At 40.2% G+C, this 144,179-nt stretch overlaps 3 protein-coding genes across 6 annotated transcripts in view; all 3 read right to left on the bottom strand.

Moving 5' to 3' along the window:
• Nucleotides 1–49,027, bottom strand: part of LOC127456067 (sodium/potassium/calcium exchanger 2-like) — a 116,371-nt gene extending 67,344 nt beyond the window's left edge. The window contains exons 1-3 of the mRNA XM_051724376.1: nucleotides 48,950–49,027; nucleotides 43,978–44,934; nucleotides 40,815–40,823 (exon numbers count right to left, since the gene is read on the bottom strand). Of these exons, the coding sequence (XP_051580336.1) occupies nucleotides 40,815–40,823; nucleotides 43,978–44,793 (825 nt within the window). The 5' untranslated portion in view covers nucleotides 44,794–44,934; nucleotides 48,950–49,027. The remainder of the gene's footprint in view (nucleotides 1–40,814; nucleotides 40,824–43,977; nucleotides 44,935–48,949) is intronic.
• Nucleotides 49,028–59,594: 10,567 nt separating this feature from the next.
• dok7a (docking protein 7a) lies at nucleotides 59,595–110,098 on the bottom strand. Its single transcript, XM_051724288.1, has 13 exons — nucleotides 110,017–110,098; nucleotides 109,865–109,910; nucleotides 101,134–101,349; nucleotides 88,534–88,734; nucleotides 87,567–87,686; nucleotides 83,091–83,183; nucleotides 81,242–82,017; nucleotides 75,652–75,700; nucleotides 74,563–75,081; nucleotides 70,801–70,889; nucleotides 68,372–68,447; nucleotides 67,235–67,390; nucleotides 59,595–60,450 (listed from the first exon to the last, which is right to left on the bottom strand). Exons 1-13 carry the CDS (start codon nucleotides 110,068–110,070, stop codon nucleotides 60,293–60,295), a joined length of 2,553 nt encoding a protein of 850 aa, XP_051580248.1. The 5' UTR covers nucleotides 110,071–110,098; the 3' UTR covers nucleotides 59,595–60,292.
• Nucleotides 110,099–110,981: 883 nt separating this feature from the next.
• On the bottom strand, nucleotides 110,982–139,564 carry LOC127456030 (hepatocyte growth factor activator-like). Of its 4 annotated transcripts, XM_051724313.1 has the most exons (14): nucleotides 139,097–139,564; nucleotides 138,873–138,936; nucleotides 138,638–138,731; nucleotides 135,832–135,905; nucleotides 134,842–134,982; nucleotides 129,120–129,251; nucleotides 128,880–128,990; nucleotides 119,630–119,804; nucleotides 119,167–119,264; nucleotides 117,989–118,229; nucleotides 117,468–117,607; nucleotides 113,549–113,689; nucleotides 112,920–113,062; nucleotides 110,983–111,638 (listed from the first exon to the last, which is right to left on the bottom strand). In XM_051724313.1, exons 1-14 carry the CDS (start codon nucleotides 139,229–139,231, stop codon nucleotides 111,444–111,446), a joined length of 1,884 nt encoding a protein of 627 aa, XP_051580273.1. In that variant the 5' UTR covers nucleotides 139,232–139,564; the 3' UTR covers nucleotides 110,983–111,443. The 4 variants fall into 4 exon arrangements, with proteins under 4 accessions (XP_051580282.1, XP_051580290.1, XP_051580273.1 ...); XM_051724322.1 differs by lacking the exon at nucleotides 129,120–129,251 and having other exon boundaries at nucleotides 110,982–111,638; XM_051724339.1 differs by lacking the exon at nucleotides 138,873–138,936 and having other exon boundaries at nucleotides 110,986–111,638; nucleotides 139,240–139,564.
• Between the last annotated feature and the right edge of the window lie 4,615 nt (nucleotides 139,565–144,179).

Here is a 144,179-nt window from a genome sequence, read left to right as displayed (position 1 = left end):
CCCTCGTAGTCCATCACAACCTCCCTGGCGTGGGTGTGTTTGTGCCACAGCTGGGCGCGCAGGGGCGGGGGGGTCCGCCTCCGGTGTGCCGTGCCTGCCATAAAGGTGCGATGTCTGGCTGTCGTGATAATGACAGCTGTGAACACCAGATGTGTGACCCAGGGGATGAGGAAACTGCTCTTTTCTTGAAAATGTGAAATCCCCATTGGCCTTTTCTCAAAGATTAGAGGTGTTTGGGGCTCCCAAGGGTGACCCCTAGTGTCACTACATCGACACAATGTCGAGTGAGTGACAGATAGGGAATTGCAATTAACAGCCAATGTAAGAAACCCGCAACTACATGAGACTTATTATTCTCTGTTTATGTGTGCTGATCGGTTTTTGCTCAAACTGCTAAATAATATTGTATTGAACAATGTAAAGCCAGAGGTCAGGTTCCTCTTAAGGTTTTTTTTTCTTTGCCACCTTTGGTTTTAAGGGTGTGTTCACACTTGGCAGGTTTGGTTCGATTAAAACGAACTCTGGTGCGATTGCTCTGTTAGTGCGGTTCATTTGAACAAGTGCGAACGCTGCCATCCGAACCTTGGTGCGCACCAAACAAGCGGACCGAGACCCCCTGAATAGTGGGTCTCGGTCCGCTTCCAAACGAACTCTGGTGCGGTTCGACTGATATATGAACGCAGCACGGACCAAAGACATCTAAATGGACCAATAACAGGATGTGATGTCACAAGATGTGACCCTAAAAATCACGTGATTTGATAACATAGAAAGAGCTGTAAGAGTGGTGTACGCAAAACGAAATGAGCAGAGCGCAAACATGGAGCAATGAGGAGGTAAATTTCCTTATTAACATTTGGTCCGACGAGCATATTTCCAGTATACTGGAAAAAACGTACCAAAATGCTCAAGAGTTCAAAATGTTCAGTGATAGGTTAAAGGAAAGTGGGTCCAACGAGCACATTTAGTCCAGCAGCCAGCATTGTTTTGGATGTTCCACAAGTTCTGTCACAAAATATACATCATAAAAGCTGTCCAATCAGGTTGTGACCTTATCCTTATGCCTTTTGTTTTAGATCTTTAAGTTTGGTGTTAAAAATGCATGTGTGAACACTAAGTTTTTCTCATAACAATCTGCTGATAAATGCAGTGCTGTTTTTTTTAAGTTATTTTATTATAGAGCTCTGCTTTATGTTGCCAACGTCAGACACAGTAGTGTCACTTAAGATTTGAAATACATTTATGTCGAATCCTTAAATAAGTTTAAGTGAAATTGAGGGCTCTTTTTTCTTTTATAATCGTATCGTATTGTGAGGCTTCTGCATCGTATTGTATTGCGAAATGCATTGATCGTTACATACCTAGTGACAAAACATCCATAATTACATTAATTTTAACTAATTATGCTTATTGGTCATCAGAAGAAATTTAACTGATCTTAACATCGACATTTGCCCCACGTAACAGAAGGGGCAGGGCTACCTGGCCGCGATGCTGGTCTGACAAAACAGTTATAATTAATGGTGAATATGGAAACTAGCGAACCTTCTGTGAAGACAGCACTTTACAAATATAAGTTGAATGCCATACTGTTATTTAAGATATAAATGTTGGACTGAGGTTGGCTAATGCTCTCCAGTATGTGTGGCATGTGTAGCAACACATTGCATACGTTTAAAACGTCATTTACGACATTTGAAAAACTGCGAATACTTCTGTGTAATAAAAAAGAAAAATTTGTGTTACATTTGGGATTATACTTTGATAATTCATATACTACATGGCAGATTGCATAGTGTATAGTGTAAGTGCATAGGGCCTCATTCATGAAACATGGGCAGAAATAATATTTGTGTAATGTAAAGCCGTTCTGATGTAAATTCTTGGATTCAAGAAAGTTTTCGTGTTTTGTTGGCACGAACTAAATTTACACCTGCTCCCGACCACGTGTAAATCGCACACAAGACATCTGAACGTGTTGTGTTCTTTCAGGCAAACTGTCATAACTATGTTTTGATAGAAATGAAATTAAATAAGTAATAAAATAAAAATATTAAAAATTAAATAAGTGAAATTAACCTTTAAAAAATTGTATACAAAATTGCTATGTTTTCTTTTAAACCAAATTTACATTTATTTAGAATTTTTTTTTTTTTTTTACTGCTTGAATTAACTTTTTCAAAGTATATTTTTTTCCCAACTCTGCTTATCGTTTTTCCAGCAGTGCTTGATTTTTCTCGAAAAAATTAAGGGCCTCTAACTTGACTGGACGGTTTTTATTTGATTGAGCTCTATAATTTAGGTTTCATAATTTAGTATAGGCATCCAGAAATCACGTTCAGTTGATAACGTATGGTCAATGCTAATCACAGTAAACACAATGGGCAAGTGCGAACACAATACAACGGGGGAAAAGTGGAAAAAGCCTGCATATTGTCGTATAGCTTGCAAATCTGTAATATAGCGTTTTTGTGTCAAAGATCTTCTTCAGGCATTCTATTAATTTCTCTGACGATTATTCCAGTTGCAAGTGTATCACTGTTACTATCGCTGTATATCACACGCTATTGTGCATGCTAAATCAAAATGTTATGATGAGAATGCACTTCATTCATAAAAACAATTTTTATTACTGTTCCACATAGATGTTTACAGCATTTACTAGCGAGTCTGGTGCCTTCCTTATATGCCGTTTTCATGGGTGTGGATTATGATAATTGTGAATGAACGTGCACTCGCCCCCTATTTACGAATGTTTGGAATTCACAAACATACACACGTTTTACTAACAAATCTAGGGAGTACGAAGCGCTTGTGAATCTGGCGGAACGTTTTCGGGTAGGTCCATTTTACATGCAAATTACTCAGAATTTACTCATACATTTAAGAAAGTTTCATGAATGAGGTCCATAGTGTGTAATTTGGGACACAGCTTATGTCTTGTGAATTGGGCTACAACTGCACAAGTGTACCAGCGTTGTCAGCTTATCAAGCATAATCGTTGGAAGAACATGCATTTAAACATGCACTCAACCAGCTCAAACAGCGTGTGCAAATACTGTTATACCGGGAGTACTTTTACCGGGAGTAAATCATTCTTAGTAATTTCCCCCCTCTATGTTTAATTTTGGGTGTCAGTATGCAGTATTTATAGAGTTTGCATGAGTATTTGTCATTTCTTGACAACTGCTTACTACACTAATCAATTTCATACCAAGGATGTTGTCTGGTTTTATTGAATATCCGTCTCTGACTTGGTAGGTGGCTAATCGTAGTTTAGAATTTTGGTATGGCCCCTGAGAAGGCCAATAAAATTGCCACCCATCTGGAAAAGTCCCTTATTCTTTTTTTTAAAAAATCTACTTCCTTAAATTCAAATTTGAATTACAAATCTGTATATTCTTTACTACCTCTACACCTTAACAGACTGACTAGCAACTGGCAGGACAACAGCTTATGTATCTCCAGGTTATATCCAACCCACGACTACACCATACACACATAATATGATGCTTCAGTAAGGAAAGTCCCTTCCTGACTGTTCTACCATCTACTAATTCCCTCTTTTAAAATAGCATAGATCGATTGAGCCTCAGATTTCTCTTTCTCTCTCTCCGCTCCTCACCTTCAGTCCTCCTTATCAGTGTCCTTGCCACTCAGAATCAAATATAAACATAAGGGATCTCCTTTCATACACACACTCACACACACACACACATATAATTACACGAGCGTGCACACCGCCTGATAGCAGAAGAGGAGAGTGGGGTAATGGCACTGCCAATGATTCAATTTCCTAGTGCCTGTTTGTTTTTATTCGGTTTGTTGAGGGGCTGTTTCTAATAGCAGAGCAATGAGTATTCTGTTTTTGTGTTAATTCTTAATAGTTTACACAAAGACAATGTAATAATTTTTAAATCAACCAAGCAAAAAATGAATAAAATTGATAAAAGCTTAAATTTATTATAAAGTGATCAGAGATTTCCATAACATTGTTATATATATATATATATACACACACACACACACACACACACACACACACACACACACACACACACACTGTGCATATTCAGTATGACACTGACCTTGTTGATGCATAGAAACACAATGGAGCTAAAGCCACACATCTGATAAAGTTCTATTGGGGAGGATGAATATTTTCCAAGACCATGTCAAGTGATTATGGCAGCAAATAGCATTAGCCATTAGCATTAGCACCATGAATGCACCATGGTACACATGACAAATGACACATTATCTAGTGCTTCTGATCATAACCGAGTTGTTATAAGCTTGTTTTACTGTCCTTATGAGGATTCCATTCATAGAATGAGGCAGAAAGCAGATTATATTTTAAAATATCTAGCGTGCAGCAGATGACAGCTCTGCAGTGACAGATTCTTCTGTTCTATTATGCTTGCAGTAAGCATATACAAATATCAAAAACAGCATGGGAAACAGGCCACATCCACAATAATACGTTTTCGTTTGAAAACACATCTCTTTTCTCTACATTTTGGCCTTCCGTCCACACTAAGACGGTGTTTTTGACAGCATAAACTGAGCTTTTCGAAAACGCTCTCCCGAGTGAATAAATCTGAAAACACTGTCTTCATGTTGTAGTGTGGACAGAGGAAGCAGAGATATCTCAAAACAATTATGTATTTGTTGTCATGTGACGCAGCCATGTGCTCCATTCATCCCAAAACAATCAAGATAGCGGCCCATGTTATAGCAGCGTTGTCGTGCCTGCTATTAAATTTGATAGCATTGTTAAAGATAAATGTTACTTTGTACAACCTTCACATTGCATTCCTTCAAAGACGATGGGAAGTTTATTCGGAATTGCTGTCTGGCAACAGAAAACGAGGACAATTGCGTTTCAGACCGTACATGCAACGGCAATTTTTTCGCATACGCAGTAAGGGCATTCAAAAATGTGTATACATTTTAGTGTGGATGAGCAGCTTTTGGAAAATGCTTAAAAACAGCAGTGTGGAGAATGTTTCAAAAAGAAAAACGTTGTTTTCAAATGTATCCGAATTAATGTGGACATAGCCATAGACAGACCACAGCCTATATTTTCGTAATCGCCTATTTACGACGTGTCTCATCAGTCAAAACCTTATTTTTATGCTTTGTACATTCATTAGGCTAATATCCTAATGGTATAGTATATGAAAGTACCTGTCATGTGGCACTGAGATAGGCAAGATGAAATAACTTTCTTATTCTATGACCATATTTAGAACGAGATATTCACGTAGCCCCTGGCTTCCACAGTGTATGGAACTCACACAATATGAGTGTATTTAGTGCTTTAGCACTTCATATTGCATAATGTAGTGGAAAGTGGACAGGAATAATAATTCTTTATGATGTAAACATATGAGAATCCATCAATATTTCTCTAAATAAGAGAACGTTTAGTCCAAAAGTACTTATTTGTGTTTACACCACTGAATAAGTATGTGTGTCTTTTTAACCGTTTACTTTTCTAAACTCTCGTTTTGATGTTTTGTTTCATTGACAAATTAAGAGATTACTCCCGTAGTTACATTTCTTTTGTGAAACGGTGGCTAAATGTTGAAGCCGCCGGCATCGCTAGTATTTCGAAGCTTTAGTACTGGGATACATCCGTCGTATTGATATACCGCGCAAACCTTCCTTCGACTAGTCGGGTCAATAATAATATAGGTTAACGCTACAATTAATTTGTTGCAGTATTGTTTTTTCAGTATGGCTAACAAATCAAATCAAATTATAATAAAATCAAAAGATAATTACATTTAGATTTTTAGGAAAGTGTTACAATTAACCGATACTTATGAAGCAACAGTTTATTTGTTTTTTTATTCATATATGTGCCAATCATAAATTCATGAGCTATAACTTAATTGCTGTCATATATTTTGCATTGTTTGATCTCCATTTTTTTGTTTTTTTTATCCCCTTTTCTCCCTAATTTGGAATGCCCAATTCTCACTACTTAGTAGGTCCTCGTGGTGGCGCGGTTACTCACCTCAATCCGGGTGGCGGAGGACAAGTCTCAGTTGCCTCCGCTGCATCTTATCACATGACTCGTTGTGCATGACACCGCAGAGACTCACAGCATGTGGAGGCTCATGCTACTCTCCGTGATCCACGCACGTTACCACGCACCCCATTGAGAGCGAGAACCACTAATCGTGACCACAAGGAGATTACCCCATGTGACTCTACCCTCCCTAGCAACCGGGCCAATTTGGTTGCTTAGGAGACTTGGCTGGAGACACTCAGCACACCCTGGATTCGAACTCACGACTCCAGAGGTGGTAGTCAGCGTCAATACTTAATGATAACTCTCACAAACAAAGTTGCAAAAAGTGTCCCCCGACATGCGGGTGAGTAAATAATGTCAGAATTAATTTCTGTTTCAGGGAAAACTATTCTGTTACATAAAAAAAAAAAAATGTTGCCAAAAAAAAACAAAAAACAAAATTGTTTCTTTCGTAAAGCATCTGTTGCAGTAATCTATGTTTATTTAATAGAGAGATTAATATGCATCTCTAACTCACATTTACATTTACTATTTACACACTCTTCTCATGCTGATGAGCGCTAATATCTGCACAATGATCTGGAGGCGTGGCAATTAAGTCTAAAGACAATAGTGAGCACACACACACACTCAGAGCACATGTAATGGTGGATTTAGGGTCTTTGTGTGGTCTGTGGCTACAGAGTCAATTTTCACTGCTCATATATGGACAGGATGTGTTATTTTTTAACATTGTGGGGGCGATACCATCAAGACCACTTAGTCCCTGGCCTACTAGTACAGTAACATGTTGTGCCGGTTGTTAAACACCTTACTGCCACATGGTCCATGTAGGTGGGTGTGATCCGGTGCTCCCCATAATTTTGTCTTTGTCTTATCATTTTTTTCAGTTAATCTCTTCAGATCAATCAACATGCACTGGCATGCAGAGTTGCCACCCTTTTAAACACTCAACTTTGCAGTAGTATGGATGCCTTTCTTAAAAAAAAAAAATATATATATATATATATAACTTTTTATGATCTTATGATGTGGATTCTTTTCACAAAATTCATCATAAAATACAATAACAGAGGTTAACCAGTGTATATTATGACCATGTAAAGCATGTTAGCATTAGCACCATGAATACAGAATGTAAACATGACAAATTACACATGGTTATTAGTTGGATTAAGCTGCTTTATAGACACCCTGTTGTGGCGGTACAAACAAATGGACTAATTTCAGATTATTTTACTCTGGATAGGGGCACCCGGCAGGGTTGCCCTCTTTCCCCATTATTGTTCTGTCTTGCCCTGGAACCATTAGCAGCCGCGATAAGAAAGGAGGATGATTTTCCAGGGGTGATTGCGGGAGGTATGGCGCATAAGCTTTTGCTTTATGCAGATGATATTTTATTATGCATCTCCGACCCTACTAGATCTATGCCTTGCCTCCACAGAATTATTAATTCCTTTTCCAAGTTCTCAGGATACAAAGTCAAGTGGTCTAAATCCGAAGCTTTGACTTTGACAGCGTACTGCCCAATAACGGCATTTCAGCCAGGCGGCTTCCAGTGGCCCAAACAGGGAATTAAGTATTTGGTCATTTTATTCCCAGCAAAGTTGTCTGGTTTAGTTAGAGTTAATTTTGACCCCTTAATAAAAGGGTTTTCGAATGATGTGGACAGGTGGGCTTCATTACATTTATCGATGATTGGGAAGGTTAATGTTATTAAAATGAATTGTATTCCAAAATTCAACTACCTACTACAATCTCTCCCTGTAGATGTCCCCCTCTCTTATTTTAAGCAATTTGATAGTATAGCAAAGTCCTTCATTTGGAATGGAAAGCATCCCAGGTTACATTGCAATAAGTTACATAGGCCGATTGACAAAGGTGGGCTAGGCCTACCCAAGATTTTTTTTATTATTATGCGTTCAGTCTCAGACATTTAGCTTATTGGTCACTTCCACCTGAGAGAGCCCCTCCCTGGTTTGGAATTGAACAGAAAGTTATTGCCCCTATTTTACTATTACAAAGCCTTTCTATTAAACTAATTGGAGAAGTTAAGTCACACCCCATTATCTCGCATCTGCACACGCTATGGGCAAAAGTGTCCAGAGTTTTTAATTCAGACATTTATTTAAATGTTGCCTCTAGCATATGGCTAAACCCAATGTTGCGTATTGGTGAGTCCCCTTTCTGTTGGTCGGAGTGGATTGAGAGGGGTGTTAATACACTCGGTGGCCTATATGAGAGTGGTGGGTTGAGATCATTTGAAAATTTGGTCCAACATTTCAGAATTCCTAGATCTCAGTTCTTCAGGTACTTTCAGCTGCGCCACTTGCTTTGTACTATTTTTGGGAGTTGCATACACCCCCCTAAAAGGGCAGATACTCTAGAAGTGGTGATTACTGCTTTTGAAAAAGGTTTTGAGGCATCAGTGTATTACTCCCTGCTAATTCAGAGTCTGGGGGATGGAGCTTCAACTTCTCTCAAGAGATTATGGGAGAGAGATTTAAATTTGGTATTGGAGGAGGGAGTGTGGGCTAAGATTCTAAAAAATGTCAAGTCTACATCTAGAGATTCGAGGGTGCGTCTGATGCAATTTAAGATTTTGAATCGATTATATTGGACCCCCTCTAGATTGTATAGACTTGGTCTTAAATACACACCCACCTGCTGGCGATGCCAATCAGAAGACTGGGACACAACCCATGTTTTTTGGGAATGTGTTAAAATACAGGAATTTGGTTAAAGATTCAGGGATTTATGTGTGATGTGTTGGACACAAGGTTTTCATTTTGCCCCAGACTCTACATTTTGGGTGATGGGGAAGTCATACATTTTGGGATAGCCACTTGAGAGGTTGGGTCCTGGCCGGAGTTATGGTGGCCAGGCGAATAATACTCAGGGAGCTGAAGACGGCTGGGGCACCCTCGTTTCGGGAGTGGTGCGGGGAGATGAGCGAGGTTGCGGCATTTGAGGAGGCAATCTTCAGAAGGTTAGGAAAGTGGGATTTGTTTAATAGGAAAGGGGGTGGATATTTTGATTTTTTGGAGGGTTCTCAAGGAAGGGCAGTGGAGAGGGATTTTTGATTTTTAATTTTTAGTTTGATGTGTATGTGCACTCTTGCTTTTTGAAAGTATTTTTTTTTTTTTTTTTTTTTTTTGGGGGGGGGGTGGTGTTCGGGGGGAAGTGTTTAATTTATATATCTGATTCCGTATTTTATGTTGTGTATATTGGTTTTTTATGAATGGAATCAATAAAAATGTTAATAACAAGAAAAAATCTCCAGTGAAAACTTAAAAACTTTCCCTGTTGCCGAACTAGTAGAAAATCAAATTTCAAAGCAGTTTTTTTTTTAGTAGGTTAATGATAGGCTGCATTAATGATAATGTAGGTTAACTTGGGCAAGAAACACCAGTGTCATGGGTTCAATTCCCAAAGACCCAGTGAACACAGAACGTTCTCCTAATGTTAGCATATGGTTCCCATTTGGTTATTTTTTGGGGGGAACCAATTCCTTCTATTTAGGTTCTATTTTTATAACTGTAAGCTAACTTTCCCAGAATGATACAGGGAGGTTTTTTTATGACAACCTAATAAGAACTTACTGCAACAGGGTCTAGAGTAAATGGATATTCGGATCTTAGCTCAGACCTCTGCGGATACATATGGGGCCATCCTTTGATGAAAGATCTGAATGTAATAAACTATATAATAAAAGTTTAAATGCTACATCTTTGAAATGTCATTTAAAGTAAATCTTTAAATATTACCGAAAAAAGGTCCCACTAACTTTTGTCTTAGCTTCAGATATAACTGTAGATCAGAAATTGCGTGCTTTTAACACAATGTAATTGTGATTTTAAAAAGCAGTATAATGTCCCTTTCAGCTTTCCAAAACAGTTCCCTCTCTTTAGTTTTAATAATATTCCAATATATTGTTGAAATATTACAATATAATACGATGTTTTAGCATGAACTTGATACCGAAGCACTGGTACTTCTAAAATCACTACACGATAATAAAAATATTCGGGGCTTTACGGAAAACTTTGTGGCTTAAGCCCCAGTACCCCAGCCCTAGCATCACTCTATATAATAATAAATCATTGCTTTTCTTTTTCAATTTGACATTCGAGTTTAAAAATACCATTGGACAGTTGACTCGTGGGAGCAACCAATGTACTTTCAACTCAGTTTTAAGTAGGGCTGGGTAAAAATATTGATTTTCCGATGCATCGCAATCTTCGTTTGAACAATCTCGATATCGATTCTTAAAGGTGCTGTAAGGGATTTTAGCTGTTCACCCTTCCACATGACTGAGCTGTTGATTTGGCCATGCCCCCTCTTTCCAAAACACCGCACCAATACCATTGAAACCGACACAAAACATGTTCCCACGGTTGTAGTGAAATAGCGCCCTCAACTTTCCCTGTTGCCAAACTAGTAGAAAATCACATTTAAAACTGTTTTTTTAGTAGGTTAATGATAGGCTGCATTAATGGTCCTGTAGGTTAACTTGGGCAAGAAACACCAGTGTCATGGGTTCAATTCCCAAAGACCCAGTGAACACAGAACGTTCTCCTAATGTTAGCATATGGTTCCCGTTTGGTTATTTTTCTGAATGTAATAAACTTTATAATAAAAGTTTAAATGCTTCATCTTTGAAATGTCATTTAAATTAAATCTTTAAATATTACCGAACCTGAAACTAAAAGGTAACTTTTGTCTTAGCTTCAGATATAACCGAAGATCAGAAATTGCATGCTTGCAATTGCATTGCGATGTCCCTTTCAGCTTTCCGTAGTTTGATGCACTTTATTTGTATAATTGAGAGTTTTATATCATTGATACGTCGGGTACTTTATGTTAGTTTAGAATGTAGCAGGCTAGAAATAGGCTAAAATAGGTTCATATGTGGAAATAAATTATTTGAAAAAATAAAAAACAGGTCCTTCTCTTTAGGTTTAAATAATATTCCAATATATTGTAATATATATATATATATATATATATATATATATATATATATATATATATATATATATATTATATATGCAACATAATATATGTAATTTCAAGACATTAAATGATGGAATAGACTGATTTAGAAAATTTTTCAAAAGCTAAAATGTGACCAATTTGATGAAAACAAATTTTACCTATATTGGTTGTAAAATTAATATTGATTAATATACATTGGTTGCCTAGAAGTTTCCTTTATAAATAAGAGCATTAGCTGAGAGAGAATTTATTTTATATGTAAGCAAAATGGAAATTGTAACAGAAATGTACCCAAATGATTCGATATTGAATCGATTCGAGATCAGAATAAATTCAAATCGAGGTTGCAGAAAGGTTCGGGGAACTAAGAAGTTAGGGGAAAGTTTGGGGAACATCAGGGGAACCATCATATACAACCTAAAACAAACATTATTGTTGCGTCCAAATAGCCATACTTAACTACTATATAGTATGACAAAAACAGTATGCTAATGTATGTATGTCATACATTCGGGTCATGGGTCAATACCCATGTACCCGGATGAAGTATGTCCAAAATTTAATCATACTACTCTCATGCATACATAAAATAATGTGCTGTTTTTCTGGCTGAGAAGTGCATCCTTAATTAAATACTGTACATAATGTGACAGTCTGCGATTTTGGATGCAGGGTCTATTTCTGGAACACAAAAAAGTACCTTAAAGCTCAGTTCTGGGAATGTTCTGGGAACCAAGAATTGTTAGCTGAATTCATAGCAGAAAGAATGTCATATTAGAACGTCATATTAGGAACAGCATGAGGGTGAGTAAATGAAGACAAAATTTTCTGTTGTTTACTGAACTATTCCTTTAAAGGGGTCATGTCATGAGGAATCAAATTTGCCTTGACATATCGACATATAAGAGGTCTTTCTACTATAAGAACATACTGTAAATTTCAGAACTCAAAACTTAATCCACAATGCAATAACAGCATTTATTGAAACCAAGCTGCAAAAATGCCTCGTTCTCTACTTCCGCGACTACCCTACGTCACTAGAGGGCTCATTAATACAAGACCGCCTCTACAGCGAAAAAATATTAACGCCTACTTAAAATCATCACACCCTTGGCCCCGCCCATTGGTGCTTCAGTTCATAAACATAGAGAGAAGGATAAACAAGGCCTATTGTGCCTATTCCTGAACACCAAAGGGGACCCATCAGGACTATTTTCATTTATTTTTGTATTTAAACATTCACATACAGATGTCTTTGACCACTTTTTACATATCTCAGGCTGCTTTTAAAAGATGCGGTGTCAAGTTACAACTCTGAAGAGGAGACTTCAATCGGTTTCATTTGACCGTTTAGATGTGTTTCCAGCAGGATGATACTGGAAACTGGATGTAGATGTGTCTTCAGCATATTTCAGCATGAATTGCATGTTTATTTCAGCTCATATCAATGTGGATTGCTTGTGAACCAGTCATAAATCTATTCAAGCTTTGCAAAGGAACTGTTATTGAGGATGGGGCAGTTAAAAACACTTGGACCTGATGCAAAACAGTAAGTAAACCATTTCATTCATGAATATTTCAATTGTCATGACTGTTTGATAGTTTATGGAGCTGACACCCTGTGGCAGTGGGGGCGTGGTCAAGCGTCCGTCCAGAGAAAGAGAAAGCGGTAAGGGCGTTTGAGCTAGATTATGTTTAACACCTGTCTCTAATTCCAATGAGCACGGGGAGAGCGGCATATAAGCAGCCACGCCACCAGCAGAGAGGGAGAGAGAGTCTGGCACAAGGAAGGCCATGGTGCTCCTGAAGCTGTTGCATTTAATCTGTTATGTTTCTGAAGCTAATGTGTCTAAGTAACTACATGCCTGTGAAGCTAATGTGTTTAAAAGTCTGCATGCCTGTGAAGCTGATGAGTTTGTAAAGTTGTGAAGCATTGAAGTGGCCTATTAAAAGTCTTACCTGAGCCTGGAAAACCTGCTTCCCTGTGTTCTCCTTCCCTTCTTCTGTGAAGTTGTATTACACACCCTGTTTACCTCGGATGCGTCCGTTGACACAAAGCAAAGGCTTGAGGCTGTCTACACTGGACGCATTGACACAAACTTTTGAAACAATTTATTTATGTTGTTGGCACTTTGTAGTCGTAGCGCCAGTGTCTGCAGTGCAAAATGGAAAGGGACATCTGTTTACTGTCGGCACAACGCGCCGCAACTGACACTTACATGGTAGACAGCATCATTGAATATAATGAGTTCTACTGTTTTTGACGCGACTCTCACGTACGGTGTAGACAGAGTGTGAGTGTTAACAGTTGTGCTTGAGGTGAACAGTTCAATATATTCACATGCAATGTGTTGGATGTGCGTTATTTGTAACACCTGAAATTTAGTTTTATAATGTTGTGGAGCTTGTTCATTCTCTTCAGATTGAGTTTCAAATATGGCTGAATTTGAGGGGCTGCACGTTGAAGTTTTAAGAAGGCACTTATGCCAAAACCAAGCGTTTCAGACAGAGGGCCAGAAACAGGGTGGAAAATGATCATATATTACTAAACTATGAATGTTTTAATGCAAAAATAAAATAAAATAAAATAAACTTTACTAACATTATCAGTGGACCTCAGGGAAGATGATAAAATTATAAATTAAAAAAAAAGAGCATTTCATGACCCATTTAAAAATGAGAAATGAGTGTTCATGTGCTCTTTGAGAGTGTTCATAATGATGTATATTTTATGGAAGAGAGTGTATGTGCCTTTAAAACAAGGCTTAGAGGCTGCTAATGCAGATATCTGTTTAAGGATTTCAGCTGAAATGAGAGTGTGTGAGTGTGAAGCATATAAATCAAGGAGTGTGTATCTGAGTGTATATGAGGATTACTGGAGATGAATCCACTGCAGCTTGAGCTTCAGGAAGAGGAACATATGGTAATTTTCTCTTATTCATTCATCTCTGCATCTACATCAAAATGTGCAAACATAAATTCCAGTTTACAGGGTATGCATTCTGACAAGACGTGACTAGACAGCTGCCTACCTAGGCAGCATTTTAAGGCATCATAGGGGTATACTTGACACCAAGATGTCCACACTGTAAGGCAGCATCTCATGTATCCTTCACACAGAAGGCAATATTCGTTCAAGATGGTGGACAAAGTCATGAGTATCAATATACAAATATTTCCTTTAATACTGGAAAGTATCACTAAATGTAGATGCATCTAATCAGTGGTGTAATCGGGGCCATACGCACGTATACACCACATGCTTTTTTCCCAGGGCTGTTTGCGTATAACAACTTCTAAAGATCAGTATTTGCGTATACCCTCGGTATGCCCACTTGCTTTGCTGCTTCAGAAGTCCATAATCTACAGTTGTGTTAGTTTCCCTTTAACTGTACTGGATGCTGTTTTGAGAAACTGGAGATTCTTTGCTGTAATTGGTGCATTTTCACTTGAATTCTACCATTCCCCGCCCCTGACAACTGTTGTCGCCACCATCATCGACTGAGGGAATTTATGACAGTGAGTGGAGAGAGAGGGAGTCACCCTTATGCTGAAGTAGTATCAGGTACAATTAATTAACAATATATGCCAAACGTCCTGTAAAATAAGGAATCGTCCCATAATTAAGGGAACAAATTGCGTTCCGTATGAAATCCATCTGCAATGCCGTTTGTCCTGTATTTTAGCGTCACACACCCAAACTGCTGAGAATGTTTCACAAATCGAGAGAAATGGTCCTGAAACACACACACCTTTTGCTTGAGTTGTGTGTGATAGCGGATCTTTACACGGACACTACACTTGTCAGAAACGGCTGGGGGAAAGATCAGTGACAATCAGTGGACGTCTTCTGTTGTGTTTTCTGTCAGAAGCAAGATAATTTTGTCAAAATCATATAGCATTCGAGTGCATGTTAATTGTTTCCCACCTTTGGGATTTTAAAACACCAGTAAACGCACCTATTCATGACATGCCATTATATTTTATTGCATATGTCAGAGCTCGTTCTGGAAGAGTGAGAGAGAGGTAAGAAAAACTGCATTACTGCATTCATTCAAAATAAAAGTACAGTATGGTTTAGTTAAAACACTTAACATGATTTTCTTACATTTCCCTTATGATAAACACTATTTACTGCCAAAACAACGACACTAATCCAATGAGAAATGCACTATTTTCATGTTAAGCGGTTTCTCTCCCTTTCTCTCTTCTTCCTGGTCATTGTATTAAAGCATTTTTCACATTAAGTTTAGTAGGGGAAGTTCGCACTGAACGCGTTTTTGTGTCCGTCCGAGCTGTTTTTCAATGTTAAGCAGCGTCTCGCACAGGAACGCCTGTAAATATGGGTAATTCACAGTGCCGTAGATTCCAGGGGGGATGGGGGGAGGTAACCCCCTCAACAGTCAAAACAAGCAAGTACAACCCCTAATATTTATACCATGATCAGCGGAAACATGGGTAAATGCTTCATGCTGCAACCCTCCCCCCAAAATTACTTTGAGTTATCTGAAGTTTATAACTCTTTTATTTTATTTAAGTTTTCCTTTATTTTGCGGTGTTAGTCGTATGTGCTCAAGCATAACATGTCCACCCTATTATGGGAAGATATATGGGAAATTCATATAATTTTAAAATTTCAAAATACAGTATTATGTTAACAGAAATAAAATCATAAATATGAGTTTACAAATATGTTTCTTAGATATCAATCACAGACCGGCTCATTTATCCACTGAATGTCCACCCTGATGCTGCCCATTTAACTGGATGGACATCTGAATTTTTTTAGTAATTTAACTTGACCAGTATGACTAATACAGTCGTTAATATGTCCCTGTAATGATGAAACATGAAGAAACTTGTAAAAGTATGTTTTATTTTTCAAACGTTTCAAAGCCGGAATGTCACCGAATTGTTGGAATGACCCATTTACGATATGTACAGAGTTGCAGTTCCGCAGCTCTCTATACGCAGATTATGCAGTCTACAGTAACTGTTAAGTACAGTCTATAGTAACAGACAACTCCCTGTCTAGCCTATATTTTATTTATGTACTTGAGATAAATCCTGATTTAAAGCTTTACCGTACAGCTTTGAGAGCTCATACCTCCAAAACTAATTTCCATCTCTTGTCATTGGGTGAGTCTAAATCCTTAGGGATAATCGGAGTGTCAGTAACACATTTCACAGAGAAAGATCCTTCACCTAAACCAGAATAGGAGAAAAGGAGACTTGCACTTCACCTCTAAACACATGCTAAACCCACTCTTATTCATTCTAGCTCTCATGGTACCATTGTGTTTTTCACATTCTGCCAAAGAGGATGCCTTTTACTCACTATAAAAAAGCATTATAAATTGCGGTATTCCTAACAGTCATTTTATTGAACCATAGAACCTTGAACTACTTAGGCCTGCACTGACAGAATGTCCCCATCATATGTGTTTTGACATATTGGATTAAAGTGTAAACTTACAGTTCCCTATCTGTCACTCACTCGACGTTGGTGTCGATGTAGTGACACTAGGGGTCACTCTTGGGAGCCCGAGACACCTCTGGTCTTTGATAAAAGGCCAATGAAAATTGGCGAGTGGTATTTGCATGCCACTCCCCCGAACATACGGGTATAAAAGGAGCTGGTATGCAACCACTCATTCAGATTTTCTCTTCGGAGCCGAACGGTCATGCTCACTGAGCTGAATACTACTGTTCATTCACCTCTGCTGGATCTGACGGCGCATTTCAGCGGCTTCTCCCTCCTCTGCACTGGTGCACTGCAGAGAACGCCCCTGGGCGCTTCGGCAGAAAAACTAGAGAGTATATTTTCTGAAAGAGCATTTTTCCCCTCTAAAAGAGTATATATTTCTCTAAAAGAGCGCACACACGGAACGTCTTTTTAAAGACGCGTCTTTTTAAAGATGCTTTTCCGATTGTGTGTTATTCCTGGTTGTGCTCGTTATCTCTCGCCTTCTAACGGTCACGATCACTGTCTTTCGTGTCTGGGCACTGCTCACGCGGAGACAGCGTTCGTGGATGGTCACATTCTCATTGCGAGAATGTGTCCATGGCAACGTTGCGGTCGCGGCTCGCCTTCGTAAGGAAGCGAGCCACCCCAGAGACTCCCGCCTCGGTCCTTTTACCCACGGGTTTGAGGCCAGCGCGGCTAGCACTGGGGGCGATTTGGGGACCCCAATGGGACCGCCTCCGCCGGGTATCCCCCCGCGGAACTCCCATCCCCCAGCACGCTCGTCTGCCCCGATCGGGCTTCCGGGTGAGTCCGCCGGCTCGTCTCACGGCGAGTTCGACCTCTTATTCGGAGCCCGCGAAAGTGATGAGCTCTCGAGCGCAGCATCGGAGAGCGGGCTCGTCCAGTCGGAAGCCTCGGCTGGGCTCCTCCCTTCGGGGTCGATCGCCCAGTCACAGGCTGACGCGGAGATGACGACATGCTTTCCCGGACAGCCACGAGCGTCGGTTAGAGTGGATTTCACCGCTCTTCCCTGAACCCTCGCGGCTCTGTGATTGGTTCCTGGGCTCGCGGCGCCGCTCAAAGCCACGCCCCGCCCCGTTCCTTTCTTCCCGGAAGTGCATGAAGAGCTGACAAGATCGCGGGAGGCACCTTTTACTGCCCGGTCCCGATCTTTTCAGCTTCCCCGCTCTCACTACCCTCGATGGTGGGGCGGCCAAGGGTTATTCGGCAATCCCCCGGTGGATAAAGGCGCTCGCGGTGCATCTATGCCCGCAGAGCGCCGCCACCTGGCGTGGGTGCCCAAAGCCCCGTCCAAGGCCTGTAGGTTTACGTCGTCTCTGACGGTCGAAGCCTACGGCGCTGCTGGACAAGCCGCCTCCGCCCTGCACGCCATGGCTCTCCTGCAAGTCTGCCAAGGCGCTAAAGGAACTGCACGAGGGTAGTTCCGCCCCGGGATTGATGCAGGAACTGCGCTCGACGACCGACCTCGCTCTCCGAGCGACGGAGGTCACGGCACGGTCTCCCGGGCGGACGATGGCCACACTAGTGGTCCAGGAGCGCCACCTTTGGCTCAACCTGGTCAAGATGGGTGAGGCCAACAGGACACGATCCCTTGCTGCCCCCATTTTCCAGGCGGGCCTATTCGGCGACACTGTCGAGGACTTTGCCCAGCAGTTCTCGATGGTAGAGCAGTAGATGGGTGCTAGCCGGCTTGTCCTGCCCCGGCGTGGCTCAAGATCCCCCCATCTACTCATCGCCGAGGGCGTCCCCCTGCGGTGACTGCACCGGCTCCGCCGCAGCCCGCCCCTCCGGCCCGGCCCCGGCGTGGAGCCCACCGCAGGAAGCCGACGCCACCCGTCTCACAGCCGGCACCGAAGAACCCACGGAGGTCTTCGAAGCGCCCCTGAGACGGGCGACCCAGGGACAACGAAACCCGCTGCTCTGGAGCTGGTAAGCAGATCTTCTTTTTGTTACCTTTTGCATTTAATTGCGCTGCATGCCCAAGTGGCTGCAGTACTCAAGAGCTCCGCAAGAGTGGTTTCCTTGTTCCCTGGGTCACATATTCGGTGTGTACGGCTGGCATCACGACCACCGTCCACCACTCCATTTGGCAGGTTGGCGCTCCAGCGGCGGTCTCCCGCCCTGAGCGCCCAGCTGTGGCACAAATCTGCCCCCGATGTGACAGTCTCCACGGGTCATGAGGACAGGCCTCTTCCTCCCCGTCCCAGGCTGTTCCGGGGGTGGTCACAAGGAGCCAGGTAAGTGCTTCGATGTCCTCTGACTCAGCACGGCCACGATGGGGTGTGGCACCTCAGGCTCCGCCCCGCCGCGAGGCCCCACCCGCCGGTACATCCGATGACGTTGTCCCTTTGGTCCCCCTTGCGCGGAACTCGTGTGAAGCATGGCTTGCGCTTTCCAGTCCGTCGCGAGGGCTGGTCCGGACCGTCCGACTCGGCTGCACGATTCACTTCGCTGGGCATCCGCCCAGGTCCAGCGGTGTCCACTTCACCTTGGTGAAAGATGGAAACGCTGCTACCTTGCGCGGAGATCGCTACCCTCCTACGGAAGGACGCGATAGAACCTGGCCCTCCAGCCGAGATGAAGAGGGGGTTTTACAGCCCCTACTTCATTGTACCGAAAAAAGGCGGTGGGTTGCGGCCAATCTTGGACCAGCGAGTACTGAACCGGGCCTTACACAGACTCCCGTTCAAGATGCTGACGCAAAGACGCATTCTAGCGAGCGTCCGGCATCAAGATTGGTTCGCGGCGGTAGACCCGAAGGATGCGTACTTTCACGTCTCGATCCTTCCTCGACACAGACCCTTCCTGCGGTTTGCGTTTGAGGGTCAGGCGTATCGGTACAAGTCCTCCCTTTCGGCCTGTCCCTGTCTCCTCGCGTCTTTACGAAGATCGCAGAGGCTGCCCTTGCCCCGTTAAGGGAGGTGGGCATTCGCATTCTCAACTATCTCGACGACTGGCTAATCCTAGCTCACTCTCGAGACGGGTTATGCGCACACAGGGACCTGGTGCTCTCACACCTCAGCCGACTAGGGCTTCGGGTCAGCTGGGAAAAGAGCAAGCTCCTCCCGGTTCAGAGCATCTCTTTTCTCGGTTTGGAGTTGGACTCAGTCTCCTTGACGGCGCACCTTATGAACGAGCGCGCCCAGTCGGTGCTGGCCTGTTTGAAGGCGTTCAAACAGAAAACAGCGGTTCCACTGAAACATTTTCAGAGGCTCCTGGGGCATATGGCGTCCTCGGCGGTGGCCACCCCGCTCGGGTTGATGCATATGAGGCCGCTTCAGCACTGGCTCCAGACTCGAGTCCCGAGACGGGCATGGCGCCACGGGACACACCGCGTGGCCATTACACCGGTCTGTCACCGTCTTTTCAGCCCTTGGACCGACCTCTCGTTTCTACGAGCAGGTGTTCCTCTAGAACTGGTCTCCAGGCGCATCATGGTCACGACAGACGCCTCCAAGACGGGCTGGGGCGCTGTTTGCAACGGGCACGCAGCCACCGGCCTCTGGACGGGTCCGCGGCTGCGTTGGCACATCAACTGCCTCGAGTTACTGGCAATTCTGCTCGCCCTGCGGAGGTTCCGGCCGTTGATCCAGGGCAAGCACGTGCTAGTTCGGACAGACAGCACGGCAGCGGTAGCATATGTCAACCGCCAAGGCGGTCTGCGCTCCCGCTGTATGTCACAACTCGCCCGCCGTCTCCTCCTCCGGAGTCAGCAGCACCTCAAGTCGCTGCGAGCCACTCATATCCCGGGCAACCTCAACGTTACAGCGGACGCGCTGTCACGGCAGGTTCCCCGCAGGGGAGAGTGGAGACTCCACCTTCAGGTGGTCCAGCTGGTTTGGAGTCGATTCAGTCAGGCACAGGTGCACCTGTTCGCCTCCCAAGAATCCTCCCACTGCCCGCTCTGGTACGCCCTCACCGAGGCCTTCCTCGGCATAGACGCGCTGGCACAGCTGGTCCCCTGGCATTCGCAAATATGCATTTTCCCCAGTGAGCCTGCTCGCACAGACCCTGTGCAAGGTCAGGGAGGACGAGGAGAAGGTCGTCCTGGTAAGCACCCTACTGGCCCGCCCAGACGTGGTGCGCGGACCTCACGCTCCTCGTGACAGCTCCCCCGGGCAAATTCCCCTGAGAAAGGCCCTTCTTTCTCAGGGAAGGGGCACCATTCGGCACCCGCGCCCAGACCTCTGGAATCTCCATGTCTGGCCCCTGGACGGGACGCGGAAGACCTAAGCCGTCTCCCACCTGCGGTGGTAGACACATTCACTCAGGCTAGGGCTCCCTCTACGAGGCGCCTGTATGCCTTTAAGTGGTGTCTGTTCGCTAAGTGGTGTTCTTCCCATCAGGAAGACCCCCAGAGGTGCGCAGTCAGATCAGTGCTTTCCTTCCTGCAAGAGAGGTTGGAAGGGAGGCTGTCCCCTTCCACCTTGAAGGTGTACGTTGCTGCCATAGCAGCACGCCATGACGCAGTCGACGGTGAGTCCTTAGGGAAGCATGATCTGATCATCAGGTTCCTAAGAGGCGCCAGGAGGCTGAATCCCTCCAGGCCACGCCTTGTTCCCTCATCGGACCTCTGTAGTTTTTCAGGGTCTACAGAGAGCCCCCTTTGAGTTTTGCAGTCAGCCGGGCTTAAGGCACTCTCCTTGAAGACTGCCCTCCTGACTGCGCTCACTTCCATCAAGAGGGTAGGTGACCTGCAAGCGTTCTCTGTCAGCGAAATGTGCCTGGAGTTCGGTCCGGGCTATTCTCACGTGATCCTGAGACCCCCGACCGGGCTATGTGCCCAAGGTTCCCACCACTCCTTTTAGAGACCAGGTGGTGAACCTGCAAGCGCTGCCCCAGGAGGAGGCAGACCCAGCCCTGGCGTTGCTGTGTCCGGTGCGCGCTTTGCGCATCTATTTGGATCGCACGCAGAGCTTTAGACTCTCTGAGCAGCTCTTTGTCTGCTTCGGTGCACAGCGGAAAGGAAGTGCTGTCTCCAAGCAGAGGATCGCCCACTGGCTCATTGACGCCATAACTATGGCATGTCTCGCCCAAAACATGCCGCCCCCGGTAGGGCTACGAGCCCATTCTACTCGTGGTGTAGCGGCTTCTTGGGCCCTGGCCAGAGGTGCCTCTCTAACAGACATTGCAGAGCAGCGGGCTGGGCAACACCCAACACCTTTGCAAGGTTTTACAACCTCCGGGTGGAACCGGTTTCGTCCCAGGTAGTGGCACGCAACACAAGCGGATAAGCCCGGGATAGCCGGCCGGGTGTATCGCTTGCACATAGCGCCTTCCACCTCCTTTTGAGCTGAAGATGTGCGCTGTTAATTCCCAGTAGTGTTCACAAAGGTTGTTCCCTGGTTGACTTCCTCCGAGCCCTGTGGCAGTCGAGTTTTCGGAGAGACTCGCTGCCGGCCCAGTACACGCGCTAACTAAGAGCCCGGTTCTGGGGTAGGTGCTCCGCATGTGGCGGTTCCCTGTAAGGCTAACCCCATGCGATCTATATCTTCCGCTAGTTCGTTTCCCTACTGGCAAACTGCGTCTTCCTTGGGCAGAGCCCCTCAGTCTCCATGTTGTAGTAACTCCTCCCCCATTGGGTAGGATCTACCTTGAAGGCTCTCCACATGGTTGGAAAGACCATGTGATGTATTCTTCCACTTAAATATCCCCCCTCTCTTGGGGCGAGGTGTGGTCTCCGCGGTGTCCTCCCCTTGGGAGGGACACCCCCCGACTAGACCTGGCGGCCCAGTCGGATAATCCCCCTTCTTTTTTAGGGAGTGGAAAAAGAGAAGGGGAAAGAGGCCATGACTGGGTTAAGCCTGTCTCTATCTCTGGGTAGTCGACTTGTCCCCAAAAAGGGCCGTTCGACACTCATAACTGTGTTGGGGGAGGTTACGTGTCGACCTGGTGTGCTGGCTATGAGGCACACAGCAAGTCTGCCCACCACACACCGCCAGTTCACGTAACACAGTTCAGCCTTGTGGCGTTTTGTATAGGGACCCCTAGTGTCACTACATCGACACCAACGTCGAGTGAGTGACAGATAGGGAACGTCATGGTTACTGGTGTAACCTCCGTTCCCTGATGGAGGGAACGAGACGTTGGTCCCTCCTGCCACAACGCTGGACTACCCGCTGAAATGGCCGGACCTTATATCGGCTCCTCAGCGTAAAACCTGAATGAGTGGTTGCATACCAGCTCCTTTTATACCCGTATGTTCGGGGGAGTGGCATGCAAATACCACTCGCCAATTTTCATTGGCCTTTTATCAAAGACCAGAGGTGTCTCGGGCTCCCAAGAGTGACCCCTAGTGTCACTACATCGACACCAACGTCTCGTTCCCTCCATCAGGGAACGGAGGTTACACCAGTAACCATGACGTTTTTAAAGGTAGACATCATATTAGTTAGTTTTTGTATTTTTTCGCAATCACAAAAATTTACGTAAGGAAGAATTTTAAATCATTTCTCTACTTTGGTTTAATTGTGTCCTCAATATAATTTTTGCATCCAGTTAGTCTTTTGTAATAGGGCTGCAACTAACGATTATTTTGATAATCGAATAATCCAACGATTATTCGAAGGATTATTCGTCTATTCGGGCGATTATTGCATCGATTAATCATTAGCTCTTAACTGATTATTCAGCTTGTACCTCAACTTAAAAGGCTGTATTAAATGTGAATGCAACAATAAAGAGGACAAAATCATCTTTTAAAATACCTCTAAATGACATTCACTGAATTATAAGGGAAAAAACTTTCTTTTTTATTAAATTTAATTCAGTAAAAATTTCAAATTGTAATCAAGAGTTTTTGTCTTGTTTTCCATTAAAATTATCTAAAAATACTTAAAACAAGATACATTTACTTGAGAAGCAACATATCACATATTTACACTTGCTTTCAGAGAATGTATCTTAAATATAAGTGTATTTTGTATATAAGTGTATTTTGTTTCTGCTAGTGTAGTAAAGAAAAAAAAAATACTCATATACGAGATATATTCTCTAATAGTAAGTCTTAATATCTTATATGTTGCTTCTCAGGTAAATGTATCTTGTTTTAAGTAGCTTTTTTTTTATTTAATTTTTTTTAGATATTTTAAAATATTTAAATATTAAATAGTGTATTCAACATTCTCAAAAAAGACTCTAAGACTGTGCTAAGACTACCCTCTCTCACCTTTCTGTTCATTTTGATCCATCTTTAACTGACAAAAACAAACTCTCTCTTCTTAATAGAGCTGTGTATCGCCGATTTTCTTCACAACAAGATACACACCGTGACACATACAGTATATTATGATTCAATACGTCACAAGCCATCATGTTATAATCTTGCTGCAGCAAACGTGCATGAGGGACAAGCGTCCCCATGCTAGAGTGTGCATCAGCCGGGTGCAGTTTCAATCACTGCCCCTTAGATTGGGTCACTTCACGTGACTCATAGAAGTGGCACTGACCGCACAGAGAAATGGCATTTTCGGAGTTTGTTTATGACCCACTTGCTTATTATTTGAACTTTAATAAAGGATGCATTAAAGATACAAAGGCAGGTTGTTTGCTTTTTAGACACTCTGACATGCAAGTGGAATGCCAGATCCAGCTCTGCTTTATTTCACAATGACAGTGCTTCTGTATTTACTTATTTTGTATTTTTGCATTATAATTTCCTCATACTTTGCACTCTACATCATCTTTTTGGCTGTTTGGAAATTTTGGAGTTCATCTGGACTGTGAGCTGTGTTTTCTTCCTCTCCTCAGTCAGGCGCGAGCTGCAGTGCTGCTCTTGTGCATCATCATTAGTTAATCGAGATCAAGTGACTATTCAACAATGACAATTTTTTATTGTCGACGTTGTCGATAACGTTGACTAATCGTTTCAGCCCTATTTTGTAATATCGCAAACAAAGGCCAGTTCCTTCGTGAATCGTGACATCATTCTCCAGGAATTGTCATCATTCTTTATGGGAAAATCCATTCGAAGATGAGACATTACTACCAGCCATATAAAGCACAACCATCTGGAAGTAAAAATCCCATTCATTTTTTCCATGGAAGAATTGATTTTTAACTATAACTTTTAAATCTTTCAAGAGAGACCCACCGTGAGCTCGGAGGGTGCTAATTTCAACCAATTTCAACTTTGTTTTTTGTTTTTTAAAGCTTGTTTAATAGCATAAGTCCTGGTTAAGAACTACACTACCCATGATCCTGATAAGATCCACCAATCAGAGAATTACAGTAAACAAAGTGCACCATCTATCATGACTATCGACCATCTATCACTGTGAATGACGCAATCAAGTTGGTGTCGTTAAAATCTCAAACTACTTATATTTGTATACAGTATATTGGAATATTTTGGAAATAAACAAAGTATATTGTTTCTGTACTTATAATCAACAACTTAAAATCAGTATATTTATATATATATAGATATATATATTTTTTCAATCGTTTTTATTTTGATTATGTCATTCGCAATGCTTCATGAGATTGTAGTTCATTCCCTCATGAAAGTCATTATGGGTCTGTTCCAAAACCTAGTGAGCTTCCTTCACGAGGCAGCATTTTAAGCTATCATAGGCACGCTCCTGACACAAAGGCTGTTCCAAAAGACAGCTGGGTAGGCGATCCCAGAATGCACTGTGATGAGCTCAGCAGAAAAATAAATTCAAGATTTTCATTATAAATTTACTTATAATCCATTCAATGGTGAAAAATATGGTAAAAGATTTGTTTTATTTTTTTATATCATAGAAAACTGACAATTTACCCAACATGTGTGTTTACTATGCGTATTCATGCTCATTAGAGTATTGCGTCATTCATCTTACGTCATCTGTATTGAAATCAGTTGTGAGTCGAGTCTCACGTGCGCTTCGCCGAACAAGCACTATTTGAATGACGTGGGGAGCTGCCACCTATGTAGAGCATTTCAAATCGGTTTCTTATGAGGCATCATTCCAGTAAGGATGCTGCCACAGAAGACAGCTGCCTATGCAGGCAGGAGACAGCGAGGCAGCTCACTAAGTTTTTTACCTTTGTCTTTTTGTTTGATTTTCAAATCCTTTTTGGCTTCAAGTCAATGTTTGTAATATTGTGATTTACCTCATTGCTGGTTGGTTTGGTTTAATGAAGATTTTAGTTTTTAAATGACTAGAATAGAATAAATAAATGTGAAGAATACTAACAGAACTAAAAAGTCTAAAAAAGTGTGCAGGCACTGTTGCGCTCTGCTGATGAACCATAGAGAGTCCTTGAAATACTAATTGCACTAAAACGCTTTTTAAAAGTCTGACAGTTGGCGGGTAATTCCAACTATGTAGTACATTTTCATGCCACCACTATTGCCTTAATTTACCATTTGCTTGTGCAATCTATCCAATTGCATGTGCATTTTGCCACAATGACAGCATGATGCACAGCGTGAATCAGATTAATAGCTGCCTTTCATTCATATTAATTTGCTCTCACAGTTTCCGTTTCTGAAATAACTTTTAGGCTTGATAAATCACTTTGCGGGTGCAATTTGATTTATTTGCATTGACATCGCACTTTATGATGTGCATTTGGAGGAAGAATTGCCAAGATGTGCTATTTTGCACATCTAAAAAACCCAATCTCTCAAGCTCTGTTAGTAGATCAGTTCGGATCTTTTTTGCGCGTTCAATCAAGTTTGCAGTTTGCACATGTTTTTATATACGCAAACCATTAGTAAATCAGGGCCTATATTTCTTAATGTATTGAATAAAATATAGGGCTGTCGATTTAACGCTTTAATTAAGTGTGATTTATTATACCAAAAAATAACGCATTACAAAATGAACACAATTAATCATGCTCCCTGACACATATGTACTAAAGAAAATGTTTTATTTTTCTACAGTCAAAGCAATTCAAGCTTGAAGATTTAACTTTGTGTTTTTAAGAGCCTTGTCAGCAGGTGGCAGTCAGCGCGCCTCAACAAACCCCACAAGCAGTGCAGCCACAGAATCAGAACCGGTTACACAGGGTGCTTTCTTCACAACAAAATGCAGGGATCTCGATATGCCATTTTCTGTTTCAACTTCTTTGAACTACTTTTCACAACTACTTTGAAGTGTTTATAAAGTGGTCCAGTGACAACTTGGGTCATGTTTTTTTCTGCTTCTACATGTCTCTATGATTTTTCATTGAGTTATCATGCAAACACATTTTTCACTACTGTAAAGTGACTAATTGATCATTAAATTAGTTGGCGATTATTTTCATTATCGATTATCGATTTTATTGATTAGTTGTTGCAGCACTGAACAAAAGCCAGTTCCTCAATGGCATCACCTTCCAGGAAGTGACATAATGTTTGGTGGGAAAACAACAGCACAAACATCAGTTAGTATTAGCAATGGATTTTAGCAATGGAATTCTGCTATGTTTTGTGGTATTTGTAGGTTAGTTTCACTTTAAAACTTTACATGCTTTATGATAAAAAATAAAATAAAATACATAATTCTGCAAGATAATAAAACCAGTAGTGTGTTTGCTTCACTTAAGTTTAGCTGTATTTCACAATATGTTTCACATGACTTCATGTCACCACAGAGACCTGTTTGGTGTCAAAGCAGTTAGCATTAAAGGAATATTCCATGTTCAATACTCAATTTATTATTTAATTTATTAATTAATTTAAGCTCAATCGACAGCATTTGTAGCATTATCACAGAAAACAATTTTTCAATTTTCTTCTTCAGGTCACAGTGAGGCATTTACAATGGAAGTGAATGGGTCCAATTTTTTGAGGGTTTAAAGGCAGAAATGTGAAGCTTATAATTTCATAAAAACACTTGCATTAATTGTTCTGTTAAAACTCATGTATTATTTGAGGTGTAAATTTGTTTAAACATAATTATTACAGTCATTTTAGGGTTTTAGGGTTTGGCTAAAGCTTTACAAAGAAAAGGTTATTAAGTGATTTTATCACACTAAAATCATGTTAACACACATATTGTTTATGTCTTGTGGCTATACTTTTGAAACGTATTTTACAGAGTACGGAGAATTTAAAATACAGAGTATTTTAACGTTTATGGATAGGCCCCATTCACTTCCATTGTAAATGCCTCACTGTAACACTGATTCTTGCTTTTTTTATTTATTTTTTTTTTTAAGTCAAGTCCAAATTAATTTTTGTGGGTAATCAATATTATGCCACAAATGCTGTTGATTGAGCTTAACTTGTACTGAACCCGGAATATTCCTTTAAAGAGAGGCAGTGGCGTCCATCTTTGATATATCAGCCTAAACTACCATTGCGCAGTGAGATTCATCTGTTCTGCCGCACTTTAAAGGACTGGTTTTGTGTGAGGAACAAAATGAATTTAAGTCATTATTAACTGAAAATGACATGTGGACTACTTTTGTGACATTTTAATGGTACTTGTACTTCCTTTTTAAAGCTTGAAAGCTCCAGCCTATATAATTGCCAGGAAAAAAAGATGAGTGCATCCTTTAACATTTCCCGTATTGTCATAAGGCTTTGAAAAAAGAAAAAAAAAAAAACACAAGGGTGAGTAAATCATGACAGTTTTCATTGTTGGGGGGAACTATTCCTTACAGTACATGTCTGTGACATCATCAACCAGAAATTCCCTCCCACCTCAGATGAACCTTTCTAACCCTGTATGACTCCTGCCCATTGGATTTAAAGCTTCATTACACACTTCACAGACACTTGACATTGTTTAATCTCTTGTGAACAGAATGATACAATGAACAATGACTTCACAATCCCACAATCTCCCACTGCTGTAATACAGTCCCCACTGAGCTCAAGCGCTGCAAGATTCCTTCTGACTCACTTTATCCACATTGGTTTACAACAAGGAAGGAAAACTACTCTAGACCGGCTCTGTTCCATGTGTTGGTGGTTATGGAAGAGATGCCTTTAACTGTTAAGCCCTGAAACTTTCACCCAGACAAAGTCTAAATAGGATGCTCGTGATTATGCATTATTAATCTTCATTTGCGGGGCATGTGGTAAGCCAGGCTCGGGCAGACAGAGGTAGCAGCATAACGGTTAGGGATCTGTGCTACTAACACAAAAGTTACAGGTTTAACCTCTGATAGGTGACCAGACACAGTCGAGATACTGATATCACAGTCCTGCTCTCCATTGCGCTCCTGAGAAAGACAACTAACCACAGGTTGTACCAGTGTAAAGGTCTGGGATCTGACTGGGCTGCCCAAAAGGTGGATTTTCTTTTTTTGAAGCCATTCTGTAGTGGATTTACTTTGATGTTTATGGTCATTGTCCTGCTGCGTCACTCAAATTCTACTGAGCTTCAGCTGGCACACAGCCACCCTGATATTATCCTGTAGGATATAATCAAGATAAACTTTGGTATTCATTTATCCCCCAATGATAGCAAGCGGTCCAGGGGCCGGATTCACAAAACATTCTTAAGAAGAAATTTCTTCTTAACTACCATTTTCTTCTTAATTTGTAACTTAAGAAAAAAGTTACGAATATTTTGTATTCCCGAATAAACTTCTTAAGAAAGTTCTTATCTTTTCTCTTAAGACTGTTCTTAAGAAAAAACTTAAGAAGCATTCAAATTCTCGAAAAAAAATATTCTTAAATATCGTCACAAATAACATCTTTAAGTTAGGATAACCTCACAGTTGTCTTAAATCCTAAAAGTTAAGATGTTTAATGAACTTATTGGGTTTTACATGTTGAGTCTGAAGTCGCAGTGGGCTGTTTACGTAGAAATGTGATTTTAGACCAACATTTTTTTATTTTTAAATAATGAATTTTGGACTGTTTTGTGTTTAATTATATTTTTATTTTCAGCTTGTAAACCATGTAAATGTTATCACCAAATTCAAACAATAAATGTTGTTTTGAAGCTTTTAAACGTGGTGACTAATAATGCTATGCGCTGCATATAGCGCTCTCTCTCCGCAATCTTCAGAGTTCATAGAAACATAATAAATATAACATTAGAAAGCTGACACTTTCTTTTTCACCCCCCATCCACATCCATACTGAGTTGGGTACAGCAGAGACAGCCTCCGTCACTCTTTCCCATTTACCTGCCTCTTACTTTCTGACATGATATTATTATCAAGCTTCCCAAGGAGAACTTTTTACTTGCAGTAATTTCCTCAACAAGAACATCCAGCTCTTGTCTACTGATTTTTTTGTTTCTTTTCTTTTCCTCCAAATTAAATAAAAAAATTAAAAGTTATCAAATGGTTAGCAGTAAGTAAATTCTCCTATGACAGTTAATGTCGTTAAACCAACACGTCTCATGCACTTTACATTAAAAAAAAATATATCGTGAGGTTCTTGCTACATAAAAAAAAAAAAAAAAAAAAAAAAGGTTAATAGATACATTTATCAGCCCCAAATCATGATGTTCCCTCCACCACACTTCACCGTTGGGATGATGTTTTCATGTTGGTATGTGGTGCCCTTTTTACGCCATACGTAGTGCTACATGTTCTTCAAAAAACAATTTGAGCTTAGTTTCATCAGTCCACAATACATTTTCCCAGTAGTGTTGTGGAGTGTCAAGTGTGGTCTTTGGCAAACTTGAGGTGCGCAGCAGTGATTTTGTTGGAAAGCAGCGGCTTCCTTCATGGTGTCCTGCCATGGAAACCATGCCTGTTAAATGTTTTCAGTATAGTAGACTCATGAACAGAGATGTTAACCAGTGCCAATGATTCATTTAAGTCTTTAGCTGTCACTCTAGGATTCTTTTTTACCTCATTGAGCATTCTGCGGTGTGCCCTTTGAGTCATCTTGGCTGGACGGCCACTTCTAGGGAGAGTAGCCGTAGTACTACATCATCCTCATTTATAAACAATTTGTCTGACTGTGAACAGATGAATATCTAAGCTCTTCAAGATAACTGTGTAACCCTTTCCAGCTTTATGCAAAGCAACAATTCTTGACTGTAGGTTTTCTGAAATCTCTTTTTTGCGAGGCATGGTCCACGTCAGCAGATGTTTCTTGTGAATAGCAAACTCAAAATGTTTGAGTGCTTTTTAGAAATAAAAGTAGCTCTAACCCTCACCTCCAATTGGATGACAGGTTTGCCAACTCCTGACTCTAATTCGCTTTTTTGGTCTTCTTTAGCCTAGGGGTTAACTTACTTTTTCCACAGCACTGTGAAACTTTAATTGGATGTGTTTAATAAAGACATGAAATATTATAATTCTTTGTGTGTTTTTAGCTTAAGCACATTGTGCTTTGTCTATACTTGTGACTTTAATGAAGAAGAGATCACATTTTATGAGCAATTAATGCAGAAAACTTCCTTTATACATACAGTTGTAAATGTGCACCAAACGTGTTCAAGGATGCGGCGAAAGCTTCAGGGGTTAGGGATCAGGTTTGAGGTTAAACTGTGGTATTATATCATGATTATTGTTAGTGGAAGCCTCATTGCAGTAGAGACAAATGATTACAGTACATAAAGCCAGCAGGATTACTTCAGCTGCGTCCATGACTACTGCATCACATATGAAGAGCTTTTGCCTCCATGAGCAACCAAAATATGTACTGCAGGAAAACTACATTCACTCTCATGCATGAGCCTGCACGTATCCCATAAAATAAACATGTGCCTGTTGCCTGGCAATATTAGAGGGCCAACACTGGTCCAGTATTGTGTGTTTAGAATATATATGACCACTCATCATCCTCACGATCACACAAATGATCTTTAATTCATGCCAACTGTCCTATACTGACCTGTCCTGCTGCATCTAATCCAAATCCTGCTGTCCTGCAAAAAGTCCATCCCTGTTCTATTCTCCTCTGTTGTTCTTGTTATAATTATTATCATTGATATTTTTTGCAATTAGAATTAAACACTATCTGTGACAAAGCTTTCAAAAATTTTTTAGCAGCCTCCAGAGTTGTAGGTGGGCACCACCAACAGACACCGATTGGCGGCAGCGGTGTGCACACATTCATAGAAAACAATTGTTTCGAATTTTAGAATGTGCCATGTCGTCTGCCAGACGTGTCCGGTGTGCGACCCACTTGAGCCTCTCATGGACATTTGCCGAAGATTCTTTCACTATGTAGTTCTGACACTGAGCGCGCTTACATGCACGTTCTTGCACTATTTATGCTTAATATGCTCACAACGCGTGCGGTCACGTAAACGCAATAAACCACATATCTTTATCGGCATACAGGCCATAAACGGCTTATGAATAACCCGATCAACACGGGTAGATTTTGGCCATGTAAACACCTTCCTCTCATTGGCTCATCCAATGTGCGCACATGTTGAGCGCATGCATCTTCACAGTTTGACGTCAAAAGTAGAGAATAACGTGATTAATTTATATGTCGTGTAAATGCGGATTTCTTGTCTCGTCAGATTTTTGAAATAAGCTGATTTTAGAGAGTAATCAACGGATTGGTGTGCATGTAAACAGGCTCAGTGTGATACAGAGCTCCAGATTAACATTTGAGAGTGGTGGCACCAGTGCCACTAAGTTCTATGGTGGCACCAGAACCTGATTTGGTAGCATCAGTGCGTGGGTGGGGGTCTTTAGCCTATAAAATGAGAAATTAAGGACATAATCTAATAAAAAATAGTGATATTATTATTGTATCACATAGGGTTGGGCGATTAATCAAATTTTATTTTCAATTACTATTTTAGCTTCCAGTGATTATGAAAACAAGCTAATCAAGATAAAACGATTATTGTGCTGCATTCCGTTTTGCAATGAAACACCACGACATTATATCTTTAAAGCATCCTTTATTAAAGTTCAAATAATAAGGAAGCAGGTTATGAAAATAAATAAACTGTGCGGTCAGCGGCACGTCTATGAGTTGCGTGAAGTGACCGGGGAAGAGATTGAATCTTCTCCCGGCTGATGCACACTCTGGCGCGGGAACGCTCATCACTTGCGCACATTTGCTGCAGCTAGATTATAACATGATGGCTCCTGACGTAGTGAATCATAATATATGTCACGGTGTGTATCTTATCATGAAGAAAACTGGTGATACACAGCTCTATTAAGAAGAGAAAGTTTGTTTTTTATGAGTTAAAGACGGATCGAAATGAAAATAAAGGTGAGAGAGTGTAGTGTTAGCCCATTATACACTGGAACAAAATACGTTTTTGATTAGTCTTTTTTGGCTTGTTTTCCAAAATAATATCTAAAACTCAATATCTCAAAACAATGTACATTTACTTTAGGAGCAATACTGCAGAAGAAAAAATTGTTATCGGAGAATGTTGAATACAATATTTAATCAAGGCTCGACATTAACGCTTGTCTATTTTTGGAGGATTTTTGAAGGGACAAGTGAAAGATAATTTTACTTGACCGTCTGAACAAGCAGACTATTAAAATGTCAATAACAAAAAATAACCAGCTATATTTGTGATAGGCTAAGACTGTGTCACTTATTAGAAAGTTCATATTATTACTGTGCTGTTGAAAGTAATCCAGAGCACGTAATTTTATAATTCACATGTGATCTTGTAACAGCCGCACCCTGTTTGATTGATAGGCGGCATATGTGTGTGTGCTGAACATGCATGTGTTCCGAAAATGCTCGTGCTAATGCGCGCCTGAACGGTCAAACATGCCCATCTTGGTGAGGTATTCATGTAAACACAGAGAGTGATGTCTAAAGTGAACGTAAACAGCGGAGAAAAAAGCAGATTTGTATTAAAATGTCGGACTTATAAAGTAAGAGCTCTTGACTGGGTAACTTTAGTTGCTTTAAAAAGTATGAATGTATTATAATCACACAGTGAAGACCAGTAGTAGTTTTATGTTGCATTTCATTCTGAATGTTTACTTGAATACTTGATAGCCTACTGCTGTTAAAAACTTTTAAAGCTGTAAAAAAGCATTGAATTTTCTTAATTTTTTTTTTCTATTATTTTTTATCTATATCTATTCATTGCGGTTTTTATTGCTATTTTATTACTGACTGTTTACTAGTCTTGAATAATTACTTAAGAACTTGAAACCATTCTTCCATAATTAACATATACGTGTTATTATTTGTTGTGGTTTTGAAGCTGGTATTGAGAATCGTCAAATTTCCCTATTGACTACTGAAATTTTTTTATTGTGATCATGTATTGCCTTTATTGTACATGGTAGATCTTGCTGCAATAACATGATGAAAAAGTAGATCTCATTACATAGAAGTGTGAGCACCCCTGCTGTTAAAGGTGGAAATGGAGACTTTTCTTTATTTGACTACCATATGTGACATAAAATAATTATCATATGACAATAGCCTCCTCTCCTACCCAGTGCAATTTACATTTCAAGTTCAAGGAAATCCACTGTTAAAAATACAAGTTTTTTAAAAAGAAAAAAGTTCAATAAATGCATGATGTTTCCAAAGCCAATGAGTAATCGTGTTAAATAATCGTGATCTCAGTATTTACCAAAATAATCATGATTATGATTTTTGCCATAATCGAGCAGCCCTAGTATCACATAAATAAGTGCAATTATGAATAATATTGCATGGTGATAATATATACTGGTGCTCAGTCAGTCACACAGGTGAAGAGGAGAGAGATGGGCCTGTCATGGGAGATTTATCCAAAGTGGACTTACACAAGACACCTTCATGTGCCTGTCTGGATTTAAATGTTTTTCTACATAAACATGCACAGACAAATGTCTTTGACCACTTAATACATATTTCGGGCCGTTTGGAAAGTGGTGTCAAATTACAACTCTGAAGAAGAGATGCTATTCTCTGTTATTCAGCTGCTGCCTCGTGTTCTTTTGCCCATCTGCTCTATTTTTAGATGTTGGTGTATGAAAACATGATGGAATGATACTGGAAACTGGATGTGGATGTGCCTTCAGCGTATTTTAGAGTGGATTATATGTTCATCTCATATCATACTAGTCATTATACGATTCAAGCTTTGCAAAGGAACTGTCATTGAAGGATGGGGCAGTTAAAAACATGTGCTCGCAAAAACTGAGTAAACAGTTCCATTCATGAATATTTCAAATGTCATGACTGTGTGATTGTTTGTGGTGCTAACACTCTGTTTACACCGGGCGCGTTCGTTGACGTGATGCGACAGCTTGAGGCTGTCTAAACCGGGCGCACCAACACAAACTTTCTAAACTGTTTATTTGTGTTGTTAACAGTTGTAGCACAACAGCGTGTAGCGCAAAATGGAATGTGACATCTGCTTACTGTCAGTGCAACGCAACGCACTGCAACAGACACTTCCATGGTAGACAACATCATAGGTTATATTGCTTTTGACGCAACGCGACTGTCTTGTCCGAGAGCATTTCGTGACACCTTTAATATGAAAAACATATATTACAAAAAAATATAAAAATGTGTTGTAACAAAAATTAGCTCTCTTAGTTCCCTCTCTCCTAATATATCTGCTGAAATACCATAGTTACATTTAGTGTTACTATAGTAAATCCATGGTAAATTTAAGGGTGGTGGTGTGGAATGAAAAGCCTTCTAGTTTGTCTTTGCATGGCAGTGTTTTCTAGGGCCCTATGATTTCAGACATAAAAACGGAATTAACTCTAAGTCGCGGAATGTCTCAGAATTTGACATATTTGGGATGAAATGAATGCACAATTAATCATGTTAAAATCGTGATATGTCCTAGTGTGATGACTACACCTCAAAAGGCTGAATAAGCTGCGTGCTTCAACAGTAAGTGAATGTGAGAAGCCACTGCTTACACACTAACCGCATCATTAACATCACGCGCACACTGTGTGAGTATTAATGACAAAGTGCAGAGCACTTTATTCACTGTGAAGCATGTAGCACATGCAGACTACATATCTGTATAATTACATTAGGGCTGGGTATCAATACAGATTTCCCGATTCGATTCAATTCTGATTCTCAAGCTCTCGATTTGATTCCTATTTCAATTAGATTAGATTCCATATCAAATCATATGCATATATTTCAGTTATAATTTCCCTTTTGCTTACATATGAAATAGATTCTCTACCAGCTAATGCTGTGAATTATACAGGGGACCTTCTAACTAGGTACAAAATGAAAATACAAATCAGTGTATTTAATAAATAAATATGATATTATATTGCACACATCATATTTTGTTAAATTTTTATTGTTAAATTGCATAATTTGTAGTTTTGTTGAACACGTGCTAAAAACCGGCACTGTCTCTTTAAGGGAATCCGGCATTTCTGTAAACAGTAGGCTCGTTTGAGATGAGCAAGTTCTGCGCAGAACCGTTCACCGGTGATCACCGGCAGATGCATGACGGTTAGAAATCTGTCCGACTTGCTGTGATGTCATTACGACGTATGTCAAAAATACTCCCGCGAGAGCGAGGCAGCCGCAGTTGTAGCAGCCAGGTGGCGCAGTTGCTTTTTCCGAGCTGTGCGAACTGCAAGCACGATGGGAGATAGGCTGTGTCTCGTTTGGAAGGCTGTGTCCTCCGGAAGTCGCATTTGTCGGCCGCAAATGTCATCAAGGCTGTCTCGTTTCAGAAAAGCGAGTAGGACACTCTGAATGCAGCCTTCGAATGCGACCTTCTTTCACGAGAATTCGAAGGATGCATGAGATGTATCCTTCGTGGGCACTCACAACCCACAATTCTTTGCTACAACGGGAATGTCTAAAACAAATAACGCCAATTTGCCCGTAAATATGATGTTCAAAAGCAAGTAATGTTAATTCCCAAGTTGAAGTACCTCAGTAGAGGGGTGCAGAGTATATAATATGTATAATTATATTAATATATAATTAAAATAAAGTATTAGACTAAAAGTACACCTGTAAAATCTATTTTCTTTTCTGTCTACATCATTATAACTCTCCTACATTTTACCTCATACATTCCCTTCTAAAGGGACATTGTTCCCTTCTCACTCAAAGCGCTGGCACTTGTTAAAGAGTGGTGTGCTGTCATAGCAACCATGTTACGTTCCGTTTCCGTTTGTCCTACGAAGGCCGTCTCGTTTAAACGAGACTTGTTTAAAGGAGGACACTCGGTATACCGCAGCCTTCAAAGGACGCGTCCTACCTAGCATGCAGCCTTCCAAACGAGACACAGCCATAGGGTTGGGAACCGATAACTGGTTCTTGTTCAGAACCGATTCCATTCTTTCAAAAATACCGGAATCGTATGATCTTCGTGACTTTCGGTTCCATTAACGGTTCTCTTGCATGCAATTTTCAGCCAACGCAGCTGGAACGGCGTCCTGAAATACTCCGACAGTGTTTCCTGCAGCACATTTCTACAGCAGCGCGGCCCTCTACTGACTCTACAGCATAAAACACACAGCTCTTCCAGTGTATTTGATTCCCGATCTCAAGCCGGATCCTTCTTTTGAATCTACAGCGCAAACAAATATGCGCTTCCGGTATAGTTTAATTCCTGAAAGAATTATTCAAAGGAGTCGTTCTTTTGAATCTACAGCCCAAATCATACAGTGCTTCCGGTATAGTTCAATTCCCGAAAGAATAATTCTATTGTGCTGGTTCTTTTGAATTTACAGCGCAAACCCTACAGCGCTTCCATTTATAGTCCAGTATACAAGTAATCTTATACTGATGTGCAAGTTATGAATGTCCAACTCAAAATTAAATAAGAACTGTTGAAATTTCACAAGCCTGGCCTACTCACGTCTACATTCAAGGCGAGGTGTTTGGCATCTCAAACGAGCCTAGTGTCTTTAAATTAGTGCATGTTAATGAGAGACACTCAAATGGCATTATGTCATCTGTGCTATGTCTTATTACAATTAAATGTTTATTTTTGTTGTTTTTGATAAACAACTGACTGTAAAGAACAGAAAGGGTATTTAAAGAGACATTACTTAATGGCAAATCATTTGCGTGGATCTCGTCTTTGGACACACATTACACGGAGAACAACTTTTACTCTCAAAACACAGTGAAAGGATCTCACTGCTGAATACTCCACCACTATACGTGTGCGAAAAGCAACCAACAAGTGTCCAACCAGGGTTGACTTCCAGGCGCTGTTTGTGCGGCGACTGGCAGGGCTGCATGTGTGCTTCAATATTTGTACGTTAACGTGTTTTTTAAGGTGTTTTTATTTTATTTTTGTTCTTCCATTTTCTTTAATCTCATGAGTGAGACGTTTCTTTTTATGTGAAGATGATAAGCTTGTGGAAGTTAGTGCTTTTGTTGCTGCTGATCAACTGGGGAAGTGCGGCCTCAGTTTTGGTGTATGGAGGAGTTTTTCCGGAGAGCGTGCCTGTGATGACCAGGGAGTTCCTGTTGGGTTTGCGTTTAAATGCTGGTCCTGTCGATCCTGCTTGGAATATTCCTGAAGAATTAACCCGGCCTTCTGAGAATACCCGGGGTCTGAAAAGGAGAATAAGTAGGAAACACGGGAACTGTGGTGTAATTCGACACAGACTAAAGAGGGCTCAAAGATTCACCCCGATGCCTGGAATACTCTTAGGCAATGTACACTCGCTTCGCCATAAACTGGACGAACTGTGAGATTTATGCACAAATACAGAAATATGCACATGATGGTGTTCACCGAAACTTGGCTGGATGACTCAATTGATGATAGTAGTTTATGGATTGAGATAAACACACAACAGGGAAAGAACACAGTGGAGGTGTGTGTGTTTTATATTAAGGAAAGTTGGTGTAACACAGCAATAGTGCGATATAAGATTTGTAATATGGACATTGAACTTATTGCAGTTTCTGTACATCCTTTTTATCTTCTTTGTGAGTTCCCTCAATTGTTTTTTATTGTAGTATATATACATCCACGTGCTAAAGTTGACGTGGCATTGGAAACATTAAAAAATACCCTGGATAAACTGGACAATTTATCTCCAGATGCACCTACATTTATTTTGGGTGATTTTAACCATTGTATTATGGATAAATATTTAAAAGGCTATTACCAATATGTTACATGTGCTACTTGTGCTGATAAAATTTTGGACTGATGTTATGGCCCGATTCCGGGAGCTTACAGGTCTCTGTCTTTACCTCCTCTTGGTTCAGCTGACCATAATATAGTTTTGCTGTCTTCTGTGTATACTCCCATTATAAAGCAAGTGAAGAGAGAAGTACGATATGTTAAAGAGTGGACCCCTCTAATACTGAGGTTTTAAAGGGTTGTTTTGATTGCACAGATTGGAATATGTTTTTGAATACATGTTCTGGTTTGAATGAACAGGTGCTTACTATTTCTAACTATATCACTTTCTGTGTTGATTCTGTTATTCCTACAAAAAAGATTACTTTGTATCCTAATAATAAACCTTTGGTTTATTATTAGGATATATATTTTGGTCTGTTTTCACCCAAAACCAACTGGATTGCTTCAGAAGACATTGATAATACCACCAGACTTGTATAGATTATGTTTATGCTGACTTGATCTCCATTTTGGAACTTCAAAGGCCTGATCACCATTCACTTGCATTGTATGGACTTACAGAGCTGATATGTTTTTCTAAAAATCTTAATTTTTGTTCTGCAGAAGAAATAAAGTTTTGGGTGAACTATCCCTTTGATAAGCACATTGGCTCATATAACAAACTGCTTTTCCAGAGGTGAGAATTAGACATGTGAAATAAAAAAAAAAAAAATGCGACAGAAATTGCAGACTATTATGTACGACATCAAAGTGTGAAATTGGAAGGGACCGCAAGGACTGAGGGCAGCATTTGGGGCAGGGCCATAGTATAGTATTAGTACTATATAACAACACTGTCATGGGCTTTGTTTCCCAAAACATTGTACGCCTAAGAAGAATGTGACCTCATTACAAATTTCCAAAATTCCAAGATGGCAGCTCGTTAAGTCTGCTGGTGTTTGTCTTCATGTCTATTTTAATTGATTTAGCACTTTGTGCATTCTACGTGCATTTTATGTCTCATTTTGCATTGTCAAACCTATTAGGAAGTTTGATAGACACCAATGTTTATTTATTTTATATTCTGAATTAAATTTCAACACCATATCCACTTGAGCTTGTTTGCGTCTTGACGGAGATGCTGCAGTAATTATGACATTAACGTTTCCAAACTTGGGCATGTTTGTGAACTAAACTTCTGACGACATAGTCATTGTTACCTTGAGTTCAATCCAGGAATTGGATTTGTTTTGTGGACCAAGTCCTGCTGTTGTTTTTCAGCTGCGGCTTCTAACCGGGGCCGAGTGAGTGCGTGATCGCTGCCGGTGTTGCGGCGTTTCGGTGGATCGCGTGGGAGCCTTCTGCGGATTGTGCTGTTTCAGGCTGCTCGAGCTGACTTGGCTGGCTTTTTCATTGGGCCAGGCGTGTGTGATGGACTCCGGTTGTGATCTTTGGAGTATTTACACGTGCTCCTTCAGCCAGCAGTTCCAGCTCAACGATCTCGCCGAGTCTCCCTTCTTGTGGATCTACAGAGTCCTCCTCCTTGTGACCTACGAATTTACTTGATTTCTACAGTTGTGGATCTCAAATTGACAATGCTGTAGGTAACTTCTGAACGTATGACTTTGGTGGCATTACTATTTTTGATTTTCAGCCTTGAAAACATCAGCAGCAGGTATGATTCAGTTTCTTTTCCACTGCATCACGATATTCCTGCAGCTGCAAAATGGACAAACTGGACATATATTGGGGTATATACAAACATTCTTGTTTTTAATGAATATCGATTGAAGTTATTTCCTAATTTTGTGTATGAGGATATTATAAGGTCTGCGTTAACTAAGAAAGAAAACTACAACATTGTCAATTACTCTTTTAGCTCATATTCACCTGTCAGAAATGACTTATCAAGTAAAACAGTAAGGCGACGGAGTTTTATAGTTCCTATGTTACTGATATCTGGAAATGTTTTACCAAATCCAGGCCCTAATAATGATGCTGCTTTGGTTTTTACTGTTCCAGCTGATTTTAAATCTAGATTAGGACTGGGTTTCATTCATATAAATGTAAGAAGCTTGCTTCCTAAGTTGGATATGGTGCGTATTTGGGCAAACAACACCAATGCAGATGTTATAGTAATATCTGAGGCATGGCTCAATAAAACGGTCTCGGACAAAGGCATCAGTATTGATGGTTATACTGTTTATAGGGCCGAACAGGGGGGGGGGGGGGGTGAGTCAATTTATATTAAGGATAGATTTGAGGTTACTGTGTTGCTTTCTGAATCAGTGGTCAAACAATATGAATTATTAGCATTAAATCTAATTGTGTCTAAGTCTTTACATTTTAATGTAGTTGGTTGTTATAGACCTCCAACAGCGAACAATGATGCTCTTCCATCCTTAATGCGCACTTTGACATCCTTGAATTATAAGGAACTCGTCCTATTGGGCGATTTTAATTTGAACTGGTTGCAGTCGGCATCTGATGGATTTAAAGCAATATGTGATACACTTAATCTTTTTCAGTTAGTCGAAACACCCACTAGACCCAATTTAAAAGACAATAAAAAATCTACATTAATTTATCTTATCTTTACAAATGCTCCCCATTAAGTATTCATCGGCTTCTGTATATGCAAATGATGTTAGTGATCACTGTGTTGTTGCCGTAGTTAGAGATACTAAATTACCTAAGCAGAAACCACGTATTATTGCTAGACGGTGTATGAGACACTTTAGTGAGCAAGGTTTTCTTTGTGACATCGCCCAGTACGATTGGGATAGGATTTCTCTTATACCTGATGTTGAGTATGCATGGAAATATTTTTATGATGTTTTTATCTCAATTATCAATAGGCATGCACCTTTTAAAAAATTAAGAGTTAAAGGCAGGGACAATCCTTGGTTTTCTGCCTCATTATCAGCCCTTATACATGAGCGGGATGTTAATTGGGCAAAAGCCAGGCAATCTGATTTAACTCTGGATTTATTTTAGACAGCTCCAGAATAAATGCACAGTTGCAATTAGAAAGGCAAAAGCAGACTATTTTATTGTTAAAACATCAACAAATTTAAATAATCCACAAAAATTTTGGAAGAACATTAAATCTATGGTTGGTAATAAAAATACTTCTAATTTTACTTCATGTATAACTACCGATTCTATCAATATTTCTGATAAAGTGCATATGCTTAATTGTTTTAACAAGCATTTCATTGCTTCGGGGTCACTATTTGAATCATGTAATGTTACTTGTTCAAACTCTGATTTTATTTATGCAGAAAGTAATCTAAAGAAGGAGGAGTTTAGTTTTGGACAGATAATGAGTTTTGATGTCCATAAAGCACTCAAATCACTTGAGAGAAATAAACCACCAGGTCCTGATTGTGTAGAACCTGTGTTTTTAAAAATGGCAGCTGATATTATTTCATCTCCCTTAATTTACAGTATCTCTTTAATCTCTCATTAAACACTAATGATATCCCAGAAATTTGGAAATCAGCTTTTGTAGTTCCTTCATTGAAAGGGGGAGATCCTACTATCTTAGATAATTAGAGACCAATTTCAAAGCTTTGTGTTCTATCAAAAATTCTAGAAAGCCTTATTAGTGAACAGCTGACATGTTATCTTAATACAAATAAAGTTGTATCTAATAATCAATCAGGATTTCACAAAAATCATAGTACCACAACTGCTGTTTTGAAAGTTCTAAACGATATTGCGGAATCTTTAGATAAGGGATGTTATTGTGCATCTATTTTTATTGGTCTATCAAAGGCTTTCGACACAGTGGATCATGAAATACTGTTGTATAGACTTAAAAGTGTTGGTTTATCAAATCACGTTATATTTTGATTTAAAAATTATTTAAGCAGAAGAATATAATGTGTACAGATAGAAGGTAAACAATCGGAGTCATTAGATATTGCTAAGGGTGTCCCCCAAGGATCTGTGTTGGGGCCCCTTTTATTTACTATTTATATAAAAAGTCTTGATCATGACATACAAAATGTGCAATTCCATTTTTATGCTGATGACCCTGTTATGTATTGTAGTGCTTCCTCTAAGCAGCAAGCCTTGCATAATCTACAATTAGCTTTGACGTCATTCAGTTATGGCTTTACAATTTAAAACTCGTTTTGAATGCTGATAAAACTAAGCATATGTTATTTTTGAGTACAAAGAAAATAGTAAATAATCTTACTTCTCTGCATTCTTTGAAAGGAAATGTGATTGAGTTAGTGAAAGAGAATAAATACCTTGGTATTATTATCAATGATACACTATCTTTTAGTTCTCACATTACTCAGCTAAAGAAAAAACTGAAAACAAAGCTAGGGTTTTATTTCAGAAATAAGCTCTGTTTTTCATTTAATGTAAGAAAGAAACTTGTCTCTGCTACATTCTTACCAGTACTTGATTATGGGGATGTTGTGTGTCTATTTGCTCCATCTTCTTTCCTCTTTGGATGCTGTGTATCATGGTGCTTTAAGATTTATATTGAATTGCAAACCCTCAACACATCATTGTACATTGTATAATAGAGTAGCTTGGCCTTCTTTGTCTATTAGAAGAGAAATGCACTGGTATACAACTATTTACAAGGCTATCTTGGGGTTCTTGCCTTCATATCTCTGTTGTTTGATCCAACGGAACAGTGTTGGGAAATATTCCCTTTGCTCTCAGAATTGTTATATTCTTTTTGTTCCCCATGTTCGAACTGAATTAGGTAAAAAGGCTTTTAGGTATGCAGCTCTGTTTGATTGGAATTCTCTTCAAGTGAAACAGAAATTACAAAACTTGATGTCTATGGAACATTTTACATTTATCATTCATCTGCTTGAAGATGAATCAATGACTTGTAAGTGTTTTTAGTATTGTAAGTGTCTGTTTTCTGTTTGTAGTTTTAATTTAAATTAGGCTGTGTATTTCTTTTTTTACTTATTTGCTGTCCATCTTGGCCAGGACACTCCTGTAAAAGAGATTTTTAATCTCAGAGAGGTTATTCTGTTTAAATAAAGGTTATAATTGTGCAAATCATCTTTGAATTATGGGCTGTCTCCCAAAAGCATTGTAACTTAAGTAGTCGAAAATCATCGTAAATCTACGAATGCTCTGGAGTAGTTACACCAATACAATTTAATACAGTTAATGTTGAGATTCTTACAATATATGCAGACACCTACTTTTAAGTAGCACTTGAAGTTCTTGCACATTCATGCAAACACAAATTCGGACATAGAGAACTCTCTTTAAAACTAAGATCCATCATTTTTGGGAAATGCAGCCCTGCTTAATTTAAAAGAAATCATTCTTCTGCTTGTTCCTGTGGTCTTCAAACTCAGTATTATCCTGTCTTTTGGGTTTGGGAAGCAGGTTAGTTGCAGCATTGCAATATGTCCCCTTTATTACTGCTGTAATCCTGTCCAAAAATGACTCTCTACAATCACACCAGACACCAAATTACTCCACCAAACAGTCAATCACCTCAATAACTTCCCAAGCCAAATTGGAAACCACTGAGTCTGTGATAATTGGACAATCAGAAGAAATAAGAGATGTTGTCAGCTCACCTTTGGTTGGGCCTCTACTTCCACAACCTGGTTTCTGTTCATGATGCCCTTGACGAAAGTCTCTACATTCCCATTGAACTTCATAAATATCACATAGGCAGCGTAGGATAGCAGCAGGCTGATACTCTCCCAGTACATGATGTAGTTATCCAGGAAGAAAACTATGAGCATGATGAGGTCGATGATGTAGAAGGAGACGTCCCTGAAGAGAGGCCACCATGTCAGGTTTAGGATCTCCTTCGAGAACACGGCGCACATTCCTATGACGAACAGGATGTTGAACACGGCAGAGCCGACAATGGTTCCGATGCCCACGTTACTATGGGAGATGAACATGCCAATGACCGAGGTAAAGAGCTCAGGAGCAGAGCCCCCAGCCGCCATGAAGGTGGCACCCGCCACATCGTCCGAGATTGCGAGTTTCTCTGTAATGACAGTGAGTGCGGGTACGAAGAATTCATCGCACACGATGGCGAGGGCGATGAACATGTAGATCATGCCGAACATGTGCATTACCACAGCGCCCCTTCGGCGGTCTTCCAGGCTAAACAGGTCAGTCGGGTAATCCCCCTGACTCACGTTCGACTCTGTGGACGAGCGCATGGCCACGGGCGTGTCCTCCGAGAGATTACCGCGGTAACCCAAGTGTGTGGACAGTAATGTTCTGTGTGGGATGTGGCTCTGTAGCCCCTCCCGCTGAGAAGAAGAGTGCCATGAGAAGGTTACTGCACTTATTGCTACAAGACTGATGAGGAGGCCGAGCACCCGTGTGGGTCGAAGTTTCTTCCATGGGCGCTGAGAGCTCAGGCGGGCCATGGCCGATTTCTCAGCTTCAACGCTCACGTGCTCTCTCACTACACTATGGTTGGGCCTAGCACATGCCAGGCATACTACTTGTCCAATAAATCAGTGGAATCCAGATAACCTTCAGCAAGGCAGAGGCTTCCTCATATTAGCCTGAAAAAAAAATATCATGGTAAGAGAGGATGGGTAATCACAAAGCCAAGAACATCTATGCTGCCAGGACAGTATTGGACTGTAATTTCCTAAGTAATCAGTGTGTCTGCGCATCTGTAAGCATGCGTGTTTGCTGACTAGCACTTACTCTCAGCTACGTCTGCATTTTCAAGGTCACAGTGAAACACCCCAGTGTCAAAACAAGCATGTTTGCAACCCTCTCATATTGAACACAGCAGCTTCACATCGTGTATCTTATATAGGGCTGAAACAATTAGTCGTTATCGACAACGTCGACAATAAAAAATTTTCGACAAAAATTTTTGTTGACGAATAGTCATTTGATCTCATTTAACATAAAATGAGATCACATTAAACTGTAATGATGACGCATGAGAGCAGCAATTCAGCTCGCGCCTTATTGGAGAGGAAGAATTACACAGCTCACAGTCCAAACAGCCAAAAAGATGATGTAGAGTGCAAAGTATGAGGGAATTATAATGCAAAAATACAAAATAAGTAAATACAGAAGCAATCTCATTGTGGAATAAGTGGAGCTGGAGCAAAACTTGTGTGTCGAATGACTTTAAAGGAAACACCCCGGCGTTACATCTTAAATGCAGTTATATTTAATGCATTATAGCTTTATTAAAGTTCAAATAATACGGAAGCAGGTCATGTAAATAACTACAAACTCCAAAACTGGCATTTCTCTGTGCGGTCAGCACCTCATCTATGAGATGTGTGAAGTGTCCCGATCTAAGGGGGAGAGATTGATTATAACGTGATGGCTCGCGACTTCTTGAATCATAATATATGTGTCACTGTGCATTTCTTATCGTGAAGAAAAATTGCCAATACGCAGATTTATTAATAAGAGAAAGTTTGTTAAAGATGGAAGGTGAGAGAGGGTAGTCTTCGCCCCATTATACACTGCAACAAAATACATTTTTGATTTGTTTTTGTTTTGGCTTGTTTTCCGATATAAATATCTAAAACTCCTTTAAACAACGTACATTTACTTTAGCAGCTATACTGCAGAAGAAAAAAATAAAAAATATCTAAAAATCCTTAAAACAAGATGCATTGACCTGAGAAGCAGCATATAAGATATTTAGACTTGCTTTTAGAGAATAGATCTTGAATTTAAGTATATTTTGTCTTTACTGCACTCGCAGAAGTATAACCAAGTGAAAAAATACACTTATATACAAAATACACTTATATTTAAGATATATTCTCTTAAAGCAAGTCTAAATATATAATATGTTTTTTCTTGTTTTAAGGATTTTTAGACAATTTTAAATGGAAAACAAGACAAAAACATTTGATAACAATAGGATTTTTTGCAGTGAATTTCTTTACTGAACTAAACTTAATAAAAAGTATTTTTCCCCCCTTTAATTCAGTGAATGTTATTTAGAGGTATTTTTAAAAGATGATTTTGTCCTCTTTATTGTTAGTAAGCACGTTTAATACAACCTTTTAATTCGGGCACAAGCTGAATAATCGGTTAAGAGCTAATGATTAATTGTTGCAATAATCGTTGAATAATCGTTCTAATAATCGTTAGATTAATTAATTATCAAAAAAATCATTAGCTGCAGCCCTAATCTTATCTAACCAAAAATAAGAGATAGCATTCTGAAATATCTATCTGTCTCAAACAATAGGGTCAGATGGACCCAATCATTTCTGTACTACAAACTAAGTGCTCTTCCTCTAATAAATAGATTATCACAGTGCTTTTGATCACCTGAAGATGACTGAATGTTACATTCACAGTCTGCATTCAAGCATACTCTTATCAGTGCTAAAACGATCATAAAACGCCTCTCACTAGATCATGTCAGCACTATTTCTTCCTCGATGAGCGTGCTGCTAGATGAAAGAAAGAATGAATGAATGAACGGCTAAAGACATTTAGTCTACAGATTAAAGCAATTTACCAGTATGTATATATATATAGTATTGAAGTACTCAAGATATTTAGGCTTAGGGCAATTTAAGATACAGATCTAGTTTTAGGAATTACATAAAAATTCCAGCAACAAATATATTTAAGGATATAAGTACATATTCAAATTCCACTAGTATCTATGAAAACATACAGTATGTTACAAATATTGTATGAAAACGACCATTTTTGTAGTATTTACTATTTTAGTACATTATGTTGCATAAATGTATAAGTATGTGACTTTTCATATCAGAGAAAATCATGTGTTTTGCATATATTGCCATATATTAGTATAAAAACTGATGTTTTTAACCCTTTTGCGTCAATAAAAAAAAGGTTACTCAGGATTTAGAGGACAAAAATATTATATAATAATATTATTTTCCACTTTCAATGAGTGAATTTTTTTAACCAACATCAGTCCTGATCATAACTACCAAATATTCATTCATTTTCAGGATTTTAACCCTTTAAATGCCAGTTTGTTTATATAATGCCACTGTTGTTTTTTATGAAAAAACAAAAAAATCATTATTTTCCATATACAAAATGCTAAGTGGAAATGTTTTTCAGGATTATCACTGTCTGAGATATGTCAATGATTAGCAACAATGTTGATTTTGATGCATTATTATTTTTTGTGCAGTGTCAATAAAAAAAAAAAAAATTAAAAAAAAACACACACACTCAGTACCTTAGAGGACAAAATTGCTGCGTCAAAAAACTGCCATAAAAATATTATATATTAATAATATTTACCACTTTCACTGACTGAGATATTTTAACCAACATCAGTCCTGATCATAACTACCAAATATTCATTAATTTTCAGGATTTTAACCCTTTAAATGCTAGTTTGTTTACATAATGCCACTGTTGTTTTTTTACACACACACACACACACACACACACACACACACGTAAAAATGTCTTAATACACACATACAAAACACACTCTGACATCCATATCAACACACCCACACAATTTTAGCTGCATCATTTATTCAGTTGGCCTGCAGTGCTCTATAATACAACAAACAGAAAATAGGAAAAAAGCATGTATTTGCTCCATAGGCTATGAGACATGAGAAAAATGGCACCATCTGGTGGAAAATTCTGAAGCCAGGGCTCTGGAATGAAAGCATAATATCATTGAATTCATAATTTTATGTTTTAATTGCTCTGGGATCAAATATTGCATGGGGACATTTTGTCCTGAAGGTCCTGAGTGTAACTACTTTGTGTACACAGTGTATTATAGATGTATTATAGGAACTGAGGTTGAAATATCAAAACTCCCCCAAAAATACACACCTTTGGCTAAATTTATGCCGTTGGCATTAACACAGCCAAAATGATCAATATAACAAAAATGAAAAAGACAGAAATGTCCCGAAGGTCGCACAAGGGTTAAGTATGATTAGTTCTAATTGTTTTATTTCGCAATCTTTTATTATTATTATTATTATTATTATTATTATTATTCAGTCATTATAATTCTACCCCTGGAAAAAAGGGTTGAAAAAATGGGAAAGTTGTTTCAGGGAATACTAATATTTGGAAATATGTTTAGTAACAGATCAACATGGCTAAAAATAATAATGACACATAAATCTGAACATAATTTCTCTAAAGTCTTTAGTCATGCTGGTTTCATTGTTCCTCTCTCTCTCTCTGACATTTGTTATTTCATGTTGTGGACATGAAGTAAATGGCAATGTCACTTCCAGTAATACTGTCATTTATCATGTGGTTATTAAAGGGGGTATGGCTGTCATACCTGAATAATGACCGTCTGTCTGACACGCAACAGACCTGTCATTCTCATGACCTCTGAGCTCTGTGATGAAATATACATGGATGTACAAAATCAGTGTGTTGTGTCAAGATTGAGTTCTAATGCGCACCGTTAACTGCCGACACTCTTAACACACACAGCCTAACTAATAATACATTCGTGTGTGATAAATAACGGAACGATTCCGAACTCTTCAATGAACATAAATAAATGCATTTATAAACTCACTGATCTATAAAATGAAAGATGTGACTTACATCCAGATGGACGAACGCGACGGCGCGGCGCGTGCAGCAGGTTGACAGTCTGCGTGCGTCCTCTCTCGTGCCCTCCAGATGTTTCTTTCAGACTGTGATGATGATGATGATGATGATGATGATGATGATGATGATGATGATGGTGGTGGTGGTGGTGGTGATGTTATTTTGGGGCGGTGCTCCGTGAGTGCACCTCTAGGCTCAGTTTCATGCTTTTATTCCCAGACATCACCTGTCCTTTAGCGAGGAGCGATAATCTGACTGACCAGGGGTTCTCTCTCTCTGAATATGTGTGTGTGTGTGTGTGTGTGTGTGTGTGTGTGTGTGTGTGTGACGTCACACTAGCCCGGGTGGAAGCGTTGCTGTGGTTACGGCAGCGGCGTTCTCCAGTGGAGAACTCTCACATCATCAGAATGAGCTAAGCTCAGCATAGCAGTGCTCATAACTTCTCCTTAATTTATCAAAACTGTTTCTAAGCAAAACGACTCTTCAACTGCACTCAAAATAAATAAATGAATAAAAAACGACAACAACTTGATTTCAATATAGCATAGTTAGCCTACTAAACTACACTCTGTGGTGCTTCCAACCATTAGCATGCTAACATTCACTTTCACAAGTTAGTACATAAATAAACTTAGTTGAATTGAGTGAGGTACATTGACACGTCTAATTTTTTGTTGAGTTTACTCAATTCAGCTAGGTTCTTTCTACAAAAAGTTTTTGTGTTGAGATTTTATAGTAATATTACATTTAGAAAACTCATTTCAAACATGTGGAAACATTGTCCACAATTAAATCAAGTTCAGCCAAAGAGCAACTTTTTGAGAGTGTCCTCCATGCAAAGTTTTACCTTACATCTGTTTGGGGTCTCAGAACCCAGATAAAACATGAATGCAATGAATTTAAGTAGCCCTTCCCATTAATGTTCTGTGTATTAAAGGGAAAGTTCACCAAAAAATGAATTTTCTCTCATCGTTTACACTATCATGCCATTCCAGATGTGGATGACTTTCATTCTTCTGCTGAACACAAAGAATATTTCAGATCTGTAGGTCCATACAATGCAAGTGAATGGTGATCAGACCTTTGTAGCTCCAAAGAGATGTGAAAGTAAAAGTGGAGATTTAAAGTAAAAAAAAATAAATAATTATTTTATATATATATATATATATATATATATATATATATATATATATATATATATATATATATATATATATATACTTACATTTTGGTCTGTTTCTCACCCACACCTATCATATCGCTTCTGAAGATATAGATTTAACCCCCTGGAGTCGTATGGATTTTTGGAGCTACAAAGGTCTGATCACCATTTACTTGCATTGTAAGGACCTACAGAGATGGAATACTCTTCTAAAAATAATTGTTTGTGTTCAGCAGAAGAAAGAAAGTCATGAGGGTGAGTAAATGATGAGAGAATTTTCATTTTTGGATGAGCTGTCCCTTTAAGGGTTTATAAAGGGGTTTATTTATGACAAATAATTCATGTACAAATGCATTATAAATCATTGATATACAGTTATAACAATATGCATAAAAAGGGTTACTTTCATAAAATACTTTCCAAATAGTGAGCATTTTAACTCACGTTATAAATGCTTAACACTTTTTCAACAATAGTAACCTACAATGCACCTTAATGTAAAGTGGACACATATAAAGAATATATTAAGGAGTTGCCAACATTAGAAATGTACAGGTATGTGGTTTAATGTGGTTTACATATGGTTTAATGGTCATCAGGTTTTATTATATGATGTATGCTGTGAATGAGCACCTGAAACGTGTTTTCTCAGAGGAATTTAGGTAATTAGGACTAGGTAAGTTGGGACACCACTCAAAGTAGCACAATTCTTTTGACTTCAATGTGAAAAGTGACAACACAAGAGAGTCAAGCTATTCATTAATATAAACACAAAGCAGACTGTAGCAAAATGACATAAACCCTCATTTTAATCTCACTATAATAATTAGTTTTTGTTGTATTGTGACATAAATCATGAATTAGGGCTTTTTATATATTTGATTAATATAAGTATGAATTAGAGTATTTAATTAAGCATTTATAACATGAGAGTGAAAATGCTCACAGTTTGGAAAGTATTACATAATGTTGTTATAACTACATATAAATGATTTATAATGCATTTGTAAATGATGTATTACTCCTTAATAACCCTTTTATAAACTTTTAACAGTGGAAATAATAATTTAAAGGTGTTACTTGAAATTAATTTTCATCGCATTACCACAATCACTGGCAAAGCATCAATACAAATTCATGTGTGAAAATGATTCCTCATGCTCCCTGAACCACACTTTTTTCTTTTTGCCAGGCAGTGTATGAAGTGTGATGACAGTCTGTTGTGTTGAGTGAGTACATTCATCCAGACAGTTTTCTGTGGAAACAGAGTGAGCTTTCAGGAATCAGTGTAGGCAACTGATGCTCTAAATTCCTCATATTTGTCTCTGACCAATTGAAGCTTGCCAATTTTGTTTTCTATAATTGGCTTTGTTTACTGACACTCTGAGGATACAAGAGTGTGAAAGGGCAGGAGTTGTAGGAGTATTGCCTTTGTGTTTGTTTCATTTTTGTGTGTGTTTTGGAAAGTTGAATTGGGTACTTGTGTTTCTGCACTGTGCAGATCTATGCAGTCCTTTTTTGCTGAATCTATTACAATTGCCCACACAGCATCCTATAACTCATTCTCTCCCCCTCATTAACAGACACTGTCTCATTAAAAGTCCGACCGATGGACAGTTCCGAGTGAGTCATGATTTTCAGTCTGCTAGTGTTAACTCATTTAGAATGATGGCATATTCCGTCCTCTCTAATGATAATTGGCTTTGAAGGAAGAATATGGAGCAGTTCTGTTTGGATTTATAAAAGAATTTAAAAAAGGGTCATAAATATCTGATCCCAAGTCTAATTTGTAACACATCGACCAACAGAGCGACTTGCACTTTGTAGCCAGGCCAATAATAACAGCATGTAAGCATTGAATATTATGGATAACACAAAATCAATAGTTTTCAATTAGTCACAATGTTAACAACAATACTTTTATATGCTTATTTAGTCACAGCCATTTCAGTACATTTTACAGTTCAGATAAGTGTTCTTTACAGGTAGAGATGAGTACGTAGTGTATGATAAACTGATGAAAAGTAACATAACACTTCAAAAATACAAATACATGAAATACAAATCCAAACGTCATTTTAATCATTTGGTACCACTGCGAATAAACAGAACTGAGCTTTTCAAAGTAAAAGCTGCCCAATTTTGCCACCTTGTGGTTAATCTGTGTCAAAACACCTATTTTTCTTTGGAGTAGATCGATCACTTTTCCTATATATAAGACCACGACCAATTATCTCATATTACTGAATTACAAATGGTGCAATGAAATTTCATTCTGTCTGATATTTTATTTTAAAACACTGGAACTCAAAATCAATTATTGTTAGGTGACATTGGTTTTATGTTGGGAAATAAAATAAATTAATTAATTAAAAAAAATATCTGCTTGCATAAGTATTCAACCCCTGTGCTGTGGAAGCTGCCAGGTTACACCGATGAAAGAAACTGCCCTAATGAGGACACATTTACTTTACCATTGGCATCCACCTTTGAATCATTAAAGTTGCAATCACATTTTCTGGATAAAAAACCCATTGTTGAGGGATCATTGGTCAGGCTGTGAATCTGAAGGAAAATGAATACCAAAGAGCATTCCACAGAAGTTAGAGATAAAGTAATAGACATGCATAGATTAGGGAAAGAGTACAAAATAATATCCAAATGTTTGGATATCCCAGTGAGCACAGTTGGATCAATAATCAGGAAGTTGAAGCTGCACCACACCACCCAAGCACTGCCAAGAAAAGGCCGTCCCTCAAAAATCAGAGCTCTAACAAAAAGGAGGCTTGTGAGAGAAGCTACAGAGAGGCCAACAATCACTTTGAAGGAGCTACAGAGTTCTGTGGCTGGGAGTGGGGTAATGGTGCACCAGTCAACCATATCAAGAGCACTGCATAACGCTGACCTGTATGGGAGGGTGGCGAGAAAGAAGCCATTATTCAAAAATTACCATCTGAAAGCATGTCTGGAGTTTGCCAGAGAGCATGTGAGTGACCCAGCTGCGATGTGGGAGAAGATTTTGTGGTCAGATGAGATCAAGTTAGACTTTTTGGCCAAAACTCAAAGCGCTATGTGTGGCGCAAACCTAACACTTCCTATGCCTCCAGACACACCATCCCTACAGTAAAGTATGGTGGTGGCAGCATCATGCTGTGGGAATGCTTCTCATCAGCAGGGACTGGGCATCTTGTTAGAATTGAAGGAAAAATGGATGGAGCAAAATATAGGGAAATACTGCAAGAGAACCTGCTTCAGTCCGCTAAAAAACTGCTTGGGAGGAAATTCAACTTTCAGAATGACAATGATCCCAAGCACAAGGCCAAAGAAACATTGGAGTGGCTCAAGAACAAAAAGATAAATGTCCTACAGGCCCAGTCAAAGTCCCGATCTCAATCCTATTGAGAATCTGTGGCACTATTTGAAAATTGCAGTCCACAAGCGTCACCCGACCAACCTGAACAACCTGGAGCAAATCTGCTGAGAAGAATGGGCCAAAATCACTTTGTCACTGTGTGCAAAGCTGCTACATATGTACCCCAAAAGACTTAATGCAGTTATTGCAGCAAAGGTGGCTGGACCAAATATTAATGTGTGAGGGTTGAATACTTATGCAAGATATTTCAGTTTTTTTATTTTTCATAAAAATATTTACAAACATAAAAACAATGTCACCTTACAATAACTGATTTTGAGTTTCAGTGTTTTAAAATAAAATATCAATCAGAATGAAATCTCAGTGTACCATTTGTAATTCAGTAATATGAGAGAATTGGTCAAGGGTCTGAATACTTTTGCAAGGCACTGTATATATACACACGGGCGCCAAATTTTGGAATAATGTACAGACTTTGCTGTTTTGGAAGGAAATTGGTACTTTAATTCACCAAAGTGGCATTCAACTGATCGCAAAGTATAGTCAGGACATTACTGATGTAAAAACCAGCTCATCACTATTTGAAAAAAGTCATTTTTGATAAAATCTTGACAGACCCCATTTCCAGCAGCCATCACTCCAACACCTTATCCTTGAGTAATCATGCTAAATTGATCATTTGGTGCTAGAAAATCACTTGCACATTATATCAAACACAGTTGAAAGCTATTTGGTTCATTAAATGAAGCTTAACATTGTCTTTGTGTTTGTTTTTGAGTTGCCACAGTATGCAACAGACTGGCATGTCTTAAGGTCAGTATTAGGTCAAAAATGGCAAAAAAGAAACGGCTTTCTCTAAAGAATTGTCAGTCAATCATTGTTTTGAGGAATGAAGGCTATACAATGCTTGAAATTGCCAAAAAACTGAAGATTTCATACAAAGGTGTACACTACAGTCTTCAAAGACAAAGGACAACTGGCTCTAACAAGGACAGAAAGAGATGTGGAAGGCCAGATGTACAATTAAACAAGAGGATAAGTACATCAGAGTCTCTAGTTTGAGAAATAGACGCCTCACATGTCCTCAGCTGACAGCTTCATTGAATTCTACCCGCTCAACACCAGTTTCATGTACAACAGTAAAGAGAAGACTCAGGGGTGCAGGCCTTATGGGAAGAATTGCAAAGAAAAAGCCACTTTTGAAACAGAAAAACAAAAAGAAAAGGTTAGAGTGGGCAAAGAAACACAGATATTGGACAACAGATAATTGGAAAAGAGTGTTATGGATCTTAACCCCATTGAGCTTTTGTGGGATCAGCTAGACTGTAAGGTGTGTGAGAAGTGCCCGACAAGACAGCCACATCTATGGCAAGTGCTACAGGAAGTGTGAGGTGAAATGTCACCTGAGTATCTGGACAAACTGACAGCTAGAATGCCAAGGATCTGCAAAGCTGTCATTGCTGCACATGGAGGATTTTTTGACGAGAACTCTTAAGTAGTTTAAGAATTTTTTTTTCAAATTGTAATAGTCATTTTCACGTTATTAATATCCTGACTATACATTGTGATCAGTTGAATGCCACTTTGGTGAATAAAAGTACCAATTTCTTTCCATAAGAGCAAAATCTGTACATTATTCCAAACATTTGGCCACCAGTGTATATTATATATATAAACTCATCAAAAAAAGAAACTTCCATTTTTCAGGACACTGTATTTTAAAGATAATTTTGTAAAAATCCAAATAAATCCAAATAAATACAATCTTTATTGTAAAGGGTTTAAACAATGTTTTCCATGCTTGTTCATTGAACCATAAACAGTTAATGAACATGCACCTGTGGAACGGTCATTAAGACACTAACAGCTTACAGACGGTAGGCAATTAAGGTCACAGTTATAAAAACTTAGGACACTAAAGAGAACTTTCTACTGACTCTGAAAAACACCAAAAGAAAGATGCCCAGGGTCCCTGCTCATCTGCGTGAACATGCCTTAGGCATGCTGCATGGAGGCATAAGGACTGCAGATGTGGCCAGGGCAATAAATTGCAATGTCTGTACTGTGAGATGCCTAAGACAGCACTACAGGGAGACAGGAAGGACAGCTGATCGTCCTCGCAGTGGCAGACCACGTGTAACAACACCTGCACAGGATCAGTACATCCGAATATCACACCTGCGGGACAGGTACAGGATGGCAACAACAACTGCCCGAGTTACATCAGGAACACACAATCCCTCCATCAGTGCTCAGACTGTACGCAATAGGCTGAGAGAGGCTGGACTGAGGGCTTGTAGGCCTGTTGTAAGGCAGGTCCTTACCAGACATCACCGGCAACAATGTCGCCTATGGGCACAAACCCACCTTCACCGGACCAGACAGGACTGGCAAAAAGTGCTCTTCACTGACGAGTCGCGGTTTTGTCTCACCAGGGGTGATGGTTGGACTCGCATTTATCGTCGAAGGAATGAGCATTACACCGAGGCCTGTACTCTGGAGCACGATCGATTTGGTGGTGGAGGGTCCGTCATGGTCTGGGGCGGTGTGTCACAGCATCATCGGACTGAGCTTGTTGTCATTGCAGGCAATCTCAACGCTGTGCGTTACAGGGAAGACATCCTCCTCCCTCATGTGGTACCCTTCCTGCAGGCTCATCCTGCAGGAAGGGTACCCATGATGGAGCTCATGCATACTGTAGGATTTTAATAGTTCTTTTAGCTGGAAGTCGCGGGGCGCCATGCGAGGTTTGGACGTGTGAATGGCGAGCTCTGCACACTTTGCTAGTTTTAATACTTTTTGTGTCATAATCTGGTGACTTGATACACCCCGATTCTTAAATGTTCTAGGAAGACAATATGTCAAAGAATTCAAAATCCTCAGGCTCTGGAGACATTAAAAGACACTTATGTGCTCAAGCTGAATTTCCCGAGTAGCAGGCCGAAAGCCCAGGACTCAATTTGGCCAGTGAGGTGAAAGAAATTCGGCGACAATTGATGAACGTGTCGGCAATGCTGACGAAGTTTGTTGCTGAGTTGGAGGATCTTTCTGTAATACGTCGATCGATCACTGCCATGGAGACAAAATTCACTGAGATGGCTACAAGAATGGCGGATGTTGATAAACGGATCGATTATCTGGAGTCATCGGAGAGGGAATTAGCTGCTAAACCGGTAGCGGCCAAGGCGGACTTTGAAGCGATGTCCTTCATAAAGTCAATGGAGTGAGTAAGTCATTGTGTGATACTCATTTTGCAGCCAATTGGACCTGACTCACTGAACACTGACTTGACCGTTCTTAGGAAACTGGGCACCTTTTTTGTTTCTTTTTGTGCTGGTTCCGCCTAGCTGCTGGAGTTTGTTTTGTGGAATAACACTCCTTCGGGACAGTGTTGTGGATGAATCTGCACGTTCTTTGTGCTTATGCCTCCTATCAGATGGAGTTTGTTTTGTGGAGTATTTCTCGCAGGACATTGGAGTGATTAGGTCATGTGTTGCACTCATGTAACAGCCAAGTGGGCCTGACTCACTGAACATTCACTTGACTGTTGGAGGAAACTGAACTTTTTTTTCTTTTTTTCTTTGTGCTGGTTCCATTAGTGGCTGGAGCTTGTTTTGTGAAAGTACACACCTTCGGGACAGTTATGTGGATATTCAGGTATTCAGGGCAAGACAGTCATACTTTGAGTTGGGAGACAAATAGGGTTGCAATGGTATGAGATTTTCAAGGTACGATAACCGTCTCAGAAAATATCACGGTTTCACGGTATCACACAATTATTATTATCAGTTACAATGACCTTTAAAGGTTTTTTTGGTTGAACAAACGCTTTATTATAATTGAAACTTGAAACCATTTTTTTTATTTTTTATTTTTTTTATGGAAGTATGTGTAAAAAAAAGTCTCCCCTTTTAAAATAAATAGAATAATTAAGAAAGCTCAGAATTATAATAATAAACCGAATTATAAACATGATAAAAAAAAAAAATAGCATGTAACTATAACACGTTATATAACTAAAGCATGTTTGCATAGCATGTTAAATTAACTACTAAATGAAAATAACATCAGCTGTGTGAGCTTTTAAAGTAATGTCCTATGATTATTAACAATTAACATACACTGTAGGTGTGTGAATCGAATTGTATTCCAAAATTCAACTACCTGCTACAATCTCTCCCTATAGATGTCCCCCTCTCTTATTTCAAGCAATTTGATAGCATAGCGAAGTCCTTCATTTGGAATGGGAAACGTCCCAGATTACATTTCAGTAAGATGCATTGGCCGATTGACAAAGGTGGGCTAGGTATACCCAAGATTTTATTTTATTTTTATGCATTCGGTCTCAGACATTTGGCTCACTGGCCACTTCCACCTGAGAGAGAGACCCTCCCTGGTTTTGTATTGAACAGGAAGTTATTGCCCCTATTTCGCCATTGCAAAGCCTTTCTATCAAACTAACTGGAGAAGTTACACCCCGTTATCTCACATTTGCACTCGGTATGGACTAAAGTGTCCAGATTGTTTAAATTGGACACTTATTTAAATGTTGCCTCAAACATATGGATGAACCCAAATTTATGTATTAAAAAGTCCCCTTTCTGCTGGTCAGAGTGGATTGCGTGGGGGGTTGCTACACTTGGTGACCTATATACAGGGTTGGGAGGGTTACTTTTGAAATGTATTCCACTACAGATTACAGAATACATGCTGTAAAATTTAATTTGTAACGTATTTCGTTAGATTACTCGAGGTCAGTAACGTATTCTAAATACTTTGGATTACTTCTTCAGCACTGGTAGATTTTTTCACTTGTTTTGACTATTAAAAACTCAGTAAGACAAAATACACGTTAAAAATACATTCTCTGAAAAACCGAAATATCTTATGCAGTGTTGTTTCTAAAACGAGAAATCTAATTGATCTTGTTTTAAGGATTTTTAGATTTTTTTACAGGAAAACAATACAAAAATTATCAAGAATATGATTTTTGCCCTAATATCAAAGGTCTTACTAGAAAAAAAAAAAATTATGATCTAATGTGAATTTTCTTGATAAAAAAATATGATCGTGCCTGGTAACGTGCATGTAAAATGGCTAGAAATAGCATTTTATCATAGCGTAAAGCTGACAATTTACACAAGGTTTATTTCTATTTCTTCTGCTCCAAACTTACTTCAAACTTACTTCTCTGTCTGCTCGTATGAATGTAACACATCATAAGAAAGTGTTTCACTGCTGTTCAAATGCACTTTGGATCGCATCATTTATATGTATAAATGTTTTTCATCTGAAAGGACTAAATATTAAATGAAACAAATGACAATAAAATGCAAAGTAATCTCTTCAGTAATCAAAATACTTTTTTAATATAACTGTATTCTAATTACCAATGATTTAAATTGTAACTGTAGTGGAATACAGTTACTTATATTTTGTATTTTAAATACGTAATCCAGTTACATGTATTCCGTTACTCCCCAACCCTGCCTATATGAGAGAGGAGTGTTGAGATCCTTTGAAAATTTGGTTCAACATTTTGGGATCCCCAGATCTCAGTTCTTTAGGTATTTACAGCTGCGCCATCTGCTCTGTACCGGCAAAGAGCTGCAAACATTTGCAGCGAATCAAAAGCTAATTTGCATGTGAAAATAACATGCGGCAAATTATCTTCAATTTTTTGTAATGCTAGAAAAACTTAATTTTCCCGGCTTGTATAGCTAATGCGCATGTTCGTTCTCGAGTTGATTGACAAGTGATGTCTGTATCTAAAAAGTGATTGGCTCTTTTACCTGTAAAGCGGGACTTCCTTTCTACATCCCTTGACCGTTGGGCGTTCCAGTTTCTCCCAGTCATTTTAATAGAAATGGCCCATCTCTGCTAAATAGTGTCTGCTGCATATTGACATTATTTCAAAATAAAAGTCCTATGCATGACAGAAAGTAACTTAAAAGTAATGTAATTAGTAATGTCATTACTTTTTCCATGAAATAATTAGTGTAATCTGATTACAATTTCAGAGAATTATAACTTTTTTTTTTTGTGTAACTTACCCAACACAGCACATAAAGAACAAAACACTCTAAAGTAAACACTTGACTTTATAGAAAATAGCTACACGCACACTAAACTGAATGCACTGGCATGCTACAGTGAGTACACGTTGGTCTCAAACTCACACTGCTAGAAAAACAGAAACATAGTTTGATCTATGCCATCCTGAGCTAAATACACTGAGATCTTGTGTAAAATCCCATTGAATTAGATCAGTTTTGCAGTTGGTGCTCAACACATTGATAAATGTAGGAAGGATGATTATTGAGATGTGTGGTTGTTTCTAAGTCGGTAATTCATTTCATGGACAATTGCAAATGAGCTCATTTGTCTTTAGCTTTCCTGCTAACTGATACAAAATTCAATGTAACTGCTGCCTGCGAATCCAGCGTATTTTGGCTGTAATTCAACTGTTTGTTATGGTACAATAATAGTCTAATTAACAACAGTAATGTGCAAATCTCTTCACAAAAAATAAGTTGACCAAAATTTACCATAATTGATACGGAATAACAATTATACTATAAAACTGGCTTACTTATTGTTGTCTCTACATATTAAACTGGGATAGGAGCAAGTATTTTAACATAGAAAAAAGCATAGCTTTAAAAACAATAGAAGTGTGTATATGTGTGTAGCTCTTGACTGTTGCAGGTATCTTGGTCAATTTTGCCAATGTGAGACATGAGCACTCTATAGATATGAGTCTTTCAGTTCATTCCTGATGGAGGAGATGACTGATGCGTCTTTATTGCTGTAATGATGATGATGTCATCACTGAGGCACTCCTCCTCTTTTCAGGTCTCTGCAGCCCTTCCTCTCGCACCAGAGCATGCTGGGTACCAGCTCTGTGAGCCGCCTCAGTTGCCGCTATGTCAATCTGAGCATATTTACTGGAGCTTTTCCCTGCACACATACAACAGACAAATAAATGGTGAAAACTTACTAGCAATGAACAAAATAAAACAGGTTCACTTTTTACAGGAAAATATTGAAAAGGGTACCAACATAAATGTTTGCGGAACTTTTTTGCAGCATAAAAACACATAAAAAGTATTCAAATATGCTGATTCAAGACTTGTCACATCTGGTTTGTTGGAAAGAATGATCAGTTATTAGACAAATAAAAACCAATGAATTTTGACTTCACTGATACGTAACCTGGTGTGAGGCATTTTGACTCACCATATTTGAATGTATGCAGGTACAAATGAGTTTCAGCAGAGGCAAAGATTTTCAGTGACTTAAAGGGATAGTTCACCCAAAAACGTCCTGGTTACTTTCGTAAACTCCATTCCCTGATGGAGGGAACGAGACGTTGTGTTGACGTAGTGACACAAGGGGTCACTCTTGGGAGCCCTAAACACCTCTGCTTTTTGAAAAAAGGCCAATGGGAATTGGTGAGTGGAATTTGCATGCCACTCCCCGGACATACGGGTATAAAAAGAGCTGGCATGCAACCACTCATTCAGGTTTTGTGCTGAGGAGCAGAGACAAGGTCCCGGCCATTTCAGCGGGTAGTTCAGTGTTGTGGCAAGAGGGACACAATGTCTCGTTCCCTCCATCAGGGAACGGAGGTTACAAAAATAACCAGGACGTTCCCTATCTGTCACTCACTCGATGTTGTGTCGATGTAGTGACACTAGGAGTCCCTATACAAAATGCCACTATTAGCTGAACTGTGTTACGTGGACTGGCGATGCGAGACGGGCAGACCGCTGTGTGCCTCGTAGCCAGCGAACCAGGCTGTCACATAACCTCCCCCAATGCTCTTATGAGGTCGAACGGTCCTTTGGGAACAAGTCGACTGCCCAACAAATAGGGACAGGCTAACCCAGCCATGGCCTCTTTTCCTCTCTTTTCTCCCCAAAAAGAGTGGAATTTTGTTTACCGGCTGGGGGCATTAAGTGTCTACGTCGGGGGGCTGTCACTCCCAAGGAGAAGACACCACGGAGACCACACCCTCCGGGGGGGGAAGGGGGGGGGCATTTAGAGTGGAAATATGTCACATGGTCTTACCAAGTCTTGTCGGAAGTATGTCATGTGGAGAAGTCCCATGGTAGGTCCTACCCAACGGCGGAGGAGTTCTACAAACACGGTAACCCGGGGGCAGAGGAACCTCTGCCCAAGGAAGATGCAGTTTACCAACAGGGAAACGATTTAGCGATTCACCTATGGGGAACCAGTGCATGTAGAGCACCTACCCCAGTACAGGGCTTAGTTAGCACGTGTACTGTGCCGGCAGCGAGTTTCTCCGCAAACTCGTCTGCCACAGGGCTAAGGAGGAAAGTCATCCAGGGATCACAACTTGTGAGCACGACTGGGATTCAAAAGCACACGTCTTCACCTCATGGAGGAGAAAGGCGCTATGCGCAAGCGGTACACCTGGCCAGCTGTCCTGGAACTTACCTGACAACACGGGATGAAACCGACTCAACCTGGAGATTATAGAACCTCACAAAGGTGTTGGGTGTTGCCCAGCCCGCTGCTTTGCGGATGTCTGCCAAAGAGGCGCCACTGGTCAGGGCCCAGTAGGCCACTACTCTCCTAGTAGAGTGGGCTCATAACCCCACGGGGGGCGGCACATCCTGAGCGTGATATGCCATCACGATGGCATCAACGACCCAGTGGGCGATCCTCTGTTTGGAGACAGCGCTTTCCTTTCCGCTCTCCACCAAAGCAGACAAAGAGCTGCTCGGATCTACTAAAGCTCTGTGTATGATCCAAATAGATGCGTAAAGCATGCACCGGACACAACAACACCAAAGCTGGGTCTGCCTCCTCCTGGGGCAGTGCTTGCAGGTTCACCACCTGATCCCTAAAAGGGGTCGTGGGAACCTTGGCACATAGCCCGGTCAGGGTCTCAGGATCACGTGAGAGTAACCCAGAGCGAACTCCAGGCACAATTCGCTGACAGAGAACACCTGCAGGTCCCCTACCCTCTTGATGGAAGTAAGTGCAGTCAGGAGGGCAGTCTTCAAAGAGAGTTCCTTAAGCTCAACTGACTCCAGGGGCTCAAAGGGAGCTCCCCGTAGACCCCGAAGGACTAGAGTGAGGTCCCATGAGGGGATGAGGCGCGGTCTGGAGGGATTCAACCTCCTAGCGACTCTCAGGAACCTGATGATCAAGTCGTGCTTCCCCAAATACTTACCATCCACTGCATCGTGATGTGCCGAAATGGCGGCTACATACACCTTCAAGGTGGAGGGGGACAGCCGCCCCTCTAGCCTCTCCTGCAGGAAGGAAAGCACGATCCGACTGAGCATCTCTGGGGGTCTTCGCGTCGGGAAGAACACCACTTAGCGAACAGACGCCACTTCAAGGCATAAAGGCGCCTCGTAGAGGGAGCCCTAGCCTGAGTGATCGTGTCCACTTAGGTCTTACATGTCCCGTCCAAGGGCCAGATGTGGAGATTCCAGAGAAAGAAGGTCCTTCCTCAGGGGAATTCGCCGGGGGGGGGGGGAGTGTGTGGGTGCTGTCGCGAGGAGCATGAGGTCCGAGCACCACATCTGGGTGTGCCAGTAGGGTTCTACTAGGACGACCTGCTCCTCGTCCTCCCTGACCTTGCACAGGGTCTGTGCAAGTAGGCTCACTGGGGGAAATGCGTATTTACATAGTCCCGGGGGCCAGCTGTGTGCCAGAGCATCTATACCGAGGGGTTCCTCAGTCAGGGCGTACCAAAGCGGGCAGTGGATGGATTCCCAGGAAGCAAACAGGTCTACCTGTGCTTGACCGAATTGACTCCAAATCAGCTGGACCACCTGGGGGTGGAGTCTCCACTCTCCTCTGAGTGTAACCTGTCATGACAGTGTGTCCGCTGCGGTGTACGAGTGGCTCGTAGCAACTTGAGGTGCTGCTGACTCCAGAGGAGGAGACGGCGGGCGAGTTGTGACATGCAACGGGAGCGTAGACCGCCTTGACGGTTGATGTATGCTACCATTGCCATGTTGTCTGTCCGGACCAACACGTGCTTATCCTGGATAAACGGCCAGAACCTCCGCAGGGCGAGCAGTACTGCCAACAACTCAAGGCAGTTGATGTGCCAACGCAGCCGCGGGCCAGTCCAGGAGCCGGCGGCTGTGTGCCCGTTGCATACGGCACCCCAACCTGTCTTGGAGGCATCCGTCGTAACCACGATGCACCTGGAGACTAAGGGAACCCCTGCCCGTAGAAATGCAAGGTCGGTCCAAGGGCTGAAGAGGTGTGACGATCACGCGATGTGTCCCGCAGCGCCATGCCCATCTCGGAACTCGAGTCTGAAGCCAGTGCTGAAGCGGTCTCATATGCATCAACCCGAGCGGTGTGGCCACCGCTGAGGATGCCATATGCCCCAGGAGCCTCTGAAAAGTTTCAGTGGCACCGCTGTCTTCTGTCTGAACGCCTTCAGACAATTCAGCACTGACTGTGCACGCTCGTTCGTGAGGCGCGCCATCATCGAGACTGATTCCAATTCCAAGCCGAGAAAAGAGATGCTCTGAACCGGGGAGAGCTTGCTCTTTTCCCAGTTGACCTGAAGCCCCAGTTGGCTGAGGTGCGTGAGCACCAGGTCCCTGTGCGCACACAACACATCCTGAAAGTGACCTTGGATTAGACAGTCATCGAGATAATAGAGGATGCAGACACCCACTTCTCTTAGCGGGGCAAGGGCTGCCTCTGTGACCTTCGTGAAGACGCGTGGGAACAAGGACAGGCGAAGGGGAGGACCTTGTACTGGTATGCCCGGCCCTCGAAAGCAAACCGCAGGAAGGGTCTGTGTCGAGGTAAGACCGAGACGTGGAAGTACACGTCCTTCAGGTCTACCGCCGCGAACCAATCTCGATGCTGGACGCTCGCTAAAATGCATTTTTGCATCAGCATCTTGAACGGGAGTCTGTGCAAGGCCCGGTTCAGTACTTGCAGGTCCAAGATTGGCCGCAACCCACCGCCTTTCTTTGGTACAATGAAGTAGGGGCTGTAAAACCCCTTCTTCATCTTGGCTGGAGGGACAGGCTCTATCGCACCCTTCCGTAGAAGGGTAGCGATCTCCGCACGCAAGGTAGCGGTGTTCTCGCCCTTCACCGAGGTGAAATGGATGGCGCTGAACCTGGGTGGGTGCCTGGCGAACTGAATCGCGTAGCCGAGTCGTACGTTCCGGGTCAGCCATCATGACAGGTTGGAAAGTGCGAGCCACGCGTCCAAACTCCGGGCAAGGGGGACCAAGGGGACAATCACATAGGACGTACCGGCGGGTGGGGCCTCGCAGCGGGGTGGAGCCTGAGGTGCCACGTTGAGGGGGCTCGAACCCCGTGGCCGTGCTGAGTCCAGAGACATCAAAGCACTTACCTGGCTCATGATGCCCACCATAAGATTGGTTGAGGAGGGGGGAGGAGGAATATCGTCCCCGTAGTTCATCGGAACCAACCCGGTGTGTGCATGTTTGTGCCATAGCTGGGTGCGCAGGGGTGGGGGGTCCGCTACTGGAACGCCGTTCCTGCCGAAATGGGACGGCGGTAGTGACGACGGGAACAAGAAAACCACTCTTTTGTTGAAGTTTTGGGTACCGCAGCCTCATGGACGTGCGCCGAAAAATGAAACAAAAGATTCTACTCCTGGCCCTCCACTGGGTGATGGAGTGGTCTGTCTACCAGCTCCATAGAAGCAGGTCTCCTCGTCCCTGGTTTGCCCATCTCAGGGGTGCTTCGAAGACTTCCTTGGGTTCTTGGTGGCCGGCCGTGAGACAGGTGGCTTCTGCTTCCTGCGGTTGGCTCCAGGCCGGGGCCGGGCCGCGGGCTGCTGTTGTTACAGGAGGATGCCCTTAGGACAAGCAGACAGGGTGCGGGGTCTTGAGCCACACTGGGGCAGGATGTGTTGAATAGCCTCCGTCTGCCGCTTCACCGCCGAGAACTGCTGGGCAAAGTCCTCGACGGTGTCGGCAAACAGGCCAACCTAGGACATGGGGGATGTCACGGCTGCCCAGGACAGCATGTCCGTCATCTCCGCGTCGGCCTGAGACTGGGCGACCATACCCGAAGGAGGAAGCCCAGCCGAAGCCTCCACGTCAGAATGGACAAGCCCGCTCTCCGTTGCTGCGCTCGATAACTCATCGTCTTCCCGGGCCCCGAATAAGAGGTCGAACTCGCCCTGAGATGAGCCGGCAGTCTCATCCGGGAGCCTGACCAGAGCAAGCAAGCGTGCTGAGGAATGGGATGTCCGCGGGGAGTTACCCGGCGGAGGTGCTCCCATTGAAGTCCCCAAATCACCCCCAGTGTTAGCTGACGTGGCCTCATACTCGTAGGTAGAAGGACCGAGGCGGGGAGTCGCTGGGGTGGCTTGCTTTCTTACGAAGGCAAGCCACGACCGCAACATTGCCATGGTCATGTTCTCGCAATGAGGACAAGACCCATCCATGAATGATGTCTCCACGTGGGCAGCACCCAGACACATAAGGCAGCGATTGTGGCCGTCAGAAGCAGAGAGATAACTACCGCCACCAGGAATAACACACAAACAGAAAGGCATCTTTAAAAAGACATTCCATGTGTGCCGCTCTTTTAGGATTGAAAATATATTCTTTTTAGAATATACTCTTTTGTTTTGCTCTGCCGAAGCACCCAGGGGCGTTCTCTGCACTCCACGGGTGCAGAGGGGGAGAAGCCGCTGAAATGCGCCGTAAAATCCAGCAGTTTGAGGTGAATTGAATTCAGTGCACTGAACGCAATCGCTCGGCTCCGAAGAGAAAATCTGAATGAGTGGTTGCATGCCAGCTCCTTTTATCCTTCCACTCGCCAATTCCCATTGGCCTTTTTTCAAAAAGCAGAGGTGTTTAAGGCTCCCAAGAGTGACCCCTAGTGTCACTACATCGACACAACGTCGAGTGAGTGACAGGTAGGGAATTTAAATTCTCTGATCATTTCCTCACCCTCATGCCATGTAAGACGTGTATGACTTTCTTTCTTCTGCTAAACTCAAACTAAGATTTTTAGAAGGTCCATACAATGTAAGTGAATGGTGATCAGGCCTTTGAAGCTCCAAAAAGGAGATAACGTTAGCATAAAAGTAATCCATCAGACTCCAGTAGTTTAATCAATGTCTTCTGATGCAATCCAGTTGGTTTTGGATGAGAACAGACCAAAATATAACTCCTTTTTCACTGTACATCTTGCCATTGCAGTCTAGGCATGATCATGATTTCAAGCTTGATTATACTGCCTAGAGCTTGACGCGTGAGCAAATCGCTAGATGGCGCTATAGGAAGTGTAATCAAGCTTGAAATCATGATTGCCAAGAAGACTCCCGATGTCAAGATTTATAGTGAAAAAAAGGAGATACCTTTTGGTCTGTACTCACCCAAAACTGATTGGATCGCTTCATAAGACATGATTTAAAGGTGAAGTGTGAAACGTTTTTGATGTCAAAATATGTTCTATTCCAGTTTATTTTTCACTGACAACTATAAGTAAGCCATTAGAGTTTGGGGCGTGGCTACTTGTTCAGCCGGGAGAATATGAAAAACCATGGCAGACGTGTACAGAGGAAAAGAAAGTTAGCATCGCCTACAGAGACAGAGAGAACGGAGGAAAACCAGAGTGAGCAATGGCGTCTCATTTACAAGGTGGAGGACACACACACCACACATAATGAGATTGCTCTGGCCCAAGCCCTTATATTATATTATTATAATTTGTTGTTTTGGGTTACAGTCCATTTGCACCTCTGATGGCTGTGATGGCCTCCTGAAGCTCTAGTTCCATGTAATGCAACTGTTTCTTGGATGTGGGGCTAGTGGGAATGTTCACGTATGTTACTGTGTCTCCCCTCGGCCTGTCAGCTGCTGCCGAGCCGTCCACAGGAAATGCAAACACTCCACCTAAAACATATGAATTTGACGGACATTATTTACAGGGAATGTTCAATTCCTGACACTTGTTGATATAATGTGCTACATCTGGTGCAGTTACTTTAGTTATCTGATCTTTTCCACACATGCGTGCACTCTTCAAAAACCTATTCGTTTAAGCAAGAAAAACGGTCAGAACGCTGCTGTCTGTGACACACAATGGTTGACCCTGCTTCGGCTTCGTTGTACAATTTCCAAAAAAAAAAAAAAAAAAAAGTCAAATTATTTGTAGTATTTTATTATTATTCTTTTATTTTGGGGGGAAATAGAACAATATAAAAAATAAACATATAATTTTCTGACACATAAATTATTTTGTTAGAAATAATATCTATCATTTTGGGTTTTATCATTGTGTAGTGGGGCCAGTGAAAACACTGACATTGACAGGAAAAAATATATATATAAACTTCTAGTCCAACCAGGCCAGCAGAAAAAAAATTCCAAGAAAAAAAAAAAAAGGAAATTGTTGAGCCCTGATTTCTCCATCTGTAAGAAGCTGTTATCTATCTGAGGTTAACAGTATAAGCTGTTAATCTCAGTAAATGTAAATATTTCAATTGTGACAATATGGTGGAATAATTTGTCATATCTAAGAAGAGCATCCTATGAGTCCAATGTGTATTAGTTCCAGGGACGTAGATTCTGGAGGGATGGGGAGAGGTAACCCCCTCCCAATAACCAAAACTAGCAAGTACAAGGATAGTGAAGTAAGTAGGCTTTTCAACTTTTTAAAGGAAATGTGACAATTCATAACTCATCTAAGGCTTGAAACCTTTCATTTTTAGCCACTGCACCACACCACTCACCATATGTACAATGCACAGTTTGTAAAAACGACATGTAACTTCAGTCAACTGGATTTATTTGCTGTATGAGGCCTTTGAACAAAATTACAATTATTTTTCAAGAGAAGGAATCATGTGACTCAAACAAAAAGAGACCGCTCACCATCAGTGAAATGATGAGAGCCAAACTGTGATCCACTACAACTCGCCATTAGCTCATTCCTGCTCCTCTTCTCTGACTTTAGAAAGAGAAAGAGAAAGAGAAAGAGAGAGAGAGATCATTAATAAAGTCTGATTCACGTTAATATTCGGTAAGATCTCAAATTTGGACATGATCCAAATGCCAGCTGTAAATCAAGTATCAGACCAGAATTTTGCTTTAATGTTAGAGTCAATCCGAACCAAATCTATTAAGCCTAACCTAATCCATGCTAAAACTTTGGCAATAAACTTTTTTTTAATTATTATTATTTTAATATTTTCCTTGAGGCTCACTTAAAATACAGTGGCAAGAAAAAGTATGTGAACCCTTTAGAATTGCCTGCATTTATGTATAAATTTGTCTTAAAATCTTGTTTGATCATCTAACAAACACAATATGATTTTAACTAATAACACACAAATTATTGTATTGTTCTTGTACATATTAAATACATCATTCAAACATTCACAATATAGGTTGGAAAAAGTATGTGAACCCCTAAGTTAATGACATCAACAAAAGCTAATTAGAGTTAAACGAGATTGGAGGTGTGAGTCAGAGCTACTTTGACTTAAAAAAACCATCAAATATTTTGAGTTTGCTATTCACAGAATGCATCTGCTTACGTGAACCATGTCTTGCAAAAGAGAGATCTCAGAAGACCTACAGTCAAGAATTGTTGCTGGAAAAAGGTTATCATGAAGATCTTAGATATTCATCTGTCCACAGTTAGAAAAACTGTTAATTATAAATGGAAACAATTTAGTACTGTGGCTACTCTCCCCATAAGTGGCAATCCAGCCAAGATGAAAGATTAAAGGGCACACCGCAGAATACTCAATTAGGTAAAAAAGAACCACAGAGTGAAAGCTAAAGACTTGAAGGAATCATTGGAACTGGTTAACATCACTGTTCATGAGTCTACTATACTGAAAACATTTAACAGGCATGGTGTCCATGGCAGGACACTGCGAAGGAAGCCGCTGCTTTACAAAAACATTGCTGCATGACACTCCACAATGCTACTGGGGAAATGTTTTGTAGACTGATGAAATTAAGGTTGAACTGTTTGGGAAGAGCACGCAACACTACGTATGGCGTAAAAAGGGCACTGCATACCGACATGAAAACATCATCGCAGTTGTCCTTCTGATAGGACTGTAATATTGGTCCTGATGTTGCGCCTATCGCATGTTGCCCATCGGTTCCGACCCGAAAGCGAATCGTCATGGCCCTGTTCAAGGTGACAACCTGCACCAAGTAGTGGGGAAACTTTCAGTCTTAGTATAAGGACCATCCATCGATGTGTATATGCTGTGTGCACAGCTATTAAAGAAAAACTGATGCAGTGTAATATCAGGGTTTACATATGATAAATAAGGTGGCTTAGAAAAACTGCTTTTGTTTTGTTCCCAGTCATGTCAACTGTATCTGTGAAATGTGTTTTTTTTATCTGACAAAGCAATCAAAAGTTAGAACATTACAAAACTAATTTATTATAGTGTCCAAATGCCTCTCCAAACAAATAAAACATAATTGTACATAAGAACTTATTACAATGCAAACATAACAATGACTAAAGGTATGCATAGCACGCAGACATGATTTTAGTAATGAGATTTCACAGAATTAGTGCCATTTGACTCAATGAGTCTGCATCGAGTCTGTGTCATTTAATTGGTGCCATCTCCTGGTGGTCATATGTAACATTGTGCTTCGTGTGGATTATCTAATGATTTATGCATCTGAATACCTTGTGTGTGGGATCGTTTGAAAGATAATCACCTCCTCTCAGTAATGGTAGGTTAAATTTGTATGTTTCTTTTATGTTTCGTAAAGTTCTAAGCGAAAACGCGGCATATAAGCAACACCAACATAATTGTCAAAGACATATACTTAGCTTTTACTCGCTATATTTTTTTCTCTGTGAATAAAACAGTCTGGATGTATTCGACTTTTTGAGAGCTTTCCAACAACATATGACACATGGCTATTTGATCAGTTTGATGTTTTTACTGCAATAATATACACAGTGCAATTTTTTGTTTACAAATTATCAAAATGGAACACTTCTGATTTGTCTGCAAATTTCAAAGCACTTGTTCAGTTTTGATCATAATGCCTACAACCATTGGAAAAATAGAGCTTCTAAGCTTTCAAACCTATTTTGTGTTGGTGAAGACTGTAGTTATTAATATTTTGACTAGTTTTTTTTTCCCCTCGCAGGCCCGTCCGAGCTTAACGGGTTAAAAATATTTCCAGTGCAGAGGACATCATGCATTAAAGGGTTAATAGAATACCAGTGTGATCATTGTTATGACACCATCCTGCTTTTACATTGGGTTGTATTTAGGAATGTCAACTGTAATTCAAAAGGAATACTGCTTCACCTCAAAGCTCCTCTCCGTCACTCGACTGTCCATGATTTCATAGGCAGGATCTGTTCTTCCTTTCTCTACACAAATCCTCTGTCTATTATCTGTACAAAGACAATTAGAAGAAGAGCTCAAAACCAAACATACTAGAGATGCACAATATATCTGTGATAATGTCGCTTTTTGAAATGATCAGTGTATTTTTTATATATAATTAATTGTACTGAATTAACATGTTAAATCGACAGCCCTAGTTACCAAAAATGTAATTTTTTTGTCCCAACCAAGTAACACACATACAAACGCACCCACACACAAACATTGCCGCCCCAACAAGTCAAGCACAGCGCCACAAGCGGCATTAGGTAAATCCTGTATCTTCTTCTAAATCCCATAATTGTTTAGAAGTCTGACACATTTGGAAATAACTGGACATGACACATTCGGCTCTGACATCATTCTTCCGCTCAAAATCCTTTTCAAGTCTGTGAGGTTCTCCACCCACCAAAACCTTCAAAGTAGCAGCATGAGACAATCAATGAACTGAGAGGGGGCAGAACAGCTGGAAGAGGAGTGGAAAACAACTGTGAAATAGAGTGTTTGCGTGCAGTGAAGCTAGCGATTATAATATTAACAAGATAGAATAGACAGATTAAAATTTGCAGGAGTAAGCAGAACATTGACGGAGGATTCACTGAGAATGAATTGCTCCTGCTTATACTTCATGCACAGTATGCGTGACACAAATTTTGTCATCAGCACAGTCTGCGTCAGCGCATGTTGACTGTACTAAAAGAGCATCACAGAGCAGTTGTAATGGGCATTTGAATGCATTTGCAGGGCCGCCGATAAGGGGGGACAATTGAGGGGCTTGAGGGTGGCCCGGACTGGAGGGGGGGTCCACAGAACCTTTCCATATTCCATACTGTAGAGCGTATCTAACTGCGTTCAGCGTATATAAACTCGGAGACAGTGCACAACCGCGAATACCGTCCTGGTAGCGCACGTTGATGGGACAACTGTATGTGCGTGGATACAAAAACGGAGGGGTGACACCTGGGACGGAGAGGTGTGGTGACCTTGGTGTGTGCACATGTTAAGTCTCCTGTGTGTTGCAATTGTACAGAGACGGTTCCACCTCTAAAAAACTCAATTGTGCCCAAGACAAAAAAATGACCAAAATGGCAATTGCCAGTTTCTGGCCAATGGGGTGGCCAGGCTTCGGTCCATGGCGGCCACGGCCACCCCTGACCACCCCCTAGCTCCGCCCCTGCTCGCGTGGCTGCGCTCAAAAGCCGCAAACCTCAATTGCATGTGCTGTATACAAAATCAAGAGCAGCAGAAAATGTAGATCAAATCAGTACTACATCTAGACACTTTACTTATAGAGAACAAGCTTAAAGTTGGTGAGCTTTAATTCAGAAACACAGCATTCAGCATGCGATGCGTTCCTAATCGGCTATTCATACTGTATTAGTGGACGAAAGATAAGGGGTTTTCAGAGGTCTATTCTTAAACCAGTAAAATGAATGTTAATAAAAACATTTATACAGTTATATTTATTTATTAGTGTTTATTACAAAGTAGGAAATAAGAAAATGCATATTCTTTAGTGTGTTGGAGCTTTAGAAATGGCTATAACTTATCTTAAAATTAATATTAATAGTAATAAAAGTATGTCATTATATATATATATATATATATATATATATATATATATATATATATATATATATATATATATATATAATGTGTTATGGATATGGGAGTGTTTATTTTGGACTCTCTTCTGTTTCAGTTGCTGTTCTTGTAAAACACTAAACACTTAGGACAAAGAAGTTTCAAGGATATAAAAATACATTTAAAAAAATAAATCTTTTGCCATTGAATCTTTAAATAAAATGAAAGAGTACTGCTTGAAGCAGATTAAGTGATTGATTATTTGAATAAGTTAACACTCTGTTGCATGCCATACCACACTAAATAATAAAAATAATAAGTATAAGTAAATGTTCGACCATCCGGGAGAACTCCAACATAAATTTTGCCTAGGGCCTCTTAATGCTTATAACTGGACTTGATATCCCCCTATATCCTTGATCTTAGAAAAAATATTCAAACCTAAGTGGCCAAATTTTGTCCGAAACATATGTTACCTGATATTAACCCTTTAAACTCTAGTGGCGGGGCCAGTGGGTGGGGCCAAGAGTGTGTAATAAGTTTCCGCTTAAAATGTCCCTGCATACATATATAGTTAAATGTGGTACAATTTGAAAACTCTGAATCTGAATTTTCCACAGAACTTAAACACTTTTGCGTATATGTTACATAAAATGCAAGATAAGACCTAAACTCCTCTACATCACAAAAGAGTGCCACCCTGTGGTAATAATGAAGAATTCTGAATTTGAATATAAATGTTTTGTATTATTATTTTATAAAATAGACAAGTCATATATCAAATGAAAGATATTGTTCACAGGAATGAGAACACAACTATGCAGTTTATTTTGCTGCCATTACACCACAATTTGAATAATTACCAAAAGAGTCACCACATGAAATATGATCTCTGTAAGACAACAAAGACAAATGCCTTATTTCTGCTTTGATCACTGCTTCTATAATCTGCAAGTAGCCACAAAACTCTACATCAACTTTTACCTTAGACTGTTTTCTACTAAATAAGCCATTTCCTATTTGTCCCAAAATTTGCTTGGGTAAATAATCCAATGTGTCAGATTTCCAGAACAAAATATGCAGTCCAGCAGAAAAAGCATGATAAACAAATCATCTTTAAAATATATTTTCAACTGATGATGAAATGTTATACACTTTCACAAAGCTGAGGATCTTAGCTTCTCAGCAACCCCTAGAATTAGCTTCTATTCCACTCACAAGCCAAAATATTCCACAAATCATTAGGAAAGGTGAGTGGGATCTCAAAATAGACTGAATGTCTATGGACAAGCTCATGGTGAGTGCTCAGCTGCGCTAGAGCACCACCAACTATCTTGTGATGGAAGGTGATAAAGGAAAAAAAAAAATTTTCCCAAGTACTTGCTGCCATCTAGTGGAATAAACAAACACTTTTTGCAGGGACATAGAGCAAACAGAGCCTGAATCACAGGCTTTAAAAAAAAAAAAAAAAAAAAAAAAATTACAATATTATTCATTAATTATTGGAAGCTTTTTTTATTATTATTTGTGGGGATTTCTGTAAAATGAGACCAGTATTTTGCAGTTTGTCTATTGTATGTGTGTAAGGTGAGCTTTTAGATTTGTCCTGGTTTCATGAACATTATGTGACCATGGCAACGTTTTTGCTAAATGAAATTATGTGCCTTATTACACATTTTGCTGCAGTTTCCCAGTGAAATGTCCAGCAGTGTCACCAAAAGATAATGTGTTATAGTAAAGGTGTTTTGATTTCATAACACAGCAGTGTGTGAGTAACAGAGTGAAAAATAGTGTTTATAAAGTCATAATCAGCCGTTGTAGTCGTGATTTGTGTGAAATTGAATAAAACTCTACTGTTAATTTCACCAGGAAACTGCGACAAAACGTAGAATCCGGCATGTAAAAGTTAGTTTGAAAAAATGTTGTCATAATAACATTAATTCTATGAGACTAGGTTACTAAAAAGCCATATGTAAGGAAAACATTGAGCCTTCAAAGGAGAGTTGAGAAGAAGGAGGTGCGTTTTGATGTTGTGGGTTAGTGACAAGACGAGTCCGGCGTAAGAGGTTTACGTGTGATGGCCAGATCTTCTCTTACCTTCTTCAGATATTCTCAGATATTCTTCAGACAGTCCTCCACTCTGTTCCTGACGGAAGCGTTCTTGTTCCTGGGGAAAAACGTCTCTGGATGGAGGGGTTGGTTTGCGAAGCTGACTCATGCCCTCTCCTCTCCTGCACTGGAGGCAGTTCTCATAGAGAAGACTGGGTATGCTGTGAGCGGGACGCCTGCACTCAGAGCCTACAGGCACCACAGACGGCGACATCGGCTCATAACTGCTGCCATTTACTGACCGCAGGTCTGATTTCCCGGTAGGTCCGTAGTGTGCCAGAAGATCAGACAGACAGGAAATGTAGCCGTCAGATCCTCCCTCCTCATTGGTCAGTATGCATTCAGGAGATTGCTTCCATGTGTCGTGATTGGGCAAAGATGGACAGGACTCTCTGATCACTTCTAGCTTCTGATTGGTTGGTTGACTAGTGACATCACTAGCAAGCATTTCTGAATGTTCACCTGCCGAGGTAACACCTGAAGCTCTGAGAGTGTGTCTGTACTTACCTGACATGACAAAATCTCACATGTGCAACATACTCTATAACAAACTTGGGGTGCAATAGTCTGAGGCCACTATTGAAAATGCTTTTTTTTTTTTTTTTTTTTCATTTATGTATATGTATATACGTGTATAAAAATTTGTAATGCACATTTTGGAGATTTTATTCACATCTTGGTTTTTCCATACAGCATTTTTCATGCAATATCCCAAATAAATGTACAAAAATATGTGAATAGAAACTCAGCTATTGACCATGTTAACTCTTTGTACAAAAGTTCAAATATCTTTGCTTCCATGGGAGCACATAAAATGCTGGATAGCATGGATTATCTTTGGTGCATACCAAATGCTAAGAAATTCTGAAATCCATTTAAATTTCTGAAACTTTTGCTTAAATTGTGATGCTGTGTGTATTTGTATTCAATTATAAAAGTAGCAAAACAGAAGCACTTTCACATGTGATCTCAGACTTTTGCACCCCAGCGTATGTTAAAATGTGCTGGTGAAAAATACAGTACAAATCAAAACCGATTAAATCAAGACATGCAGAATGAGTGTTGCAGGAATCTTACCTGGCACAGTAGGCTTAAAAGTGACTCCAGGTTGAGGCAGAAGTGCCCCCTGTTTAACAAACACACATACCAACTCAATGAATATTAACATAATACCATGGCTATGTTCAGAATGGAATACTTGTGTGCTTCCTGTATACTGACATCTATGTTATTCATTTACTCTGAAAACTCGAAGTCGAGTAGAAATGATTGTGACACGTTAAATGGATGGAAACAAAGATATTGTCATTAAATAATTATGAATTATTTTTTTCAGTGTTGTTATCACATCCTCATTATGTTGCATGTTTCATTCAGCAAGTTGCATGTAGTTATTGTCATATAAGAAATTTACAAAAAATGTCTTAACTCTTGCCAGACTGAACAAATAACGAGTGGAGAAAAAGATGTTAAAAGTGTTCGACATTACTTCCGGTTCATTCATCAATCTGGAAAAGGAAGGTCAAATCGAGCACATTGCATTGTGTGATCAAGTATTGCATGCATTGTGCTCTGTTACTCCAGTATCATCATATTTGTTCTTATAGCTTTTAAGTAACCAAGCAAATATAATCAAACCACACTGGAATACATTAAGGCAAGGCTCAACTACTGTATGTTATGAAGGCAGATTTTAGCGAAAGGTTGACGTGTTTTTAGGACAAATTCTTTTTTTTATTAAAGTCAGAAAAAGTTGTCACAAAACATCAGTGTGTGTTCAATAACCTGTTTCTTTTTTACCCTGTGCAAAAACAGTGAAAATAATAAGACTTAAATAGAAAGACTTCAAGGTGTTTGGCTATGCAGATACTGATAAAAAAAAAAAAAAACAACTACACAGAGAAATATTAACTGGAGTAAAAAAGTGTGACAACTAGCCCCGTTCTCATCTATTAACTGGAGTAAAAAAGTGTGACAACTAGCTCCGGTCTCATCTATTAACTGGAGTAAAAAGTGTGACAACCAGCCCCGGTCTCATCTGTTAACTGGAGTAAAAAGTGTGACAACCAGCCCCGGTCTCATCTGTTAACTGGAACAAAAGGCATGACAACTAGCCCTGGTCTCATCTGTTAACTGGAGCAAAAGGCGTGACAACTAGCCCCGGTCTCATCTGTTAACTGGAGCAAAAGGTGTGACAACTAGCCCCGGTCTCATCTGTTAACTGGAGCAAAAGGTGTGACAACTAGCCTCGGTCTCATCTGTTAACTGGATTAAAAAGTGTGACAACTAGCCCCGGCCTCATCTGTTAACTGGAGCAAAAGGCGTGACAACTAGCCCCGGCCTCATCTGTTAACTGGAGTAAAAGGTGTGACAACTAGCCCCGGCCTCATCTGTTAACTGGAGCAAAAGGTGTGACAACTAGCCCCGGCCTCATCTGTTAACTGGAGTAAAAGGTGTGACAACTAGCCCCGGCCTCATCTGTTAACTGGAGCAAAAGGTGTGACAACTAGCTCCGGCCTCATCTGTTAACTGGAGCAAAAGGTGTGACAACTAGCCCCGGCCTCATCTGTTAACTGGAGTATAAATGTGTGACAACTAGCCCCGGCCTCATCTGTTAACTGGAGCGAAAGGTGTGACAACTAGCCCCGGCCTCATCTCTTAACTGGAGCAAAAGGTGTGACAACTAGCCCCGGCCTCATCTATTAACTGGAGTATAAATGTGTGACAACTAGCTCCGGTCTCATCTATTAACTGGAGTAAAAAGGTGTGACAACTAGCCCCGGTCTCATCTATTAACTGGATTAAAAAGTGTGACAACTATCCCCGGTCTCATCTGTTAACTGGAGCAAAAGGTGTGACAACTAGCCCCGGTCTCATCTGTTAACTGGAGCAAAAGGTGTGACAACTAGCCCCGGTCTCATCTGTTAACTGGAGCAAAAGGTGTGACAACTAGCACCGGTCTCATCTGTTAACTGGACCAAAAGGTGTGACAACTAGCCCCGGTCTCATCTGTTAACTGGAGCAAAAGGTGTGACAACTAGCCCCGGTCTCATCTGTTAACTGGATTAAAAAGTGTGACAACTAGCCCCGGCCTCATCTGTTAACTGGAGCAAAAGGCGTGACAACTAGCCCCGGCCTCATCTGTTAACTGGAGTAAAAGGTGTGACAACTAGCCCCGGCCTCATCTGTTAACTGGAGCAAAAGGTGTGACAACTAGCTCCGGCCTCATCTGTTAACTGGAGCAAAAGGTGTGACAACTAGCCCCGGCCTCATCTGTTAACTGGAGTATAAATGTGTGACAACTAGCCCCGGCCTCATCTATTAACTGGAGTAAAAAGGTGTGACAACTAGCCCCGGTCTCATCTATTAACTGGATTAAAAAGTGTGACAACTAGCCCCAGTCTCATCTATTAACTGGAGTAAAAAGGTGTGTCAACTAGCCCCGGTCTCATCTATTAACTGGAGCAAAAGGTGTGACAACTAGCACCGGTCTCATCTGTTAACTGGACCAAAAGGTGTGACAACTAGCCCCGGTCTCATCTGTTAACTGGAGCAAAAGGTGTGACAACTAGCCCCGGTCTCATCTGTTAACTGGATTAAAAAGTGTGACAACTAGCCCCGGTCTCATCTGTTAACTGGAGCGAAAGGTGTGTCAACTAGCCACGGTCTCATCTATTAACTGGAGTAAAAAGTGTGACAACTAGCCCCGGCCTCATCTATATGTCTACAACAAACTCAGCATGAGTAGTATGCTATTGCCTACAGAGCCTACAACACTACACAACATTGAAAAACAGGATACAAGAGTCTATTCATATTAAAACGCCAGGGGGTGGTGTTGCTCAGTATTAGTGCTTAGCTTTATTTTATCACCATGTTGCCATTTTTGCCAGCAAACATTAACAAAGCAGACCAAATGCGGACCTAAGTGGATGTTCGCAACGTCCCCTGTTTGCTGGGCTACTACTAAAACCAAGTTACCATATGGATACTACAGTAATGCTGTAGTAAAACCATGGTTAACTGTATCAAAACCTTGGTTACTGCCAAAAAGAGGAAGAAAAAAACATGGTTACTACAGTCATGGTTAATACAATATTTCTACAGTAAATCCATGGTAAGTTATCATAAGGGTATCATTAACGAGGATTAAAGATCATTATCAATGTTTTAACAACTCTGAATTTAAATAACCTTCAAAAATGGTCACACAAGCCCATTCTAATACGTCACGTCTAAGTTTGTCATTACTTAGTGTGAATAACTCCAGATGCTGTTTTTCTGTCATTACCTCAAGAAAGCACTGCACCCTCTTTGAACAAGTGCTATCATAACTGAAAATGTGAGCGCTGTCTGTGACTGATGGTGTATTTTAGCATTCTGCATGTCAAGATGAACGGAAGAAAAATAGTTCCGGTGCCATGCAATAATTCGCTCATATAATTATTCTTTTCCACTTCGAAGCTTATGAGATGCATTAATATTCATGTAATCTAAATAATAAGATCACTAGTTAAAAAGAATCTATATTTTTATGTGAGGATCGATATTCTTGATACCACATCAGTATCGGAAGTATCGATACTTTAGTATCGATCCACCCATCCCTACTGCAGGTGCTCTCAGTATCTCATCAGTCACTCATCCCAGTGCTATTCTCTGAGGATCCCAATTTAAATCAGATTAATATTAGTCACAATACCACTAATAACAGATGTAACTGTTTAACCTTCAATAACGTCACCACGTCTTCATGCATTTGCTTAATAATTAGCGATTTGTGTTACAACAAGACGCCAAAGACAGTAAACAAATCATATATATTAATAATTTCTCACTGGATCAGTTTTAAAGCTTGTAATGGATCTATTTTTCTTATTTCTGAACGTATCTCTGCTGTGTGTGATGCTCTCATGGTTTTTGCTGGTTGCCAGTATGTCACAATGACCTTTTGATATTGACAACAGAACTATTAATAACTGTTTTCAATACAAATAAATATTAGCAATTCACAATTAATGCAATTTTAATGTAATTTTGGTAACATTTAAAAAGGTTTCATTTCTTTAACATTAGTTAATGCATTAGTTAATGCACAAACAATGAACAATAGATTTTTACAGCATTTATTAATCAATGTTAGTTAATAAAAATACAATTGTTCACTGATAGTTCATGTTAGTTCATAGTGCATTAATGTTACTAATACAACTTTTGATTTTAAAAATGTATTAGTATATGTTGTATTATGTTTTTTCATTTAAGGCCAGTTTGGCCTGTAGAAGAGCAAATAAACATCTTTTTGATTAACGCATTCTTTCTTGTCTGTTGCTTAAACAAAGAAAAAAAATCGGCAGTCGGTATCGGAATCGGCCCATTTGCTTGTAAAAAATCGGCAATCAGAATCGGCCATGAAAAATCATGATCGGTGCATCCCTAATAGATTTGTCCTATGTCCTTAATTATTTCACTTTTCATCCTGTTCATTTTTTGCAATATCCCTTTAACTAACAAAAGGCGGGTCCTTAATGACATCATCGTCTAGTAGGTGACAAAACAACAGCACAAGCATGAGCAAGTATTAGCAATTTAATTTACGTGATGTTTTGTGGTGTTAGTTGGTTTGTCTCACTTAAAACATTTTAATAAAATTTCAGAAACTAGTATCATATTATCAAAATGTCAAAAGATGGTTAAAAATTTCAAAATTAACTTCAAGTTGATGCCCTTATGTAAACTCTCAAACCCTCAATGAGCTATGGCTAACTTTACATCTCAATGTTTAGTTTTTATTTCCATAATCGTATGTTCCATCATGTTAGGCATCCTGTTAATTTACTTGTCATTGTCATACTAAAGTTTAAGGCCCCGTTTAAACCTGGTATTACAATGCGTCTCGGGTGATCCGATCACTTGTGGTCACATGCGTTTTTGACCACATTCGTATGTGGTTTTTGTGATTAGATCACAAAACGTTTTAGAGCCCGTTTAGACCTGCATTTAGGGCTGATCACATGAGATCAGTCACCCGAAACACATCTTAATACCAGGTGGAAACAGGGTCTAAGTATCTGAGCTTGGCCTGAGCATATTTCTGAAATCCTGTTTGGCGGAACGGTTCTGGAGCAGAGTGGGGAGGGTACCGGCCGAATTAGATGCCCCGCCTAATTTTTTAAAACTCATCAGAAATGCTTTTTCAGTTTCTGGGGCCAATAGCTAAGCAGGGAGTCCAGGGTTTAACAACAGGTGCTCCCTCCCTCGGACAGGCGCTAATGCGAGCTCCGAATCCTTCCGACTGGCAGATGATTATGTAAATGAAGCTTGAAAATCAGAGCTGTGTCTAGAATGAAGCAGTTCGGCTGCCAAAGTCTTGCAAGAGGCTCTTCTCTGTTACTAAGTTTAGGGTTAGATTTAGGGATAGGGTTAAGGTTAGGGTCAGGTTTAGGGAGTAGGGCTAGATGTAGGGTTTCTGTGGGACTCGGAATAAACACATTAAACAGTGTGTAAACGTGCACATGCGACTCTTGCAAGACTTTCGGTAGCTGGAAGGTAACCTTCTAGACACTGGAGGAAAAATCGGCTAGTGTGGCTTAACAGGAATGATCCTATAGAGTGTCTGTTTTTTTATTATGGGACATGTCAAGTTGAAAATAGTGTTTTTGTGTACCTTGAGTCCTCCACAGTTGGGGCAGGTAGTGAACAGTGATTTGGAGGCAACAGGAAGAGGTAAACAGGTTGCACAGTCACAGCAGCTCTTACTACAAGATGATCTCTGAGACACCTCCCCTTTCTTGGGCTCCTTTTCTTCATATAGCTCCTCCTTTGTCTTAAGACCCTCTTCTCTATCAAGCTCTAGAGTTCTCAGTGTCTCTTCTATCCTGTCAGTATAGATCAGGACTGGGCCTGAATCTGATTGGCTGGGACATTCAGACTGCTTCCTGACTGACTGCTCAGTCTGTCCCCAGTCTACAAGTCCAGTATCATTTTTAGATCTACTTCTGTCTCTGGTGTCTTCAGAAGTCCTCCCAATCTCCAGCAAACTGCGAGGAGTGTCGTACAGGTATCGCAGAGACAAGGGCACCTGGTAATCATTGGTAGGGCAGGGTGGGCAGGTGCACAAGTGCTTCTCCGGGTTCACAGGTGGTGGTATGTTGAGCAGCATGCCATACTCCTCCCCTTGACCTGGAGCTTCCAGAATGCCACTATAGAAGGAGAAGCTTCCAGTGAAAGAAGAGTGGCTTCCCGTTGCAATTCCACTGTCGGATGAGTTCTGTCGGTCAGTCTCCTTAAGCTTCCTTGAGTGAACTGGATCCAGTGGGACTCGGAGACAACCGGTCGAGTGCCTAATTGTGCAATTTGATTGGCTGGCGTCCGAGGTGTCAGATGACCCAGATATGCTGCGGTCATCTCCAGCCACTGAGGAGCCAACATTGGAGCTGGACGCTTCCACAAAAGTAAAAAGAAACCAATATTACAATATTCCGGATTGCTCACAAAAGAAACTCACAAGGAAACAATACTCTACCAACATTAAATCTCGGAAAAGCTCTGGAAATGTTTGTTACCTTGTATTAAAATATTCCATCATAATTTTAGGGAATTCCATTGAGCCTTGGTTACTGCTGAATGCCTTTGCCGGCTATGGCATGTCATTGTGATTTGGTTGTATTTCACATTAGAAATGTAAAGTACTGGAGCAAAGTTTTTGTATGACTTGAAATAAGTGTGTGTGCTATATTATGCGTGTGGTGTTTAGAACAATCACACAAACTTATATAATTCATATTGTTCTGTAATGAAAATGATAACCCATGAGAACTTGTAATAATAGTACAAGATGGCAAAATCGTTATGAATCATTTAGTTGACTAAATAAATTTACGACTTTTACTTCCATACTTTACCCCAAACCCAAGTTTAAACCTTAACAATGATTTGAATAGGAAAATCACAGTGAATACAGAAGAAAGAAAAATATCGGGTTTCAAACAAACTTTCTTATGATTTTTGCAAAGTTTAACCAAAAATCTAAACCTAACCATAAAGTGTAACCCCTTACCAAAACCCCAAACCTAAACCTAACCATGATTTTAATAGGAAATAAATGTTGTGTACCACAGAAGAAAACATCTGCTAGCTAAAACTGTATGCATGTGTTTTATCAATTTTAAATTTTGTTTGTTGATTGGTTGGTCTAAATGTCATATCTTTTCATATGAGCCAAGATGTATGATATCTTATGAGTTCGCCATCTTGTATGAATTATTACGAGTTATTTATTACCTCGTTAATTATTATGAATGAGCTAAATTAAGACATATCGTTTTTTGAAATTACTTACGTATTCTGGATTGCTCATCATTCAAACATGTGATACTATTCTGAGATAACCGAGACTTAGCGGATATCCTTCAAAATGAGGTTGAAACTGTACCAAAGCAACATTTTGGTAATATGCAGACACACATGGTACTGCGACATTTTCCTTGTGAGACTGGGCTGGGTGAGACAGTTACCTGTGCTTTGAGACAGCAGATCAAGCCTCCGTTCCAGCTCTTCAGCTTCATGGTTTAGTCTGTCCTGTACTGAAGCGGCACTGACATTGGGTTCTGAGATGCACACAGAGAGAAAATAAACAGAAAGACAAATACAGCTAACACAAATTAATGAACAATAAAAGAGAGACAGTAAAAACAAATACATATAGAGGCTTCCAAGAACCATGATTATATAGGCATCCTAATGTTTCTGGTCATAGTGAAGTTATGTTTAGGATTCAAGCCATGTTTCTGAGTTATTTGTGTGAATTGAGTTTAGCTGGTAAGTTGGTTTGTTTCAATACCTGTTTCTCGCTACATATTAAAATACTGCACTTGATTTCAAATCCGTTATGTCCCATCATAAGCACACTGTTAGACACATTGGTTGTATTCAACAGTGTAAACACCTGCCCAGTCATTAACTCTCTGTATAAGAAGTATTTATGGACAAAAAATGGTTAAGTTATTAATTATCATCCCTCTATAAACAGGTAAACCACAGAGATATGCTGGCCACATGCGAGATGGTCACAGAGGAACACTCTTCCTAGCAGTGTTTGAAACTCAGACACACTCTCTAGTCTAGACAAAAGACTTATCTATTCAGCCAGACATACACCTAATTTATCAGAATCAGCTTTATCAGAACCAGCTTTATTGCCAAGTATGCTTACGCATACAAGGAATTTGTCTTGGTAACAGGAGCTTCCAGTGTACAACAATACAAAAACAATACAAAAATAGCAGCAAGACATAGATAATAATACAAAATAAAAAATAATTATACACATACGTACATACATACATAAACACACACATACATACATACACACATACACATACGTAGTGCAAATCTAATACAAATATGTTATCTGTTATGTACAGTGCAAATACAAATCTGTTATGTGCAGTGGAAATGTTTTTTTTTTTTTTTTCAGAGGAATCAAACGGCAGAAGTGGTTGGATATGTTGGATAAATATAAAAAATACTAAACTGTGTATTGCACATTGATATTGCTCAATGGGGCAATTTAATTGTTCATGAGATGGATAGCCTGAGGGTCCTTGGCGATGCAGTCATTGGTGTAGAGCGAGAAGAGTAGTGGGGAGAGCACACATCCATGGGGGGGCACCAGTGCTAATTGTACAGGTGCTGGAAGTGATTTTCCCATGTCTCACAAGCTGCTGCCTGTCTGTCAAAAAGCTAGTAATCCACTGACAGATAGACATGGGAACAGAGGGTGTAATTTAGTCCAAAGAATAGCTGAGATGATGGTGTTGAAAGCCGAACTGAAGTCCACAAAAAGGATCCTTGCATATGTCCCTGGTCTGTCCAGATGTTGCAGGATATGATGCAATCCTATGTTGACTGCATCATCCACAGACCTGTTTGATCGATAAGCAAATTGAAGGGGATCTAGAAAGGGTCCAGTGATGTCCTTCAGGTGGGCCAACACCAGTCTTTCAAATTATTTCATGACCACAGATGTCAGGGCGACAGGTCTGTAGTCATTAAGTCCTGTAATTTTGGTTTCTTTGGGACAGGAATAATGATTGAGTGTTTGAAGCAGTATGGGACTTCACACTGCTCCAGTGATCTATTGAAGATCTGTGTGAAGATGGGGCCAGCTGGTTAGCACGGGATCGAAGACACGCTGGTGAGACGCCATCTGGGCCTGAAGCCTTCCTTGTCTTTTGTTTCCAAAAGACGCGGCTCACATCATCTTCACAGATCTTAAGTGCAGGTTGAGTAGCAGGAGGCGGGGGGTTGCAGAGGGTGTTGGTGTTTGTGTTTGTGTGAAGTGAAGGTCAGAGTGGGTGTGGGGTGTGAGATTGGGTCTTTCAAATCTGCAGTAGAACACATTCAGGTCGTCAGCCAGTTGTTGGTTCCCTACAAGGTTGGGGCTAGGAGTCCTGTAATTTGTGAGTTGTTTCATGCCACTCCACACTGATGCAGGGTCGTTAGCTGAAAACTTGTTTTTCAGCTTCTCAGAGTATCTTATTTTAGCCACTCTGATTTCCTTGTTCAGTGTGTTCCTGACCTGACTGTACAAGATTTTATCCCCACCCCTGTAAGCATCCTCTTTGGCCTGACGAAGCTGCCTGAGCTCTGCTGTAAACCACGGTTTGTCGTTGTTGAACTTTAAATAAGTCCTATTTATCCCTCAATTCATAACTATGCTGCTTTAGTTAGGTCTGCCGGAACTGAAAACACTTCTCTTATTCTTTAACCCTGCTTTAAATTGAACAGCATCTACGCTAATTGTATTCTATTTCATTCCCTGTCTAAACCTCGGGATTATTATGTCCGATTCCCACTGTAGAACTGATGCAAACTCAAAGACATGGGATTTCATGGGCTCAGGATGGAGTTCACCAAAATTACCTGCCATAAACTTCCAGCCGGACTGCGACGCTCACTGAATGATACCTACAGTATATCAACTTGGTCAAAGTAGGGACAACACTCTCTTAAACTACATAGAAATGTAATTAACCACTAACAAAAGCCGTCATCGGCCAAAATCAAAGGACAGTGCATCTACGTGTATTTCCTCAGTTAATTCAGGATGACTAATCATCGACACACACACTTACTTAGTTTACTAATTTTAACAACTAATATTTCTAAACATAAATATCTAATGTTGGCATTATATTCATTCATTTTCTGTTATAGTATAATTTCATGTACAGTTGCTTTGAAACAACGCCTGTTGTGAAAAGCGCTATACAAATAAATTTGACTTGACTTGACTTAACACTCCAGTGTTTGTCTAGCCCTTAAAGTGCTATTAATAGAGCAGACATGTGGATGGGATGGCATACAGCCAAAGGAGGATGGTGTGTATGTGTGTCTTGTTTGGGGTGTCTGACTGTTGGCAGACATTTGACGATTTTCCAATCATCACTGATCAACATTCATTACTAATGGACACGATAAACACAAAAGTGTCCAAAAAACCATGAAATTGTCTAGGTAAGCTACGTCATAACTGTACAAGAAAACAATCTACCCAATCCTTTGAACACTGGTAGCCTGTGTTTTTTCCTTCAGCTGACCTAAAAACCTTCTCAATCCCTCTGTAAGTATGAGTAATGTGCACACCTGCTACTGGTACTGAGAAAGAGTGAGCGAGGATGAGGTTACAGTGTTCTGAGGTTACAGTGTTCTTGGAGTGATCAGGAATGCTTGGAGCTTTGCTTGCATGAACTGTTATTTTAATAAATCAAAGCCCCCCAACCTTGTTTCAGAAGAAAGTAGGAGACAGGCTGAGATTCTGATTGGTCAAGAGGAGGTGTGAGACACTCTGTTGGCTGTGGCAATGTGCATTAAAAGGAATAAACTATCAGCACCCCTGTTAGTGTCTATAATGTGCCAGTAAAAATCATATACCTGATCTTTCATGAATTACACAAGCATCTGATATTATCAAAAAATAAAAAAGTCCATAATGACAAATTCTGAATGCTGACTTGACACAGTCTTGTCTGAAAGTTTAAAAAAGCCATGATTTTAAAGTTTACTGAGGCCTAATGGATGGATGGATACTATGGATGTATGGATGGATACTATGGATCGATGGATGGACTGATGGACAGACAAACGGACACAACAGATGGATGGATACTATGGATGGATAAATGGATGGATGGATGGATGGATGGATACTATGGATGGATGGATGAATACTATGTGTGGATGGATATATACTATGGATAGAAACTGGATGGATGGATGGATGGATAGATATTATGGATGAAAACCCTGGATGAATGGATGGATGGATGGATGGATAGAGAGATACTATGGATGGAAATCCTAGATAGATGGATGGATGGATGGATAGAATAATGGAAAAATGGATAGATGGATGTATGGATGGATGAATAGACAGATGGATGGATGGATGGATGGATATGGTGATTGGATGGATGGACTGATGGACAAATGAATGGACACAATGAATAGATAGATGGATACTTTGGATGGATGGAAACTATGGATGGATAAATGGATGGACAGATACAGTGGATGGATGGGTAGATGGAAACTATGGATAGATGGACTAACAGATGGACAGACTGGATAGATGGATGGATTGGATGGATGGACTGACAGGCAGATGGATGGACAGCCAGATGAACGGATGCATTAATGGATGCATTAATGGATGGATAGATGTATGGACGGTCCGCTTCAGGAAAATAGTAAGTCTGATCAGTTAGAAAAAATACAACATACTAAGTCTGAACAGTCTGAGTGACTGTGCAAAGTTTAGTAGATGAAGCTTGAAAGTTCTTGGTGAAGCTATAGTTTAGAAAAAAAGAAAAAAGAAAGAAACCCTAACCCAAGTTTGTGCAATCGCATTATGTTGGCTCCACTGATACCCAACCAAACTGACATACAGTAACCACACTCATGCACATCACATTAGAAGCAGCACTGACCTGGCAGCAGTGGCTTCAATCCAAATGGGACTCTGGATGGAGAAATACCACGAACAACACAGTCAAACAGAAAACTGATCTGCTCGCCATCGGCACAGGACAGGAAGAACACGCCAGCCCCTAAATACAAACGCACAAAGATGCTGAAGAATTCAGAGTAATAGTTAGGAATAAGAATCAAAATATTGCTACACTTGGGATGGGTCTGAAAGCATATGCCATCACATCAATGTCTCGTATACACAGCGCCACCCTGTGCATTCAGTTGTAACAGTAAGATTTAGGAGTTTCAGTAGTAAATTTGGTGCATGTGGCAGGCAAATGTACAAAGAAAAATAAATTTACCAAAAACTCAATATTGTTTTTACTAGATTGCTAGTTTCACCATCCAAAACGTAAACCCTCTTACCAGATTTACAGATCTTTATGAATTGACACTGCCTATGTTGTAAGTTTCAGTGTCTATACAAACTGTGCCCTAACAGATTGTATAATTGTGTCTATCTCACAAATTTGTCCCCAAATTAAGTAAACCAACTCACACATTCATTCAACATTTATTCATTAGTTTTAACAGCAATGATTATGAATATAAATATTAGACTGTGCAATTACCAAACAAACCAATGCAACCATTTAGGAGATTAAGCAAATCTTGTTACAACACATACTAAACATTCACAGAGTCAAAATGGCCTGAAACATACTCTGCATGTACGTGAACGAAAACGCTTCTACTGTAGTTATGCAAGCTCCATTTTGTGGATTGTTGAGTTCCGAAATGTGTCAGACTATTCATAACACAAAAATGCGTGGCACAGTACATACAACTGGACCATGCGCTTGCAATGTAGTGGTAAAGCATTCACGTCTGCGTTTGCACACTTGTGTAAAGTATGTTTCTGGCCTAACACAGTAGTTTTACCATTTTCCACATATGTTTACCAATGGCATCGCACACACTCACAGTATCCACAGCGTGCCCCTCCCTCAAACACAAAACCGTTGTGCACTGGGCCATATCGCCGCAGGTCCAGCAGGTTCCAGTGGCCGATGACTACCGGCAGCAGGTCTTTAGCAAGGACCAGAAGATTGTTGCATAAATGTAGAGTAGCAGGGCCGCTTTCCAGTTTAGTGCCCGGAAGCACAGAGACACTGAAACTGTGGACTGACAGGAGAGACAACAAACATGTTCACGTATGATTCAGTGGTGCTTGTCCATGAAAAGTAAAGTGCTAAGGTGCTCTGGGTGGTTACCTGGGCATTGCAATGCAGTTGCTAGGGTGTTCTGGGTGGCTGATAGGCCATTGCTAAATGGTTGTTAGGGCATTGGTAAGTAGTTGCCAACGTATTCTAGGTGGTTTCTAGGGCATTGCTACAGTGGCAAGAAAAAGTATGTGACCCCTTTGGAATTACCTGCATTTATGTCTAAAATTGTGTTAAAATCTGGTTTGATCTTCATCTAAGTTACAATAATGAACAAACACAATCTGTTTTAACTAATAATAAACTAATAATTGTATTGTTCTTGTACATATTGAATACATCTTTCAAAAATTCAAAGTGTAGGTTGGAAAAATTATGTGAACCCCTAGGCTAATGATACCAAGCAAATTAGAGTCAGGAGTGGGCAAACCTGGCATCCAATAAATGAAACGAGATTGGAGGTGTGGATTAGAGCTACTTTGACTTATAAAAAGCACTCAAACATTTTGAGATCGCTATTCACAAGAAGCATCTGCTGATGTGGACCATGCCTTGCAAAACAGATTTCAGAAGACCTACGATCAAGAATTGTTGCTTTGCATAAAGCCGAAAAGGGTTACAAAGTTATCTCAAAGACCTTAGATATTCATCTGTCCACAGTTAGACTAACCGTCTATAAATGGAGACGATTTAGTACTGTGGCTACTCTTCCTAGAAGTGGCCGTCCAGCCAAGATGACTAAAAGGGCACGCCGCAGAATGCTCAATGAGGTAAAAAAGAACCCTAGAGTGACAGCTAAAGACTTTAAGGAATCATTGGAACTGGTTAGCATCTCTGTTCATGAGTCTACTATATGGCAAACTTTAAACAGGCATGGTGTCCATGCCAGGAAGGAAACGAAGGAAACAACTGCTTTCCAACAAAAACATTGCTGCATGGCTGATGTTTGCCAAAGACCACCTTGACACTCCACAATCCTACTGGGTATTAGTTTTTTTTTTTAACTGATAAAATTAAAGTTGAATTGTTTGGGAAGAACATGCAGAACTATGTATGTTGTAAAAATGGCACAGCATAACAACATGAAAACATCATCCCAATGGTAAAGTACAGTGGAGGAAGCATCATGATTTGAGAATGGTCCAAAATTTCTTCTGAACGTAATTCAGGTTGAATCTGCAGCTAACGGAAATGCTTTATTGAGGTTATTGCTGCCAAAGGAGGATTGACCAGTTATTAAATCCAAGAGTTCACTTTGTTTTTCCACAGCACTATGATTGTTTAATGGGATGTGTTCAATAAAGACATGAAAGATTATAATTTTTAGTTTGTTGTTAGCTTAAGCACATTGTGTTTGTCTATACTTGTGACTTCAATGCGATCACATTTTATGAGCAATTAATGCAGAAAACCAGCTAATTCCTCCAGCTAATGTGTGGTCACATACTTTTTCTTGCCACTGTAAGTGGTTGGTTGAGTGTTACTAGGTTGTTTCTAATGTATACTAAGTGGTTTTTAGGGCATTGGTAGGTGGTTCTTAGGGCACTTTTGTTAGTTATGAGGAAAGGGCTTGTCAACTGGGGCCCCCACGGGCTAAACCCGGCCTGCCAATGATCTCTATCTGGCCCTCCGTCTGATTTTGATAAAATCACCTCGCAGACTGAGACATGAGAGCTCTCTCTGCGCAAACTCAGCGTTGAGTTTAACAGCACTCAGAGGAGCGTGCATTGCCATACAGCGGTCGTCAGTTATTCGTACCGAAGCTTGTTACATGCTTTGCCAAAACATTAACCAGGACCATTTGTAAGTGAGCATTTGATTGCGTCTTATACAATCGAATTAATTTATGCAAATTGCTTTGCTGCTAAGTGTGGTCAAATATACAGATGTAAAAATTATATAATCAAAGCAATTGTTAAGCCTCGGTCGCATTTACCTTTTTTTCCACTGGCGAAATACAGTCATCTCAATGGGAATCCACGCGATCGTGAATTTCGCTCAATGGACTTCCGGTGGCGAGGAATTTCCCCACGTGGATTTCATGTAGAGTTCAAGTTTTGTGAACTTTGATAGACAAATTTGTGGTGTTGACCAGTAGGAAGTTGCTTGGTTTGGCAGTGACCTCTGCGTGGGTGGTACTTCGTACACAGCTACACTGAATATTCACAATGGACAAGGATATCATTTTAGCGTCAAGTTTCTTTTTTAACTTCACTCTATCAGAGTATAAAGTGCAGCATTAAAGGGGTCATGAAATACTCTTTTTTAGTTTCATTATCTTCCCTGAGGTCCACTGATAATTTTAGTAAAGTTTTAAAGTTTTTTTTTTTTTTTAACATAAAGACAATTATAAATGTAAAGACAATAATAATCATAATAAATAAGCCTAATAAATTCCCTTGTGTTCCCAAAATAATGATGCCAAATGTGTGTTCTTATCAAATTTGTGTTTGTATTGTGTTTTGGTAATACAGCTGCCTAATGAAAATAAAGTAAAACTCAATTTTAGGTTTAAGGTGAACGTGTCTTGTATTACTTTATGATGTAATCACTTGCATCTTTGTTTCTTTAATACAAAGATATATATTACTGAACCAGCAGAGTTGCGTTCACAATGCATGTTAACCACGTGGAAATAAAGCAAACTAAACTCACAGCACCTCCCGAGATGATCAGAGATAATTTGCAGCATTCTCATAGACGACATTATTCTTGCAAACAGTTTTCAGCTGAATGAAACAGAAAAAAAAGAGTGAAAACTCTTTACATGCACTTGTTCCACGAATTTGTGCTGCACTCCTCTGAAAAAAACAGCGAATCAGACACAAGCACTGGCGGCTTTTCTTTTGTCTGTTCTTGAAAATATAATAAAGTGTGTTTTTTCAAGCGCACGTCTTTGTGTCTAACAGCATTTCTTGTCACGTGTCACTCTGAGACGTCACCCGCCTGTTGCGGTAGATGAGCAAAATTACCCACACATGAAACGCATTTCGACGAGGAGCGTGCAAACTGGATTCAGCCTTGTCGCATTTTGCTGGTGGCGGGTGCTAGTTTCACACCCTGGCCACTGTTTCATATATTTGCCGACTTCCCAGATCCACGGTTTTTGCCATTTCCCGATATTGTCGATCATCGTCTGTTCGCAATCGGCATCGGGATCTTTGTAAGACATCGCTGATATCCAATTATATTGTCCTGTTAACAACTGTTAACACTCACACCCCACTTACACCGGATGCTATAATCAATGATGCTGTCTACCATGGAAGCGTCCGTTGCGGTGTGTCCCTCCAACAGTAAACAAACAGATGTCCCCTTCCATTTTGCACTGGCGCTACTACTGCCAATAACACAACATTTAATTTTTTAGAAAGTTTGTGTCGACGCACCCGGTGTAGACAGCTTGTCAGCACCATAAACAATCATGACATTTGAAATATTAATGAATGGAACTGTTTATTTACGTTTTTGAACGAGTCCAATAGTGTTTTTATCTGTCCCATATCCTTCAGTGACAACTCCTTGGCAAAAACTCGTTTTATGCTTCACAAGACATACACATCCAGTTTATCATCCTGCACTGAGGTGCACATCGCCAGAAACAAATCAAAACGGTCAAAGACGTCCATCTAGTGCGTGTTTACATACACCAACAATTAAAAATAGCGCTGATAGGCGAAAGAACAGTTTGTTGAGCAGTTTAAGCAACAAAACAACAAGAGCCACAGCAGCTGATGAAACGCATCTTCTCTTCAGAGTTGAAACTTGACACCGCATCTTTTAATGCCAGAGAGATGACAACAGTCAAAGACATCTGTGTAGTGTATGTTTGTATACAAAAATAATTCAAAATAGTCCAGATGGGTCCCCTTTCTTGTTCAGGAGTAGTGAGGCCACAGACAGTAGGCCTTTAGTCCTTGTCTCTGTCTCTGTTTATGAGCCAAGTGAGCACCAGTGGGCGGGGCCAGGGGTGCAATGATTTTAAAATTGGTATTGATGTTATTGCTGTAGAGGCCGTCTTGAATTAATGAGTACCCCAAGTGATGTAGGGAATGTAGTGATGTAGGGAAGTAGAGAACGAGGCATTTTTGCAGCTTGGTTTCAATAAATGCTTTTATTGCATTGGGGATTAAGTTTTGAGTTCTGGTATTTACAGTATGTTTTTATAGTAGAATGACCTCTTGTATGTCAAAATATCAATGAAAATTGTATTCCTCATGATATGACCCCTTTAAAAAGAGACTGCCTGGCCATTCGTTTTTTGCTGGTTCACCCTCGCTCAATATCTGCCCACTCCTTTGCTGCGGAATTTCGCTGTGCAAAGGTAAATGTGACTGCACTTTTATAGACGTTGTGTCAGCTCATATTCACAATCTTATTCAACAAAATTGAAATCGATGATGAAAACAGTGAAAATGCGCAGGAAGTTTGCTTTATTTTCCCTGCTTCAAGGTATTCTGGGTGGTTGTTAGGGCACTGGTAGGTGATTGCAAGAGCATTGGTAGGTGGTTGCTAAGGTATTTTGGGTGGTTGTTAAGGCATTGCTAAGTGGTTGCAAGGTATTCTGGGTGGTTGTTAGGGCATCTGTATGTGGTTGTTAAGGCACTGTTAGGTAGTTGCAAAGATATTTTGAGTCATTGCTAGGGCATTGGTAGGTAGTTGCTAGTGCATTATGGTTGGTTTCCAGGGCATTGGATGGTGACTGTTAGGGCATGGTTAGGTTATTTCTATGGTATCTGGGTGGTTGTCAGGGCTTTGGTTAGTGGTTGCTAGGGCATTGGTAGATAGTTGTTATTCTGGGTGGCTGTTAAAGCATTGGTTAAAGGTTGCTAGGTCATTGGCAGATAGTTGCTAAGGTATTCTGGGCAGTTGCTAGGGCACCCTCAGTGGTTACTAGGTGGTAGCTTAAAGGCTCAATTCCTAAAAGCCTACACCCATTGATCTCTATGATATTCTGGTTTCTATATATGGCTCGAGTCCCTCCTTCAGTGTAAGTCTGAGATTTTTATACCAGTTTTATCATCCACTGGCTAGAAAATGTCCAACCACTTTGAAAAATATTTGCAAACCTCTCCTCAGCAATCTGCACAAATGCTAGGAGTTACACACCTAAGTTTAAGAAAAGGCTTAGGGGTTTATTCAAATCATTAACCCTAAATATGAGCATTATTAATAGTGATGCTCGCTCTAGTACAATTTCCTGATATCTATCAGGAGAAACAGGGATTGAAATGCTTTATTTTTGGCTTTCATTGCTTCCAAATTCACTTTGGTTGTGCAATACATGAAAGGCTTCCACAGCTACCACAGTTAGTGTGTCCTCATCTCTCTCTGTGTGTGTGTGTGTGTGCGTGTGTGTGTGTGTAGTGATGAGGGAAAGCAGGCAGGGTTAAACCTGTTTGAAACTGATATATGAGGGGACACAAATCAAAACAAAGAGACAGCTACACACACATGCAGTGGCAGCAGACTTCACTGCATGCCTGGTAAGCACCACTACAAAGAGATCAAACACACATACATACAAATCCCATCAATCAAATGTCATTAAAGACTCTAGGAGTGAAACTTATACTGAAACAAATATTTGAAGTACTTCAGCCATTATTTCACAGGTTGTTAGGTAATGTCATTCCAAACCTGAATGACTTTAACACAAAATGAGTTGTTAAAATTTCCAAGCTGCTTTTTTTTATAGACAATGAAAGTGGATGGTGATTACTACTAACAAGCCACAAAAGGCAACTATTAATGAAGCTACATGTAAAGATATTATCATAAATAAATTATTATGGCTTTTGCAATATATTCTAAAGTCTTCTGAAGCCATCCTGTATGGTATCTTTTTGTGACAAACCCAAAACCTTTAAGTTTTCTAAACTTGCCCCATCCTGATTGGTCACCTGACACATTAGAACTAGTGGCATTTGCCGTCAATCAGTATGTTTACATGCATTTTGAATGTAAAAACAATAATTTATCTTTTAAAAAATGTAAAGTAAGCGTTTAAGTCAGACTGAAATTGTACCGGTCCAAATTTTGTAAGATTAGCTTGGCTTCTTCCTGCATGGAAACACGTTAATCAGACTGCAATTGGCCTTGGCGTTGTGCATATGCTCTGAAAGATAGAGGGTACGCACGACTAGGGTTGCCAATCATCCAGTATTTAAGGAAGCATAATTGCGTTTCATATTAAATCCATGTAGGACGTTCTTTGCCCAGTTTTTTAGCATCTCACAACCACAAAGCTGAGAACGTTTCTGTGGCAGTGGGGGCGTGGTCAAGCATCTCTCCGGAGAGAGAGAAAGCGGTAAGGGCACTTACACCTGAGCTAAATTATGTCTAACACCTGTCTCTAATTTCAGTAAGCACGGGGAGAGCAGATAAATAGAGCCACACCGCAAGTAGAAAAGGGAGAGAGAGCCTGGGCACCACAGAGCCGAACAGGAAGAAAGAGTTTTGTGATGATGAGAGTTTTATTTTGATGAAGCGGTGTGTGATTAAAGTTCAGTATTGCAAAGAGAAAAATAAACCCTTACCTGAACCAGGAAAGCTGCTTCTTGCCTCCTCTTTACACTGGTGCCGAAACCCGGGAATTGAAGTTTGGGTTGAAAATGGATGGAAGTCGTCCCGTAGAGTCCTCCCAGTTGGCGGAGATCCTCCAAGCCCTCGCCAGCCTACATCCGAGGACCGGCAGGTGATCCGGAGCCTCCTCAGCCAGGAGGCGTCCTCAGCCGCGACCCCGGATGCTCCCACGCCGTTACCCCCGCCAGCTTTACAGAAAATGGGGGTGGTGGACGACCCCGAGGCCTTCCTGGATTTGTTTGAGCAGACCGCCGAGATCTGGGGTTGGCCGCTCAGCCAATGGGTGGCTCGACTGATCCCACTATTGTCCGGGGAAGCCCAGCTCACACCTCAACAACTGCCAGCGACAAGCCTCCTGGCCTACGGAGATTTAAAGAGAGCCATCTTGCAACGGGTTGGTCGCACTCCGGAGGAAAGTCGTCAACTCTTCCGAAGCTTGAAATTGGAGAGCTCCGACCGCCCATTTGCCTTCGCCCAGCGGCTCCGTGATGCCTGCCGAAGATGGCTGCTAGCGGGGGACCGCGACGTCGATGGAGTTATCGACCAGGTGGTACTGGAGCAATTCACACATCGACTGCCAAAAGGGACGGCGGAGTGGGTCCAGTGCCACCGCCCGGCATCGTTGGAGAAAGCTGTCCGGCTTGCGGAGGACCACATGGCGGCGATCCCCAGGGCGGAAGAGCCCTCCTACAGTTTTTCTCCTCCCTCTGTTTCTTCCCCCTCCCCTCTCTCCTCTCATTCTGCTCTCTCTCCAGGTCCCGTTCCTGCCTCACGCAGATGAGGAGGACTTCAGCCCCTGAGACCAGTTCCCCGGGCATGGGAGGCGACACCTACCCCTATCCCAATGCCCCGCCGCTCTCCCCCTCAGGGGGGGGCGCCCGCCGACGCAAGTGCGGGCGTAGCGCCTGGGCCGGCCTGCTGGAGGTGCGGAGACCCGAGCCACTTCCGAGATCAGTGCCCTCTGATGGAGCTGGGGACGGTGGTGCGGGTCTCTGACCTCCCACAGGTTGCCCCCGACCAGGCCGGAGCGTACTGGATACCGGTAAGTGTCAAGGGGGGTACTCACCAGGCGTTGGTGGACACAGGGTGTAATCAAACCACTACCCACCAATGCCTGGTTCAACCCGAGGCATTGGTCACAACTAAAACAGTGAAGGTGAAATGTGTACACGGGGATATTCACAAGTATCCGGTGGTGACCCTGATGATTAAATTTCGGGGGAAAAAGCATAGAGTGGAGGCCGCGGTTAGTTCCCGCCTCACCCATCCGCTGATTTTGGGGACTGATTGGCCTGATTTTAGAGTTTTATTAAAGGGAATTTGCACGGATGGGTCCTGTACGAAAATAGGGAGATGTGTGATGTGCGATGCTCTGGCAGGGGAGGCGGAACCGGGGCCGTCCTCGACAGCTCCACGTCATAATGACGAGAGAGGGGGAGAGGCTGCAGCCCCTCCCCTTCTCAGGGAATTCCCTGACGGGGATTTCCCTTTGGAGCAGTCACGAGACGAAACCCTCAAACACGCCTTTGACCAGGTGAGAGTCATCGATGGTCAACGACTCCAGCCGGACATCGCCCTCTCATACCCTTATTTTGCAATTATAAATGAGCGGTTGTATAGAGTGACACAGGCCACTCGGACCAAAGGGGATACAACCCAACTCTTGATTCCAAGGAGCCATCGGGAAATGGTATTCCAGGCGGCTCATTATAATCCCATGGCGGGTCACCTAGGAGAAAGGAAAACATTGAACCGTCTAATAGCCCGTTTCTATTGGCCGGGCATTGGCGGCGATGTCCGCAGGTGGTGTGCAGCATGCCGCGAATGCCAACTGGTTAACCCACCGGCCACCCCAAAAGCGCCATTGCGCCCTCTCCCTTTGATCGAGGTCCCCTTTGAGAGAATTGGAATGGACCTCATCGGGCCATTAGAACGGTCAGCACGTGGACATCGCTTTGTATTGGTCCTGCAAGCCTCCACTGGCTTCTCTCCATTCGAACTGCTGTATGGGTGATGCCCATGCAGCATGCTTGATGTATTGCGAGAAGCCTGGGAGGAGGGACCTTCAAACAGTAAAAATGAAATTCAGTACGTTCTTGATCTTAGAGCAAAACTCCACACTTTGGGACAACTAACACAGGAGAATTTGCTCCAAGCTCAAGAACGACAGCGCCGACTGTATGACAGGGGAACTCAGCTAAGGGAATTTGCACCGGGAGATAAAGTGCTCGTATTGCTTCCCACATCGAGCTCTAAATTACTCGCCAAGTGGCAAGGACCCTTTGAGGTCACACGACGAGTGGGAGATCTCGATTATGAGGATAAACGAACCGATAGAGGGGACGCCTGTCAAATATACCACTTCAATCTCCTGAAATTGTGGAGGGAGGCGGTTCCCGTGACATTGGCTATGGTAGTTCCCGAGAAGGCGGAGCTCGGACCGGAGGTGAGTTCAAAACATAAACAGTTCACCCCAGTCATTTGCGGAGACCACCTCTCACCGAGCCAACTCGCGGAGGTTGCTAGGTTGCAACAGGAGTTTGCAGATGTGTTCTCCCCTCTACCGGGACGTACAAACCTCATCCATCACCACATCGAGACCGAGCCGGGGGTCGTGGTACGTAGCCGCCCCTATCGATTACCCGAACACAAGAAAAAAATCGTTCGGGAAGAATTAGATGCAATGCTTGATATGGGGGTAATAGAAGAATCCCACAGTGATTGGTCCAGCCCAGTTGTTCTAGTGCCTAAGAGCGACGGGTCTGTACGATTCTGTGTGGATTATAGAAAAGTCAACGTGGTGTCTAAATTTGATGCATATCCAATGCCTCGTGTTGATGAGTTGCTCGATCGGTTGGGCACTGCTCGTTTTTATTCGACACTGGTTATTGGCAGATCCCCTTGACACCAATTTCCCGTGAGAAAACCGCCTTCTCCACACCGTTTGGATTACACCAATTTGTGACACTTCCGTTCGGTTTGTTTGGAGCCCCGGCTACGTTTCAGCGTCTCATGGACCGAATCCTCAGACCGCATTCGGCTTACGGCGCTGCCTATTTAGATGATATCATCATTTATAGCAATGATTGGCAGCGGCATATGCAACATCTGAAGGCAGTTCTGAGATCGCTGCGCCGAGCGGGACTCACAGCGAACCCAAAGAAATGCGCAATTGGACGGGTGGTGGTACGGTATCTGGGGTTCCACTTGGGCCACGGGCAGGTGCGTCCCCAAATTGACAAGACAGCGGCGATTGCGACCTGCCCGAGACCCAAGACCAAAAAGGGGGTGAGACAGTTCCTGGGGCTGGCTGGCTATTATAGAAGGTTCATACCTAATTATTCGGACGTCACCAACCCGCTGACTGATCTCACTAAAAAGGGAGCTCCAGATCCGGTCCAATGGACGGAGCAGTGTCAGCGGGCGTTCACGCAAGTTAAAGCCGCACTTTGCGGGGGGCCGCTTTTACATTCACCTGACTTCTCTCTCCCTTTTGTTTTACAGACAGATGCTTCAGACAGGGGGCTGGGGGCCGTACTCTCGCAGGTGGTGGAGGGGGAGGAGCGCCCGGTGCTGTACATTAGCCGTAAGCTCTCGTTAAGGGAAACTAAGTACAGCACCGTGGAAAAGGAGTGTCTCGCCATCAAGTGGGCGGTCCTCACTCTCCGATACTACCTGCTGGGGCGGGCCTTCACCCTCTGCTCGGATCACGCCCCACTCCAGTGGCTCCACAGCATGAAAGATACTAATGCCCAGATCACCCGTTGGTATCTGGCTCTTCAGTCGTTTAAGTTCAAGGTGGTCGACAGACCGGGGGCGCAGATGGCTGTCGCCGACTTCCTTTCCAGGAATGGGGGGGGGAGTGGTAGGCAGGCCGGATGCCGCCCCGGCCTGAGTCGGGCGGTGGGGATATGTGGCAGCGGGGGCGTGGTCAAGCATCTCTCCGGAGAGAGAGAAAGCAGTAAGGGCGCTTACACCTGAGCTAAATTATGTCTAACACCTGTCTCTAATTTCAGTAAGCACGGGGAGAGCGGATAAATAGAGCCAAACCGCAAGTAGAAAAGGGAGAGAGAGCCTGGGCACCACAGAGCCGAACAGGAAGCAAGAGTTTTGTGATGATGAGAGTTTTATTTTGATGAAGCGATGTGTGATTAAAGTTCAATATTGCAAAGAGAAAAATAAACCCTTACCTGAACCAGGAAAGCTGCTTCTCGCCTCTTCTTTACAGTTTCAGTATGTGTTTGCATTTCAATCATTTTCGATTACAATTGTAAATGTTAAAAATGACATATTAGAATGAAAAACATGTAGCAGATGAATGATTTTCCTGATGTCAGTGCTTGTTTTGGAAAAGAGAGAAACCAAATGATGGTGAGAAAAACTGCGGCACTTTTAATGCAAAAGTACAATACAGTAAAGGTTTAGTTAAACAGGAAAACTATCAAGAAAATTATGATTGTGGCTGAAAGAACAATAAAGAAGAATGCAAATTTTCTTACATTTCCTTTGTGATTAACACTATTTACTGTCAAAACAACACCATAATCCAAGGAGAAATGCACTATTTTATCGTTAAGCATGAAATAAAAATCTATTTGATCTTTTTTAGCACTTTATTAGTCATATATTGTCTACAGCCAATCTGATGAGCCCAATTTCAATGCAAAACACGTTTTGTTGAGAAGAAGTGGCTTAATATGCTTAATTAAAGGGAAGATAACATTAACGGAAATATGTTGTCTTTCACCATGGATTGCGGTTTCGTTCTTTTGGCAAAACACAATGTTTATTAAAAGAATGAGAAGACTTTGTTCTTCCTTTACATATTTGATACGTTTTGTGTCATGTACACTTAAACAGACATATGAAGATTGTAGCTTGCAACCTAGTCTCATAGAATCAACGTAACTATAACTATATTTTTTCAACTTCCTAGCTTTAAGTGCTGCAGTTTCCTGGTGAAATTAACACCAGAGGCGCTACAGCAACTGTGCGCTTTATTCACTTTCACACAAACTACGAGTACAATGGCTGATTATGACTTTATAAACTTTATAGACTTTTTTATGTTCTATTACTCACACACTGCTATGTTATGATAAGATATCGAAACACTTTTACTCTAACCCACCAATTGAAAAACGATCAGTTTTAATGCTTGTATTACAGACCCACCTCCATTCACACAATTATTCCAATGTGATTAGCTTGTGCAGTAGGTCTCCTGATAAAGTGTTGGACTTTGGACTCGGAAGACCACGGTTCGAGACCAGTCAAGCACAAAAGCTAACAAGTTGGTTAGGTTTTAGTATTAGTTTTTGGTTAGGGAGGTATGTTTTATTCATTAAAACCTCCATCTAATATTCACCTTAAAAACCGTGTGAGATTACAACACCATTTCACTCACTTTAGGTGCTGTAGGTTGATTATAACTGTGCATATAAATCAAATAAATTATGTCAAAACTGGTGTGTCTTAAGGTGTCAGATTTGAGAGCTGTGGTGGAGACTAACTGAAAAGTTAGTCTGTTCCTCATAAAAAAGCTGTACAATGGCTTTAAAATATAGTACACATGTCATATGGATTAACTGTATCCTACTTTCATGGTGCTGTTTTGTCATTTTTGGAGCTTGACAGTATGAATCATCATCCGCTTTCCTCGTATGAAAAACAGAAGCTCGGATATTCTCCTTCACATCACCTTTCATGTTTCACACAAGAAAAATAATATGGGTTTGGAAAGGTGAGTAAATAATGCCAAAATAAGTTGACCCACCTTCCCCGAGGCAGTAGCGCAGTCGCAGGTCCCAGCTCTGTAATGCCTCTTTGCTATCAAAGCCGAGCACTGCCGTTTGAGTCAGACACAGGATGGAGAGGGTGAAGGGAATGCCGTCACTGTCGACACGTGCCTCCAGACCGCAGATGTGCTCTAGAGTCACGCTGCTCCTTTCCTTCACACCGCGTTCCTTATACACATGCATCACCAAGCAATCTGACACACACACATGTACACATATATATTTATCTATGGAGAATGTATAAAATAGAACTGAGTTCTACTGTACAAAAAAGTACCAAAAAGTATGACTGTTGAATAATTTGTATGCATTTTTTGGTATTATTATTCTACTAGAAGAAGGAAGTAAAATACCCCACAATTTTACCCAAAATGAGTAATGAGAACAGCTCATTGAGCGGGACTTAATTTGTATGAATCATTATTTTCAGGAGTATTAATTAGCATATTAAGTGAAACCAAGGGTTAAAAATAAATTACTTTTATTTTGACATTAAGACAACAACTGTGATGTTCCCCCCACTATCACACCAGCAAACCAATGTATCCTAACCAATACAAATTTGAACGAACTGATGAATCAAAACTAGAGTTAAACCGATATATATATACAACACTCTTCATCTGGTGAATATACTGTATAGGCTATAAAAAGCTTCATTTGGTAATCCCTTATGAAAATTGAGAGTTTAGGCCAAATTTGCAGCAAACTTGCGGCAAATTGTCCATTGTAGACAAACGTTTTCCAGAGGTTCACCAGTACTGGCGAAGAGCTGCAAACTTCTGGCAAACATTTGCAGTGTATCAAAAGCTCATTTGCATATGAAAATAACAAGCGGCAAATTTAGTGCAAATTTGTGGCAAGTTTGCGGCTAGTTTCGATTTTTTTTGTAAGGGAAATACTTGCGTATATAGCATTATAAAGGCTAATTTATACTTACTGGTCGAACAGGCTACGCTTAATTCGCCTACAAATGTTGACGAAATGCAGTGACGTTTTTGTTCTGCCAATGTGTTCGTTTGGTGATATTTTTAATTTTCACACACATCTCTGAAATTCTTGACCTAGGTGAACTCGTCTGGTCGAACAGCATTGATGATTAGTTAAAAATAATCGTAGGAGTGGTTTGGACATGACATTTTTTGTTTACAGTTGTGCGTGGAGGAGTTGTTACCTAGGTTACTGTCGTTAAAATGGATGACTTTGCAGCCCGTCTCTCAGAGACATCTTACCTGATGTGATGTGTTGGCCAGACAGTTGACAACCTTCCATGACACCCACAACGAACTCATTTTGAAATTATGTTGCACATAGTATAAACACTGGCTTCGCCTAGGGTGCTTTAGTTCGTCCAGGCTAAAAAAAAGTTGCTTTCATAGTATAAATCAGGCTTAACAGAGCCAAGTACCTTGTGTATTTCGGGCTTGTTTATAGTGAAAAGTCCTACGTTATTCACCAAAGAGTACTTTTTCTTTATTATTAGGATTTTGGTTGGACTATAAACTGCTTTTGGGATTTTATTTATTTTGGACTCTTGGTTCCTCAATGTCTGTGCCCATCATAGTATGGAAAGAATAAGAAAAATTTAGTCATTCTATAAATCGATTTCGGTTGATTAATCTGTTATTGGCCTTTTCCACCACCATGATAATCAATATCAGCAAAATCCACTGTCGGTTGACCTCTAATCAAAGCCAATGTATATCTGAACAAACCAATATATATTTGAACAATGATGCATAGTTGAACAAACCGATGTATTATTTAACAAACCGATGGGACCCACTTTATATTAGGTGGCCTTAACTACTATGTACTTAACCATTTGATACAACATACTTATTATGTACGTACATGTTGTTGCATTGTAATTACATTTAAAGTACTTGCATTTAATTACATTTGTAGTTACACTGTTAACTTTACCCCTAACCCAACCCATACCCCAAAACCTTACTCTAAACCTTAAACCTAACCCTAACCTTACTCCTAAACCTAACCGTACCTCTTTGCAGTAATTTTGCAGGACAACATGTAGTTACACAGTAAATACATAGTCTTGTATGTATTTAATGTTAGTACATATTAGTTAAGGCCACCTAATATAAAGTGTGACCAACCGATGCATAGTTTAACAAAGTGATGTATAATTGAACACAATGATGCATAGTCGAACAAACCGATGTTTTCTTAAAGCGATGCATAGTTGAACAAAATGATGTATAACTGAACACAATGATGGATAGTTGAACAAACCGATGTATTACTAAACAAACCGATCCATAATTATACAAAGCGATGTGTAATTGAACACAATGATGCATAGTTGAACAAACCGATTAAACAAACCAATCCATAGTTGTTGCTTTTTCAAATTAGTTATTAGAAGATGACAAAAATGCAGTGAACAACAGGACAATGTGCTTGTCAAGATTGTGTGTGTGCGCTCAGGAGATACATTCGGTTCTATAACTTTGAGTCTGAAAGAACTTGAAATTGAAATTGATAGAAATATTAAACTCCTGAACAGAAATAGTCCAGTCTTGCATAGCAGTTGTAGCATCCAAACATGGACCGCCTGTGTACCTGGGCGCAATAAAACGCAGTATACTTTGAAAAGGTAGATAGTTTGAGTCTACACAAACGCATACACATAAAAAGATCTCACCCCACACAAACACACAGCATGAACAGCTGTGATAACAGGGTTCAGAGGGCCTGTGAGCTGCAAGCATTTCTGCGATCTACAGCAAAGAAGACCACACTGCATGCTTTTACAGCTGATCTACTGCAAGAGAAAACTCGTGCACATACGCACCGTTCATGGCATTATTATATTCACTTAAAATAGCCTTATTTGGACAGTAAAATGTGATTGGAATTTTAAGTGAAAAATAATCACAGTTATCTTCAGACGATCAGATGATTATTTAATAATCACGACAGGCCTATTGATGATGCTAACAAAGCTTTGAATAAGAGTTTGGAAATGATTCATTGAAACAGGTTGAACTGATTCATGGAAATTAATCAGGTTATAAGCAGACTGATCTTACTATGAATTCGGAAACAATAGGTTGACATTTCTTGAGCTAAACTGCATCAGTGCTTACTGAAATACTATGTGTTTTTGAACGTAAGGGCACTCGTGAGCTCAAGTTTCCAGGTGAAATGTACAGTAAGTTGTTTTTAGCTGTAAATGATGTAATACAGTGAGGAGGAATGTATATTTTATTAACTCTACCCCCAAACCACAACCCTAAACCTAACTGTCAGAGGAGTAAAAATGTAATCTTAGTGGGAAAATGCAACCTCTGAACCTCAGTACATTACTTTATTGTGCTTCAGTTCTTGCACACCCTGTTTTAACTTGGCACACCCAGAGCCTTGTTTCTGGCTACACCACAGATGCGAATGTGAGTACTTCCTGGTTTCAACGCCAGACAGAAACACAAACCCAACACAAACTGTGTGAATATATCAAACAATGCAAGTAAAAGGGGTCTAAAGCCCAAAGTAAACTTCCTTTGACCCCGTTGCTCAGATTTTCAACACGCACAGTCCTTGTCTGTGCACATCGTCTGTGCATGCGCCAGATGTTGACAGCACTAAAAGAATATCACAAAGCAGCCATAGTGTATGCGTCAAACGCGTTCGTATTCGCTTGCGGTCAGGAGTATACTTTGAAAGGCAATGCGGTTGACTAGATGCTATCCGATCTGTAACGCACAAAAATGAAGTATACCCAGGCCTTAACACTTCCAAGCTCTAAAAAGGACATAAAGGCAGCAAAATGTAATTCATACAACTCAAGTCATTTAATACACGTCTTCTGAAGCAATACGATCAGTTTTGGGTGTGAAAAAGACCATAGTGTAACTCCTTTTTCACTTTTAGACCCATTTTTCACCTGGTATCACGATGCGTCTCGGGTGATCCGATCACATGTGGTCAGGTGAGACACATGGCTGTTCGCTTAAATGCGTCACCTGTGACCACTTGTGTTCGGATTTGGAGGGGAGGGTCTCTGTTTCATGATGACACACATCAATCAGTGTGTTACTGCGTGATGACAAAGTGCAACAAAGTCAGAAAAGACAAAGAAAGTGCAGAAAAAATGGCGCGCTGTTTCTCCCAGATGCGGTTGAAATTGAATCTAAGCACAAACGCAACGCTTCGAGCAGAATTATCAGTTATTTTAGTGGATTACCTTTATTAAAGGAGCTTTAGGTGTTTGTTCTTGTCATCTGTGTTGATATCAGACACACTAATGAAGATCCGTGAAGCTCTCGTGATTGTGTATGTATCCGCTTTTTAAAATGTACCAATCAGACGGTTATTTCCTTTTAATCGGCAAAGTTTAAACTCTTGTTTTAGTGCAGCAGTTGATTGACAGGTGAGGGGCGGTGCTTCACTGCTGCCAGGACGCATCCAGGATGGATTAGTGTTTACACCTCAAATGTGATGTGGTTGCATGCGTTTTTGACCACATTCATCTGTGATTTTTGTGTTTTTAGACCCCGTTTAGACCTGTATTTAGCGCTGACCACATGTGATCGGATCACCAGAAACGCATCTTAATACCAGGTGGAAACAGGGTATAAAACAAACATTGTTGTCTCCTAGATGCAATCATAATTTGAAGCTTGATTACCCTTCCTCACACTTGAGGCATGCCATCTGTGCAAGTGCATACACTGTAAAAATGCTCTGCATATGCGGATATATTCACATAATTCCTTCATTTGTCCGTGCCGCCCCCAGAAATATGCCGCCTACCTAAATCCGTCACTGGCGGGTAATGATAGACCTGAGTAACAGGGGCCCTCACTGGAGGGGGGACCCACAGAAAGGCTTCATTGATATTCCATGATATTATCATTTGTTATATATAAACTCCATAAAGAAACATCCATTTTTCAGGACACTGTATTTTAAAGATAATTTTGTAAAAATCCAAATAACTTTACAGATCATTATTGTAAAGGTTTAAACAATGTTTTCCAGGTTTGTTCAATGAACCATAATGAACATGCACCTGTGGAAAGGTCATTAAGACACTAACAGCTTACAGACGGTAGGCAATTAAGGTCACAGTTATAAAAACTTAGGACACTAAAGAGAACTTTCTACTGACTCTGAAAAACACCAAATGAAAGATGCCCAAGGTCCCTGCTCATCTGTGTGAACGTGCCTTAGGCATGCTGCATGGAGGCATGAGGACTGCAGATGTGGCCAGGGCAATAAATTGCAATGTCCATAATGTGAGATCCCTAAGACAGCGCAACAGGGAGACAGGAAGGACAGCTGATCGTCCTCGCAGTGGCAGACCTCGTGTAACAACACCTGCACAGGATCAGTACATCCAAATATCACACCTGCGGGACAGGTACAGGATGGCAACAACAACTGCCTGAGTTACACCAGGAACGCACAATCCCTCCATCAGTGCTCAGACTGTCCGCAATAGGCTGAGAGAGGCTGGACTGAGGGCTTGTAGGCCTGTTGTAAGGCAGGTCCTTACCAGACATCACCGGCAACAACGTCGCCTATGGGCACAAACCCACCTTCACCGGACCAGACAGGACTGGCAAAAAGTGCTCTTCACTGACGAGTCGCGGTTTTGTCCCACCAGGGGTGATGGTCGGACTCGCATTTATCATCGAAGGAATGAGCGTTACACAGAGGCCTGTACTCTGGAGCGGGATCGAGTTGGAGGTGGAGGGTCCGTCATGGTCTGGGGCGGTGTGTCACAGCATCATCGGACTGAGCTTGTTGTCATTGCAGGCAATATCAACGCTGTGCGTTACAGGGAAGACATCCTCTTCCCTCATGTGGTACCCTTCCTGCAGGCTCATCCTGACATGACCCTCCAGCATGACAATGCCACCAGCCATACTGCTCGTTCTGTGCGTGATTTCCTGCAAGACAGGAATGTCAGTGTTCTGTCATGGCCAGCGAAGAGCCCGGACCTCAATTCCATTGAGCACGTCTGGGACCTGTTTGATCGGAAGGTGAGGGCTAGGGCCATTCCCACCAGAAATGTCCAGGAACTTGCAAGGGCCTTGGTGGAAGTGTGGGGTAACATCTCGCAACAAGAACTGGCAAATCTGGTGCAGTCCATGAGGAGGAGATGCGCTGCAGTACTTAATGCAGCTGGTGGCCACACCAGATACTGACTGTTACTTTTGATTTTTGTTCAGGGACACATTATTCCATTTTTGTTAGTCACATGTCTGTGAAACTTGTTCAGTTTATGTCTTAGTTGTTGAATCTTTTTATGTTCATACAAATATTTACACGTTAAGTTTGCTGAAAATAAAAGCAGTTGAAAGTGAGAGGACGTTTCTTTTTTTGCTGAGTTTATATATGTTAATAACATGCTGTTGGTTGGAATAAAACATCGCAAGACTCTGTTTTCCACTTGTAAAAATGGGTAGTTCCCCTATAATCTGCCTTGTGTCCTCCCATGTTAGTGACCCCCACCCCCCTCAACAAAAGCTAAAGTGGTCTGGTCCATCAGCGGCGTGCGGTCCAATCTGAGTACACGTCATGATGTACATTGCTCCGTTAATTTTTCTGCAGAAATGAATCCAAAATCTGACATTCAAAAGAAAAAGGAGTGGAGAATGAGCGGGAGGTAGTAGACAATTTATGAGTTTTTTACAGAAGAAAAGTGAGCCATACCTGTAAACGTAACTGCTTAGGTGAATATTTGTTTGATATCCATGTAAATATGGTCCACAATGAACAACTGGCACGCGCCAAATGCGAGAAATGTTTTTTTGCGTTTGCCGAGAAAATAAAACAGAAATATTCAACAGGTTGGTAACATTATTACTGCATCATTACATGGTTTTCATTAAACAGTAAACAACAATCAGATGCTTGCTTAATAAAGTGACGTGCACAATTCAAATCAAACTGTCAACGTCTGCCGCTACTCATGCATCTACTGTATAAACATATTTTACTTCAGTGTAAAATTTACCATCAGATGTTTATCTTTGATGCCTAAATGTTTTTTTTTTTCCAGAACTCCATGAGATACATGTGAAATTTTCCTTGCATTAAGCCACCAAAAGAAAATGTGAGGAACAAAATCACCTGTTGTTGTGCTCAGATGCAGTTGTCTATTTAAAGAGACAGTACCGATTTAGCATGTGTTCTGAGTATCAGTGTAAATCATTGTAAATAGAACAAATTATGCATGTAAACAATAGGCACGTAAAAAATATATAAGCAAAATAATAAATGCAGTTTCAAGACATTTATTGATGAAATATTATGAATTTGACCATTTTTCAAAAGCTAAAATGATGAAAAACTGACAAAATATAATTTGTAAAAGTACTATTTTCAAATTGTACCTAGAATTTAGAAGGTTCCTTCATAATTAACAGCAAGAGCTCAGGTAGAATTTCTTTAAATTTAAGTTAAATGGATATTGTAACCAAACTATACCTATGAGTCCATATAAAATCAAATCAAAATTATAATCGAATCGAGAGCTTGTGAATCAGAATCAAATCGAATCTGGAAATTAATGATGGGTCGTTCATGAACGATTCGTTCATTTTGAACGAATCATTTATGTGACTCAGAAGAACGAGTAGTCTCAGAGAGTGATTCGTTCATTTTGTGTTGGCCGCGCATGTGCAATGCGCAACCTCCGTTCGTTTGTTTCGTGAAAACCGCATAGGCGCTGTACAGGAAACAGAAATGATTAGTTCACCTCTCGAGTCTTCTGGTCCGAGTCGTTCGTTTTTTTGTCACATGACAGCCGTATACGCTATGCACATTCTTCTTGTCCGAGTCGTTGTGATAAAAGAACGACTCGGACAAGAAGATTCCAGAGGTGAACTAATCATTTGTTTCTCATAATTTGTCCTTGGCTGCATTATCAATTTTTCCTTATTGGGACTATAATCAAAGTTTGCATAAGTAGATGTGTTGGGGGGATTTGGCTGTTGAAAATGTAACATTTTCATTAAATTCTGCTCAAATGAACGAAATGAAGAAAATGACTTGAATAAAGATTCGTTCATTTTGCTGAACGAGACTCAAAGATTCAAGTCAGTAAAATGATCCGATCTTCCCATCACTACTGGAAATCCGCAAGAATTCACATCCCTAATTTTAAGTTAATTTTGGACCCTGTGTAAATATCAGTTAGCAAGTTAAGACTTTTTAAAACTGTCTGAGAGCAGAAATGTCTCAGGATAAAACGAACAACCTGGCACCCTTCTCATTTCAGAAATGTTATGGTGAAAACTCATAAATGTACACATATAATTTATTTTGATAGTAGACTTTTTTAAAAAAAAACATAATGTATTTCTTGATTCAAATAATATTTGCGTTTGAAAATAAAAAAAGTTATATATTATTTATGAATTAACACTGTTAAATATCCATCTAAAACCCCAAATTGGTCAGGGTGCCCATGGCCCAAAATTTGGTGCTACGCCTCTGATAAGTTTATAAAGATACTGCATAATAGATCTAGGATGTTTTGTCATCCTAGATTTAACCTAGATTTAACCTAAAATTACCTGGTTTTATACGGGTCAAAAATATTGTTAATTTGACCAACATTAGGTTTCACCAATAGTAATTTTAAAGAAAGAAATGAAAAGCTCATTATGATAACACATTTCTATTCTGTTCTATTCGTGGTGTAAAAAGAAGTAATCACTTTGTACAGACCTGCCACCGGTGAGGGTTTGCGCAGAACGAGCCAGCGACTCTTCCACTGCAACAGAGAAATCAAATCAAACTTTCACACACATTCACGCGTGAACCGCTCTAAACACACGGTCATTCATTATCGCACATGCACAAGCGTGAAGTTCCCGTACTTTTTTACCGTCTCTGATTTTAACGGCTCCCTCAGCGATTACGGTATCGCTCATCTTCCCCTCATGACAGCTGCGCGCGCCCCAGCGCGGATCACTTTCAAAATAACTCTTGAGCTCGCGATCCCGCTGACACACACACACACACACGCGCGCGCGCGCTTTGACACCCCTCACTGACCACATATGTCAGGGGTCAGTCAAAGGTCAGTGGGTTAGTTGTTGAATAGTTATTGTAGGTCAAATATAATTAACCCTTACATGCATACTGTCCATTGTATGAGTTCTATACATATTAAATATATATGGGGTCATGTTTTATTAAAATATAATTAAATTACATTGCTAGTCGCATAAATTTGATCATCACAGATTCACTGAGTTAGAAATAGAGAAAAAAATAAAATAAAATACTGTATTAATTTATTTATTTGGTCATGCATTTTGACATCGTTTAAATAATTAATTAAATAAACACAATTTCCTGTGATTGTTATTACCATACTGCATCTGGATTATTTACTTTAAAGTTTGATTGTATAGTCCGGTCTCATTGACGTTATTATTATCCTATCAAAACACACTTATTTGATTAAAATCAGAATAAACAACAAATATTACCAGGATGTAAAAATAGTTTACATTTTGAATATTTTATTATTTTTATGCAAGAAAATTGAGGAGAAAAGATTTATGAATTTCAGTTTCTAACACATTTCCATGACCTTTAATTGAGTTATCTGAAACAACATGAGATAAAAAGTGTAAATATTTTATTAATTTAATTTGATTACACCATTTAATTTAATGGAATTTTTTAATGAAATTAATGTAATATATATATATATATAGAGAGAGAGAGAGAGAGAGAGAGAGAGAGAGAGAGAGAGAGAGAGAGAGATATGAGCCTATTTTTAAGATGTATGCATTTTAAATATTTTTCCTTTTTTTGGCTGTAAAATGGCTGCATTTTCTTTATGTAAAATATAATTTATCATTTTAAACCTTGGCAGGCTTCGTGCAATTCACCTCAAACACCATCTAAACAATGTGTTTCTTTTTTTATTAAGAATGCATAGAATAGTTAAAAGATACAGTTACATCACAGTCATCTTAAAAATAAAATGTAAAAATCATAATTTATTGAAATGCAAAAAAACAAAAAACAAATAATACATGATAATACTTTACATTACAGTGAAGATGTCACAAATATTGCATGTTGATATACATACAATAGCAATAAACATGTAATTACAAGCAGATCCACAAAATAATTACATAATAAGTACATGTTCATAGTATTACTTACACACTAATTACACAGAACACTGTAATTTAAAGTGTGACCTAACAAATAATAAAACATTTACAGTTTTACTGGTTATCCTTGGCGTTGCTTCCCAACACAATGTTTTGCCAGTGTTCTGTTAGCCAATGTGTTTGTTTTTGTTGGTTTTTTTTTTGGGTGATTTAAGGACGCTGTTTATCCAGTCAACGTATTTGGGCACTAGAGTGTAGACACCCGGTTTTCCTGTCCGTCCACATCCGTCCCCCCAACTGATGATGCCATAGAGGAAACTCACACCGTCACACTCGCACGCTAAAGGACCACCGGAGTCTCCCTGCACACACACACACACACACACACACACACACACACAAACATACACAGTGTTTCTCTTATGAGGCATGCTGATGGTCAGATCAACAGATAAAGTGTTTGGACTTTGAAATGGACTGCATACTGGATTTCATATCTTATCTTGTCTTATTTTACATAACACAAATGCAAAAGTGATGGAGGTCTGTGAAAAGCTTTCAAATGGTACCACATATGACTATCTATCAGAGCTGTCAAAATAAACGTGTTAACGCATGCGATTCATTAAAAGAGTTTGACACGTTCATTTTTCTTAATTGCGATTAACCCATTTACCGTTAATAAAGCATAAACCAGCACTAACACTGATTGGACCAGGGCGGAACCTTTTTGATGCGTCGATGTGTCCTCCTGGACTCATTACACAGATGCGCACACCAAAAAGACACAAACAACAGCCGTGTCAGCGATAAAATGATGGAGAAAGGACCTCTTAATGCTATTTCTTGTACAAAATAAGCCCAGATGGGACTTGTGACAGAAATCAACTACTTTGTGGCCTCTGTAACTATCACCAAAACGCAGACTGAGATGTTTGAGTTCAAAGCGGCATTGACGCCCTGATGTGAATCCTGAATGCAGCTCCACGACTGCTGTAGCAAAGCAGATAGCCACAGTCTACCGGACGATTAATATTGTGGAGGATTAAAGTTTAAGAGATTTAATGCCCATTGCAATGAATATGCAACCTATGTGGGGACTAGTTCTTTTAATTAGTCAAACTTCCACGTAGACTTTGGGAAACATTTAATGTTACTTGAATTGGTGATATTTTAGAGCATTTCTATCTGTATACTGTGGCAGACTTTGTTTGGAAAATGTTAATAAAGCATTATATTGTTACACATTGTTTTGTTTTCTTTCCTAAGAAGGAAATAAATGCATTTTGACAGGAAAAGAAGAATATATAGAGTCAAATTTCAGCACTTTCAAAATCTGCGATTAATCGCGATTAAAAAAATTATCGAGTGACAGCACTACTATTTATGCATCCAAAATGTATTACACACTCCTGGCCCCACCCACAGATCTGCTGGCGGGTCTGCAGAGTTACGGGTTAAACAAGCATAGTTTTTATCGTACAGATGTCCCCAGTAAAGCAAAAAAAGGCCTAAAAATTTAAATGCAGCCCAATGGAGGATAGGGCTTTTCAGGCCAGAAAACAGCCCCTTGATACCCTGTTGTTTCTCAGAGGCCACATTTATTACAATATTTGCTGCCCAATGTATTAAAATCATCTTACCTGGCAGGCGTCCACACAGGAGTCACTTCCTGCACACAGCATGCCAGACCTTACATCTGCTCCATACACCTCTGGAGATGAACAGCGCTCAAACGGAATAATCTTCACAACACCCTCTTGCAGGTGAGAATATGAGTTTGCCTCTTGAACACACACACACACACACACACAAGATAAATTCACATTTAATGCAGAGAGTAATACATTTTTAGACTCATTGTTACATTGTAGTTCTGTGTCATGACTTAATGTCCAAGGATCAATACAAGTTAAGCATAATTGACAGCATATGTGACATAATGTAGATTAATACAAAAATTACTTTTGACTCATCCCTCGTTTATTAAAAAAAGAGAAGCAAATATTGTGGTTACTGTTAGGGGCTTACAATGGAAGTGAATGGAGCCAGTCCAAAAACTTTCAAAAGTATAGTATCAAGACATAAACATTACACTTGTTAATGTGATTTTTGTGTGATATAATCGCTTACGTTTTCTGTGAAAAGTTCTATCTAATATTACAACATCGTAGTCATAACAATGTTACGCCAAAATAACCTGTTATATGGTAAATAATGTAAATTCGTGATTTTAGCACACTAAAATCTGTTTATGTGTGTATGTACTTACTCTCATGCATATGTCCCCAGCCAGTGATTTTACAGCAGGAATGATCCGGAAACACCGTGTCATTCCCTGGCAGACAGATCGGCCGGATGAACTGTGTTTTCTTAGCACAGCGTCCATTTTTCTTCTTCAGCTTCACTAAGGCTATAAAACGACTATTATTACACACACGCAGACATGTAACACAACACACAAACACTTAGACCCCATGTACACCTGGTCTGTTAATGACGATTCAAAAGTGGTCAGCAGTAAATGCAGGAGTGAACAGGGTTCCAAAACATTTGTCCTCAAGAGGGATCCGAGTTGTGCTTCTTGTCTAGGCAACCAGATTAAAAAAATAAATAAAATAATAATAATAGAAAAATAGGGCTGCCCATCGTTTAAAAGGTTTTCTTGGTATGCCGATTAATGAATCACAATTAATTAATCGCATATATTAATATTTGCTTAAAAGGGCCCCCAAATAAAGATAATTCAATATATAATAATAAAAATAATGATACATATAATAATTCTGATAATTCAAAAGGCATTACATTATTGTGGAAGACTAGTTTCCATATTACTGGCCATGCCATAAGACTATCACTAGCCTACAGTCCACAGCGATCCACTTGGCAAGTACATCTATCTGTCCAAGGTAGACTTAAGAGATGTTCTCACAGGATGCGTTTTTGCGCTCCCTCCTTACATATGCATCAGATGAATACTTTTGGTGCATCTCACTTGCATCGCGTTTCACTGGTTTTCAGCATCTCTAGCCCTAAACTGTGTTTTTAGAACGCTGTGTCAAGTTAAATGTAGTATGAAACTTTAAAAAATGCATCTAAAGCCCCTTGCACTCTTCTCCATTTAGCTGTTTTTGAACAGCTGTCATGTTTGTTGCCTGTACAGCTGGAGCTGCGCTTACTGCCCCCTGCTGACTGAGACTTTAATTAGGCTTGAATCGCTCTGTTGGTAGGATAATTCCTTACGGTGGAGTGATTAATTGTGTAGGCATTAATCGACAGCCTTAAACAATGTAGACTTCCAATAGCCACTGTTCCACTATCGGGCCAGAGTAAGCCAGGGCTATCAACTGGCCATCAGGGGCCAATAGCATCGGACCTCGAGCCGCAAGACCAAAATCGATCTGCGCTAAAATTAAAAATAACAAAAATAACAAAAATTAACTCCATCACAAACCACAAGTAAGAGAGAAGCTCAAGCTGAGGATTCATGTTATCTAGTTATCTAGAATATTGAGTTTATTTTGAATGTAAACAGTAAGATAAGTTAGCGTTGACAACTCACCGACTGTAACTGCCATGGTGTCATGAGTGGGACGATGTCCCAGCACACCGTCTATGAAAGTTTTCCAAACCATGGAAAGTAAATTCTTTGGACATTGCTTTGTCCATTGGTTCTTTTAACAGATTTGTACTGTGCCCGTATTTAATTTTAGTTTTTTCCCTGAACCTGTACCATCGTCTGCTGGATACACAACCTGGGAAGTTTGGCGAAACTCTGCCTATGGCATTGAACACGCCTTAATCCCTGGTTGGCCTTGTCTGGCCCAAGGGTAATCACCAGGCCAATGGCCATTGGCCCAGAGAAAGCCCCTAAGGAGGCACAATGAAGACCCGGAAGTGACAGTGGGAACGCAACTGGCCGTGGCATGCACTAGCACACCCTCATTTGGCCCGATAGTGGAAACGCGGCTACTGAAGCTCCCAAGCCCAATACACAGACTTGAGGGAGACTTGGGGATAGGGTTCCCACCTGTCCCATAAAATAGGGGATCTTCCCATATTTAAAGATGAATTTATGCGTCTTGTATCGAATCAATACAGGACATGATTTGACCTGTATTTTAGCCGATCTGATGGCGTCACAACAAAATCATTCAAGATTGTTTATTTAACCTTGATATTCGTTGGAAATTTTGCTTACGGTAAGTAAGGGACTGTCTGAAAAGTCCACACATTGTGCTAAAACGTGCTAAAACTGTGGAGGGTGTGGTCAGGGATCTTCAGCCAGCATCCCTCACCACCAGCATAAAAGTAATCCATATGACTCCAGTGGTTAAATCTATATCTTTAGAAGCGATATGATAGGTGTGGGTGAGAAACATATAAATATTTAAGTACTTCATTACTGTAAATCTCCACTTTCAAACAGCCCTCCTAAACACTCTTGTCTCCTGAGAGTTCTTCTTCTTTTGTTTTTGGTGACCAATCGCTTCTAAAGATATAGATTTAACCACTGCTGCCTTTATGTGCTTTTTTGATCTTCAAAGTTTTGGACCCTGTTGACTTGCATTGTATAAACCTACAGAGTGGAGATATTCTTCTAAAAATCTCAATTTGTGTTCAGCAGAAGAAAGAAAGTCAAACACATCTGGGGTGACATGAGGGTGAATAATGATGAGAACATTTGAATTTTGGGGTGAACTATTCCTTTAGCACAGCCAAGCACCACTTGGGGGGTCGGAAAACAACACAAGCTGGATTTAAAAGGTCGCCAGCACAGGTTCCACCACGCAGCATGTCAGAGCATGTGCACTACCCACCAGCCCATGTCTCCGACAGAACTGGTTTTTTTTGTTGTTTTTTTAGATTTCCTATGAATCTTTAAAAAGCACATTTTCCTGAGGGTTTTCACTTAATGATGTGCAGCAGAGACACAATAAGACCTTAACTGTCAACATGAAAGAGTGATGTGTGTGGTGTTAGTGTCATTGTGTTTGTGTGTACAGACACTCCTTAACCTATGTCAGAGGTCATTAGTGGAACATGGTCTAAATCCCATCCCACAATTGGTTCCACCCAATTAATTCCCCTTGGTGAAAATAATCATAATTTTTTTCTCCACTCTGAACATTTAGTTAGAGTCACTGATTTTTGTTTGCCTATTACCAGGTTTGCTTAATGCAAATCAGAGCAACTGAAGGAAACAGAGAAGCAAAAGTCCCAAAAAAAAGTGTCCACTGAAAACTTCCAAAGGTTAGGAGACTAGGGATGTCCCGATCGATCGGCCACCCCATCACTTCTCAGTCTTCTCAGTAAGGAATAATAACAATTATATGAAATGATGACAATGAATCAATCACCAAAAATGTCACATTAAGTTTAACTGCACCTATGGGTTATCAGTTTGTCTTAATTTTGATATGTCTCATATTTTATAGGGCTATTCATCTTAATATAGAGAATATTTTGTTAGCCTATACTTGTTTTAAAGTCTTATTTAAAAAAAAAAAAAAGCAAAAACTAGGCAAAGTGATATTACTGGGAAGAGGAAAATTAAATTGTGCAGAAAGCTTTCATACTGTATAGCCAGTTATGACAGAGATCCTGATAAAAAGTGAAATGATCGGTATCAGCCGATCAGGTGACAAGAAGATCAGTGATCAGTACCAGCTGTAAAAATGACCGGAGCATCACTTTAGGAGACCAAATATGCATATGCACAATTAGGCATAAATACAATCCCCATGAAGCAGATTTAGACCAGTGGTGCTGGGGTGGAGGAGGGTTTCCGTGAAAACTCTCGCACCAGCTTACTTGAAAACTGAGCAAATGTAATTGTTAGGCAAAGAGAGAGCATGCAAGTTTATTGGCTACTAGATTACATGTCAAAGGACCTATCAGCTGACACCATGTGAGCCAATTGGCTTAACATATCACATGTGAGCGAGCCGATTGGCTAACAGATAACATGTTCAAAGAACCTATTAGCTTGCACCATTAAGAGTTTCATGCCGGAACTTATTCACTGATGAAATGGTTGGGAATTGTGAAATTTTATGTTTGTTTTTTTTTTGTTATAGCGCTCCCTATAGGCAGAACTGGACAAAATTTATCAGGAGCGTCTGTAGATAATGTGAAATTTCCTGTGAGTTTGTAAAGATGTTCAAGTGTTTGGAGTCTAAACCCACCAATGTCATGTACAGTTGGCTGGAACAGAGTATAGTGGTCATACAAAACGTAATTCTCAACACCAAACGTCCTGGTGTTCGGGCCTGTGTCGTTGAAGAAATGTTGGCCAAGAACAACTCGAATCTGTGACACTGATGGACTGAGAAACAAAAAAGAAAGTTTTCTGCAGTTACATAGTTGTATAAATGAAATACATTTATAAATATAATTTTATAAATATGCATTTATGCAAAGATTATAAATATGAATTCATATATATAATACAATTATGTATTAAAATTAAAGTAAAAATGTAAAGTCTAAATTTAAAGTTTTGTAGTACTGTTACAACAAAGTTTTTCATAAGTTATAAAGTCTAAATAGAAATGTCATTTTAATGTCATTATATAACATAACATTAATGTTATTTTATAATTTTTTTTAAGCTGTTCTAAATCCTGCAGCACAAATAAGCTGAATGATGTCTCATATTTCATCATATCAATGTGGTTGTTTTTTGTTTTTTTAAACACACACATACTTGCGCAAAAAGCAGTGAGCCGCTGACAGGACCCAGCAGGAGGAAACTAGGCTGCCCGCACAGAACTCTTCACCGATGTACAACGCTGCCATCCAGGGGTGAGCTCCGGGCAGTGCAGATGTCCCACCAAGGATACGCCCTCGACTCACCCGCTTGTCATGCTTCTTACCACACACTGGTGTTTTGCCAGGAGTGCGGGATGGGCGCGATGGCAAGGGTCCAACAGGGCCTCTTCGGGTGGCTGAGAGAAAACAGAGGAAGAGTCAAATAATCTGAGTCAAATATTACATTTTCTATAACTTAAAACACAGTATGACAAAGGTTTTGTCTTAGTAAATGTCACCTCAGCACTAAAGACACAAGTCAAATACTGTCAAAACCCTTAACTTGCAATAAGAACGTCAGTTGTCATTCAATATGTATACACAATACAAGCATGCAGTATTTGGGTCACTCTTAGTTTACTACGTTTACAAATCTTCCTAAAGTAAATGGCATGTCACTGGACCCAGGCATTAATAAGTAGTGTTTCCTAAGGCAAACATAATTATTACGGTACAACTGGGCTAAAGCGTGGAATAACCCTGAGTTCATCTTTAATGTACTAAAATGTTTCTACTGTAAAATGGCACATCCACTGAATCTAAATTGTGATACTGTATCTAACTGTCCATCTCATCAGGGTCGTAGATTCCAGGGGGGGTAGGGGGGAGGTAACCCCCCCAATAATCAAAACAAGCAAGTACAACATCCCCATGATTTATACCATGATCAGTGGAAACATGTAAATGCTTCACGCTGTAACCCCCCCAGTGTTCAAGCCAAATCTAAACCCTTGCATCTCATATAAATAAAATGTCAGAATGAAGACTCGAAAACTGTCCTGCTGCTCTAGCATGTCTGTGCTAGCATCAGGGTAGCTCATATTGCTGCCATGATAACATCCATAACATGCTCATGACATTCCAGGAGTATGATGTCAATTGTTCATGACAAATAAATCTAGTGCCTTGAGCAACTCTGTATTAATTCCCACTCCTGGAAAAGTCACTTTGAGCAAGTGAGAATTCTGCAGAATTTGCACAATAGCTTTCTCACTTATTATTGTTTTTGAGTTCAGGAGAACCTGAAGGATGAGAAGTGTGTGTGTGTTTGTGGATTTGTGGAGTTGTACTAACACTGGTGTTTGAAGCAGCGTGGGATGTCACAGTACTCCCAGGAAATGGCTCTGTCTGTCATTGTGTAACACCACGGCAGTTTATCATGATCTGGATTCCTGCCAAATTACACTAAGTCATTCAAACAGCATCGCAAAGACAACATCAAAGTTTCCTTATAAAGCAAAATAATACATTACGATATAAATCCCCTTAACCTTGAATAACTCACTCTAACGCACAGCCTCAAGTAGTTTAATGCTTTTAGCAACAGCAATGTAATCAAATACACCAATGTTCAATAAATAGTTACATTTAATAATCATAACAATTCGAATGAACAAATCTTCCACCGAGTAATATAGTTCATTAGTATAACTGTGGGCTGCAACCTTCTTCACAATGAAAGTGACTTCTGATTCTAGAAGTAAAGAAACGTATGAAAAATATAGGAAAAGCATGATAAAAATAAGTAAGCAGTGACCTGCAGAAAGCGTGTTCTCCGAGCCCCCTGAGGGATGCGCTGTCTACTGTCTCTACTGTCAGTTCACTGAAGAGCAGATCAGAGTTCCAGGGAAGGCAGGATGATGCAGACACTGTGGCATTAGCGATACCGCGGTACTGTACACCTGAATCATGGTAACACTGCTCTTCTGGCTCTGACCACACACACACACACACATAAGGTTATTACACTGTGTTTGCATTATGCTTGAGTGTCAATCAGAATTGGAGAATGTATTTTAAATTCCACTGTGAATTTGAATTGAATTTGTGTGTGTGTGTGTGTGTGTGTGTGTGTGTGTGTTTATATGGTAACACTTCAATGAACACTTTCATTAATAAATCATTTACAAACATTACATAATGCTTAACAGATCATTAGTTACTGTAAATCCAAATACTTACAGATGTTATTACGCTTTCATTCATAAATGGCTTTGCTTATTTTAGCTTTTTAACATCTATAAACTATTTTAACAAATGTTATATAATGATTAACAGATTATTCTTTAATTGACATTTGAATGCTTAAATTGTAATGTAATTAAGCTTTTTCATAAATGATTTATAAATGAGCTCATGCATTTTTTTTTATTACATTTACAAATGCTTTCATTAATTATTAGTATTAATACTTCACATGCTATTCATGGTGTGGTCTTTAGGATATGTCCCAGTCCAGTCCAGGCCTTCTAGCTGATGTTGATTCAAGCAATCACTATTTAAGTGATGTAAGTAATTTGAAAGCAAAGAGCGCAAGATCTTGCTGATGAGTCGGCTGTCATCACTGCTGGTATTGCCATTGAGAAAGAGATCCTTATGGATTTAAAACCTAAGATGTTCCGCATGATCGTGCGATTGATTAATTTAAACAGGAAAGGACTGATTTTCATTTTAAGCAAACTGGTAAGTGCTTTTTGCATTGTTATAGCAACATCAGGAGTATTCTAAGTGCAAATTAGGCTGCTTGAGCATTCAGTGTTGGATCAAGTTTTGAAAAGTAACCGTGTACCCTGACGAAACAAAATTTATTGCAAGCAAAATTTAAATCGCAAATATTATTAGAGAGCTTTTTCTTGGTATTAAACCTCCTTGGTTCTGGCTTTCGTGCATAGACGTGTTTTAAAAATTTAAATTGGTATTATTAGTTGACTGCCACATAATGTATGATTATGGTGTCTTATTCATTGTGAAACTGTTTTCTTAATGGAATGAATCGCACTGAAGGCCTAGACTTAAAATGCATGGGCCGTGGCTGGCTACAGATTTCCTCCCAATGCTCACATTAAACACTTCATTGAGCTAGACTACTTTGAATGTTTCCTTTTCTCCTGCAATGTGGTGGCGAATCATTCACTCGTGTTCCATCCAAACGCGTGAAATGGCTGCTTTTATCCTGAAGCAAAAATCAGGAAAATAAACCTATTCGATTATTACAAGTGACGATTCAGTGCTCGCGAGTCGCGAGATTTGGTCAACGTGCGGAATGGCTGACTACCCGATTAAGTACTATACTACCCACAATCCACCTGAAGAGAGGTCCTTCATGGATCCACCAATCAGAGATCAAAAAATGACCACCTGCTCCCAGGCGCAAAATTCAACCACTGTCGGTTCATTAAAATTTTAGTGTAATACCGGTTTATTGCAAAACCTGCTGAAACTGCTTGAAAATGGAAGATCCAGAAAACAACATAATTGTTTATCAGAATCTGTATTGGTAAATATATATGTTTCAGGAAAAAACATTTACACACACACACACACACACATATATATATATATATATATATATATATATATATATAATTGGTACAGAATATATAATTATACATCCGAAAATATAGTTAGAAATCAGAATATATAATTTCAAATCTCAATATATATAGTCATAAATTATGAATTGTAATGAGCGATAGTGAGTCAAACATACCTAAGAACAGAGGAACAGTTCAAAGGATTTATTAACAACAAATATGGGCAGTCACTGGGTTGTGGAAAGTCAAAGATCCCGGCACCGGCTCCAGCAGCAGGAAGCGATCTCCGATAGTGGAGCAACCGTGATGTGCGTTCATAAGATGAGTGTGGGCAACCAACAGATACACGAGACAGGACCAACTGGCAGACAACAATCTAGCAAAGATACTGAGAACACGACAGGCTTAAGGAGAGAGTGAATTAGAGGAGAACAGGTGTTGCTCGGCACACTAATCAGTGGCATGATCAGTGTTAACCTGGGAACAATCAATGCTCCCTTGGAAATGCCAATCGTGCATGCCGGCCGCGCCTGCAAGACACGAGGGAGAGAAAATTACAAAGCAAACAAAACAAATTGGTGAACTCACCAGAGCCGTGACAGTACCCCCCACCCCCCAACCCCCCCACCCCCATGCGGAAGACATTGTTAATGACTGCTACAGCTATCTCCCTCGCTGAAGGTAATTTGGGGAGGGGAATAAAATGAGCTGCCTTCGAAAATCGGTCCACTACAATCAAAATGACTGTGTTGCCATGGGAGGGGGGAGACCAGTTATGAAATCCATGGCTATGTGCAACCAGGGTCTTGAAGGGACAGGCAGCGGTTGGAGGAGCCCGGCTGGGGGTTCACAGGATGTCTTATTAGTTGCACAAATGGGGCAAGCTGCTATGAACTGACGTACGTCTTGCGATAATGATGACCACCAGAATGGCGGTCTAATGAGTGTCTGGGTGCGAGTCGCCCCTGGATGACAAGAGACGTTGGATGAGTGACCCCACTGTAGGACATGCGTCCAGGCAGATCGCGGAACAAATAACCAGCCCGCTGGGCACGTGGCGGGGGGCACGGTGTACGATTGGTGGGTACAATGGTATCCGGTGGGGCGGTGGAGGTCTCGACCTCAAAACATCGAGATAGAGAGTCGGGCTTGAAAATTTTTAGATCCTGGGTGATAAGACAGAACAAAGTTGAATCGCATGAAAAATAGTGCCCAGTGAGCCTGTCTAGAGTTGAGGCGTTTGGCGCAATGAATATACTCTAGGTTCTTATGATCTGTCCAGACCACAAAAGGTACCCCCTAACCCTATAACTAATCACGCCACTCGCTCAAGGCCAACCAGACAGCCAATAGTTCTCAGTTGCCGACATCGTAATTCTGTTCAGCTGGTGTTAAGCGGTGTGAAAAAAAAGCACACGGATGCATTTTTCCATTGGTGGGAGAGCGCCGCTCCGACACCAATCTCAGAAGCATCCATCTCCACCACGAACTGACTTGCAGGATCAGGAGTAACGAGGAAGTTTGCGGTAGAAAACCACTCCTTTAATTTAGAAAACGCGGCCTCAGCTCGCAGGGACCAACCAAAGTCAGTGCGTGTGGAGGTGAGGTCCATCAGAGGTGCAGCGATCTGACTGTAGATCCTTATAAATCTCAGATTAAAATTAGCGAACCCCAGAAACCTCTGCAATGCCGTGCGAGAATCTGGGGTAGGCCAATCGGAGATGGCTCTAACCTTAGTCGGGTCCATGCACTCTTCCTGGGACGAAATGATGAACCCCAGGAATGGAACCGACTGTGCGTGAAAAGCGCACTTCTCCGCCTTGATGAACAGCTGATTCTCTAGCAGTCGCTGAAGCACCTGCCTGATGTGCTGCATATGGTCCTGGATATTCTGGGAGAAGATCAGAATATCATCAAGATAGACAAACACAAAATGATCGACCATGTCTCTAAGCACGTCATTCACGAGTCCCTGGAAGACGGCGGGGCGTTGAACAATCCGAAAGGCATAACCAAGTATTCAAAGTGCCCCGTATGGGTGCTAAAAGCCGTCTTCTACTCATACCCCTTCCTAATCCGGACAAGGTGATAAGTGCTACGTAAGTCTAACTTCGTAAAGACGGACGCTCCCTGCAAGAGTTTGAAGCCTGAGGACATCAACGGCAAAGGATAGTGATTCAACACTGTGATGTCATTCAGCCCCCGATAATCTACACAGGGTCTAAGCTAGCCATCCTTCCTCTCCACGAAGAAGAACCCCAAACCAGCCGGCAAAGAGGAAGGGCAGATGAGACCGGCTGTCAGAGAATCATTGATATAGCTGTTCATGGCTTCCCTCTCGGGAGGCGAGAGCGAATACAGCCATCCCAGAGGCGGTGAAGTGCCTGGAAGCAGTTCAATAACACAGTCGGGCAATAAGGAGGAAAGGTTGCGGCGCGGGACCGGCTGAACACCACCCTCAAGTCAGGGTATGTCAACGGTACTCCGGATATGTCTGCCGGCTCATCCTGCAACGAAACACAAGACTGGACAGTTTATACAATTGGACCACAGGAAGTCGCCACTTAGAAGCCAATTAGAAATCCATAAATTTCCCATCGGCTCCGGAATCAACCAAGGCAGAAACCATGTGACAGGCAGATCCATACTGCAGCTGTGTCCGAAGTCCAGGGGTTTTGTCCAAAGGTGTTGTGCTCACCAGTACTTTCCTATCGACGAGCGATGTCTTTTATGGTGAGGAGCGTAATTACACAAGCCACCTTCATAGTATCTGACCCAAAAGTGGAGGGCTGTAACTTGAAGGACAGGGAACACTGCAAAAGGAATGCGCTGCAGGATTCAGCCTCACCTGAATACGGGGCTGGAGGGGGAATACAGGCTTCAAAGCCTCCAGGAGCCAGGGGAACCACCGGAGCCAATAAGGAAGCTTCCTGACAGGGGCCAGCATCAGGAGATAGGCGGAGCTGCTGAACAAAAGAGAAGAGCTCGGCAAGCAGCGAAGCCATCATCTTCAGAGCCGGTTCAAAGCAGAGATTTGATCCTGCTGAGAGAGGGTGGAGCAAAGAGTGGATTCCTACGCTGGGTCCATACTTGGGTAGATTGTTCTGTATGAGCAATAGTGAGACAAACAGACCCAAGAGCAGAGGAACAGTTTAAAGGATTTATTAACAACAAATATGGGTAGTCACTGGGTTGTGGAATGTCGAAGATCCCGGCACCAGCTGCAGCAGCAGGAAGCGATCTCAGATAGTGTGCGCACCGTGGCCGTGCAAGGAGCAATCCATGACGAGTGTGTTCGTAGGATGATTGTGTGCATTGTGAAAGTCAGGAACAGATTTGTAGAATCCTCCACTGAAGCTAAGTGAGGTGCAGAACAACGGCCAGCAGAGATGGGCGAACTTAACTCCCGACACACAAGCAGAGACGAGGTATCCTCCGTGAAAGACCAGCTGACATGGAGCAAAACTGGAAGGCAACCACACACCCGACACGTGGGCAACCAACAGATACACGAGACAGGACCAACTAGGCAGAGAGAGTGAGGTTAGTACTCAACATCAAACAACAATCTAGCAAAGATACTGAGAACACAACGGGCTTAAAGGAGGGAGTGAATTAGAGGAGAACAGGTGTTGCTCAGCACGCTACTCAGTGGCATGATCAGTGTTCCCCCGGGAACAATCAATGCTCCCATGGAAATATCGATCATGCATGCCGGCCGCGCCGGTGAGACATGAGGGAGAGAAAATGACAAAACAAACAAAACAGACCGGCGAACTCACCAGACCCATGACATGAATATAAATGTAATTGTAAATTTGAATTTATAGTTGTTAATCCGAATATATAGTTATAAATCTTGGATATATTATAAGTCTGAATATATAATTGTAAATCCGAATATATATACTCTAGATCTTAATATCTAGTTGAGAATCCGAATATCTTATTGTAAATTAGTACATATAATTATAAATCTAAATACAGAATTATAAAACAGAAAATATATTTGAAAATCTGAATTCATGGTTATAAATCCTGAATATATTGCAAGTCTGAATGTATAGTTGTAAATCAGACTATTTAGTTATAAATCCTGAATATATTGTTATAAGTCTGAAAAAAGTTGTTAATCAGACTATATAGTTATAAATCCTAAATATTTTGTTGTAAATCCAAATATATATTTATAAATCAGAATATATAATTGCTCATTTGAATATATAGTCATAAATACTGAATATATATGTAATTGTAAATCTGAATATAAAAATCCTGAATTTATAGTTGTTAATCTGAATATATAGTTATAAATCATGAATATATTATAAGTCTGAATATATAATTGTAAATCTGAATATATAGTTGTAAATCTTAATATCTAGATGTGAATGTGAATATCTAATTATAAATCAGAATATATAATTGCAAATCCAAATATTTAGTTATAAAACAGAAAATATATTTGCACATCTGAATATATAGTTATAAATCCTGAATATATTATACATCTAAATATATAATTGTAAATCAGAAAATATAGTTGTAAATCCTAAATATATAGTTATGAATCTGAATATATATTATGTAGTCACATGACCAGAGCACTTTAATTCCACTGTGCTCCTGGAAAGATTATTTCTGTCAAAACTCCATAAAAAGAAGTGAATAAATCCTGTCATAATACACTTACAACTACCATATTTTGTACATAATTTTGTACACAATTCACATGTGATTCTCATGTATGTATTTATAGCCTAAACCTGAGCATGATGTTAAATTCCTGACCTGAAGTGATTTAACGTTGGAGCTCGTCTATCCATTCTTAAAGTAGACCACATTTATATTCACATCAGCGATTAGGTAATTAACTGGTTATGAATTTATTCCGAAAAAAGTTAAAATGCTCCATAAAGGTTTAAATGCTTCATAGATTATTCATCTATTAGGAATATTCCTCCTTATGTAAAACGAAGAAATTGAAACATGCTCCGTCTTTTTTTTCTTCTTCTTTAAACTGTGCTAAATTTGAAAATGTTAAGTGTTCTTGAACTCTGGTAAGGCTGGTATAAATGTAACATTATTATTATTATTATTATTATTATTATTATTATTATATAACTAAATAATGCTGTCCTGCCTTAAAAATTCCTGATAGACTTACGGGACTTTCAACTGTTTTTAGGCTATACTGATTTAATTTTAATTTCTTTTCATGTTTGAATTTGTATTTATTATTCACTGCAAAATGTGTGCTTGACATTTCACATTTTAATTGACACCTCTTGCCTCCTGAATAATGTTGTTATACATGCACAGACAAATGAAAATTCTGTTTCATGCAGATATTAATATCTGAAATACCAGGAGAAACCACAACAAATTCCACAGTTAATGTAGCCTACAAATTCATCTTCATCTGGTAAGAAAAAAAAGAATAAAATAATATTTTTTAAATAATAATTGTATATTATTATTATTATTATTATTATTAGGCTATTATTATGAAAAGGCATATACAAGGCATATTGTATTAATAGAAACTATAAATGTAAGAGTAATACTTAAAAATGTTTCATTTAGTTTTGACACACTTCCGGTTTAAGCCCCGCCCACACCCGGTTCTATCCGAATACAGAGACAGATACAGATCATTTCGGCATATGAACAAATACAGATACAAATACAGATAATGTCTCCACTGCACACCCCCAGTATACACCGATCAGCCACAACATTAAAACCACCTGCCTAATATTGTGTAGGTACTCCTCGGGCTGCCAAAACAGCGCAAACCGTCATCTCGGTAACATTCTGAGATGCTATTCTTCTCACCACAATTGTACAGGACGGTTATCTGAGTTACCGTAGACTTTGTCAGTTCGAACTATTCTGGCCACTCTCTGTTGACCTCTCTCATCAACAAGGTGTTTCCATCCACAGAACTCTCATTCACTGGATGTTTTTTTGCTTTTGGCACCATTCTGAGTAAATTCCAGAGACTTCTGTGCATGAAAATCCCAGGAGATCATCAGAATATATCCTGAATATATAGTTATGAATCTGAATATATAGTTATGAATCTGAATATATAGTTATTAATCCTGAATATATAGTTATGAATCTGAATATATAGTTATGAATCTGAATATATCGTTATATATCCTGAATATATAGTTATGAATCTGAATAGATAGTTATGAATCTGAATATATCGTTATATATCCTGAATATATAGTTATAAATCCTGAATATATAGTTGTAAATCCTTAATATATAGTTATGAATCGGAATATATAGTTGTAAATCCTGAATATATAGTTATAAATCCTTAATATATAGTTATGAATCTGAATATATAGTTATGAATCTGAATATATAGTTATGAATATATAGTTATGAATCTGAATATATAGTTATGAATCTGAATATATAGTCATAAATCCTGAATATATAGTTGTAAATCCTGAATATATAGTTATGAATCTGAATATATAGTTATGAATCTGAATATATCATTATATATCCTGAATATATAGTTATGAATCTGAATAGATAGTTATGAATCTGAATATATAGTCATAAATCCTGAATATATAGTTGTAAATCCTGAATATATAGTTATGAATCTGAATATATAGTTATAAATCCTGAATATATAGTTATGAATCTGAATATATAGTTATGAATCTGAATATATCATTATATATCCTGAATATATAGTTATGAATCTGAATAGATAGTTATAAATCCTGAATATATAGTTGTAAATCCTTAATATATAGTTATGAATCGGAATATATAGTTGTAAATCCTGAATATATAGTTATGAATCTGAATAAATAGTTATGAATCTGAATATATAGTTATGAATCTGAATATATAGTCATAAATCCTGAATATATAGTTGTAAATCCTGAATATATTGTTATGAATCTGAATATATAGTTGTAAATCCTGAATATATAGTTATGAATCTGAATATATAGTTATGAATCTAAATATATAGTTATTAATCTGAATATATAGTTATAAATCCTGAATATATAGTTATGAATCTGAATAAATAGTTATGAATCTGAATATATAGTTATGAATCTGAATATATAGTCATAAATCCTGAATATATAGTTATGAATCTAAATATATAGTTATTAATCTGAATATATAGTTATAAATCATGAATATATAGTTATGAATCTGAATATATAGTTATGAATCGGAAAATATAGTTGTAAATCCTGAATATATAGTTATGAATCAGAATATACAGTATAGTTATAAATTATGTTCTGTTGCTCTGTTGTGTTAATCTGTCAAGTTATTTTCCTGTTATTCCATTTCAACAGCCTGTGGATTCATTCAACCATTCACTGAAAGAGAGCCCATTCTTAAATTGTGAATTTTGCCCAGCCCTGATTTGCATGTGTGTGTGTGTGTGTGTGTGTGTGTGTGTGTGTGTGTACTCACTGATGTTGCAGTACCGTCCACTATATCCTTGTGTGCAACCACACACCTCTTCACCTGTGGCTTCAATCATTCTACACACTCCATCATTTTCACAGCAATTAATCGAGCACACTACACACACACACACAAACACACAGAAAGAGAGAGAGAGAGAGAGAAAGAAAAATGTTCACCAGGAAAAGCAGCAGCAGCAACCTTAGGCGATCAGGTATCAGATGTTTAGTTTCAGGTGAGATGTACCTGAGTAGTGTACGCGCTTGCATTTAACTCCTCCAACAAGGCACATGCAAAGCTCGACGTTCCGCAAATAGATTCGTCCCCACGATTTTCCAATGTCATAGTATTTAAGATGCAGCTGTTCATAACATTTTCCTACAAATCAAACCACAGAACAGAAACTCTTGACTTTAGACTTTAGTTATTAATTAATATTTAAATTAATTAATTGAATCTAACTCATTAAAACCTCATATGGGGCTCCAGTAAATGTAGTGCGCTAAGTTTAGGAGCAGGTTTGGTCATTAGCAATAATTAATAATTATTCACATTTCACATTTACATTTATGCATTTGGCAGACGCTTTTATCCAAAGCGACTTACAGTGCACTTATTACAGAGACAATCCCCCCGGAGCAACCTGGAGTTAAGTGCCTTGCTCAAGGACACAATGGTGGTGGCTGTGGGGATCAAACCAGCAACCTACCAGTTATGTGCTTTAGTCCACTACACCACCACTCCACTTTTATATATTCAATTATCAAAGATAATTATTAATTATTAAAATCAATAGAACATTGGTGAGAATCATTGTTAGCTTTTTCTAATCCTTTACATCAATAATTATCAAAGATAATCATTAATTGTTAACATCTGTGAAACATTAATTGAAATTAACACTAGCTTATTGATCATTCATATTCAACAATCATCAAATATAATTATCAATTATCAAAAATCAATAGAATATTAATAAGGATTAACATTGACGGGGCACCACCCTGGAATCAGGGACTAATAACCAGACAGTATAACAGTCTCAATATTAGATTGTTTTCTTAGGAAAATCGACATCCGAAGAATATCGATTTTCGGGGAAAAAAACAATGAATGAAGGCTTGAATCCGAGCATTGACATCCCATCAGCATGACACAGGTGTATGCAAATCAAACCAAAACACTTCTCTTTGTAATATAACAAAGTTTATTTATGCAGTAATATCAATTAATAATTAATACAATGCAGTCAATAAACTTCCAACTTACAACTACAAACTAACATTGATATGATTAGATATGGAAACTAAAATAATCCTATAACACATACAGTGTGTGTGTGAGAGTGTGTGTGTGTGTAAGGAGGGACGTGCACAAAATGGCAGACGTGACTCTCGTGGAGAGTATGTCACGTGAGACTTCCGGCCAGGGAATATGGCCGCGAATGTGGGCGGAGAGAAACCAGTCAATGGCGTCTACCAGTTACCGCGTGTATCCGCTTGTATGATAGTTTAGGGACAAAGCTAAGCTTTATCACGAAGCTACTGTATCTACTAGCCACAAATGTGTCCGAGAATGTTTGTGAGGGGTCGCGTGTGTGTGTGTGTGTGGTTAGTACGAGAGAGAGAGAGAATTAAGTGACGGCACCAAAGCCGATTTCACGATCGTGGGAGAGAAAGCAGCAGTTAATTTATCACTCAGAGACGTGGTGGATGGCTCGTAAACCATCCCGCGTTCTTTGATTATTTAATGGATAAGCTCAGTTTGCCGGTCTCACCCGCGATGGCGGAAATGCACAACAGTCCAGTGTGGATGGACCACAATACAGCAAATCAAATTCGTGATAATTAATACCCTGAGTATTAATAATGAGCGGACATGGCAGTAAACTGTACAAGCAATAACCTTGGTACACAAGAATAACACACTATAATATTCTATCTCTGCCCAGACATAAACCTCTTACTTGAATCGCATGAGGATGCAGAATGTGTGTTCATCCATCGTTTGACTCCGACTCGTTTCCTCGAGGCTCGGGTGATGACAGGAGACCGTTTCCTCGCTCTGTCAGCGGGCGGTACAGCTGCTGATTCTCAGCGGGCTGGTGGAGAAATCAGCGACGTTGACTTGATTGAAGAGGGAAGAGAAATCTTTTCTCTTCACTTCTGCAGGCAAACGGATGAAGATACGGATTGCTCGGCGGTCTCCTTCGGATCCGTTAGAGTGTTCGGTGGAACACAGAGTAATCTCAACACGTCCAGCGAGATGGAGATTGTATGGCCACAGTTTCAAGTCGGACGTTACTTCCTTGTGCCACGAGGCTGCACCTGAGAGCAGCGATGAGATGCGTCTACACATGATGAGCAAAGTTGCTGGAAGCAAATCCCGGAAGCATTTCAGAGGTATTTCTACTCCAGATGATGTCATGGTTGAGGTGCGTTCTGTCGTGTGCCTCATCCAATAGGAGCTGAGAGTTCGATCCTTTAGTGAGCAAGGCTTCATGCGATTTGTATTCTGTTTTGGACTCCCTTTGTTTGATTTTGGCGTGATTTTTATCAGTAAAATTTATGAATTGGTATGTGGGGGCCTGAGTTAGGTTTTACGACTGTGTTAGGCCTGCCTTTGTCTTCTATCTGAATACAAGAGGCCCAACAGAATAATGGACCGATCAAAACAGGCCTGGAGAAACCAATCCACCAATATCAGATGACACCAACAAAAGCTTATGGAAAATGTGATAGTATTAAAGATGAGACCTTTTCATTATGCTGTATAAAAGACAGCCACAACTGAATGGAGACCAACATGTGATGATGTGCTAGATAAATAAAAAACAAACACATTTGTGTTTTCTATCATGTTAAAGACTTTACATTTTTAAACTAAGCAAATTATATTTTCTATATTCCCTAACCCTTAACCTAACCCTCACACAAGCCCTTATGCATTTTACATTTTCATTAAGACATTATGTTTAAGCTGTTCTCATCATGGGGACCGCTGGCTTATCCCCAGAATGTGCTGTAGGTGATATCAGGTTTTATTACCGCTGCGGGGACATTTGGTTCCCACAATGTAGACAAAACCTTACCCAACACATACTAAGCTTACTTATATGAAGCCAATTATTGCATAACTAGTGCAGACTACCTCTAACTAAACCCTTAATGAAATGTTTTTAATATTATTTACTTATTAATCAATTCGTTTTTACCTGTGGATGTCCCCAGAGGAAGGTTTTCTCAGATTTAGGTCACTAGGAAAATGTTATCTACAAATTATAGATTACTAAGCAGCATCAAAACTGAAATTAAACCTTGGAAGTGATATTTAAAGGTGCAATCAGTAACTTTTGTGTTTGTGTCATCTTGGACTTACACTGACACCTAGCGGCTTGGAAGCAGCATCATTTAAAAGCAATAGTTTTCAGTTTCAGATGCCATTGTAGAAATTTAGTATTCACAGTCAGCCATGATAACTTTAATCAGTGAGTGAAAGTGTCAAATAACAGGGCAGTTACTGAGATTAAGCGAGTAGTATTCGGCTGGTCATGTGATTCTAACATGGCCGCCCCCATGTGTGAACCCTTTCCATGTAGAATAAAACAGATTTTATAAGGTTACTGATATGACTGGAGTCTTCATTTTAATGTGAGTGTAGGCGATCCTGGAAGTCTAATTCGCCATGGGTTTCCTCAGGATTTTAAATTAGAATTTTAAAGTCTTATATATTTTTTTCTCCCCTTTTTCTCCCCAATTTGGAATGCCCAATTCCCAATGCACTCCAAGTCCTCGTGGTGGCGTAGTGACTCGCCTCAATCCGGGTGGTGGAGGATGAATCTCAGTTGCCTCCGCGTCTGAGACTGTCAACCTGCGCATTTTATCACGTGTCTTGTTGAGCGCATTACCACGGAGACATAGCGTGTGTGGAGGCTTCACACCATCCACCGTGGCATCCACGCACAACTCACCATGCGCCCCACCAAGAGCGAACCACATTATAGCGACCACGAGGAGGTTACCCCATGTGACTCTACCCTCCCTAGCAACCGGGCCAATTTGGTTGCTTAGGAGAACTGGCTGGAGTCACTCAGCACGACCTGGGATTCGAACTCGTTTCTTCAGGGGTGGTAGTCAGCAACTTTACTCACTGAGCTACCCAGGCCCCATTTTAAAGTCTTATTGAATTATACACTTTTTTTTTTTTTTTAAATGCACGGCGGCTTCAAAACTGAAGATTGAGGTATGACTGTGTGTTATTTATGTTGTAGAAGAAAACATTCACGTATCATCAAGTAATGTTAACCACAGACCTTGTTTTACTCATCCGTTCAAAAACCCCATTATAAAAACCCATAGGAAAATCCAGAGGAACCCCATGGTGAAATCTCTTCTGGGTTTTTGGACTACAAGTTGAACAGCTCTATATGGGTGGCAGCTATATAAAAGTCATTCATGCGCAACACACAAATAGGGCTCCACACGCAAAGCACAAGAGACTTGACTAACCTGCCTTATCTCATGGAAATTATGTGACTGTGGCAACATTTTTGCAAAATAACATTCCGTAGTTCATTACACATATGAAATGTTCAATGAGGTGAAATGTCTACTGTGTGGTGCTAAAAACTTGTTAAATGTTTTCCCAAAAAGATGAGGTTTTTAAGATTAATGCTCTTTCGAGTTTCGAGTCGAACCACCCTCCCTATCCTAAACCTTAAACCTAACCAATAGCATCATAAAAGCAAATGTTAGGTGAGATATGCAATTGCTGAAGCAACCACATTCTTTTGTGGTGCTCCCATGACATTTTCAGTTTACATGTCAACTCGCACGGTCTGCTGGACTAGTACCTTTGAGGGTCCAACTTTATATTAGGTGTCTTTAACTACTATGTACTTAAGCATTTGATATAATGTACTTATTATGTACATACGTGTTGTTGCATTGTACTTACATTTAAAGTACCTGCATTTAATTACATGTGTAGTTACACTGTTAACCTTACCTCTAACCCTAAACCTAACCCTAACCTAACCCTAAACCTACCCGTACCTCAACCTCAGTAACAGCAAGTGTAAATCTTACGAAAATTTTGCAGGACAACATGTAGTTACACAGTAAATACATTATATTGTATGTATTTTATTGTTAGTACATAGTAATTAAAGACAGTTAATATAAAGTGGGACCCCTTTGCATTGCGAGAGCAATTCTCTATCAGTGAGCTACCAAGCAACTTGACCGTTTTCAAATAAGCTTGTAAATGTAGTTCATTATGTAATGCAAACTGTAAAAGTCATGCGCTATAGTAAAAGTGTTTAAATGTCCAAAGATAGCACTGTGTGAAGAACAGGGTAAAAAGAAAGTGTTTATCAGCATTTTTTACTTGCGATTTGTCTGGATGTGAAAAGATGTTGTTGTTGTAGCATATTTAGTGTTCATTTCACCAGGAAATTGAGACCAGGACCAACTAACCCTTGCTAACATGCACACTTGTATTTTAAGTAATCCCGTATTACATTACTCCCCAACCCTGCGTATGATCATGCTGTTCAAATTAGGTATCTTACTAGGGTTTGGAACAGAGCAAATTATTTATGTTTCCCCAGGGGCACAACTACACAACAACCAACCCCCACCCCCCCCCCCACCCCCCCAAAACATGAACTGATATTTATATTAGCTGGCCATCTGTACCTCTTGGCAATGTTAAATGTCAGTTAACTTCAAGCCTTTCTTCAAAATTTTCAGTGATAAAGTGATAAGTTAAGCCTACCAATCTCTCTTTATCCACTTCGGCATTCTTCATTTTCCTTTTTCTGTTCTGCGCCCCATGCCAGAACACATTCACCCTCTGGCCATTTTTGTCATGTGACAGTAAGAGCAACGACGGTATACCCCATTTTTGCGCTCCTGTGTTTCCCAGTTGTAATGAGCAATTGTATATGTGTGCATGTGTCACTCACTCTTTTCACACAGGGCTCCAGTAAAGCCATCTGGACACACACACTCAAATGAGTGCAGATGAGCAGCTGTAGCGCACACACCTCCGTTCAAACATGGGTTCTGTCGGCAGAGGCCCGGATCCCTGCGAGGGGGGAAGAACCCTGAGAGCAAAACAGTGATGTCATTAAGGGGAGAGAACAAAACTTGTGAGAGCAAAACTTGCTTATCATCATGAACACAGCGCTGAGTCATTGCAACAGCTTTGTGTGTGAGAGAGAGTTTCATACAGCTGATTTATATACAGTATCTATTTTCCAAATCATAAACAAAGTCTTAGCCAATGCTCCCTCTACAATTTCCTACAGTCATATTTGTGTGCAGATACACTACCAGTTTGGACACACTCGACTAAACGCATGTTCCCCACTTTCCTAAAAACCTTTTGATCTAAAGGCTTACGCATAAATGCTTAAAATAAGTTTTGTAGACAAATATAAATTGTGCCTATTTAAAAATGTTGCTTTCAAAACTAAAATTGTACTGTGATAGTTATGATTAGAGGACCAGAACTGGCTATTGTGTAATAGTTTTAATTGTTTAACATTTTTTACAACATATTTCCCATACTTACCATAAAGAATGAGTAGGCAAGTATACAGTACATTTAGATGTGTGAGCATATGCATTGGCTGTGCGTTTGAACCAGAGCAAACACTCTTGAAAATCCACTCTGTACATATGCTGTTATAAACATCGAGGTCTGGAGGACTGAGTCTTACAAACAAAACGTGTTTAGTTTTCGCGTTAAAGTAAACACACATCCCTCTGAAAGAAAAACAATCCTGATGGACACACACAAATGGGAAACACAATCTTGACCGCAGACATTCTCAACACTGTGACCGCAACCACTTGCGTAGGGCAGACGTAAACTCCAACTTTACGGAAGACTGTTCCAGAAAAACCGTTGATGTAACAGTTTCGTAGGAGAGGAAAAGGTCATTTCTCACCATTAAACAGTCGTGTGCGTGGACTGCAGAATCCCCATTGCTGGTCACGGTCAAAGTTGTGTGTTAGAGAACACCTACACAAACAAAACCAACAATACAATGAACATGACACACACCTGACTTATTCGAGACTTGCACAAGGATCAAACAGACAGATAGACACAATCAAAAGCAATTTTTCTAAGGTGGTGGTTCATGGCCCAAAAATGTCTTGCAAGTCTGCTCTGATAGGGTTACAATAAACAATGCTAAATGTACTGTGAATACTAAAAATAGCCATATTACTAGCCATAAATTGTGTTTAGTTAGGATAGCAAGATAAATAGGCTCATCAACTTTGGAAAGGGAGGAGAAAATGTTGCCCATATCTCTTGACTTCAAAGGCTGTGCATCAAACTCTCCAGTATTTTGACATCTCTCACTTCATAGAAGCTAGCCAAATTAGGCAGATACCAACAAAGGTCACGTAGCATAACCTCAACCTCGAAGACTATGAACAAAACTGTACAAGGTAAAAGAAGATACCAACCAGACTACATTGAAAACGGGTTCACTTGTAGCCAAACACAAAGTTTGTGCAGACCACAATGTGTTTTGTGCAGTGAATTATTGATTGCCAAGAATATGAAGCCATCGAAATTCAAGAGACATTAAAGAACCAATAGATTAACTTTTGTACAATACAAATTTTTGTGACTTGATGTTCAATATCATATCTGGGTCTTGAAGCAAAACCAGAAAACCATTCATCTAAAAGCATCATATGAAAGCAGCACAGCCTTAACACTCAACCTCAAACAAATCCTTCTCCATAGTTATGGAGTGACAACTCACTCAAGAGATCTGCACACACCTGTTCAACTTCAGTGTGAGATGACATTAATAAATGTGGTGCCCACTTGATCTTTCATTATTGCCCAGATTGTTCCGCCTGATAAGACTCACTGAAACTTCCGCCATTCAGAATGTTTATAACTGTTTATGAAATCTGTACTTATAGTCAACAGCACTTCAATCACAGAGATAATAAAAAAGATAATTATTACCACAAACAGTGCAGTGGGAGAGGACTGGGGTCACGGGTTATGGAACAGGGCCTGGGGTTAGGGCGGGGAGTAGGGCTAGGTGAACCTTTCTCAAGACGTAGATGGGTTAGGATTGGGATCAGGGGTTACATCAGATATTCTTTTTGTTAATGATTAGTGAATTGGCTTGGGCTAGGTTTTGGTTAATATTTGGGATGTGTCTAGTTTGAGCTGATTTAGAATCTGGGTTTGGATTTGTAAGGACCTGGCATTGGGCTGGCTAAGTATCCGGTTTGAGCTAGCTAAGGATCTGAGTTTGGGTTGGGTTAGAATTTCTGTTTGGGGTGACTACTGATCTGTTTTGAGCTGGTTAAGGATCTGGGTTTGGACTGGTAAGGTCCTGGCTCTGGGCTGGCAAAGGATGTGGTTTTGCCTGACTAAAGACATGGGTTTGAGCTGGGTCAGTTTCTAGGTTTGGGCTGGTTAAAGGTCTGGGTTTACACTGCATAAAGTGGTAACCTATCAACATGATCACACGGAAGTCAACATGTTGCTTCCAAATGTTCCTGTACCCTGACATTGGCCCAATTATGCTGAGTTACTGACAAGCGGCATCTCCTATTAGAAATTTTTGCATCAGTTCAAGTGTGTTTACTTACTACTGTGATTTGACTGATAGCGTGTTGTGTCAGCAGTGTGGGAAACCTGGGTTCTCATCCCACGTTGAAACCAGGAAGTGATGATGTACGCATGAACAGTAAAGAGCGTGATTTGGAGGTTCCATTTTCTCTCTGAGATTACATTTTTACTCCACTGACGATTAGGTTTAGGCTTGGCATTTGGTGGTAGAGTTCATAAAAAATGCTTTCCTCTTCTAAAAACAACTCGCTTTTGGAGCCCCTCTGTGGGCATTTCCAACCCGATCTCGTGAGAAGTCGTACGAGTTGGCTAAATTGTATGAAATCATACAAGTTCGTTTGTAATTCTAGATTTGCAAATACCCAGATGTTTTGTAAGAGAAAGTTCTGCGTGTTAGACATTGTGTACATGCTTATTCATTTTATGCCCAAACCCCACATCTAAACCTAACCATAGAGTAGAGTCTGTAACGATGATCTGAAGTATAAAGATTATGTTTTGTATGATGGAAGCAAGAAATGTTTCAGAAGGAAACGAGGGAGAGTAATCTGATTGGCTGTTGCAAAAGTTGTACGAATTCGCACGACCCAGCTCGTACGATTTCATGATTTATCCAACTTGTACAAATCTGTACGATTTCTCCGTGAGAGTGTGTTGGCATTTCACCTCGAAACTGGAGTTCCCTTATGTTCAAAAACACTTCCCGCTTTGGCCACTGGGGGCACTGCTTTGAATTTCGGTAGGCAAAGACTGATTTTAGCTCAAGAAAAGTCAACATACAGTTTCTGAGTTCACTCTAAGATCAGCCTGAACCAACAACTTTTTTAGGTTAATATTTTTTTCAACTTAAAAATGTGCAGCATGTGGTAACTTTTAAATTAACTGATTTGATTCAAGTCAAAAACATTACTTAGCATCACTGGATCAACCTGAATACATTAGGTTACACCAGCACAACTAATTTTTAGGGTTAGAGTCGTGACAATGATTTTAACCTCTAGCATACCTTGTGGAATTTGACTTTGAAGCCAACTACAATATGTAAAATCATTGTTTTGAGTGAGTGTTACATTTGTCTGCATTGCAATGTCATGGCAACCAAGTTTGATTCTGTGTGTTCATGCATCTGTATTATCACATACCAGGCCTTACTGGAGCTCATAGGAATACACTGGCCATGAATTGCCCCACCAAAGCGAAACGGAAACTTGCACTCCTTACCATCTGTTGTGAGAACTAAAACACACACACACACACACACACACAGAGAGAGAGAGAGAGAGAGACACACTGCATTTACCACAAATTACAACAGAGAAACAGACAGGCCCAATAAAGAACTCTGAGCAATGGAAACAGTTCAAGAACAGCTCATACCTTTCTGGATTACTCTGTTGGATGTTCCAGAATCTAATAGTTCAATACCAGGTGGCTGTGCGCGCTTCATAACAGAAGGAGGGGGAGGGAGAGGGAGAGAGAGAGAGAGAGAGAGAGAGAGAGAGAGAGAGAGAGAGAGAGAGAGAGAGAGAGAGCTGAAGTACATACCAAAAATATTCCAAATACAAAGTCACTAATTTCCAGCAATTATCTGGGGCACTTACCGATCGAGCACACTGCATGCAGGGATAGAAAATAAGACACGACAGCACCACCAGAAGAAAAACCCGACTAGTCAAAAGTGGAGAAAACACAGAAACATCCAAGAAAGGCATTTCTGTACGAACTGTTCTCCACATAACTGTACCTTTGAAACGTTTCAGCAGGGGGACACCCGAGAAGATCTACTGAGAGGGTTTCTCTCCCGAACACGAGCTGTCCCAAAGAAGTGTCATCTGAAGGATTCCTCAGTTATATCCCGGGGCGATGGATGCGTAAAACCTCCACATGTAAAGCCTCTCCAAGAGAGTTCCCACGAGAAAACCCTGTGATTACACCTGTGAGAGTGGGCAGACCAACCCCAGCGGCAAGCCTGTGATGTAATCCGGGTCCTCATGCTTTGATTTCGGGGTTGTTGTCAGTGATAGCGGAGTCCACCCACCCGGGATGTTACGCACAGTTGCGCACCTTTGCGAGGGAGAATCACTGCAGTGAGTGGACGGAAAAGCTGAAGCAGGTTGTCGCGCGTCGAATCACTCAATCCTTGAAGAATGCGGTTAATTATTCATAGACCGAAACTTCCTTGGTTACTTATCTGTGCGCTGTGATTTCAATAATGTCAAAGTCGATTTAGTAATTAAATGTAAAAAATAAAATATTAAATGTTTTCATTATATATATATATATATATATATATATATATATATATATATATATATACATTTTAGAATAATAGTAAAGTCATCAAAACTATGGAAAACATAAATGGAAATATGGGAATGATGTTGTGACTAAACAAAATCCAAAATAAATCCAACTGTGTTATATTTTAGCATCTTCAGAGTAGTCACCCTTTACCTAGAAATTGCAGACATGTACTCTTGACATTTTCTCAACCAACTTCTTGAGGTATCACCCTGGGACGCTTTTTAAACAGTATTGAAGGAGTTCCCATCTATGTTGGGCACTTAGTGGCTGCTTTTCTTTATTATTTGGTCCAAGTCATCAATTTCAAAAACTTTTTTTTAAATTAAATTTTAGTTTTGTAATTAAATAAATGAATATGGTGGCACAATTATATTTTTGTCTACAAAACGAATTTCAAACATTTAAGCATACGCCTTCAGATCAAAAGATTTGTAAGATCATGAGAAACATTTCAGTCAAGTGTTTCAAAACTTTTGACCAGTAGTGTGTGTGTGTGTGTGTGTGTGTGTGTGTGTGTGATATATATATATAATACACTTTGTTTGAAAGATGAAACATCTAAAGCAGAAAGAAGTAGGCAGTTGTTCTCAAAAGTTTGCATACCCTTGGAGAATTGGTAATATATGTACCATTTTTAAAGAAAACATGAGTGAGCAGGCAAAACACATTTCTATTATTTCTTATGGGATTCATATTCAACTGTAGGTTATAACAGAATGGCACAATCATAAAACAAAACATGGCAACAATGAAAAAAAATGAAATGACCCCTGTTCAAAAGTCTGCATACCCTTAGTTCTTAATACTGTGTATTGCCCCCTTTAGCATCAATGACAGCGTGCAGTCTTTTGTAATAGTTGTCTATGAGGCCCCAAAGTCTTGCAGGTGATATAGCTGCCCATTCATCTTGGCAAACTGCCTCCAGGTCATGCAAAGTCTTTGGTCGTCTTGCATGAACCGCACGTTTGAGATCTCCCCAGAGTGGCTCGATGATAATAAGGTCAGGAGACTGTGATGGCCACTCCAGAACCTTCAACTTTTTCTGCTGTAACCACTGGAGGGTCAACTTGGCCTTGTGCTTAGGGTCATTTTCATGCTGAAAAGTCCAAGAGCGTCCCATGTGCAGCTTTCGTGCAGAAGAATGCAAATTGTTTGCTATTTTCTGATAACATGCTGCATTCATCTTGCCATTTATTTTCACAAGATTCCCTGTGCCTTTAGAGCTCATACACCCCCAAAACATCAGTGAGCCACCACCATGCTTCACAGTGGGGATGGTATTCTTTTCACTATAGGCCTTGTTGACCCCTCTCCAAACATAGCGCTTATGGTTGTGACTATTTTGGTCTTGTCACTCCAAATTATAGTGTGCCAGAAGCTGTGAGGCGTGTCAAGGTGTTGTCGTGCATATTGTAACCAGGCTTTTTTGTGGCATTGGCGCAGTAAAGTCTTCTTTCTGGCAACTCGACCATGCAGCTCATTTTTGTTCAAGTATCGTCGTATTGTGCTCCTTGAAACAACCACACTGTCTTTTTCCAGAGCAGCCTGTATTTCTCCTGAGGTTACCTGTGGGTTTTTCTTTGTATCCCGAACAATTCTTCTGGCAGTTGTGGCTGAAATCTTTCTTGGTCTACCTGACCTTGGCTTGGTATCAAGAGATCCCCAAATTTTCCACTTCTTAATAAGTGATTGAACAGTACTGACTGGCATTTTCAAGGCTTTGGATATCTTTTTATATCCTTTTCCATCTTTATAAAGTTCCTTTACCTTGTTACGCAGGTCTTTTGACAGTTCGTTTCTGCTCCCCATGGCTCAGTATTTAGCCTGCTCAATGCATCCACATGAGAGCTAACAAACTCATTGACTATTTATACACAGACACTAATTGCAATTTAAAAAGCCACAGGTGTGGGAAATTAACCTTTAATTGCCATTTAAACCTGTGTGTGTCACCTTGTGTGTCTGTAACAAGGCCAAACATTCAAGGGTATGTAAAATTTTGATCAGGGCCATTTGGGTGATTTATGTTATCATTATGATTTAAAAAGGAGCCAAACAACTATGTGATAATAAATGGCTTTATATGATCGCTATCCTCAAATAAAAGACAGTTTTTTTTGCATGACCAGTCATATTTTCAAAATCAATGCCAAAATTTCACAGTTTCTGCCAGGGTATGCAAACTTTTGAGCACAACTGTAAAAACATTGTCTTACACAGAATATCTTTCTTTCAATATATAAAATGCTCTTTAATGGCATTTTGTCAGCAAAATCATCATCATCATCATCATCATCATCATCACAATACATTATAATATTTTAAAAATAATTAATACATTATTTAGTGATAAATGAGGTAATGCAGTACACAAATGATATTTCATTATTATTATTATTATTATTAATTATTATCACTCTAATAATTATATACGATAATATCACAAGCATAATTAATGACTAATTTATCAATTAGATAAATGAATTAACACAATATATGGAGCTTTGCATAGAGTTCAAAACTAGAGCTACAGACAAAATAATATTTTAAATACTAATAATAACAACAACAATAATAATAAATGGCAATATAACAAAAACAATTCATAAAAAGTATTAATGAGATAACACAGTATATTACTTATGGAGCTTTTCTCTAGAGTTCAGAAATAGAGCTACCAGTTAAAAGTTTAAAAAGAAAGATAAACTAAAATATATAGACCAAATTATATTTCAATAATAATAAAATAATAAGGATAAGAATAAAATTATTATTATTATAAATTATAATAGCACAAAAATAATTAATAAACAATTATTAATGAGATAAATAAGATAATACAGTATATTACTTATGGGTCTTTGCATGGAGTAATAATACTACTACTACTAATAATAATAATTAGAAAAGGAAAGTTTGACAAGACTAAAGGTTTAAAACAGCTTAAAAACATAAACAGAACATCAAAGTTGAATCTCAGCAAAATATATTTTCTCTCACTGTGTATGAGGCCACAGTTGTGATGTATAGTCTTTCTTACCTGTAGATGGCGCTCCAGTACCTGATCACTACCTCCTTATCCTGTAAGAGAACAGAACAAGAAGAAAAGCCTAAAAGCAGACAGTTGGTGTTACCAGACCATGTGTGTGTTCTTTATATTGCCTGAAGGTGTAAGCAATCCAGCAAAACGTACAGGAAATATTACATGGTGTCAGAAGAACACTATGGATCAACTGAAGCCTCCAAACGGATCGAGTTTCGAAGGAAACATTGCAGAGAATTGGCGGACTTGGATTCAAAAGTTCGAGCTATATCTCATAGCTAGTGGAATTTCAGAGAAGTTGGAAAAGGTAAAGTGGGCTACATTTCTTCACGTAGCCGGTCATGAAGCACTAAATGTATATAATACAATGGATTCTGATGAGGAGGAAGTTGACAACATAGGGGCACTGAAAGAAAAGTTCAGACAGTACTGTGAACCTCTGAAGAATTTAACATATCTAAGACATGTTTTTCACTAGAGCACAGGGACCAACTAAAACAGTCAATGCCTATGTGACTGACTTGAAAAATAAGGCCAAAGAATGTGAGTTTGCACAGCTAACAGCTTCACTGATTTGTGATTGTATTGTTTGTGGGGTGAACAATGATCAAATTAGAGCTAGACTCTTAAGAGGACCTGACCTTGACTTAAAGCTGTGAACATCTGCGAATGAAGCCACAAAAAGCCAGATTAAAGCTCTTCATGAGGAAGCAGAAGTGACAGTAAACAAAATCAGCAAGATGAAGTTAACTAAGAAGCCACATGAAGGTGGTGCTGCTGCGAACGCATGGTCAAAGAAGGAAATCAAATGTACCAGATATGGTTAAAGGCACAAGCCTAGAAAGTGTCCAGCCTATGGCCAAAAATGGAAATTGTGTCAGAAAAAAAAAAAAAAAAAAACACTTTGGTCGGATGTGCAATATGCAAAAGCAGAAAGACAGGACAAAGTTAACTGAGAGAAAAGTTAATGAAATTAAACGAGGAAAACAGAAATGTTCATAGGCACCACTGAAGAAAAGCAGAGTGGAGAGAAAAATGCATTCCAGATGGACACAGTAGCTGCTGCCACATGAGTGGAAAGAGACAAGTGGACAGAAACACTTTAAGTAAATAATAGAACACTTACTTTTAAACTAGATACTGGAGCGGAATGTAATGTACTTTCCTACAAAGACTTTAGGGGTGTTGCAGGGAAAACCATGTCAATGCACAAAACAAACTTCACGTTAGTTGCATATTCTGGTCACAAGATGGAGTCAAAGGGTAAAGCAAAGCTCATGTGCCAGTACAAAGACAAAAAAGCTGAGCTAGAATTCCAGATCATAGAGAGTGACTCA

Source organism: Myxocyprinus asiaticus, chromosome 2, assembly GCF_019703515.2.
Source record: "Myxocyprinus asiaticus isolate MX2 ecotype Aquarium Trade chromosome 2, UBuf_Myxa_2, whole genome shotgun sequence".
In the NCBI taxonomy this organism is placed as follows: domain Eukaryota; kingdom Metazoa; phylum Chordata; class Actinopteri; order Cypriniformes; family Catostomidae; genus Myxocyprinus; species Myxocyprinus asiaticus.
The sequence above is the reverse complement of the archived record's forward strand: the minus strand, read 5'-3'. Positions and strand labels throughout refer to the sequence as shown.

What these genes read in the sequence shown, in the direction of transcription:
- dok7a (XM_051724288.1), bottom strand. Translation starts at nt 110,070, where the DNA reads ATGAGCGATACCGTAATCGCTGAGGGAGCCGTTAAAATCAGAGACGGT. An exon ending in TCTGAGAATATCTGAAGAAG is followed by an intron (nt 70,890 to 74,562) that starts GTAAGAGAAGAT and finishes GTCTTTGTACAG; the next exon opens with ATAATAGACAGAGGATTTGT. An exon ending in TGACGGAGAGGAGCTTTGAG is followed by an intron (nt 68,448 to 70,800) that starts GTGAAGCAGTAT and finishes CTCTTTCTAAAG; the next exon opens with TCAGAGAAGAGGAGCAGGAA.
- LOC127456030 (XM_051724313.1), bottom strand. Translation starts at nt 139,231, where the DNA reads ATGTGGAGAACAGTTCGTACAGAAATGCCTTTCTTGGATGTTTCTGTG. An exon ending in ATGAGCTCCAGTAAGGCCTG is followed by an intron (nt 135,906 to 138,637) that starts GTATGTGATAAT and finishes TTGTTTGTGTAG; the next exon opens with GTGTTCTCTAACACACAACT. An exon ending in GCTCACTGCTTTTTGCGCAA is followed by an intron (nt 117,608 to 117,988) that starts GTATGTGTGTGT and finishes TTTGTTTCTCAG; the next exon opens with TCCATCAGTGTCACAGATTC.